The sequence below is a fragment of the Gymnodraco acuticeps genome, unplaced genomic scaffold, assembly GCF_902827175.1.
Source record: "Gymnodraco acuticeps unplaced genomic scaffold, fGymAcu1.1, whole genome shotgun sequence".
Lineage (NCBI taxonomy): Eukaryota > Metazoa > Chordata > Actinopteri > Perciformes > Bathydraconidae > Gymnodraco > Gymnodraco acuticeps.
The window spans coordinates 87,764-213,035 of NW_022990686.1; the positions used below are offsets into that span (position 1 = coordinate 87,764).

A 125,272-nucleotide genomic window follows, 5' to 3' on the forward strand; every position below is an offset into this window, starting at 1 on the left:
CTTTTGTTTCACTGTTAATTTTGTAAGAATTAAATGAATGGTTATATGTTGTTAATGTGTTAGGGTTTCTTGTTTGGAAAACAAGTAACATTAAATTAGTTTCAAAACCAATGTACGTGTTTTTGTTTGTTTTGTAACGGAGCTGTATGTTCTTTCACAGGGTATGTATGTGTTTTGTACCATGTTCTGTGTTTCAGCCTTAAATAAATTGAAATTAGAACACAGAAAACAAACAAGAAACCACAAACTTAAAGTCATGTTACACAACCGAACATAAAAGTGTGATTTAGCAGAAAAGTATCCCAGAGGGGAGCATATTTATCGGGAAAAACAACCGCATTGAGCATTTCTAATCCGTGTATCTACCGTCCAATTGTTTTTCTTTATTAAACACGTAAACGGAAGAGCGTCTGAGAAGCCTTTTTGCTTTTTACTAGTGATGTTACGTATTGCGCCGAGGCTTTGGAGCGTGTGTCGAGTAATCCTTGAAGCTTTTTGTGAAGCATGTATCGAGGCTTGTATCGTTTTGGGCCAGTGACGTCATCGATGACAAACGAAGCCTCGCTTCCTGTCGATACCACGTGACTGCTTCAGAAAGTGCTTTAGATCGGTTGACCCGTTGAACCACAACGCTCATAATACCCATGGATGTATACTAAGAACCATATTACCCCTCCTGTACCCGGGCCCGGTGACACGATGGAATTAAGAGAGCTCAGACCCTCACTCATATAGAGGTCGAACATGTCATAAGTATAAATAGATACAAGCATAAATAAATGTAGGAATAAAAACATCAATAAATGCAGGAATACATATCTTACAGTGTTTTCAAGGAGATTCAGCGTGTGTGCTGTGGCTCAGCCTGAAAGCAGTTGACTCATGACCGCAGGGTCCCTGGTTCAACGACTGAACAATACCTCTTTTTTGTTGTTTATAAAAGCTACAGCTAAATGAGATAATGTAGTTAATAAATGTATTCTTTGATATGGTTTAGCCTTTCTCAGGCTACAACATGGTTAAGTTTACGAATATTATTAAGGAATATAAATCCCTCTTTGCAATGTTTACCAGCCTCCTTAGGCTTTTCAATCACAATCATTAAACTGTAATAAATACAATATTGTTGACATGCAGATATGATTTAGTGTTCGTTGTTTAGAGTTATTATAAGGCTTTACTCATTGGGAACTCGGTATGAGATAGAGCACACTGTTGAGATGTCCAATCTGCCTGTTTTACACACTTTGACCAACAGGGGGTTTGTGTTCAAATGAAGCCCATGATGAAGCCTCATGAGATTAACCCTTTTGCGAACCAATTGGCTGGAAAGCTTCAGAAGGCTTCATCTCGCCATCACTACTTTTTACCTTACTAAATGGTCCTTGGAGCGAGGGGCGGGGTGAAACTGACGGAAGTGATTTCAAAACAAAAGCGGTGATAATATTATAAACAAAGGGAAACAAGGTGAATTTAGCGATCACAACGAAAACGGCCATATTGAAAAAGACACATATTGAGCCCAGAGAATGGATATTATTAAGGGCTGTAAATATAATAAGCCTATGTCTAAAATGGACAACATTGTTAGGAGATTTAAACTATACAGCGATTCTGCACTGCGGTCACTCAGCCATCTCTCGAGTTTGTTTTTTCAAATCAGCTGCTCTTCATTCCTGCTATATTTGACGAGTGATACAAATATGTTTTACCACAAGTTCTTAAGAAAACTGACACTGTTGGACTCGGTTCTAGTTTGACTTCTACCAGAAATAAAATGAAGTACTTTTGCTGTGTACTTTGTGAGTAATCCTCTGTCAGAGTCCCCTCCATAGTACATAGTCTAATGCATTTTTTTCTGCTATCTTTGATGAGTGATACAAATATAATTGTACCATTAGTTCTTAATGAAATTGATACTGTTTGACTTTGTATTAGCCTACTACTTACAATACATTGAAGTACTTCAATGACTGGACTCGAGCAGCGGCGTTCTGAATCAGCTGCAGCTTTCTAATAGATTTTTTAGTGAGACCTGTGAAGACACCATTGCAGTAGTCGAGTCTACTGAAGATAAAAGCATGGACAAGTTTTTCCAAATCCTGCTGTGACATTAGTCTTTTAATCCTAGATATATTCTTTAGGTGATAGTAGGCTGATTTAGTAACTGTTTTAATGTGACTGTTGAAACTCAGGTCAGAGTCCATGACTACACCTAGATTTCTGGCTTTATCTGTTGTTTTGAACATTGCACACTGAAGCTCAGCGCTAACTTTTATACGTTCTGACTTGGCTCCAAAAACCATTACCTCAGTTTTATCTTTGTTTAATTGGAGAAAGTTCTGACACATCCAGTCATTGATTTGTTCAATGCACTTACTCAGTGTTTGAATTGGAGCATAGTCTCCTGGTGAAATGGTTATGTACATTTGTGTGTCATATGCATAGCTATGGTAACTTATTTTGTTGTTCTTCATTATCTGAGCCAGTGGTAGCATGTAGACGTTAAAGAGAAGAGGCCCCAAGATGGAGCCTTGAGGAACCCCACATGTCCTATTTGTCAACTCAGATGTGTATTTACCTATAGAAACAAAGTTGTGTCTGTCCTTTAAGTAGGATTCAAACCAATTTAGAACTGTTTCCGAAAGTCCCACCCAGTTTTCCAGTCGGTCTAGTAATATGTTGTGGTCAACAGTGTCAAACGCAGCACTGAGATCTAATAATACTAACACTGAAGTTCTGCCACTGTCTGTGTTTAAGTGGATGTCATTAAAGACCTTTACAAGAGCAGTCTCAGTGCTGTGGTTTGGACGAAAGCCTGACTGGAACACATCAAAACAGTTATTTAAATGCAAGAAATTACTCAACTGTTGAAAAAACAACTGTTTCAATGATTTTACCTAGAAATGGGAGGTTTGATATGGGCCTGTAATTGTTCATTACTGAAGCATCTAGATTATTATTTTTTAAGAGCGGTTTAATGACTGCAGTTTTCAGGGCCTGTGGAAAAATACCCGAGTGGTAGCCTTAGAGACGGTTATAATCACTTTGTTTGGACAGCAAACACACAGGATAGCTAACATCTGAGAATCTGGATCTACCTGGAAGATTTTTATTGAACATTTAGCCAAACAATTATCAGAAAAGAAAATTGCCAATAAATGTTCTGGCATAGAGTAGTTCATGATTAAAATGTTAATTTCAGCTGTACTTGTGTAAACTGTTGGATAGTTTGACAATAATTGATCTTTGATTCAGAATCAATTCCTTTATTTAAATTACATTACATGTCACTTATTAGACCCTTTTATCCAAAGCGACTTACATTCTCAATACTGTGGACACAGGAGTAATTTGGGGTGAAGTGTCTCAGGGACACAACGACATGCTGACTGCAGACCTGTGACCCCCTAAACCAACGCACTATTCCACTGCGCCACTCCCGTGGTGATTCATAGATTCACTCTGGAAAACATGAAAGCTCAAGTTTCTGTAAACGTCTACCAGAAAGGCAAATAGCAGGTAAGTAAACAGCCAAGCAGGCTCTCAGAAAAGAATTTTTTTCAGAAATGTGTACTCAGTTATTTGTGCTTATCTTGTGATCATACAAATATTTCCTACATGCTTCATATAAAAACTTTAATTAGGCTGCCATTATCACTTTAATAACCCTTTATTTTTCTATTGACATATCAAAACTCTCACAAGTACTTATTTTGTTGATTAAAACAATTATTTGTTTACTTTCCAGTTGCTATTCTTAATCATGGATAATGTTGATCGCAACAAATTATTTGTAAGCAAATTCACACCAACATTTCAAGGTAAAGTATTCCCTTACTTGTATTGGGCAAACATATTATACAAAGTTGATATGATCTTCCAATACTGAAATATCTAAGCATCTACTTGAAGACACATAAACTGCCTCAACATCGTTACTCAGTAACTTTCTGAGATATCCCTGACATACTCAAACAATCATAAAGATTCCACATCTTCACACAGAGAGGAAGCTATTCAAGATTAACTTCAGAGTGACTCATTTTCTGTCGCATCTTTTCAGCAGCACTTAAATCAAGACTGAAAATAACAAATAACACAATGTTACCAATATCAGAATCAGAATGCCTTTCTGATTCTGATATTGGTAATATTGTGTTATTTATATGAATTCAGTTCAGACAACCTTATGAGTCTGTAATGCTCTTTAAAACATATGTTCAACAGCTGAACTCACATTTCACCCCATGCAAAATACACATCTACAGATATTTGTAATTGGTTGACATTTCTTAATCTTTTTTTTTTTTCAGATCACGAAGTTGACAAGGAAAGTCTTTACTGTCTGGAAGATCGAGACATTGCTGACTTGATCCCAAAAGTGGGACCACAGTCAAAATTAAAATATAGACTCAAGTTGTTAAAAGCAAAGCCTGCATTTTTACACAGCTACTGTATTTGGTCTCATTAATCTCAAGAAATGTACATCATCTACATACAAAGGAGTTTAATATATCTGGTTGACTTTACTATAATTTTATATACGTTTTTCTTACTATTCTGGATTTGAGACTATTTTCTTTTCTAACTAGGAGGAACAAAGCACAAGAGATCCGGAAACATCTGATTCTTCTGTTGAAGTTAGTTGAATGCAGTTTAATTCACTTTTGATATTGTCATTGTCTGTTCAACATTTGACATGGCCACCAAGAGTATTTGTTTTATTCACAATGTAAATGGGAGGAAGCTGTTTCTGCTCAGGTGATGATTACTTTAAATTGACCATGACTATCATTGAACTTGACTCAATCCTTCATGCATTGATATTTGAAGCGTCCTGAGACAAAGTCCCCTTTAACTGAAGAACTGTGAACTGTTTCATTTGTTCATAGTGCTGTTCATTCAGTTAAAGGAATGCTGAATGTGATCACTTGACAGCCATTTTTGAAGTATATATTATTTTGCATAGAGTTTTGAATGGGAAATTAAATGCAAATGTAGGTGTGTGCGAATTGTAAAGATGTGTGTTCAAGCCTGTAACGCCCTGTGAGAGGACAAAGAGTTACATGTGCATGTTCATCCCCAGGTGTGTCCCAGCAAAACAAATGATAAAGGTGAGATACAAAGTTTCTTATGGATTATATGCAGGTTTATTGATATTTTATAAACAATAATAAACCTGCTTTATCTAAACAATGTTGAGAAAATGTTTTAATAAAAAATAAATATATATGTTATTTACAAAAAATAAAACCAAGGAAAGAGGAAGTTGGATCTTCCGGGTGAGTCCAGCCAATCACCCGCCAGAAAACGACCACGTAAGGATATACAAGGTTCAAACAAAGGTATTTATATTACTTTCCAAAATATTAGAAACTAGGGTTAATACGTATCATCTGTTAAATGTTTAATCGTTCAGCTAAAGAACTTACATATATGTAGCAACACAGGTCTTATTAAGTTATAATGGCCTTAAACTGTAAGATACCTGCCATAGTATAAACATGATGAAAATGATACTCTCAGGTATTCTTGATTGCTTCATTGGGAAAACATCTTAACGGATGTACTGGTTATTGGTTCCTGCTGAATAGTTCTTTACTTTTACTCTTACAGAAAAACGCATTCTTTCTGATGTGAAAAACATCATGAGATGTGTCCTTGGTAAACTACCTAACAAAGACGACAAGCTCATCAAGTTCCTGAAGTAAGTATGAGTGTTTTCAAGCAAGGGGAAAGAGTTTAAAGAGACCATAGTAAACCTGTCAAAATGATACAGCACTGAGGACACTGTTGAGATTTGTAAAAGTCCACATTTTTTTTAATCCAAAAATGTGTCTGAAGATAGTATTATGCTTAAGTAGGATGTTTCGTACATGCAGATGGATTTCTTCTTGAATTTGACACACTCTTTTAGGGAAAGAGAAAGAAATAACCTCAAAGATTTGGAGACAGAAAAGAGCGAGCTGGTCGGCGTCTTTGGTAAAACGGGGGCTGGAAAGAGCTCTCTGATAAATGCCGTCATTGGAGTGAAGGGTCTGTTGCCCTCTGGAAGCATCAGTGCATGTACCTCAGTGATGATTAAAGTGGAGGCTAACATGAAGAACCCAAAGTACGAGGCAGACATTGAGTTCATTACAAAAGAGGTAAAATGATCTAAATATGTTTGTTAACTTAGAGCTATTTCAACTTTTATGATGAAGCTGCAAATCAATCAATCAATCAATGTTTATTTATATAGCCCAATATCACAAATGTTACATTTGTCTCAGTGGACTTTACAGTTTGTACAAAATATCAGTATGACAATATATATGCCGTCTACACAACATGCCATTTAATAAAACATATTTTTTTAGGAGTGGAAAGAGGAGTTGTGGACCTTGATTAATTTTGCTGGTGATAACGAAGATCAGGAAAACGACGAAGATGATGATCAAGACAGTGTTGAAACGCTGTCACTGCTGTATGGAAAAGAATGGAAAAACAAAACTCCTGAAAACCTCATGGATAAAAAATACTATAGTGAAATTCCTGAATTTCTCAGTTCCGGTAGGAAGACTTTGACAAGTGATACGGTAAGTAAGACTAAAACGTCTATCATTTCATAAAACAGACTCTTGGTTGGCGTAGTTTCACGATAGACACCAAATGCAGACGTAAATTCGGTATGAAATCAGAAAATATTGATCTGTCTGGGCTCTAATAACAATAACTACAAAACCAAATCTTCTTTATGCATCATAGGAAATAAAATGTCTAACAGTAACTAACTTGCTTGCAAGAACCTCCTAGATAATTTAAGGCACTACCAGCTTTACATTTAAAATCATGTTAAAAATGTTAAACATAATTGTTCCCTATTGCCAACATTTTAACGTAAGGTTTGTTACTTTTTAATTTAATTCAGATGTTGTTGTTTCAGTGATAGGGTTTAAAATTGACTCTTTTTTTTAATGTTATGCTGTAATAATTCTTTAACACAATCTTTAAAGCACTTTAAAGTTAAAGTTTGTTCATGTAAAAATAAATGGCCTTGCATTGCCTCTATTATTTATTATCTATTTTAGGCTAAAAAGTTATCTTCAGCATTGGACAAATACACACAAAGTGAGTCAAGCGAGGAAGATGCTAAGCGGTATTGGCCACTGGTGAAGTGTGTGACTGTCAGGGTGCCGAACAATCCTCTTCTCCAGCATGTCACACTTGTGGATCTTCCTGGAAATGGGGACCGTAACAAGAGCAGAGACACGATGTGGAAAAAGGTGATTCATCCACATGCAATGCTGATTATTGTGGAAGGTTACACTGACAATGTAACCATTATTATTTGCTGTATTCCCCTCCAGGTTATTAGAAGTTGTTCTACTGTGTGGATTGTGACTGATATAAATCGAGCAGCTTCAGAAAAAGAACCCTGGGAGATCCTGAAAGAATCCTGCAGCCTCATGGGAAATGGTGGCCAGTGTCGGCAGATTCATTTTATCTGCACCAAGTCTGATATGGGACGTTCACGCAATCAGTAAGTGGTTTAAGATGCCAAAAGTACACAGTTAAATGTACCATCCACTGACACTGACGCTTGAGACGGAGATGGCCAAGAGGAGAAGCCATGGAAACATTGATTACGTTAACAGGCACATTAGTATTTTTGATCGTATTCAGGGATATAATGTTCACTTGAAACATGATAAACCAGGTTATTTATGATCATAACAGTATCCGTGTTTCTCAATTGTCTGCATGTGTGTCTGGATTCCTCAACATCTCCGCCATTTATTTCTGTCCTAATGTTGTTGCTTCACAAACACTTTGTGATGCTGGATTAAGCTACTTCATGTGATCACTGGTTATTTAAAGCAAGATCGAGATGCGTAGTGATATGATATCCTGGATTGAATATGCAGTTTATGTAATTCTCTAATTACAAATCTTTCATATAGTTCAGCAGCTGGTGTTCGTGCTCAGATACTGAATGAAAACGATCGAGCCAAGACAAAAGTGAGGGCAGAATTCAGCAAACAAAAATGCGTTAAGGTGAGTAATATTGAACACAAATCAAAAACAAATATTGTCAAAATTGCAAACCTGCTTTTACATCTAAACTTGTTTGTTTTCTCAGAAACAATTCAGTGAGGAGTGTTTCAAGGTTTTCACAGTGAGCTCCACAGAGTTCTTGAAAAAGAAACGTCTGGATCCAAATGAAACAGGTGATTCAAGTCTCCATAAGTGAGCCAGGATTACAAAATGGTTTTATCTCCTCCAATAAATATACAGAGATACTAATTGAGTATAACATGTAAATTCAAGAATGTAATGTAAGTATGTTACATTTTTTACAGAAATTCCAAAACTGCAGAATGTCCTGCAAGAACTCAATGACAGTCACTCTGAGACATTCAACTATGTGTCTAGAGCTCGCGGGATTCTCTCTCTGATGCAGGGAGCCAGCAGCAGTAAAGGGGTAAGATCAAGTAACAACATCTTTCATTGTCTTTAATATTGAAATAACAACATTCATATAAAATAAGTAAGCTGCATGCACTAAAATGTTGTAAAAGACAGACTGCTTACATGTAATGTAACCTGTACGCCAACAAGGTATTGGATTTGCTGAGTTTGTGTTGCTTCAGAGAGGATGCATTGCTACAGTAATTAAAGGGTTTTGTACTTGTTGTTGTAAGGGCTTGAAAAAAAATCCCTTGTTGAATTATGGTTGAAATGCTTTAAATAATTAATTTGTGTTGTGTATGATTTCAGGATGACATAAAGAAAAATGTGCGCACAGGACTTGAAAAAAAGCTGATTTGTGAACTTCAAGAAGTCAGGGAAGCCATGAAGGCGACCCTTACGGCTTTTAAAAAATGCCTCAGTAGGGGGGTTAACAAATCTAAAAGTTCATGTGAAAAACTCTTGAAGTCGGTCCTTTATGCTGTAAGTATTTAATTAAATCAAAACAACTGATTGCTCTTAGTATGAATATGTCTCTTACAAAATTCTGTTTTGTTTCAGGAAGACAATGGTAGTGCATTTCACAGGACATTGAAGTGTGTAGTTGAGAAGGGTGGCATCCACATAACAAATAAAGGGAAATCAATAAACATCAATATGAAGTTAGCTTCATGTTTGACCGACTGCATTGACGAGGAATTTAAGAAGACCTTCCCGTAAGAAATTACTTAATAAACACATAAAACCCTGTATTGGAACAAATGATGTTGTACAATACATTAAAATACATTATTGAAATACAAACGTGTTGATGAATTTAAGCATTTCGTTGTGTTAATATTTTTTAGAAATGAAGGAAACAGTGGACCATTCAACGGGGTCATCAATGCGTTTTCACTTGGCACAGAGAAGCTGAAGAATAAGAAGTATAAAAATGCCAAACTGCAGCTGACATTTCTCATGGCAGAGGTAAAAGATCCTATTAATTTCAATCAGGAGAGACGGTTTTGATGTGATGATACATATTTAATGCGCAGATACACAAATGAATGTGACAGTAGTTTTGGCGATTCGGCACCGTTGTGCAGGAAGTATCATTCGGGAGGGTAGAACCGATCCGATGAAAACCCCCCAAAACAAAATGTGTTGTGGAATGAAATGTACGGGTTTCTTACCATACGGGCTAGATGCAGGGATCTTATGAATGAGAGATATACAGAGGGAGAGAAGAATAGTTAATTGCATGGCATAAAATTAAGAGTGAAGTTACTCAGAGGGAGCGGACCTTCAGCTCGTTAGAGCTGAACGATGACACATGTATGGCCCTGGTCGGGGATAAAGCATGAGAGACACATGAATGTATGGCTGAGATGCGTGGAAAGCATGTGGGGTTGTAGCAGGGGGAAGGAGACTCAGAATCTTGACTTGACACGAACCCGGACCCTGCCGGTTAATGCATGAATACACGGGGGTTGTAGCATGAGATGAGACGATGATGAGTATACAGATGAAATGCACATGTTAATTAGCATGGGAATTAAGACGTGAATGTCGCGCGTGTTTATGTGCAGATAGTGTCATGATGAATGATATGCCGATATGCTATAAAACACCACCACCAGTTATATGCATATTTACCCGAGTTAAGGCTTGAGAGATTTTTAGATTGCCAGAACGGAGCTGATGTCAGGGCGGATGTAGGAGGAGAAGGCAGCGGAGGACCACCGCCCGAGTTGTTGCAGGGATGAGGATGATATGCCTTGATTAGCCACAGAAGTAGCTGCGCCTATTCTAAAAGAGTTCCCTGAATAAAATTGGGGTGATAGACCACTTTTGATGACTACTTGCTTTAAGTAGTATTTGAACCGGGATTGTGACAAGGGAGTATTCCCTGAAATGAGAAATAATGGTGAGAGGGGGCTAGAGGAAGATCTGAAGCGCAGGTAATTGATCATAGATTTGTGGGGGCAGAACGGGGAATCGATGCAAGCCGCAATGACGGAGCAAGCACCTCCGCACTTGGAGTGCTTAAGGCTTAAGCTGTAGTGACTGGCGTAAAAAGACAAATCGGAAAAGCAAATGTCTCGCTGGGGGTCGAACGTGAGGGAAGCTGTGGAGAATTCGCCGGGCCTAAGAAAAGCGTAAAAAGCTAAAAGAAATAGAGCATCGAGTAGAGCGTCTATATATGGAGTGAATATTCCTTCTCTAAGTTTGGAAAGCATGAGGCGCAGATTGGAGAGAGTAATAGGTCGTCTGCGGTCCAGGACAGGAGGGGAAGCTTTAGTTAGTCCTTTGAGAATGAGCTTAACTGCCTGGTTAGAAAATAAGCTAGGAAAGCTGGGATCATAGCATCGAACGTTGAACTGCACCCCGGCTACCAGGCCCGAATGTATTGGGGTTTGAGGTGACGGTTGGTGAAGCAGTAGCTCATGAAGGCGCACACAGTGTGGATGAGAACGGGTTTGAGGGGGATGCCTAACGAAAAGCAGAACATGGCAAAGGTTCTCCAGGCAAAATCATACGTTTTAAGTGTGGAAGCGGCTAAGCCCTTCCTCATGAAGAACCTGGCGGACTCGAGGTGTCTACCTAAGGGGCTCGTGTTTAGAAGAGGGAGAGGAGATGGAGAGGGGGAATCCCGACTGGTTGCGGCCTGGCTTCTGGGCAGAGATTCCGGAACGTCTGAAAGTGAAAGCGAGAGAGGGAGTCAGCGATTACGTTGAGGTGGCCGGGAACGTGACGGGCTGAGATGATGAAGTTATGAGTGATGGAGGACCACGTGATGCTTCTCATAAATGGCATGATGTCAGGGCATGGAGAGCACGCTTTATTAATGATCCCGACTACTGCTTGGTTATCGCATAGCACTGATATGCGTTTCCGGAGCCAGAGGTGGCCCCACACGTAGCAAGCTACTGCGATTGGGTAGATCTCGTGCAGGGCAGAGGATGTGGCGTGATTAGGGAAGGAGAGGGGCCAGGGACCTGCAAACCACTCTCCCTGAAAGAAACCCCCAAACCCAGCGGATGGGGCGGCATCCGTGAAAAGCCTCATTGAGTCTGAGGAATGCACTATGTCGTCGTAGAAAAAAGTGACTCCGTTCCATTGGTCGAGCAGGAGGGACCAGAAGCGCAGGTCCGAGCGGCATCCTTCGTTTAAGGGGACATGATCGTGGAGGTTTTTAACAGCTGATGCTGCGTCCAGGAGGCGGGAGATGAATGAGCGTCCCTGAGGGATGACGTGCATGGCGAAATTAAGGTGCCCGAGGAGGGAGAGCAGCTGCTGTTTAGTAATGATGTGTTGTGCGCAGTAGGACTTAGTGATGTCGCGTATGCGCTGCAGTTTGTCATTTGGGAGAGACGCTTTCATCTCTATGGAGTTGAGAGTGATGCCCAGGAACTCCAGACTTGTGTCGGGGCCTATGGTTTTCTCCTGGGATAGGGGGACGCCTAGCTCTTGGAAACAGAGTTTCAGTTTCAGCAGTGAAGCGCCTGAGTTGTCCCATGGGGGATCTATGAGAAGAAAATCATCCAGAAGGTGAAGAACAGATGGGATTCTGACGACATTCAGCAGGATCCAACAGAGTGCCTCGGAGAAGGAATTAAAAATACATGGGCTACTTCTGCACCCGAAGGTGAGGCGGACGGCGAAGTAGAGCTTGGACTCCCACCTGATGCCGAACATATTCCACTGGGACGGATGAATGGGAATGATTTTAAAGGCATCGGTGATGTCTGCTTTGGAGAGCCAGGCTCCTTGACCTGCAAATTTAATTAGCTTAATTGCGTTGTCGACCGAGGCGTAGTGGAGGGAGAATGGCTCTGATGGGATGAGGCTATTGACGCTGGAAAAGGGGCCGGAGCAGGGTGCAGACAGGTCATAAATTAGCCTCTTTTTCCCTGAGTATTTACGAGTGGTTACGCCTATTGGGCTGGTGCGAAACACCGAGAATGGGGCTGAGTGAAAAGGGCCGATAATATACCCTTTGCTGAGTTCTTTCTCTATGAGCTGAGAAACGACTGCGGGTTCTTTGATGGCAGACTGCAGGTTTTTTGCCTCGAAGGTCACGGTGGGGGAAGAGAGGACTCCTACCCTGAAGCCTTAGGAAAGCCCTGAGAGGAGATAGTCTACGAACACGGGATCTGGGTGAGTAGAAAGGACGGCTGCTAAGTGTGTTATGTTAATGGGAGTGGAGGGGTGGATGTTCAGAAGGTTTTCCCGCCGGGAGGTTTCTGAAGCAGGGCGGGGATCCTGGGTCGGCCGCTGCGCCTGGGGCACACGGACTTCGGGTGCGAGTCCTTGCAGAAACTGCAGATGTGAAGGAAATAACAGAAAGTACAGCCCTGGTGGGACTGGAGGCGAGTGTCGATTCTCTGCATGGAGTCGGCCAAGGATTGCAGGGTGTTGGCCAAGCTGTTGTCCATGTAGGGCTGGTTGGAGGTGATTACGGGCTGGACGGCGATGTGGTGAGGCTGGGAAGGAGTTGTCTTCTTTGACGGAGGAGCTGCTGAAGGGCTCGACTTCCTTGTTCTTTTACCCCCGCGCCCGCGCCCTGGTCTGTCGGAGGGGCCGGCTGGAGCTGCTGGCAGGGGCTGCTGCCAGGGGCTGGGGAGCGAGAAGTGGGACTTGGTCTGAGAGCTCGCGAAGCTGGGAAAGAGGGAGACCTAGGGCTGGTAAGATGCCCTGCTGCTGTAGTTGGGAGGTGAGGAGCTCTGCCTCTGCTGTCCGTGAGGCTGAGCCGCTGCGGGTGAGCAAGCGAATGCTCGTGCGCCGGTAACTTGAGGAAGTCGAAGCTGTGTCAGCCGGTACGTCGGGGCCGGGATCGGGATCCTCCTGAAAGAGATCGATCTCGGATAAATCCGAACTGGACATGATGAGGTTTCTTTTCTAGAAGCGCTAACACTTAGGAGGTTTTGTTTGCGATTGCCAGTTGCTTGCGACTGACGATTGCGTTGAGTCACCTGAAATGATAGCTGTCAGAGGGGAAAGAGCAGAGTTTAAAGGGTTTGACGCACGCTATGATAGGCTCTTGGGAATAGAGCGAAGTGATTGGCTAAGCTGAAGAGTGACACCCCCGGTCACTTATTGAGAGGAGAGAGAGTAGAAACATGGAGATAGAAATGCATGAATGAGTAAAGACGGTCTTCCTGGTTGAACTTGCGCTGAGCTTCATTAGTCCATTATCAAACATGTTTGTAAAGCCAGGGACACTGTAGTGGAAGGGTGAGCGATATTATTAAATATAATACATTTTGATCAGTCAACATATTCATATACTGGTATCTGGCTTAATTATTGTCTCACTTTTAAACGTCATGTCAATAACCTGCTTAAAAAGCTGGGGTTAGGCTAGGTTTCTTCTACAGGAACAAGTCCTGTTTCTCGCTTGAGGCCAGGAAAAGGCTCTATGACCTTTTTACCTGTGCTGGACTATGGTGATCTGATCTATATGAATGCACCTGCCGAATGCACCTGCCTTCACAAATATCAGTGCACTGTGATAGGCGGCATCTAACTTGATCAGGTAATGACCTGATCAAGTTAGATGCTGCGTATCACAGTGCACTGAGATTTGTGACAAACTGTAAAGCATTAACCCATCACTGTACCCTGTATGCAAGGGCTGGTTTGCTTTCACTAACTGTACGGAGGCTCAGTCACTGGTACATTTTTATATACAAAGCCATGTTAGGGAAACTTCCATCTTATATCTGCTCCCTGATCTCACGGCGAATTGTAAGTGGCTACTGCCTGAGATCGAATGCTGTGGTTTTATTAAATGTGCCAACTGCTAGGACTGTCTTCGGGAAGATAGCTTTTAGATGTGCAGCTCCGCTAACTTGGAACAGTCTGCAAAAGGAATGGAAGCTGAGCAATTTGGTTCCACTAAATGTTTTTAAAGCACGGATAGATGCTATCCAATCGGAAACTGTTGGAACCTGTAAATGTCACTAGCTATGTAAACTGTAGTCGCTGTAAATATGCTGTATGATGTCCTTTTTGTTTTTCTGTTATGTTTATATGTATTCATGTGGAACCTACTTGCAGCAGGTCACCCTTGAAAAAGAGATCAATGATCTCAATGGGATTCACCTGCATAAATAAAGGTTTGAAATGAAATGAAATATACATTGTACTGGAATAGCTCAGTATGAACTGGAGATGGCTTTGACAAATGAACTGCAGCTGTAAATCTGAGGCTGCCCCAAGTCATGACGACACACTCAAGATTACAAAAGAATATTCTGATATTGGGCAAAGTGCACCCCCAGCTGGTGAACACGTCCTATCAGTTTGAATAATGATCTGTTTTTCCACGTAAAATCAGGAAAAAATAATAAAGGAAAAGATGAGCCTTGTTTGTAAATTATTCATTTTTAAAATATGTTGATATCTGCTTCACGTTCTCTCTCTAAGGAAGAAAAGATTAAAACAGAACTCAACGAAATCATCCGTGAGCGAAAGAAAACGATCTACAGGAGCCTGGAAAAAACAATCAAAGAGAAAATGAAACCATGCTATGACGGTAAGACAGAAGATCATTACAGACATATAAATACACTTCTACACATTTTCATGTTGCAAAATGTTTATGTCAACATGTTTCTGTTTTATGTAGGAGCAGAAAAAATTAAAGGAAAAGGCTCGATGAACAACATGAGGCAAACTATTGAAGAGCACGTACGTCGTTCAAAGGACGTCATGTTTACTCATGCTAAAAACGCCATGATGGAACAGCTGGAGGACTTGATGGTTTGTCACATTTTATATTTCGTCAGAAATAATTCTTCACTTAAAATTCAACTAGGAACACTGCAACACAAACATACATGTCCAAAAATGTCAGTGATAACTGATAAATATTTCAATGCTGATTTAGTCGGAGGTCCTGAAGGAACTGAAGAGCACGATGCAGGAATCAATCGTGCTGTCACTCAAGACACATGCTGTCTCCATCCCAGGTAAAGGAAACAAAATCACAAAAATAGAGTACATTTGATCGTAAATAAATAGTCGATACATTTCCATTAGTGTATTAAATGAATCCATTGTTTGAAACAATATGTTGTTGTTTTTTTAGATGTAAGTGTTGAGCTTGAGAAGGTAAACAAACACTGCAATGACCTGACCTAAAGCCCAGATGATGATGCAACTCTTTGGTAAAACTCCATTTAAACATAATGTAAAATATACATATTGTCTGGATTATGATTTATTTTCTGAATATACTAACGGTGCTTTATTACAGTAGTGATTCACCTGGTCAAGCAGCTGCATGATGTGCACTGGTAGGTTTTAGTGAAACTGATGATCCAAACTGTTAATAAGTATTTGTTATTAATATTTAATTTCACAACATCGCTCTTTCTCTCTGGTGGACGTTTCAGGGTTGATCCGTGGAGACTAGCAGCAGACGCCTGTTAACGTACCGAGGATGAAAGACATGAGGCCTCTGGAGTGGGTCTCAATCATTTTTTTAAAGTTCTTATCTCTGTTGACTTTGAGTGTTTTTTATTGTTAGCATAATGTGGTGCCCTAATTCATGTCATTTAAAATTCCTATTAAAAAAAAAAGCTCTTTGATGATAACCTTATGTTGTTCAGTCTATTAAGATATATCTCCAAGTCAATAGCGACCCCCACATCCACCCCCCCCCTGCTTTTGTGCGCATCAGCATTTTAGTTGTCTGCTAGAAGCATTCATACATTTTAATCCAGTTTTCAACACACTTTTACTAAACACTTTAAATCTTGGCTTTTACCCTAGCTCAGGCAACAGGACTTCTTGGCAGATTTATGTCCGATTCTAGGACGGCAATCAGAGGTTAGCACCTTGGTTTGTAACAATGTTTGGCAATGTAAGAAGACTTACAGATCAACTATGAAATGTTAAACCTCCAGAACTGTTTGCAGAGAAGGTAACTTTGCATTAGCTTGTAGCCTCTCTGGCTTTTATCCATCAAGGGAACATTAACTGTAAAAGTAAACTGCTGTATTCAGTGCTGAACCAGCTTTACTCTCTGGGTCACTTTGTTTTGGAGAGGAGAGACCTCTGGGCACATTTGGACCATCATGGCAAACTATGAGTTGCTATGCTGTATTCTGTTGTTATGTTTTGAATGAGATCCCCCAGTGAAAAAGTCCTCACTATGTATCGGAGAATAGATATTGGATCTCAGCCACTGCTGTGATATCACAGAGACGTTTTGCTTTTAATATTTCAACAGTTATTTTGTCTTTTTCATATATGTATTTTCTGTTTAGCATGGTTTGATAAGTTTAGGCTGACATTTCAATGAATTGATTACATCAACATTGATCACAGCACTACTGGAGGGTGATTTGGATGTAGACTAGGCTTCTCAAAGAATGAGTTTGATCTGTTTTCTCTTATTTTAAAGTATAAAACTCACTGCAAATTAATGTTTTTTGATGTTCTTTCATTCATATATGAAATCTAGAGAGATCTAGATGATGGCTTATTATATCTGGTTCCTTGTTATTTACACTTTTTTCCCACACAAAATTCGCATTGCATTCATGTATTTGATGTGGTATACACTCCAATAAAACAATAAAATGCACTTGTATTGTTCATGTTCTTAAAGGATCTCAGCTCTTCCTGCCAAACAGGTTCAGTACTAGGGTGGGTCTTTTTTAATTTATGATGAGTAGTTATAGAGTCGGTATGCTTTTTCATGTCACCAACGTGCTACTTACTGATTGGTCCCAAAGTTTACCAGCATGTTTGTTTATTTCTGTTTTCTGAAGCAGCAAAGCCACCCTATAAACATACTAATATCTCTTTGAAGCACAACAGGTGACATCCTTACTCAACTAACTCCAGTGTTGAATGTTCTTTAAAATAATCAATCAATCAATGTTTATGTATATAGCCCAATATCACAAATGTTACATTTGTCTCAGTGGTCTTCACAGTGTGTACAGAATATCAGTATGACAATACGACACCCTCTGTCCTTAGACCCTCACATCGTACAAGGAAACACTTCTGGAGAAAACCCACAGTTTAAAGGGGAAAATGGGAGAAACCTCAGGGAGAGCAACAGAGGAGGGATCCCTCTCCCAGGACGGACAGACGTGCAATAGATGCCGTATGTAAATCGAAAAGATAATACATTTACAACATAGGTAGTCCAAATGTTTGGAAATGCATGTGTCTGTAATAAGAAGATGAATCCACGAGAATGTCAGCAATCTTATGGGAGCCATCAGTGAAGTCGTATGGTGAGAGTCTGGCAGGACCGCAAAGATAGGTTCAGCCACGACTCGAAGTCCAGGACTCAGATCCAGTGCTCAGGATAGAGGATCCAGGACACACTACCACAACAACAGGATTAGCCTCGACTCAGGATCCCGGCGTATATATGGACACAAAAAAGAGATTTGGGGGAAACTGGGTTGATCGGAACATGAGAGTACACAGGTACAAACAGCCAGAAAGACGGAGTAAGGTTACCCCCCCAACAGTCCAAGCCTATAGCAGCTAAACTAACGTGTCTACATACATGCACTCCCTTAGGATAGGTTGAGGGGAAAGGGTAGCAAGTAAGAAGTAGGAAACAGAGATGGAGATGCACACAGGGAAAAAGGTCCCCATTGGAACCTGCATTTGTCAGAGGTAGGAGTGGGTCAGTGACTACGTTCCACACTCCCCGGCCGGGCTAGGCGTTCTCTGCAACCTGTTACCCTCTAATTTCATTTCAAACCTTTATTTAACGAGATTGGTCCCATTGAGATCATAGATCTCTTTTTCGAAGGAGACCTGCAGCATAAAGGTTCCACTAATAAACCTTGAGAGGTCATAGAGGGGAAAAGTTTGGATACAGTTTTAAATATAAGATCTAAGTCTTTAGGATTTAAGTGAAAGCGTAAGAACTACAATGTATAGGTGAAGAGGCACAACGTATCTACGTCAATGCACTCTTATTAGATTATTTTATTTTATCACTATAAGCTTTATCAAAAAGGAAGGTCTTAAGCATACTCTTAAAAACGGATAAGCTGTCTGCCGCCCGAACACAAACTGGAAGCTGATTCCACAAATGTGGAGCTTGATAAGAAAAGGCTCTGGCTCCCATTGTACTTTTACAGACTCTAGGAACAACCAACAACCCTGCATTCTTGGAACGCAATGCCCTAATAGGACAGTAGGGTATAATGAGTTCTTTAAGGTAAGATGGCGCCTGCCCATTAAGGGCTTTGTAGATGAGAAGAAGAATTTTAAATTATATCCTGTGTTCTATAGGGAGCCAGTGTAAGGCAGCCAGAACAGGAGTAATGTGGTCCCTTTTCCTAACTCTGGTTAGTACACGAGCTGCAGCATTTTGAATCAGCTGAAGCGACTTGACTGACTTCTTGGTACACCCTGATAATAAAGAGTTACAATAATCCAGCCTTGAAGTAACAAATGCATGGACTAGTTTCTCTGCATCGTTTTGAGGCAAGATATGCCTGATTTTTGCAATGTTACGTAGATGGAAGTAGGCGGTCCTTGAGATTGATTTTATGTGGGCGTTAAAGGATAAATCCTGATCAAATATAACACAAAGATTCCTTACAGTCTCACTGGAGGCCAAATTAATGCCTTCCATAGTTAGTATATCTTTAGATAATTTGTTTCGTAGATTCTTCGGGCCAAGTACAATAACTTTTTTGGTCGTGTTTAACATCAAACAATTTAAAGTCATCCACGTTTTTAAGTCCTTGAGGCAGTCTTGAATTTTATTTAGATGATTAATTTCATCAGGCTTGATTGATAAATATAGTTGAGTATCATCCGCATAACAATGAAAATTTACAGAATGATTCCTTATAATATTGCCTAACGGAAGCATATATAATGTGAACAAAATAGGTCCGAGCACTGAGCCCTGTGGCACTCCATGGCTAACTTTGGTTTGCGTGGAAGATTCATTATTGACACGTACAAACTGAGAGCGTTCAGATAGATAGGACCTAAACCAGCCTAAAGCAGTTCCCTGTATGCCAACTAAGTGCTCTAGTCTTTGCAATAGGATGTCATGGTCGATAGTATCAAATGCAGCACTGAGATCGAGCAAAACAAGAATAGAGACAAGTCCCTTGTCAGAGGCTATTAGAATGTCATTTGTGACTTTAACCAGAGCTGTCTCTGTGCTATGATGTGTTCTAAAGCCAGACTGAAAATCTTCAAATAAATCATTGTTTTTTAAGTAATCACACAACTGTTTTGTGACTGCTTTCTCAACAATGTTTAAGAGGAACGGAAGATTAGAAATAGGTCTATAATTGGCTAAAACCTCTCGATCGAGGTTGTGCTTTTTAAGAAGCGGTTTTATCACTGCTACTTTGAATGATTGTGGAACATAGCCTGATAATAAAGACATATTCATAATATTTAATAAAAAAGTGCTAATTAATGGAAAAACTTCCTTCAACAGCTTAGTTGGAATTGGGTCTAACATACACATTGATGGTTTAGAAGAGAGAATCATTGCATTTACTTGTTCAAGGTTTATGGCTGAAAAGCATTCTAGTTTACTATCTAGTGTAATATTAGAACTTACGTTTCCGGGAGCTGTTGATAACACTATACTGGTCAAAGGCAAGAGGTCATTAATTTAGTTTCTAAGAGTAACAATTTTATCGTTAAAAAAGCACATAAAATCATTACTACTGAGTGCTATGGGAATAGAAGGCTCAATCGAGCTATGGCTCTCTGTCAGCCTGGCTACAGTGCTGAAAAGAAATCTTGCATTATTCTTATTCTCATCTATTAATGCCAAATTAAACGAGATTCTTCAAGTTTAGTGGAACGCCATATCCTTTCAAGTTGTCTCGACTTTTGCTTTATTTTGCGGGTTTCTGCATTATGCCATGGAGCTAATCTATGTTGTAGTATTCAACCAGCAGGCAAATAAGGCTGAACCTGCTCGTCTACCTAACTATGGTTGTTAAGAGACATCGTTTGTGTTTGAGTTATGGATCAATATCTTTCAAAATAAAACCGAACATTGGAAAACTAGTCTTATCAAAATAGACTCTGAGAGGACATTAAAGACTGTCTCTACGGCTCTCTCTTGTTATTTCTAACGATAAGTTAAAAACACTTAAAAAGTGCAGTTTGTTCTCTTAATACATCCCCGCGTTGACCAGACGAGGGCTTTTATTTAGAAATTACTTCGGTGTATTCCGCCCTGCCCCCTCGCTCGAAAGATCCTCTGGACATTTATTAAAAGGTAAAAAACAAAAAAAAACATTGCAGTCTCTTTTCCTTTTACTGGTTCAATGAATGAAACGCAGGTACAAGCATCCTGTCTATAATAGCCTACTATATAAATTCTGCTTGAATACAGAATGTGAGTAAATGCACTGAGTTTATTTCCACCTTAACATAATAAAATAGCTCTTCAAACATGAAAACGATGGCTTGCTTACAACCAATGCAGGTTTTTGTTTGGCTCAGTTAAGTCACTTGAAGTTGCATTACAGGAAACATGGAGCACTGGTGGCTCCAAGTGGCAGAATGAAGGAACTGTGATATGATATACTGTAAAATGATGCAGGCAGTAGGGATCTTCTTTTTGTCAGTATTTAAGAAGTCACCAATTGGCTACAGCCTCAATCTAGAAGACAGTTTCATTGGATAAGGTTTATCTTTAAATGTGTTCACTTTAGTTGTCCCTCTTTTTTAAAGGAAGTGGGAAGCAGGTAATTTAACCCTTGTGTTATGTTCACATTTCGCACCCTTTGGTAATGTTCGGGTCAAATTGACCCGGGAAATATTTCAGTTTAAAAAAAATACAGAACTAAATTCAACATGCACAATTCCTTATATATATTGTCTTAGCACGGCGTCCTAGCACGAAGTGCGAGGAAACCTATTGTTATTGGTGGTATTATTATTAGGGCCGGAGCACGGAGCGCTAGGACCCGACGGCGTCCTAGCACGAAATGCGAGGAAACCTATTGTTATTGGTGGAATTATTCTTATTAGTCGCCATCTTTCCTGTTTTTGAGGTCTTTAGGATACTTCAAAAGTTGTATAATTTTGCACGGACGCCAGAACCGGTAACAATTGCAACATTCTGGAGTCAATGGGTTAAAATATTCCAACATGCTCGCTAGCGCCACCTATCAAAATCCCATTTCGGAATACATTTACAAAGTCGCACCGTAACTCCAAATGACCTGACATTTTGCACACATATCCGGGTGGACCTGCTCTACAAATAATCCTCTTGGAACCCTAAGCTCCGCCCACATATTTTTTCTTCTAAATTAGCATAATATTCAAAACATTGAAATATTCACTTAAATTTCAATTTTTGTTTTTTTTACCCTAAACTTAGTGTACAGCATCCGTGGAGGGTCACACTCATTACCCCAGGAGATGAGGATGTTCAAACGATAAATATTTCCGCCATGAATTAAAACCATAGACTGTAGCCTATATATAAATGGACGTATGGTCCGTGACGTCACCCATAGGATTCTGCAGAGTTGCCGAGAAGCCCTTAGTAGGCGGAGTCGGCCAATAACGGCTCGACAGTGACGTCAGAGTTCAACTCCCGCCTACTCCAAATAAGGGCAAAGAGGCGGAGCCGAGGCGGGACCTGCCGCCACCGAGCTGGAAGTTCCAGAGCTAGCTGAAGCTACCAAGCTAAGCTAACATGCTCCCCATCTGCCCACTGCCGTCGCATTTTACGTTTCTAAGGTAAGCGGACATGAAACTATTCAGCAAAACTATAAATAATAATCTAAGTTATTGAGTTTTTAGCATAATACTTCATAATCTTAAAACCCCTTAATGTTTGTATGCAATTGTGCTAAATTCAACACTGGAATCAAGCAAATATTAATATGTTTGCATGACATTAGTTATTTCTATTTTGATATCACTTAACTATACGTTTAATACATTTAAGTCAAGCTAAGGTACATGTGATGGTAGCTAGTTAGTGCTCTTACCTGTGAGGCCTCCTCCAAACAGCATAATAACCAGACTGTATCATTAAAACTAAGTACCAGTTCTAGATCCTTGACTTTAGACAAACAATTCAAAAGACAACATGTATTTAAAGACCAATCTTTATTTGAATGTGCCTCTTAACCTGATATATTAGTTATACAGTAATAGTATTGATAATCTAAAAAAACTGAGCAACTCAACAGTCAACTTTATGTTTCTTATTGTCTAAAGCATTTATTATTTTCATTTTCCCCCTCTCATATTCAGTGTGGACGGATTGAGACAGCCTGGTGTCCAGAGAGCTGCAGAGACTTCAGGGAGAAACCTCCGTGTGATGGACGTCCTGTCTGTTGGTTTGGAGAGGACTGAGGGTCTTTCCTCTTCGAGGAGGACCAGGCCTGATGGAGGAGCCCATGCTGGGCAAAGCTGATACCAACTGCACAGTCCTAGTCTGTCACTTTATTTGACTAAATGTGTTTACTTATACATTTAATAGGTTTACACCTTCTGTCCATATGTGCTTTTTATTTAAAACATTTGATTAACTTTTGGTTCACATTTCAATAAATTGTATTTGTATTTGCTCTCCTTTTGTCCATTATTCTTACTGAAAATGTTAGATTACTCATTCACATCTGACTGGCCCCATTTATTTGTGACATTGCAAAACAAGGTACATGTTGTGAAGCTCATAAAGTGAGGCAAATAGAAATAATCAGTATCTAGTATTGTTTAATGGAATGTATATCAGTGTATTCAAGTCAATACTTCATTTATTTAAACCAATATCTTTCTTGATTCTTTGTACAGTATGAAAAAAAGAGTCTTTGTACCTGAGCTGAAGTTCACTGCTGTGAGGAGTCCAGTTCTGTCTCTCACTCTCTGGTCCAGCCTGTCTGCATCACCTGGACACCTTAAACAAACAGATATATATATGTGAAGTACCATGTGTACAAACAATATAACTGATTCTCTTCTGTTGAACATGTTGGATTGTGTATTGTCCGAGTCAGGGGCCTTTTTATTTTACTGTAACTTTGGAAATTGTGTTACCAATGCTTACTGTTTATTTGATACCCATTTGGTAATGCAATTAATAAAAACAACAAGGTTTGGGTTCGTTCTTCAGATGACTGTGACGTTAACGTGTAAGCTCAATAATGCTCCAGCTCAACCAACCATATTGTAATATCTAACTAATCATCTTGAAATATGACATTAATAATTGTAATATACACATCTTATTGTCAGGTTGATTTCACATACACTACTTCGACGTTAGCTTGTCTACATACTTGAGCATAGCCAATTTAAATTAACCTTAGCGATGCATACAGTTCCTACCTACATAGGCTAATAAAATATCTCTACGTTACAAGGATGACCTTATGTTATCAACCTCAAACAGAAGCCGTTTGTTCAACAGTATTATCCCACTTAACGTCTATTTAGTTTTAACCTTTATATATACAGTCTATTATTTTAACTTGGAGGCTACGATTAGCATCGTTAGCACCGATGTAGCTACCACTCGCTACACGCTAACCCAAGCCTTAACATTAATTACGTAGCTGATTAAAATCATTAACACATAAATAAAGCACTCGAATTTCACTTACCGCAAAACCGCATTCATGCACCGTCTGTTTTAACCGCAGAGCGAGTCACAATAGTCCGATATATAAGCATGAAGAACAAACAACCACGATGATCCTGGATGAGCTGAGCAGGCAGATTCCCTGTAGCTTCACGGAGCAGGTGAAGCTAGCAGCAGCAGTCACTTGACAGAGCCGTCACTCAATGTGACCACGCCCTAATTTATGCAAAAACGTTAAGACCTAATATAAATAAAAGGGTCGTGTTAGAAAACAATTCACTCACAGATTCATAATCATGAAGGTGGAATCTAACTATATCGATAATAATATTTATTGCATCCATGGGTAGAAACATGTTTTTTTCTGCTGTAAAGTTGGGAATTTTAACATGGGGGGCTATGGAAATTGCTCCTTTCTGCAGCCAGTCCCTAGCGGCCCATGTATGAACTGCAGTGTGTGGCACTTCCGTATTGGCGTCCCGGTGTCAGTACCAGATGTGTTCGGGGTACCAGATGTGTTCGGGTGTATTTCCGTCGCATCCGTAATCCGTCATATGACGGATTGTACGGCAACTCAAGAGGGCCCTCATACAAGGTCAAATTCCGAACATTTAAACATAGCCGACACTTCATTCTTTACTTTGTCCTTATTATATGTAGAAGATTATACTTTTTCTCCGTCATGTTGTTTCCATAGCAACAACTTCAAACAGGCATAGCCTACACTTCATTCTTTACTTTGTCCGTTATTATATGTAGAAGATATTAATTTTTTCTCCGTCATGTTGTTTCCATAGCAACAACTTCAAACAATAACAACTAACCGCTAGCCGCAAAGCTAGCATCACAGCCACTGCTCCGTTTTCGGAGACGTTTTTCACAAACATTTTCACAGGCTAGGATTACTTCCATTCGCTTCGTCTTGATCTGTAGATGTGATTTGATGTGTCGTGTGCCCCCCAACTCCTCTCCAAAGTTCAGATATTTAATAAAATACTTCCTGAATGTTCATGCCAAAAGCCAAGCACTAGGCCCTGGGTAAATTAAGAGGCTGATCTCGGGCACTTTTGTCCACTTTCCCTGGTGGTAGAAACTCAAGCCAGACATCCCTGGAATCGTCTCAGAGAGTAGATGATCAGTGGGGCCTTGTTTTTACTGAATGATGTGTTTTTTTTATGGGGAATTCAAATATGAGCTTATTTTTTAGGATTTTCGGAGACTTTGCACACGTTTTCACAAACATTTTCACTCTAGGAGTATGGGAGTACTTCCATTCGCTTCGTCTTGATCTGTAGATGTGATTTGATGTGTCGTGTGTCTCCCAACTCCTCTCCAAAGTTCAGATACTATATACAAATATTAAAAGGTAAATAAAACATTAAACATAATGACAAAATAACAACCTGAAAGATATGTATAAGTTAATTACTTAGTGGATGTATGTACATTACAAGTCCTGCTACACAGGATCAGTGGGGCTATGTGAGATAATAGTATTGCAAGATTGTTGTTGACCCAGCCTCTTTAGAATATGTTGTTACCATTTCTTTACACAATTATTTAATGTTTCTTTTGGACATCTTTTTTATTACTCTTAGTGTGGTTGTCTTATTCTTAAAGTAGGCTATACATACATGCATACATACCAAAAATATGATAATTTCGGTGTGTATTTTTGTCCTTACCCTTAATGTTAAAGGAAAGAAGGGAGGAAAATGTTGACAATATATTATATATCTGGCTACCTTTCTCATGTTTTTAAGGTTTCCCAAAACCGAAGAGAGGAGGAGGCAGTGGGAACTCGCTCTAAGAAGGGACGGTTTTGTTTCCTGTGACAGGACACTGCTCTGCAGTGAGCACTTCAGGAGTGAGGAATTTGACCGGACAGGGCAGACTAATGGCGAATCGCTACCACTAGGAGCATATATCGCCACCTACTATGTATTTATTAAATCTTCATGTTCCATGAGACACAGCACTATGTTCCCCACATATGTTTGTTTGCTCAGTCTAATAAACCCATAACATGGTTGTGAAAGAATACCAAAGCTGAGGCTGGACGATGATTGATTGTTGGTGTGCCATGTGTCACCGTGTGTCTTATTGGTTTTGTGTTATACTGTATTTTATTGTGTGCAGCTGGTCCTTATCTCCAAGACACATTTAAAACAAATAACCTTGAACCTTGAAGCCCCATCTCTCCCCACCTGCTCCTGCTTCCTACATCCCCTCCACACCACACCAAGTTGTTCTTCTTAATAATAATAATAATACATTTATTTTGGGAGGCCGCCTTTCCCAAGGACCCAAGGACACCTTACAGGGGCATAGGGGCAATATAGGGAACCATTTAAACAGTGGATTTTGTGATATATCAGCCGGGGTGAGACAAGACAAACCACAAATGGACTACAGAAGGACACAAAAGGACACATGGTACAGTTTATATTATTCTTGGTCTTTTTTCAATAACATATTTCAAAGGTTCTGGATTTGTTTACAAATCTAGAAACTAAATACAAAACTAGTATAGTAAAATGAAGATCTCATGTCAAAAATAATTGTGATAAATTAGACAGAACTGGCTTGTCTGTGAGCACATTTTATGTTGGTTTGGTTCTTCTGATAAAGGTGTGAATATCTAAATAATTCGACATTAGTTGTGTCCCTGTTCTTAAAGCTAAGGCATTGCTAAATTAACAACTCTTGGCTTACAGAGTGGTAACATGAGACCAATTTTTATATATAAAATATAAATTTATTTTAATTTTATAATTTATTTTAAATATTAACAATATAATAAAATAAATGGAAATATATACACCGGCAAATATTTGATATAAATACCTTGTGTGTGTGTGTGTATAGCTATTGCTTTATCTGATTAATGTTATTTTCATATGAAAGTCCATGATTATAAGTATGCAGTATCATAACTACATCTTTGATGTTTATAAAAAACCAAACCGTTTGAAAATTGGTTGAAAATTGAGCAAGCTATGGTTATTTAAATAGTAAACCATAATGTTATGAATGAGAGAACTCCCTGTAGCAAGATGGCGGCCAAGTGGCAATGTCGGTCTCCATTGGCCAGCAGCGCGGGTGAGTCATCTAGTGTTTATATATATATCTATGCCTACACCGGCTGTTCCCCAGAGTTTGCGCTTGATTAAAACGTACTCGAAAAAAGGCGAGGCTTAGAAATAAATGCTCATAACTCATCAACAATGTATCTAAACATCACAGATGTTGGTAAATAGGTTCAGTCTGTCTTGGGGAATAGGCACACCAAAGCATAATCATTTTGGACTATAGGGGGCGCCAAAAACACCACCAATTTATAACTCAAGAGCGGATGGACTAATCTTTTTTTTTTTTTTTTTTACACACATACTCTCGGGGCGACTACGAACTCAGATTTAAAGTGTCGCAACAAATGCAGAATGTGGGCGTGGTCTATAATTTTTTTTTAAATTGCGATAGCATAAAATGAGCTTCGGACGCAAAACTTGGGACACACGTCAGAGCCCACGACCTTTTCGAGAATGTAAAAAAAAACGTACATTTTCAAAAAAAAATGCTCACTAGGGCCCCCTATTGTGTGGTAGTCACATATAGTTTCTCAGAACTTCACGAATTTTGGCAAAGACATTCCTCATAGAATTGCGGACATATTTGTAAATAGATTCCATTAGCTCCGCCCCCAGGAAGTCGGCCATCTTTAAACATTTGCGTTTTTCCGCCATTTTAAGCACATTCCTGCAAACTCCTCCTAGGGGAATGATCGGAAAAATTCCAATCCAGGACAAGTTTAGCCCCTATCCAATATGATACTTAATTGAGAAGAACATTTTTGATAACTCAATCGTGGAGGTCGTAAGCTAACAGCGAATACACCATTTTTGACGATTTACATGTCGCAAATTACTCCAAACTACTCCGATATAGTTATTCCGATATTCACGAAACGCTGTATATATATTGCTATTATGATTGCACACATATTTCAAATTGCTTTCAATTAGCCCTGCCCCCCAGGAAGTCGGCCATTTTGAAATATTTGCGTTTTTCATGCATTTTCAGCACATTCTTGCAAACTCCTCCTAGGGGAATGATCGTAAAAATTCCAATGCAGGACAAGTTCAGCCCCTATCCAATATGATAATTAATTGCGGAGCACATTTTTGAAAAATCACTCGTGGAGGTCGTAAGCTAACAATACACCATTTTTGACGATTTACATGGCGCAAATTGCTCCAAACTGCTCGCATATAGTTTTTCCGATATTCACGAAACGCTGTATACACATTACTATTATGATTGCACACATCTTTCAAATTGCCTTCTATTAGCCCCACCCCCCAGGAAGTCGGCCATTTTGAAAAAATTGCGTTTTTCATGCATTTTAAGCACATTCTTGCGAACTCCTCCTAGGCCCGCAGTGCTTCTCAAAGTGTTGTCCACGGACCACTGGTGGTCCGTGAGCGCCCCCTAGTGGTCCGTGAGTATATTGGTAACATTTCACATTTGAAATAAATAAATTAATTTAAGTTTTCCGCACTCTCGCGGGAATATCTCCGCAATGGAGCGAGCTTAAGTTTCACTTTCGATTGCATGATATAGCCCAGATAAACACCTTCATCACACATGTGGCCACTTGTTTGTACCATTTTCAGGCGATTTGTAAAAAACGATGTGTTTTTGGATATTTGTGGAATTAGGTGGTCCGTGAGTGTTTTTTTATTGGTTAAGTGGTCCTTGGTATGAAAAAGTTTGAGAAACACTGTCCTAGGGGAATGATCAGACAAATTCAAATCCAGGACAAGTTCAGCCCCTATCCAATATGATGCTAAATTGAGAAGAACATTTTTGATAGCTCAATCGTGGAGGTCGTAAGCTAACAGCGAATACACCATTTTTGACGATTTACATGTCGCAAATTACTCCAAACTACTCGGATATAGTTATTCCGATATTCACGAAAAACTGTATACACATTGCTCTTATGATTGCGGACATATTTCAAATTGGCTTTTATTAGCCCCGCCTCTGACAAAGTCGGCCATTTTGAAAAATGTGCGTTTTTCATGCATTTTAAGGACATTTCTGCAAACTCCTCATAGGAGAATGATCGGAAAAATTCCATTCCAGGACAACTTCAGCGCATATCCAATGTCATGCTACATTGAGAAGGAATAGTCCTTCGCTCAAACGGGGAGCTCGTAGGCTAACGGAGAATGTACCATTTTTGACCAATTATATGTCAGATAAGCTACTGAGGCCTGCCTGTCTGCCTGGCACATACACACACACACACACACACACACACACACACACACACACACACACACACACACACACACACACACACACACACACGCACACACACACACACACACACACACACACACACACACACACACCTACTATTAGTCCAACAACACCCTTTGCTGGCGGCATATTCATTACAACAGACACCTATACACTCCCTAACCCTAACCCTACTGTTTATTTGTAGATATCTCCTAAAGCCTACAAATAAAGTGTGAAATGTAGGCCTGTTACATTTATTATTGAGCAATATATATTATACACACACTGTTCTGCTTTCTGCACTGACCTCAGCAGCTGTTCTCACTGTAAACATCACCTAACATCCAGGGGACATGTGATTAGTGAGTAAACAAACGGTAAAGGGCAGAAAGTCTGATGCACATTTGATCATCTCAAATAACTTATAATCACAACGGGAACAGTTTGCAGAGCTGTGCTTCGTTGACAGAAGTCCAGCCATGCGTCACACCTCTTTTAAACATCACTGTTGGCTGAAATCGTCTCAGGAGAATACTTCAGTGTACCCTCGGTTATAGCTCCTCTAGAGACACTCCTCTCTCCTCTTTCCTCTAAATCAGTGTATCCTCGGTTACGGCTCCTCCAGACAGCCTCCTCGATAATCGATCCTCGACGAGCCTTTAGAGAAATTTGTTTTCCTTCGAGACGGCGCGCCGACATCCGTTTCCGGGTCGCTGCCGGAGGACCTGGGAGTCTGGGACGTGAAAATTATAGAAATGAGAAACGGCTCATTTCCGAGGACTCGCGCGCGTCTGCTTGACGCCGGGACGACCGGCTGCCCTCCCCGACAGGCGCACGGACGCGAGGGCCCGCTCATCACTGCGCGCACAAGTGCGACCGTAGTTTTAATTCATGTTTATTATTTTTAATCTGTCATATTATAATCAAAGCCCTGAAGGAAATAAAGCAATTTATCAGCAATTGTAACACAAGAACCACACATCCAAAAGTATTTGGCTGTGAAATATAGAGGGAATGAAACATCCATATAAATTACATAGAACAGATATAAACACAAAGCAAATAAAAACAATTAACAGTCACTATTCATAAAATGCAATATATCCGAAAAATATATTGATGAATTGACGCTGCAGAACATCATGTGAGTCAATGGGCTAGTCTGTTTAGGAAACACATGATGCACAGATGTACTTGTTGCAGTTGCTGCATGTAGTCTGTGTCTTTGAGTCCTTTGAGGGTCCACAGACCACACAGCTGGCTGGCTGGCTGCGGGGGTCTTCTTGCGGCTGGCTGTGGGGGTCTTCCAGCAGCTGGCTCTGAGTTAAGTTCATCTTCCAATTTGCTGTCAAATTCTGAGTTTACCTCCACATTATCCTCATCTTCAGAAATGTCTTCCTGTTCCACTTCACCGTGTTCCTCTAATGCATTCCACTCACTCTCATCCATTATTAGCTCCAAGGCTCTGAGCAGAATATGTTTTGGCCATTTTGTTGGTAGATGATTGTAGTTCTGCACTACACTGTTACTACACTGAGGTTATGTCTCTGTTTAGTCCCTCCTCCGGCGTGCAGGTGCGAGGGGGGACAGTGCGAGAAAATGTAAAATGTTTATACATTTCTGGAAGATCTAAAATGTTTATAATGTTCTAGGATAGTTTTGTGTACACACTACAAAGGGTAAAGATCAAGGGAAAACAGGATCAAACAGCTTCTCTATGTGTGTGTGTGTGTGTGTGTGTGTGTGTGTGTGTGTGTGTGTGTGTGTGTGTGTGTGTGTGTGTGTGTGCGCGTGTGCGCGTGTGTGTATGTATGTATGTGTGTGTCTTTAGTTTGTGTGTTTGTGTGTGTGTGTGTGTCTTTAGTTTGTGTGTGTGTGTGTCTTTAGTTTGTGTGTTTGTGTGTGTGTGTGTGTGTGTGTGTGTGTGTGTGTGTGTGTGTGTGTGTGTGTGTGTGTGTGTGTGTGTGTGTGTGTGTGTGTGTGTGTGTGTGTGTGTGTGTGTGTGTGTGTGTCTTTAGTTTGTGTGTTTCTGTGTGTTTTTCTCTGTCTGTCTGTCCTAGTATTGTATCCAGGTCAGATTGACCCGAAGGACATAAATGCGGGTGGGCATTTTTTCACAAGTGGAAACAAATAAAAACAATTCCACATGTCCTTCACACTAAATAAGCCCCGGCCATTGAGTTTCAGGTTGAACGAAAATATCCTTATATATTTTTTTATTCATTGAAAATGGAAATCGGGCCAATTTGACCCGAACACCATACAAAGCTCCTTTTGATTGGAATAATCTTCCTCTTTCTTTAATATACATTTTTGTATTTCATTCTGGCTTTTACTATCAAAAATACAAAGTTATTCAATACAAATAAAATGTAACAATAAATAAAACACAGTTAATTTTACCGTACATTACATACGAGTTGAAAAGTTACTAAGAACATTTAGTCTAGTACAGTTCTTGGTATTACAAAAAGGATAAAAAGTATTTTGTGTTATACTGTCCTATACTTATACTCCACTACATTACAAAGGGAAATATTTTTCCTTTTGTTCAACTTAATTTATTTGGCAGATGTATCGTCATTCAGTCAGCACAAAGTCCTGTTGTCACAATGTGCTTGATTCCGCGAATAAGGAGTACTAAACACACCCTGTTATCTTGTTTTATTGTGTTGCACTGTTGGAGGAGCATGTGACCTAAGATTTCCATCGACATAACTACACTGTTGCTATGTACGAATAACAATAAAAGCCTTGAAATCTTGAATCCTTGAACCCTGTATCTTATAAAACCGCTCCTCTTGCTGGAATGAAGTTAAGCGTGTAAGCCCGTCCTACTTCCTGCATATCACACAGATAATCACTTGTTCCCTCCCCTTCACTGAACTTAAGTTTCAATGTAGGTGAAACTGTGAGTCATTGTGAAGTGAGTGAGCTGGCAGACTATATCAACAGCAGACTGTCACTCGCTGTAAGGGAGGTATAATGTTGCAAGAAGGAGCTCAGCTGGACCAGGACGCAATTTGCTGTTCGATATGTCTGGATGTACTTAAGGAGCCTGCGACTACTTCCTGTGGACACAGTTTCTGCATGAATTGTATTCAAACCCACTGGGACAAAGAGGATGATAAGGAAGTCTACAGCTGCCCTCAGTGTAGAAGGAGCTTCACATCGAGGCCTGTCCTGCTGAAAAGCATCATGTTAGCAGATTTAATGGAGAAACAGAAGAAGACTGGACTTGAAGAAGCTCCTGCTGATCTCTGCTATGCTGGAGCTGAAGATGTGGCCTGTGATGTCTGCACTGGGAGAAAACTGAGAGCCTGTAAGTCCTGTCTGCAATGTTTGATCTCTTACTGTGAGAAACACCTCCAGCCTCACTATGAGTCTCCTGCCTTTAGAAAACACAAGCTTGTGGAGCCCTCCAAGAAGCTCCAGGAGAACATCTGCTCTCGTCACGACGAGGTGATGAAGATGTTCTGCCGCACTGATCAGCAGTTTATCTGTTATCTCTGCTCTGTGGACGAACACAAAGGCCACGACACAGTGTCAGCTGCAGCAGAGAGGACTGAGAGGCAGAGAGAGCTGGAGGGGAGTCGACTAAACATCCAGCAGAGAATTCAGGACAGAGAGAAGGAGGTGAAGCTGCTTCAGCAGGATGTGAAGGCCGTCAATGGCTCTGCTGATAAAGCAGTGGAGGACAGTGAGAAGATGTTCACTGAGCTGAACCGTCTCATGGAGAAAAGAAGCTCTGATGTGAAGCAGCAGGTCAGATCCCAGCAGAAGAGAGAAGTGAGTCGAGTCAAAGAGCTCCAGGAGAAGCTGAAGCAGGAGATCTCTGAGCTGAAGAGGAGAGACGCTGCACTGGAGCTGCTGTCTCACACAGAGGATCACAACCAGTTTCTGCACAGCTACCCCTCACTGCCAGCCCTCAGTGAAGCTACACACTCCTCCAGCATCCTTCCTCTGCCATACCTTGAAGATGTGAAAGCAGCTTTGTCAAAATTCAGAGATAAACTACTGGACGTCCTGAGAGATAAATGGACAAAGGTGTATCTGACAGTGGGTGATGTGGACATGTTGCTGTCACAACCACAGCCCCAGACCAGAGCTGGATTCTTAAAATACTCACATCAAATCACTCTGGATCCAAACACAGCAAACACACGTCTGTACTTTTCTGAGAGGAACCGAAAAGTAACTTCAACGCTAGGAGAAAGTTATCCTAGTCACCCAGAAAGATTCACTACATACCCTCAGGTCCTGAGTGAAGAGAGTCTGCCTGGACGTTGTTACTGGGAGGTGGAGAAAGGTATGGGAGGAATTGCAGTGGCTGTAGCATACAAAGACAATGACACTGTAAATGAACAATTTGGAGAGAGTGAAAAGTCGTGGGCATTAGGTTTTTACAAAGGTCGTTATGATTTCAGACATAAGAAACACCAAGCTCCCATCCCAGGTCCTCAGACCTCCAGGGTCGGAGTTTACCTGGATCACAGTGCAGGTATTCTGTCTTTCTACAGCGTCTCAGAGGAAACCATGACCCTCCTGCTCAGAATCAAGACCACCTTCACTCAGCCTCTCTATGCAGGACTTCATCTTTATGCTCCCATTGGAAACACTGCTGAGATGTTGTGAGTTTAAGAAGTTATTGAGAGGAAAAGAGGTAATCCTCAGATACTAGACAACTGTTGTTTTGGTAAATGCAAAGAGTGGTTGGCCCTTGTGATGCAGTTAGTTTAAAGATTTAGCAAATCATCATTCCGGCATTATTTGTTCAGGAAAATGTAGATTTCCTTTTAAAATGACAAGGAAAAATGCTGGAAAAGTACTCAGGCATTCACTATACTACTAAATATATATATATATATATATACTATATTATTTGCAGTAAAGGTACAAATGAAGTAGTAATTTCTCCTAAATGGTTCTGAATTGATGCATTAAGATGCTGTGCTTTTATTGTTGTATTCATGTCTCTATACATATTGTATAAACTGATGGTGAGTTTAAATATTACCTGTTTTAATTACATTCTGCATCTAAAACATGAAGCATACTCCATTTAAATAATCTCATAATGATGCAGTAATTAAGTAAATGGCCTGTTGGGTAAAAGGTTGTGTATTATAGCATGCATAGAGTTGAAGCAGTATTCCATTTGAATACTTATACTCATTGGGTTAATGTTCAACGTGGCTTCAAATGAACTTTAATCTTCCATCCTGCTCACTGTGAGCTAGTTGCAGATTTTAAATTCCCCACCAGAGTTCACACTTTGCATGTTCTCCCCTATAAAACACTAAGGTGTGCTTTGGTGCCTTTAACTTTTCAGGGAGTCTTTTTTTATTTAGATCCCTTATTTAATGTTTTGTTTTTCCGAAATAAGGTCCCATGGGTTTAGCTTTGGGAATAAGTGGATGCTAATACGTATGTTCTTGATAAACATTTTAAAATGGAGGATTTTTACTCGTGATTAACTATTTTGACATTGTATTTACTCAAGTCAAATATATTTTATTTAAAAAGGGAAACTAAAACTACACCTGTAGAAAAACTCAAGACTCACCTTCATGATTTCAGGATCGATGTAATCTGCGATGTTGTGGCCCTCCCAAACCTCAGGGACAATGTCGGTCTTCTCCTCCTCATTCATCAGGTCCCAGTATTCTTTAGAGATAAAATAAAGACATCATAAGCACTGCGGATAAGCTTTTACTTCCTACAAATAAACAGTTAAACAAAAGCATGATTTCTTACTCTGAAGGTCCAGGATGTAGTCATCACCCATCTCGAAATTTTAAAATGACAAGGAAAAATGCTGGAAAAGTACTCGGGAATTAACTATACTACTTTATATGTACTATTGTATTTGCAGTAAAGGTACAAATTAAGTAGTAATTTCTCCTAAATGGTTCTGAATTGATGCATTAAGATGCTGTGCTTTTATTGTTGTATTCATGTCTCTATACATATTGTATAAACTGATGGTGAGTTTAAATATTACCTGTTTTAATTACATCTAAAAACATGAAGCATACTCCATTTAAATAATCATTTGTCATAATCATGCAATAATTAAGTAAATGGGCTGTTGGGTAAAAGGTTGTGTATTATAGCATGCATAGAGTTGAAGCAGTATTCCATTTGAATACTTATACTCATTGGCAGTGGCGTTTTTATATGTACAAAAGTGGTGGGGCACAAAAAACGTAGATGTCTATAGCTTCTGCAGTGAGGTTCATGGCTGGTGAGGCTCTGGCACTGACTCTTCAGGTTTACAAATATTATATTTTGACCTAAATCAAAATATAATATTATTTTCAAAAGCTTTTTTTGTCTGATGCTTCGATTAATTTTAAACAGACAGTTCAACAAAAGGATACCCAAAAAATTTAATTGTATCATTTAAATATTGAATTGTTCTCTCTTAGTAAGATCCCATTTTCAATAAAATTGCAGTCTTACCTTGACATGAAGATGAAGTCCATTTGCCTATCCTTCTGGACAAAAATCTCTATTACTTTTTTGTAAAAGTCCTCCTTATCTTCTTGTAGTTTCAAAAGTCTATCATAAATCTAATCTAATCAATAGATTTATGATTCGAAAATTATAAAAGTAGGGTAGACATGTGGATATTATCCGGCTGAACAAAACGTGCATTTATCTAACAGGTTTGTTTCCCACAGATCTTATTTGGAGCTATTTTCTAAAATCCTATTGAGAAATATCATTGCTTTTAGGTCGAGGGAAGCCATGCGCAGCTTACTTCCGGGTTTTAGGATGCGTCACTGCAGCTCTCTCTCCTCCTCTTCACACACCGCACTTTTCGCGGCACACGTACTTACCTCCAATCAGCTCTGAATTATGTGAGATGACGTATGGTGGGGATGGCAGCTCAATGCCCCTATGGTCATTATTTTTTTGCCACACACATTAAATAGGACAATACTCTGAGCATGCGCATTGTAGTTTTTACAGTCACCATTGACTTAAACAGGGAGAGGGAGGGGCAGGATCGGGTTTTGTCCCACATGGCTCTAAACAGCTCAATAGGCAACCCAGTCTCATGGCATTTCGTGTTCACCAACAAGATTTTTAATCTATTGATTCGTGTTCACCAACACGATTTCCCCCTTTTTTTCGTGTTGCACAGCACAATTTTAAAAGCAATGTATTTCTACTGGTAATGACGCTCATGAAAGCACGGCATTCGTTTGTGTCGGCTGCCCTTAAAGGCAATGTGAGCGTCCATTCTCATTGGATAACGGAGAATTGTACACCCGGAAGTAAGTATTCCCCTTACTGTCGATTGATTTTACAGTGATATCTGCACTACTCATTGACTAAAAAACACCAGATTATCCTTGTTAATTACACAACATTGATTGGTTTAAATCGTGTGCAATGCTTTTGTATTTTTCCCCTTCGATTTGGAGAAACAAATATTTTTTCGGAGTAAAGGGAGGCAGAAGACACTACACTACCCAGAATCCCCAGCTATCGTTTGGACTACACCATGTGCTCTGTTTGACAAACCCCGTTTTTTTTCACCATTCATACCAATGGCTGGCAAAAAATGTCCAAAATGTCACGTGATCTTCAAATTTCTCCCTGCAGAAAAAAAAAACATGGCCGAACTTCGTTTTATTCTCGGTGGAAAATGTCTATTTTAAAGTTAGTTTGGCCATTAAAATGCGTTTTGATGTCATTTGATGCGAGAAATATGAGTTGTTATTTCAGATTATGTGTGCAGTGGATGTACATGATCTTTAGTTTGCTAGTTATTATGAAGATTACTTCAGGAAATTGCGTCCATAGAACGTTTTCATTGTTACCAAGGTGGTTGCTGCTATCGATATTATTTCTGTTATGTTGTGTAACTGTTTAATGGTGTTATCTTTATTGCTACCCCCTTCCCCGTCAATGTATAGTGTTGGTCCACAGCGCAAACATATTAGTTTAACAAAATCCGCATCTAAAGATAGCCAACGTTATTTTCCCCTGTGCAATTCCAGTCTCACATCTCACAGCACATCGTCATTAACAAATACCGGAAACAGACCGAAAACATTTTAAAAAAATAAAATAATACTTTATTCCGAGTGTGCTTGCTTTTCTCTTTGAAAGTCATCACATAACGGCATTGTAATACATGGTTCGGCTGCATTAAATATTACATATCTGCCGTAGTTCTGTATTTATAGAGCCCTGATGAGAAGACTTATAGACAAACATGAGAAACTGAAAACGTGACGTGGATCATAAATATATCAGCCATTAAACAACATCTTACATTTCTTTTCACACAATACGTCTCCTTGCAGTATCAACACTAATTCGGCTGACTTTTATATTTGATCCAATTGGTAGATAGGCTGTATTTACACTATAAAGGTGCACAGCTGATATAAAGGGACACCTAGTGGTTAAAGCATGTTATTGGATTTCATTATTTGTATTATTAGATATTAATAGGATCCCTATAAAGTATATTCATTACTCGTTATTCTCTACTAATAGTTCACTAAAGACTGTATATAATTACTATTTTGCACATCCCTTTCAAGATTTCAAGATTTTCTAAGGTTTATTGACATATCATATAGGCCTAACAACTATGGTGTAGTTATGCATTGAATGAAAAACTTGGGTCCCAGGTTCCTCAATAGTGCATTACAAGACATCTATCAATATTTGTGCATACCTCCAGCAATGTTAACTATGTTGAAGCACTTATTTTAACTGATATTATACATCATGTATTATACTCTTATAAGATGTATGTAGATATTTCATCTCCGGCCTTGTCAGGTATTGAACAATCAATAAATAAAGAACACAGAATTGTTAAATATAAAACACAGAATTTGTGTGATTATACTAAATGATTTACAAATAAACACCACTGCATATTTACAACTGTTACACATGCTGATGTAACGCAAATGTTCCAACTTGGGATCAAGAAAGTATATCTTATCTTAAGCTGATCGATGGCTACTGCCATATTTGCAAAATTTGCCTCTGAACCTTGACAAGTGCATGTTTCAGGCTTATCAATGAACAACAGGCGGGGTCACAGACATACGACCAGCTGTTAAATAAAGCTCTTCTGACCTTAGGTGTCATGTGGGTATATTAATTCACCCATTTATTAATTATATGTTTTAAATTTGATAACACCACTGTGTTTCGTATCCCCTAAACCTCCAGGGTGTACACAATTTAATACTGGCAACTTCAAATTGTGGGAAATACGAAAACGTCTTATAAAGAGACGTGCCATAGAACATGTTGCGAAACACACAATAGCCAGCATGTTTAGTTCTGGGGGGGGGGGGCTGGACCCGTCCAATTCCAGTTTTGGAAAGTCTGCCGTGGTTCCATTTCATAGATGCTGTGACGCTCAGCGTAACCTTGTCGCACTGCCACTCCAACATCCAATCACAGGGCTTGATGACTAATCACGGGGTTTGTAAAGCAAGGCGGATGTTGTAGTCCCAAACGATAGCTGGGGATTCTGGGTAGTGTAGTGTCTTCGGAAACTGTAGTGTCTTAACTCCAAAAAAACTATTTGTTTCTCTGAATCGAAGGTTAAAAATACAAAAGCATTGTACACAATTTAAACCAATCAATATTGTGTGATTAACAAGGATAAACTGATGTTTTTTAGTGGATGAGTAATGCAGATATCACTGTGTAATCATTTGACAGTGAGGGGAATATATCCGGTTTTATTATGAAAACTTCGAGACCGGAAAAACTGTTTTCACCCACGCTAACTTTACATGGAAGCTGCATACACGTTATCCTGGCGAGACCTCAAATCATCTTCGTAATATCTATCAAACTATAGATCCTGCACATCGACTGGATGTGGAGTCTAAGAGTACACTATACACTTCTCGCCAGAAATCTAATCAAAAAGCATTTTAATGGCCAAACTATTCCACAATTTAGGATTTTCCAGGGAGGGTTATTTGTGAATAAACGTCCCTCCAGAGCGTTTGCAATGAACGGGCCGGGAGCATGTTGTTTCTTACACGACCACTAGAGCACCTCTAGTGGTCTTACACGACCACTAGAACACCTCTAGTGGTCGTGTAAGAAACAACATACACTTTAAAACGTGTCTCTGGATCGTAATAAGGGCATGAACAATCGGCCTATATGGTCGTTTTTTGTAGGAGGACAGGCTGGGATGTACTTAAGGATCCTGCGACTATTCCCTGTGGACACAGTTTCTGCATGAAGTGTATTCAAACCCACTGGGATAAAGAGGATGATAAGGAAGTCTACAGCTGCCCGCAGTGTAGAAAGAGCTTCACACCGAGGCCTGTCCTGCTGAAAAACACCATGTTAGCAGATTTAGTGGAGAAACTGAAGAAGACTGGACTCCAAGCTGCTCCTGAGTATTTTTTAATTTAGATCCCTTATTAAATGTTTTGTTTATTGTCAAAGTCTTGAAAGGAAATGCAAATGATGTATCTTTTATTACAAATCATAATAATAATAATTATTATTTTTATTTGTATTGCGCCTTTCAAGAGACCCAAGGACGCTTTACAATGGGAAACAAAACAACAAAATAATAATAATAGTCACAAGGATACACAGGTTAGAAAAAAAAATAACTGGTTGCTGGGTAGGCCTACTGCATTTTAGCTGAGGCCAAAGGCCTGGGTGAACAGATGGTGTTTGAGTTGTTTTTTGAAGGTGTCCAGAGAGTTGGCATTCCTGATAGCAGAGGGGAGAGCATTCCAGAGGGTAGGAGCTACGACACTGAAAGCCCTGTTGCCAAAGGTTTTTAGCTTGGAGCGCTGGATGGAGAGCAGCCCGTTGTCGGAGGACCGCAGTTGACGAGAGGGGGTGTAGGGCTGAAGGAGGTCAGAGATGTATGGAGGGGCTAGGGAGTGGAGAGATTTGTATGTTAGCAGGAGGAGTTTGTACTGGATGCGTGACTTGACCGGGAACCAGTGAAGGTGGATGAGGGTGGGGGTAATGTGTTGTCTAACACTGATGTAATATTAAAAATGAAGTTTATTACATTTTATTCTCTGTCAATTTCCGCCCTGCCCCCTCGCTCGAAAGATCCTCTGGACATTTATTAAAAGGTAAAAAACAAAACAAATATTGCAGTCTCTTTTCCCTTTACTGGTTCAAGAAAGATAAAAACAAATGAAACGCAGGTACACGCCTCCTGTCTATAATACTGTATATAAAGTCTGCTTGAATACAGCATGTGAGTAAATGCCCTTTATTTCCACCTTAACATAATAAAATAGCTCTTTAAACGTAAAAACGATTGCTTTCTTACAACCAATGCAGGTTTTTGTTTTGCTGAGTTAAGTCAGTTGAAGTTGCATTACAGGAAACATGGAGCACTGGTGGCTCCAAGTGGCAGCATGAAGGAAGTGTGATATGATATTTACTGTAAAATGATGCAAGCATTAAGGATCTTCTTTTTGTCAGTATTTAAGAAGTCATAAATTGGCTGCAGCCTCAATCTAGAAGACAGTTTCATTGGATAAGGTTGATCTTTAAAATATGTTCACTTTAGTTGTCCCTCTTTGATAAAAAATAGAAGGGGGGATAGGGGACAACCTTGTCTACAGCCCGGACTGGCCATCGGGAGGACCGGGAGGTTTCCCGATGGCCTGGCCTGCTAAGTTGCCTGCTGGCCTGAGGATTCTTTTTTTTATGTATGTATTGTGAACGCAACGCTGCGCAAATGTGGGTCTGACTCTGCCTCACAGAGGGTGACTGGCTGTTGTTGTAGCAAACACCGTGGTGGTGGCTTAAAGCCCACCTCCACTACACTACGTTAGATGAGCCTGGTCAGATTTAATAAAAGAAGGAGTTCAAAACACCGGAATAAAAGTTATAACAATAATCTGATTTTACTGGTAAAAAACACTTATACAAGTTACAGAGTACTCTGGACTCCCAGTTCTACTGCCGTGCGATACAGATATTGGGACCAGCCAGTCAGAAACAGGGGGCATGAATAAACAACAGTATACATAGACATATTTGGGGCGGAGTTGTGTTGGCTCTTCCGTCCCATTTTACTCCTAAGCGAATCAGAGAGTCCGTGGGGAGGAGCTGTGTCGGCTGCTCACTCCCCTAGATGTTCTTACTGGTTGGATTCACTTCGGGTCGGGCCCAATACAGCGAATCAGAGTTCTGGGAAAAAGTATTTTACTTCTGAACAGAGTGTGAGAGCTTCGGAAGTAAACAAGGACAGAGTCAATCTTTATCTTGCACCTGAATTCACTCCTTTACTTTCCCAAGGAATATTTCACACAAACTATTCTCTCCCAAACAATCAAACATTGTACACAGATATATTGGTGCCCAAAAAGAACCTTGACAAGAATATGTGTGTGTGCTGGTATCTGGGTCAGTGAGTGTAGGTGAGCAAAGAATATGTGTGTGTGCTGGGGGAAGGAGGTGTATGTGTGTGTAGCAGGGTATCTGGGTTATTGAGTGTAAGTGAGAAGGTTATATATATATATAGGATGACTTAAAACAGTCCAAAATAATACATGTTTACTTCAATACAGTTCAAGATAATACCTGTTTACTTTAATACAGTTTAGAACAATACTTTACTGTCTACATCATGGGTCGGCAACAGGCGGCAATATTTGGCCCGTAATTTTTTTTTTTTTACAACATAGTCGCACATCAGGGTTTCCGTTAGCCACCGATCGATCGGCCGCCGGTCATTATCGGCCGATATTCACTCTTAATAGTTTGATCGGTGCACTGCTCTCTATAAAGGCCGATCAGGAGAACTGGATCTGATCGATATGGACATAAACGCGAGTGAAGTGTAACCGGACCCGAGAGAGAGATCAGATCAGCTGGCAGCTCTGCATGATCACCTGAAGCCCCGCCCACTGTTTAGCGAGCTGCATGAGAAACTGACGGGCTGTCAGGAGAGAGAGAGAGGGAGAGGGGAAAAGAGAGCATCCGTTTCTCCCGTGTTATTATTCAAAGTTATTGTAAACTTTTGAATAATGTACTTCATCTACTACAAGTAGTTTGTTTGAATGTAATAATTATGTTGTTTGTTGTTTGTGGAATCATTTATTGAAAAATGAATCTGAACTTTTTGATCTGTAACGATTATAAACTGAAGCAATATAAAAATGAGCCCCATTAACTGAGTTTTAAACATCAGCATATCCGGTCCTAGTCCGGTGATTACCTGCTAACGGAAACTCTGCTACACAATTCTTATTATTATTATTGAAACATGACCGGTAAGTTTCAAATTTGTCCGGTAAAATACATTCTGTCCCGACATATCCGCTTACATTCATAATGTCAGCGGAGGGAGGGGAAGCGGCGCTGTGGAAGAGCAGAGTGGAGGGAGAGCTGTCATCTTCCCTTTACAAGCTTCAAACATGTATTTATAGTGTGATTTTGGAAATAAAAATGTCCTATTCTGAAAGCCAAGACTTTGTTTATTTAAAATCAAACAAAATACCCGAACCCCGAAAAACTATTTTTTTACGCAAATCCACGTTTATTTTGAAATGAGCCGTTGCGACTTTCGACTGATTTCGATAGAGCGGATCAGATATGGCAAATGTGTGGTTGGGGGGAACCAGGTCAATTAAAGTACTTATTTAAATATTAAATACATTGAGTTTGAGTACAATACTTGGTTATTGATTAATGTAGGCTATAATATATGAAATTGCAAAGCAAAATGCTGTAATTGATTTATTTTGTCCTTTGGTATTTTTTAAAGGTTTTCAACCTGAAAGAATCCTAATGTGTCCTTGAAAAGTTGAAATAAAGAAAAGGGAAAAGGATTCCAGTTGTCCCTCAAGCCTCTCAAATGTGGGCAAACACTTAAATAAATGCCAAAAACCCAGAGAACTTGACAATACTTATCAGAATAAAAGCATGTTAAATAACACTGCTAGTTACTTTACTCAGTGGAGGCTCGTCCATTGAGGAAAGGGAGGACCATCCTCCCTACAATTTCAGAGAAAAATAGACTTTGAAGAGAACAATAAATACACCTCAATTTAAAAGATAAGTCTGTTAAAATACAGATAATAGCCCTGGCTTTGGGACTGAAATGGGGCTAGAGAGGACGAGCCTCCCTTTGGGCGGGTCTAGCCAGAGGCTCTGGATTGGGCGCCTATATCATCAGTGAACCAATCAGCGGATCTGACTGTGCATCAGAGTGTTGATGGGGAGGCTTATCAGCGATATCAGAGTTTTTTCTGAACCGGGGAACAGGGGCGCTGCGCCCTCTTACCAAAATCAATTCCTTGAAATAGGCTTTGATTATGTTCTGGCCCGCCATCTTGCGGCTCAGCAAAAAATTGGCCCACGGCCAAACTTACTTGCCTACCCCTGGTCTACATGATGTGGCCTGCCGACATGGCCACTTTCATACAGATCATACACTAAAGCCCTCGATTGGTCTCTGTGTGTCATTCAAGCTCGGGAGGGTGTGTGTTAGTGTATGTGTGGCGCGAGAGAGAAAGCGCGCGCACCGGTTACGTGTATTGTTGTTGTTAGCATCTGGTGCTAGCTAGCTGCGCATAAGGAGCTTTTTCAACAACAAGGTGGAGGGAGAGTCCTCTGCTGTCAGACTGAGAGCCTGATAAGTATAACTACAGCTCAGGTAAGCTAAAGGACTCTCTGAGTGTTATCTCTGTGGGTCTCAAACGGTTTGGTCACCCTTTATGTAAACACATATTTCCATTTGAGGGGGGGAGTGATTAGTAAAATATGCATGAATAATAATAAAAACGTTAACTAGGTGAAAAAAGGTAAGATACACTTTTAAAACTTGTTGAGAGCTAAACGTCTTTGCTGCTGCCTCAAAGAGGAGCAGGGGGGAGATGAGGGAGACATGAGAGGCTGATTCAGGAGCCCAGACACCCTCACAACTATAAATGAACCAAAAACAAATAAATAAACAAGTTTCAATGTTTTTCATATTGGATATGGTATGTTATTGGTTATGGCCATGTACTTATGATTTTATGATTATTTAAATGTATACAGTTCTGTTTCATATGGGTGTAGTCTCTTTATTTCCCCCTCAAAGTGCACCAGATTGATGCATTTAAGTCCAACATTTAAAAAAACAAATCTTACCGGGGGAGCATACCCCCGGACCCCCCTATAGGATTTGAGGTCCGCCCCCACTTAAAATATGTTCACATAGGTTCCTAAATAGATTTGCACATTTTTGAAAATAGTAACCCATCTCCATATGTTTATTTTTGGGTAGTAGATTTAGAGGCCTATCACTACGGGCAGCACCGCTGTAAATATTGACGAATAAATCCAGCAAAATTGCACAAAAAACTGGTAGTGGCCTGGCTGGGTGTATAATTCCCGGACTGACTTATTGTCCCAGTCCGGCCCTGGTCCCTACCGATCCTAATCGGCTTTGATATGATATTCGTTTTTGTTTATTAAATATTGTCAGACTATATTACTTCGGTGTGGACTTTCTCTTTGAAAACGTGTCACAGCCTATAGCCAAGCTTAGCCTCTCGGCGATTCAAACTGGACTGGGAATTGAGCTGTCACAATAATAATAAGAAATGGGGTTCTTCGGTTGGTTCTTTCTTTTTTTGGTTACTGTGATATTCTACAGTACATTGTTGGTTACTGTGAATATCCGTCCCCACAACGGACATCCAGTTGCACATGCTTCCCAGGTCCAAAGCAACGAGCCCCCATCTGTTGCAACCCGGCTCGTGGGCTGTAACATAAAGCAGGGAGGCGAGACAAGAGGTAAGAATAATATAGTTTATTAGTTTAAACACCACAAACTAAAACACCAGCATCAGGTCCCCGAAGCTGGCGCCCAGAGGAGTGAGAGAAACGTAACCGGCTGGGCTCCTCCTATATCCTGTTTCAACAGGTGTAGCTCATCCGGCAGGTGCGCCTCATCAAAAACAGCTGCAGCTGGAACCTGCAATCACACACAAAACACACACACAACCAGACGGCACCCCACGCGGTGTGGAGGGGTCGTCACAGGTTTAACTCGGACATGAAGGTTTAAAGAACCGTGTGATCGCTACGGAGAGACAGGTGAGTGAAGCGATGAGTCAATATTGTTGTTGTTGCTGTTTTATCCATAAGTGAAAGTTTTTTCTGCGGGTTAGCCTGGAAGTTAGCCGTCCAGTGAAGGAAGACTTCCGGTTGTACTTTAAAACAATAAAGATGGATATATAGATACTTTATATATCCCAAATTGGGATATACGCAAGTACAGTGCGTTCGGCAGGGGACTCCTTGGCCTCTGGTTGGGAATTTGACACTTCCGGTTCCTGCTAGAAGGCCGTGAGTTTACGGCGTTCGTGGACCACAAGTCACTCAAATTCTACAGAGCTGGGGTCCGCCCGCCGGCAACGCCATCTCTCGTACATATCCGAGTACACCACGGACATCCAACATTTAGCCTCTCCAGAGCGGTCATCGGAGCTGTGCACGGACCAGGCCTCTGACCACGGGGTGCAGACCCTCAAGGCCTCGGACACAGGATTACGCCTAGAGGAGGTTGCGGTCGTTGACTCAGGCGCAAAGTTGTTGTGCGACTTCTCCACGGGCAAGTCTCGACCGCTAGTCCCTGGGAATTGGCGCCGAACTGTTTTTGAGGCGATTCACAACCTTTCCCACCCCGGCGGTAAACCGTCCGTGAAGTTGGTATTGTAGAAGTTTGTGTGGCAGGGGCTTAAGAAGGACGTGAAGACCTGGGTCGACTCATGCGTGGCCTGTCAACGGGCTAAAGTGCACGGCCATACTAGAGCCCCTTTCGAACTTTCTGCGGTTCCCGAGAGGAGGTTTAACCATGTCAATGTCGACCTCGTAGGTCCACTTCGCCCCTCTCACGGCTTCACCTACCTCTTCACAATGGTGGACAGGATGACCCGCTGGCCCGAGGCTATTCCCCTCACCTCGACGGCATCTTCTGACATGTCCGAGAATTCATCGGTAAATGGGTGGCGCGCCTTGGGACCCCATCTGACCTCTCCACTGACCGGGGACCCCAGTTTACTTCCGAGATCTGGAAGGCAGTTGCCGAGGGTTTGGGGGTCAAGCTGCACCACACCACCACCTATCACCGACAGGCTAACGGCCTATGTGAGCATTTCCACCGATCCTTTCGTCCCCAAAGAAGACTTGCAATCCTCATCGGCGGAGTTTGTGTATGGCCAGATGCTACGGGTCCCTGGGGATTTAATTCCGGATGCCACTGTGCCCTGGTCTGCAGCCAGGCAGCGCTCCTCCCTGCTGGAGACCGCTGGGACATTCACTCCCGTCCCCACATCGCATCACAGCAACCCCGCTATCCGGGTGTCCCCCGGGCTATGGTCGGTGGATTTTGTCTTCATTAGTCATGAGGCCCACAGCGGCCCCCTACAGCCCCCTTACGACGGCCCGTTCAGGGTCATACGACACGGGGACAATGGCCTGGTGGTGGACGCTGGTGACAGACCTGAGACCGTGTCCATCGATAGGATTAAGCCTTCTCATGTGGACGTTTCCAGGCTGTTGGAGTTGGCTCTGCCCCCAAGTCGGGGCCTTCCTCCCTGTCCCACGCCCCCCTGTTGGGGTGCCCTCGCCCTCGTGGACGACCCGCCCTCCTCGGACCCTCTTGTCCTTACTCGCCGGGGTCGGGTGGTCCTTCCTCCCCGACGCGAGGATTTTGAATATGGGGGAATTCTGGGGGGGCTTGTGTGGTGGGTTGACATAATTCACCCACGGAACTACGGGTGGGGGTATTGTTCCGCACGGACATTTTAGTTTAGAGGAACTTCCGTTTTCCGGTCAGTGAGTTTCCCCGGGCTTGAGTTTGTTTACATGCTGTTGCATGTTGAATAAAAGACTAGCTTTGTCTTTTGACACACCGCCTCTGACTCCCGTCTCTCGGCACTACAGAATATAGTATTCAACCAGCAGGCAAATAAGGCTGAACCTCCTCGTCTACCTAACTAGTTGTTAAGAGACATCGTTTGTGTTTGAGTTATGGATCAATATCTTTCAAAATAAAACCGAACATTGAAAAACTAGTCTTATCAAAATAGACTCTGAGAAGACATTAAAGACTGTCTCTACGGCTCTCTCTTGTTACTTCTAACGATAAGTTAAAAACACTTAAAAAGTGCAGTTTGTTCCCTTAATACATCCCCACGTTGACCAGACGAGGACTTTTATTTTGAAATTACTTCGGTGTATTCCGCCCTGCCGCCTCGCTCCAAGATCCTCTGGACATGTATTACTTTTCCCTTTACTGGTTCAAGAAAGATAAAAACAAATGAAACACATCCTGTAATACTGTATATACATTTTTGCTTAAATACAGAATGTGAGTAAATGCACTGAGTTTATTTCCACCTTAACATAATAAAATAGCTCTTTAAACGTAAAAACGATTGCTTGCTTACAACCAATACAGATTTGTGTTTGGCTCAGTTAAGTCACTTGAAGTTGCATTACAGGAAACATGGAGCACTGGTGGCTCCAAGTGGCAGCATGAAGGAAGTGTGATATGATATTTACTGTAAAATGATGCAAGCATTAAGGATCTTCTTTTTGTCTGTATTTAAGAAGTCACCAATTGGCTGCAGCCTCAATCTAGAAGACAATTTCATTGGATAAGGTTGATCTTTAAATGTGTTCACTTTAGTTTTCCCTCTTTTTTCAAGGAAGTGGGAAGCAGGTCATTTAAATACAAAGCTCCTTTTGTTGGAATAATCTTTCTCTAAGATCAATTTTTTTATTTCATTCTGGCTTTTACTATAAAAAAATATTATTTATATATAAATAAAACACGGTTAATCTTACTGTTCATTACATACGAGTTGAAAAGTTACTAAGAATCAAATCAAATCAAGTTTTATTTATATAGCACATTTATAAACGATTTTTGGTCGAGCCAAAGTGCTGTACATATAATAAAAATATTCTACAGTAGAGACACTTTACAGCAAATACAACAACACAGATTGTTCAGAATATCAGTATGAGAAACACGACACCCTCTGTCCTTAGACCCCCTGTCCTTAGACCCTCACATCCTACAAGGAAAAACTTCCGGAGAAAACCCACAGTTTAAGGGGAACATGGGAGAAACCTCAGGGAGAGCAACAGAGGAGGGATCCCTCTGAACATTTACTCTAGTACAGTTCTTGCTATTAAAAAAAAGTATAGTATAAAAAGTATTTTGTATTATACTGTCCTATACTTATACTCCACTACATTACAAAGGGAAATATTTTCCCTTTTGTTCAACTTAATTTATTGGGCAGATGTATCGTCATTCAGTCAGCACAAAGTCCTGTTGTCACAATGTGCTTGATTCCGCGAATAAGGAGTACTAAACACACCCTGTATCTTATTAAACTGTTACTCTTTCTGGAAGGAAGTTAAGCGTGTAAGCCCGTCCTACTTCCTGCAAATCTTGTTCCCTCCCCTTCACTGAAGTTAAGTTTCGATTTAGGTGAATCATAACTGTTGTAGAGAGAGTGAGCTGGCAGGCTATATCAACAGCAGACTGTCACTCGCTGTAAGGGAGGTATAATGTTGCAAGAAGGAGCTCAGCTGGACCAGGACGCAATTTGCTGTTCGATATGTCTGGATGTACTTAAGGAGCCTGCGACTACTTCCTGTGGACACAGTTTCTGCATGAATTGTATTCAAACCCACTGGGACAAAGAGGATGAGAAGGAAGTCTACAGCTGCCCTCAGTGTAGAAAGAGCTTCACATCGAGGCCTGTCCTGCTGAAAAGCATCATGTTAGCAGATTTAGTGGAGAAACAGAAGAAGACTGGACTTGAAGAAGCTCCTGCTGATCTCTGCTATGCTGGAGCTGAAGATGTGGCCTGTGATGTCTGCACTGGGAGGAAACTGAGAGCCTGTAAGTCCTGTCTGCAGTGTTTGATCTCTTACTGTGAGAAACACCTCCAGCCTCACTATGAGTCTCCTGCCTTTAGAAAACACAAGCTGGTGGAGCCCTCCAAGAAGCTCCAGGAGAACATCTGCTCTCGTCACGACGAGGTAATGAAGATGTTCTGCCGCACTGATCAGCAGTTTATCTGTTATCTCTGCTCTGTGGACGAACACAAAGGCCACGACACAGTGTCAGCTGCAGCAGAGAGGACTGAGAGGCAGAGAGAGCTGGAGGGGAGTCGACTAAACATCCAGCAGAGAATCCAGGACGGAGAGAAGGAGGTGAAGCTGCTTCAGCAGGAGGTGGAGGCCGTCAATGGCTCTGCTGATAAAGCAGTGGAGGACAGTGAGAAGATGTTCACTGAGCTGATGCGTCTCATGCAGAAAATAAGCTCTGATGTGAAGCAGCAGGTCAGATCCCAGCAGAAGAGAGAAGTGAGTCGAGTCAAAGAGCTCCAGGAGAAGCTGGAGCAGGAGATCTCTGAGCTGAAGAGGAGAGACGCTGCACTGGAGCTGCTGTCTCACACAGAGGATCACAACCAGTTTATTCAAAGCTACCCCTCATCTACACACTCATCCAGCATCCTTCCTCTGAGCTACCTTGAAGATGTGAAAGCAGCTTTGTCAAAATTCAGAGATAAACTACTGGACGTCCTGAGAGGTAAATGGACAAAGGTGTATCTGACAGTGGGTGATGTGGACACGTTGCTGTCACAACCACAGCCCCAGACCAGAGCTGGATTCTTAAAATACTCACATCAAATCACTCTGGATCCAAACACAGCAAACACACGTCTGTTGTTATCTGAGAGGAACCGAAAAGTAACTTCAACGCTAGGAGAAAGTTATCCTAGTCACCCAGAAAGATTCACCACACATCATCAGGTCCTGAGTGAAGAGAGTCTGTCTGGACGCTGTTACTGGGAGGTGGAGAAAGGTATGGGAGGAATTGCAGTGGCTGTAGCATACAAAGACAATGACACTGTAAATGAACAATTTGGAGAGAGTGAAAAGTCGTGGGCATTAGGTTTTTACAAAGGTCGTTATGATTTCAGACATAAGAAACACCAAGCTCCCATCCCAGGTCCTCAGTCCTCCAGGGTCGGAGTTTACCTGGATCACAGTGCAGGTATTCTGTCTTTCTACAGCGTCTCAGAGGAAACCATGACCCTCCTGCTCAGAATCAAGACCACCTTCACTCAGCCTCTCTATGCAGGACTTCATCTTTATGCTCCCATTGGAAACACTGCTGAGATGTTGTGAGTTTAAGAAGTTATTGAGAGGAAAAGAGGTAATCCTCAGATACTAGACAACTGTTGTTTTGGTAAATGCAAAGAGTGGTTGGCCCTTGTGATGCAGTTAGTTTAAAGATTTTGCAAATCATCATTCCGGCAATATTTGTTCAGGAAAATGCTACAAATGTTTCCACAACTGAAGAAAACCCCAAACATTTAAAGCACTGGACATTGTTTACATTTGTAGATTTTAAAATGACAAGGAAAAATGCTGGAAAAGTACTCAGGCATTCACTATACTACTTTATACATACTATATTATTTGCAGTAAAGGTACAAATGAAGTAGTAATTTCTCCTAAATGGTTCTGAATTGATGCATTAAGATGCTGTGCTTTTATTGTTGTATTCATGTCTCTATACATATTGTATAAACTGATTGTGAGTTTAAATATTACCTGTTTGAATTACATTCTGCATCTAAAACATGAAGCATACTCCATTTAAATAATCTTTTGTCATAATGATGCAGTAATTAAGTAAATGGCCTGTTGGGTAAAAGGTTGTGTATTATAGCATGCATAGAGTTGAAGCAGTATTCCATTTGAATACTTATACTCATTGGGTTAATGTTCAACGTGGCTTCAAATGAACTTTAATCTTCCATCCTGCTCACTGTGAGCTAGTTGCAGATTTTAAATTCCCCACCAGAGGTCACACTTTGCATGTTCTCCCCTATAAAACACTAATGTGTGCTTTGGTGCCTTTAACTTTTCAGGGAGTCTTTTTTTATTTAGATCCCTTATTTAATGTTTTGTTTATTGTAAAAGTCTTGAAAGGAAATGCAATTGATGTATCTTTCATTACAAATCCTCTTATCTAACACTGATGTAACATTACAAATGAAGTTTATTACATTAATTCTCTATTTGAACATCAATATAACTTTTGCTGCATGATTTTATTTTGTACTTACTCACATATATGCTTGCTATTATGTTCCTTGTTATCCTTGGTTTGAGTTAGGATTTAGTTTGCTGTGAATGCTGGGATGTTTCATCACATCCTGACCTAGAAATCAGCCCTGGTGAAATGTACAATATAAATTGTGTGAAGGTGATGATATACTTAATAAAATTACACATTTAGAAGCATTGTTCCACGTTTTTTAGCACCACATATCTAGAACAAAGTGTTCTTTAGGCCTCATTAAGTTGAATTTAGGTATATTTATTTAAATATCTCACTGCTAGAGTTGGGAGTATTCAGATCTTGTGCTTGAGTACAAGTAAAAGTACTCAGATCTTGTACTTGAGTAAAAGTAGAAGTACTCAGATCTTGTACTTGAGTAAAAGTAGAAGTACCAGAGTGTAGGAATACTATAATTCAGTAAAAGTCCTGCATTCAAAATGTTACTCAAGTAAAAGGCAAGGCAAGGCAAGTTTATTTATATAGCACTTTTCAACACAAGGCAATTCAAAGTGCTTTACAAAAAATGAAAGAGATTAAGAAAATGGCATTTAAAATCAGTCATTAAAAAGAAAAGCTAATAAAATAAACATTAAAAGAAAAAATACATGGATCAAAGTTAAAGTGCAGTTTAAGATATGAATAGTTCAATTAAAAGCAACGACAAAAAGAAAAGTCTTCAGCCTGGATTTAAAAGTAGTCAGAGTTGCAGCGGACCTGCAGGTCAAAAGTAGAAAAGTATTCTCATCAAATATAGTGAAAGTAGTGACAGTAAAAGTAGTCGTTGTGCAGATTGGTCCATTTCAGAATAATATATATGATATGTTTTATAATGATTGATCACTAAAGTGTTCTCAAAGCTGGTAAAGGTGCAGCTAGTTTGAATGACTTTGTATACTGCAGGGTAGCTGGTGAATTTACTCCAGGTGGAACTAAAGTCTGATTCAACACTTGATTATATTTCACATCATTCATCCACATCTGTAAAGTAGCTAAAGGTATTAAATACATGTAGTGGAGTAAAAGTACATCATCTACCTCTGAACTGTAGTGGAGTAGAAGAACAGAGTAGCATAACATGTACAACTATCTCAAAATTGTACTTAAGTACAGCACTTGAGTAAATCTACTTATTTACTTTTCACCACTGTGCCTAAATAAAAAAGAGATAACGTTCAGCCTCCTTTAAATCAGACCCGTCGTGCTTTTATTTTTAAGTGTTTCCGGTGTTTCCTGTCTAACTCGATGTTTTGTAGGTGAGTTTTTATTTGACATGAATTTTTTTTTCCGGCTTTTAACCGCATGTCCTTCCAGAGTTTATGGTTTAACTCGGACATGAAGGTTTAAAGAACCGTGTGGTCGCTCCGGAGAGACAGGTGAGTGAAGCGATGAGTCAATATTGTTGTTGTTGCTGTTTTATCCATAAGTGAACGTTATCTCTGCGGGTTAGCCGTTAGCTTGGACGTTAGCCGTGCAGTGAAGGAAGACTTCCGGTTATACTTTTCAAAATAAACATAGATATATAGATACTTCCCAAATTGGGAAATAAGCATTTTGACTGTCACTTACCAAACACTAATAACAAAATGACTCAAACAATTGAATACAAATACAGAATAAATAAAGATAAACCAATTAAAAATGTAAATAAACAATATATAAATATTCTCAGTAAAAATACCTATATTCAGAGACGACGCTGAAGTTGGCTTCCGATTCGGCAGTTAAGGGGAAAGTTAAGTGACATTTAATGTACAGCGCTGAGCGAACAATCCTCCGTGTTTGAACCTCTTAAATCGCTGCATAGCCGATTTATTTGGACTGGATTATCCCAGAGAGTCTAAAGATTGTTTATAACCCAGTTTGAGATTTGTGAAACCTTTATTGTATTTGTGAAAATACAAACACAGGTGGAAGGCTGAGGTTGCTGCAGCAGGCCAGGATCAGGATCAGAGAGTGAACCAGCTGGGCAAGCCTTTAGGCCTTCTTGTTTTCACAAATAGAATAAAGGTTTCACAAATCTCAAACTGGGTTATAAAGAATCTTTAGCCTCCGTCGGATAATCCAGTCCATATGTGATGAGTGTAGCTCTAGTGGTTTCAGATCAGGACCTGGTCTAATGTGGTCTACATGTGAACAAAGCACTGAAATCTCCCTTGTTTGTATTTTCACAAATAGAATAAAGGTTTCACAAATCTCAAACTGGGTTATAAAGAATCTTTAGCCTCTCTGGGATAATCCAGTCCAAATAAATCGGCTATGCAGCGATTTAAGAGGTTCAACCACGGAGGATTGTTCGCTCGGCGCTGTAAATTAAATGTCCCTTAACTTTACCCTTAACTGCCGAATCGGATGCTCTGAATCGGAAGCCAACTTCAGCGTCGTTATTCAGAGGAGTATCTAAACACTATAAAATATACAGAATACAATATAATCCTCCCTTAAATAACAATGTGCTCAACATATTAACCTAGTGTACTATTTAAAAGTAAGACTTGTTAAAATACAATATATATGCTGACATTGTAGTATATTAACTATGTAATGGTGAAATAAACATTACAAACATTGTGCACATTTCATATTTTCTAACCCTAAAAGAAACATGCTTTTTACCACAAAACGTATAATATCAGTGTTTTAGATTGGTTTTTTTTACATACGTCACAGCACAGCTGGAGTACTCAAATCAGGCTTTTATTTTGAAATGTCCTCTTCCACTCTCCCTTGCTAATCTCTGCAGCTTGACTTTTTTTGTTGTTTTCAAAACAGCGACTGAGAGCAGCTGAGCACTGCGGTGTTTCTGGGCAGCCTTTAGTATCCGAGCTCCCTTTCAGTCGCCTTTTCCTCGACGGCTCTACCATTTTTACCAATTTTTCAATTCTTTCCACACACATCTCCAGGGATTTACGCAGAAATATTGCCACTAAATGACAACTGGAGGACAGCTGGTACCATCGGTAGGGGTAGGGAGGGGGGAGTGATGCCCTTGACTTGGGGAGGAGTTATGAGGAAAAGGGGGTGCACCATCATCTAATGTTCCCAAAAGCTTTATTATAACAGTGTGATCTTTATTGGCAGGGGGGTCAGGGATGCTGTGCAAGTTCATTTCATCCCTGCCGGAGCAGAAGCGTCCTGCTGAGGGAAGCCATCGAGTGGAAATGTTTTGCATCTGCAAAGAAACCCGGAGCTCAGCTGGGCGAACAGATCAGGCCTGAGTGTTTTCCACCTTCCGGATTAAATGGTGGCAGAAGTGTGCATGACGAGATAACCAGCTGCTGTCCAGCCTGCACTGCAGATAAGCTGTGAGTCTACTTTTCCTTTTTTTTTTTGGAGGCCTCTTTGTGTGCCAGACTGTACATGTGGGAGTAGCTATACATAATGAATGTAATGGACAGCATCCCCTGAACTGTGAGACGCAGGAAAGGCTTGGTTATTCTTCTAACCCCTCAAAAAAAGACTGGAAATAATGGCTGACCACGAAGAAGCGGAGTTGTCCGAATCCCTGCAGAAGGATGACGACTTCTCCAGCGAGATGGAAGAGCCGGATATGGGCTATCGATGTGTAAAAAGTTTGCCTATTTTAAATGAAGAAGGGCCTCAAGAGGAAACCTTACTGGCTAATTCTGTGTCCATAACGGCGGAAGAGAGCGCTGAATTCATCCAACTCCCGGCCAAAACCGAGTCTTTTCCGCCCGAGTCCCCGACCAGAACAAAGAAGTCGGGGAAGTCGGCGCTGAACCGACCGAGTTCCTACATGGAGAACACGGAGATCCGAAGGAGTAAAAAACATGGCTAGAAGGAAGCCGCCGGCGGGGTTTTTGTCTTCAACCCTGGCTCGGTTTCGTCTACCCAGCAAGAAGTACATGAACGTAATCCTCCAGGACTCTCGCTGCTTCCTGTTCTGCATGTGTTACCTGACGTTCATCCAGTCGCTCATGGTGTCCGGATACCTCAGCAGCGTCATCACCACCATCGAGAAGAGATACAGCCTCAGGAGCTCAGAATCGGGGCTCCTCGTGAGCTGTTTCGACATCGGGAGCCTCGTGGTGGTCGTGTTCATCAGTTATTTCGGCGGTCGGGGTCAAAGGCCTCGCTGGTTGGCGGTCGGCGGGATTTTCATCGCTGTCGGAGCTGCGTTATTCTCGTTACCTCACTTCATTTCCCCGCCGTACCAGATCAAGGAGGTCAATTCGTCCGCGGGAAACGAGGGCCTGTGTATGAACGCTAACGGTAGCGGAAGGGTAGGCGTCGACATCACTTCCTGTCCCAGAGACCAGGAGGGAAACGAGCACAACCTGTACGTGGCGCTGTTCGTCATCGCTCAGATCCTGGTGGGCATGGGGTCAACGCCCATCTACACTCTGGGGCCAACCTACCTGGACGACAACGTGAAGAAGGAGAACGCCTCGCTCTATCTAGGTAAGAGTGTGTTTTGGGAGTGTGTGAGGAAGTGTGTGAAGAAGTGTGTGAGGAAGTCTGTGAAGAAGTGTGTGAGGAAGTGCTTAACATCTGCAGCAGATGACGTCACTGCGTAATCATTTCCATCTAGATTAAATATGAATCAACGACATCATGAAGAAGGAGAACGCCTTACTGTATCTAGGTAAGAGTGTGTGTTGAGGAGGTGTGTGAGGGAGTGTGTGACCAGCAGATGACGTCACTGCGTAATCATCACCATCTAGTTTAAATATGAATCAGTGACTTCAGTTCTGCAGAGATTGGTTTGAATGTTGTTTGATAGTAACTTCTATTGAGATTCACATCCAGTATGATGCAGCACCTGAAGAAGTGTTGTTCTAAGTAGTTGTGTCACATCTCAGAATAAGTAAGGACTCAAATAACCCCCCTAAAAGCAAGTATGGTAAATTAAAACATGAAAGGCAGGTTTTGGACCAATAGTTGACATCACTGTTGTTCCAAAGTTCTCTTCTTCTGAAACCATTAATATTGCAAATTCAGCATTTATTAAAATGTTGTATTAACATACAAAAGATTGCTAAGTGCCATTTTTTAGACACGAATAACCCTTGTATTGAGTCTAACACTGATGTTTTGGTGATGAGCATTTGGTGTTCCAGTTCATCCCAAAGGTGTATGATGGGTAAAGGTCAGAGCTCTGTGCAGACCAGTCCAGTTCCTCCACACCAAACTGGGAAACCATTTCATAATGGAGCTGGCTTTACCTTTTAATGAACATTCAAACAGGAAAAAGGCTCAACACAAACTGTTCCCACCAAGTTGGAAGCCCACTATTGTCTAAAGACACATTGTATGAAGCCGAAACACACACTGTCAGCAGCTGCAGATACAATGCAGGCTGGACGTATATTCACCATTTGACAGCAGTTGGCATTTTAGCAGCTTTACATTCTGCTTTTTGGGTTTCCCTTGTCTGTAGTGTGTTATAGGTTTGTGTGCATGTAAATGGTCTGCAGAGGCTAAAATCCCAAACGCCTCCATTGGACTCCTTTGTCTACTTCAGGAACATGGCAACATCACTATGTAACACTCGCGCTCCTATTGGTTATCGCTCCAACACATTGTACGTGATAGGCTAAGGGGCGGGACATCTCTAAGCGGTTGTCCAATCACAACAGAGCCGGACAGCTAACCAATCAGAGCAGACTGGGCTCTGGTTTCAGACAGAGGGTGAAAAGAGGTGCTGCAGCACAGGCAGTATGAGACGAATAAAGAGCTTTTTGAACATCAAAGCACGGAGACATGAAGAGACACTACATACTGATATGAACCTGAAAATACCATTTTGAAATCTCTTAAAATATCATTCTGAATGAAGTATTGTAGAGCAGCAAAGATATCCCCGCCTCCAAATAGTTTACTACAGACTCATTTGTTCGTCAAAGATCTTTAAAAACAACCCAAAGTCATGTAAATATACATTTCAATGATATTGTGAAAATGATGAATCCCTCCAATATCAAAGTCAACTTTATAGTCAATCGTTCAGTTTGTGTGTACAGACGGAGAGATCGAAATACCGTTTCCTACAATCCAGAGGAGTACAAAATACAAATATGTATACAAATATGTACATATACACAATCAACAGACACATTTGTACACACATTTAGACATTAATACAAGCACAATAATCAATATATACAAAATAACAGTCACTTCAAAAACTGTAAAACAAAAGTGCATTAGTGCAAGACTGTCCATAGCAGCGTGAATCATTGCAATAACGCATTTAGTCCCTTCCTTCAAATTCTACTGCCCATTAAAGGCACATCAGTAGAAAGGTTGGCACAGGAAATAGAGTTCCTGTAGCCACCATATTTTCCGTCGCCATGGCCTCCTCCGTGTCGTTGTGTCCAGATACTTCTGCAGCCAAATCAAATACCTAACCTTCTAACTTCTTCCTTCCCCCCCCTCCTCTTCCTTTCCCTTTCACATTCTTCCCCAGAGGTTCTCGCCCCAGTGCACTCAAACAAGGTACAGCCTAATTAGACCAACAAATGAGAGCGGGGTTATGAAAGAGAAAGGAGGAGTGGGAGGGAGGGTCTTATGTGCATTCCTGTCATTGGTGGTGTTGTTGAATGTCCCGTTGTGGTTTGGCTCTGATCCGAGTTACCAGAGAGAGGCTTTGATCAGTGGAGCAGCCGGTACAATGTCACCTGCAAAGTCAGGGTGAAATGTGATTGGACACTTTCCAGTATGTCTTTTAAAACATTTGAAAAAGGTGAACGTTTAGAAACCTATATTTGGCTTTAATCTGCAAACTGCACGAGATTATTAGCAAAGAAATACATTGTATATTCAATAAAATACAACAAATCCCATAAGTCAACATTATTCACACTTAAACACTAGGTTCAAGGTTCGTTTATTTGTATAGCACACAGAGGCAATTCAAAGTGCTAAGTTCACATAGACATTCCACACATAATAAAAAACAAAACAAAGAAAGACGATTCTTAAAAGCGATAAAATAATGGTTGCAGCTAAAAGTGCACGGTTACAAAAGACTACCATATGTGATGTTGTATATGTGAAACTACAAAAGCCCCAATGTGGAATAGTATTACAAAATAGTAAACATGATGATGATCCCAGTTGGAGACCCATAGTTGGCTGCTGGATTGCAAATAGACTCTTTATCTATCGTCTGTGCTATTTCATTTTCTGACAACACAACACTTAAATAGATTTTTTAGGCGACCAATTAAATTCTTGGATATCAAAAATCTTGGAAATAAACAAGGTCCTCTCTTGACGCTGTTCTTAGAAAGTTGAAATTCTAAAACGTTCCAAATACTTCAAAAAATAGTTTACGTCAACTTGATGCATCTTCTCCTCCTGCCGTGGGTTAATAGCATCTGAGGGAGGATTGGCACCACCAGGTGTTTATCTTGAACTCTTTAATACTTGCATAACAGTACTGGATGGAAACGTGTAATAATTCACATTTTCTTTTGCTGATTTCCTGGATTCTTGCTTACAATGAAATCTAGGCATTTGTGCTCGTTGGCAGTTGACTACCTGACTCAAGATAAAAGCATGGAAGATATTTAGTTTGCAGTTTGATTAAAATGCTTTTAGTTGTTTTAAACGATTAACGAGTCATTTTGTGCGTTTGTTTGCAGATTTGACTCTCCCTCTCTCTTCTGCCAGTGTGTCTGATATTGACCATGAAGTGTCACAAAGGGCTGACTGTACACAAATAGGCCTCTTATGCTCCTTAACCCACTTGGGTTATTATTTTGGTGGCAGAACATGAGACAAGCGGAGACAGAAGATGACTTGAATACATCTGCAGCTGTACTGTGGATTCAGCGGGAATGCCACAGAGATAGATCACTATTTGGCTCTTTCAGCTTCATCTCTGCAGACACTTTTAAAACACGGATTGATCAAGAGCTTACAAAAGGAGAGGAGGAATTTCCTGGCAGAGGATTTAAATGAAATCAGTTCGATTAAACCATTTGTCTCGTAATCCTTTGTCAGATCAAAGGCGTCTTCTCGGCTGCTAATGGAGATAAAATGCTAACCTGGAGAGAGGTTTAATATCGAGTTAATAGTGAATCTTAAGTCAGGTGGCCACTGGGAACAGAGCCATCGCAGCAGCAGCCAGACAATGCAACACAGTCAGTGTGCGCCCTGCCTCGAATAATAAGAACAAGCGACGTCATTCTGGGACAAAGCTGGGGTTTATTTCTGGTGATTTATTATGAAACGGGGAAATCCAACTGAAAACTGGACCGTAATCACACATGAGCTTTAAAGCTATTGGATTTCTCTCAGAAAAACAGCCTCCATATGTTAGTTTTCAGTCTATCTATTCTATCTAACCCTAACCCTATCCCTTAAAACCAAACAACCAATAATACCATTGCTGAAGGTCAAGGAGAGAAACCCTTTGTCTAATAATGATGTAAGATGGTTTAAAAGAAAGACAAACCTACAGACGGTGATTTAAAAAGTCCTTTAAATCTTTTAGTGATGTTGTTTCAGTGTGAATGCTAAGAGGTAAAGAAAGGCCTACTTTCTGCTTATTTTTGGGCATTACCACAGTGTGTTCGGTGCCAGTGCTGGTGGTACTTTACAACACACATTCTGATCCAGTTTGGCCCTGCTTTGCGTACATATGAGATCATGGCCCAAAGGCGTAACAGACCGCCATTAGAGAATAATTCATTGGCACAATATTGCTTTGTAACCCCAATAAGGGACGCTCTGTTTGGCTCTCATGCGGCCACTAGAAATGTTTATGTGCCAGCTCAGAGACGCAATATGTTCCTCACCAGTGCCAGTTTTAGTTTGGCATGCTTTATGTTGCTGCGTATGTGACCTAAGACCTGAGGTTTTGTCAGGTTATTTGGATCACTGTAAGTTGTAATCGAGTCGATTAAATCATACTTTACAGATATAAAAACAGCCCTATTTCTGGATAGGATATAGAGGCATGTGTCCAACCAGATTTCATGACTATATTGCATTTTTGAGTCCTATGAGAAGCTTCATTACATTTCATTTAGCTGACGCTTTTATCCAAAGCGACTTACAATAAGTGCATTCGACCAGGAAGACACGACCTTGAAGAAAACAGAATCATAAAGTACATCAGGTTTCAGAGACAATCTGAATTGTCCCTTATCAGCCTGATGTTTTCTGTTTGTGTGGGGGGAGTTCTTTTTTTAAATAATACTCATCCCACAAACATCAACACACAAGCTCCAGTAGTTGAGTTCATCTTTGTCAATGTTTGCATGTTCATACATCTCAGAGTTAATTTACAACAGCCCGTGTAACTGTGTCAATTGCATCATTGCTGCCATTTTCTGTCACTATATTTCAGGGATTTATTTGTTTTTTTAAGCTTAATCCTTCCTGCAAAGCTCTGATTGGTTGGTTTTTCCAAAGACAACAACACCAGACGTACAGTAGTTAAAACATTAAAGGAATCTGAGATATGGATGGTGATTCAGAGTTTGAAATGAGGTCATCATTGTTTTCTTGTTTTAAGTCTAAAGCTGTGGTTGCCCTGTGCCCCATTATAAATAATGACAAACAACATTAAAAAAGGGTCTGGTGTGAGAAACCTTGATCCACTCTGTGCTGCAACTAATGCTTATATTGAATATCAACTGTTTTCCAAAGCATTAACCCATCTTGGAGGATAGATGATGTCAACAAATGCAGTAAAATCGAACGGAAGAAGCAGCGAATTATTGCGTTTTAACAGGAATTGTAGCATTTTCTCTCAATCTATAGTTTAAACCTTTATTGACTTCATTAAAACATATATACTAAACTCTTATCAGGTCATTTTTTAATCGAGTTTAAGCATCTAATGTAAATACTGTCAGATGTCTTTATATTATTCTAAACATCACTCTACTATTGTTTTGCACTTCAGGTTAGATGCTAACTGCATTTCGTTGTCCTAGATCTTTTTATGACAATAAATGGTTGAATCTAATCATCTAATCTAGAACCAATCCCTAGGAGTTTATCCATTAAGTTTATTTTACCCCAACATGTAATACACAACTTGTAAACTGAGGACTAGAAACAATATCAATAAGGACTCTAAAGGCCCCTACACATCAAACTGACACCAAAGAACACGGCCCGACAGAACACGACTGTTGTGTCGCCTCGCGTCTCCTGCGTCTTGGCCAACAGTCACACCCGAACTCACCGCAAAGACTTCAGCCGACGGCCAAGTAGCACGTACGAACTGCGCATGCGTGAGTGGCAATAACTCTCCTTACCAGCAGGCGGCTGTAGTGTGTATTCGTCGTTCAAAAGAGGCAACCGGAATACAGACTGCGTGATATATATATACAAACAACACATTTGTAGCTAAATGCTCGAGCCAAGCAGCACAGGGATGAACTATGCCAATATTTTAACAGTATCCTCATGGACAGGACGCTCATCGACGGCCAGACATCTATCGACGGCCGAAATTGGCTTGGTGTATCCGGGCCTTAAGGCTTAGACATTTCCCTGGTTTAGCACAAATATTGATTGAACCTGGTCAGCAACATGTAGAGTGGAAAGGTTTTCACTCAGTTTAATTGGACGGGGCTTTTATCGGCTGGTGTGAGCAGACGGTGAGAGATGAACAATTAAAGCAAGGCACTTAAACAGGCAGAGTTAGTGGTTCCATCACCCGCTTAGGTCGCTAATAGCATAATGTATTCACTCGTGGTGTTGCCAGGCACTCTGGATGAAAGCATTTTCCAAATGGTCTATTGTTTGTTGACATGAAAAACCTAGAGGGTCTTAAATCCATTTGGGCCACTTCAGTCAGTCTGAAATGTTGTTTTGTGATCATAAGCTACTGAAACAATTGGTCAATCAATGGCACAATTACATTTCGACAACTATTGTTGTTTACAGCATTGATCAAGTAGAAATTGCACACATTCAATAAGCACCGATCTAGATCAAGCTGGTGGACAGAATAGAGTTGAAACCATTGGTAGGTAATTGGTAAAGGAACAGTTGTTTTCAAGACACTTTAATAGGACAACATTGGGGACTGTAGGCGTGGAGGGCTGTTAGTGTATTGGTGGTTTAAGCTATGTTTTAAATTATGTTGTAGATGTCCTACTTGGTCTATAGAGAGGAGAAATTAAGTGAGAGGATTATCTTTATTTAACAAGGACCGTGCATAAAAACACATTCATCTCAGAAAGAGAAGAGACGCTAGGGGTGTAACGGTACACGTACCCGTACCCTAAAAACCGAGGTACGTACCGAACCGAAATGTTTGTGAACCGTTACACCCCTAAGGGACGCTATATGACATATTAAAGCTAAAAGCTTATTTCCATCTGCAGTCCCCTGGCCGGTACACACATCACAATCAACAACATTAAAACATTTCCTAAAGCCAATCACACTAACAAAATACAGATATATATAAAATATAAATACAAGTACATTTGTCTCTTTACACTTAATTTAAACTAACACCTGAAATGACAGAAATGAAGACAGAAAACCAGACATTTGATTGCTTTAGCACATGTTGCTAAACCATGACTCTGTGTTGGTTCCTTGGAGGTTTACAAATTGTCTCGGTTACTTCTGTTTTTGTTAAACGTTATTTTGATGTGTTGTTGGAAATGTAAAGATGATTGGGGACAAAGGGACTTTTGGTATCTAGTTGACTTCATTCTCAGAGTTCTTGGAGTGGTCAGATTACATGATACAAAATATGTCAGGAAAATGCTTATCCATTCACAAAACATTTGGACTCTTTCCATTTAATTAGGCCTAAACTACTAACATTTAAAGAGGAACAGCACCTATTCTACACATAATGAATAGTCCCACTTCTGGTCTGTTATGTAAGCTTTAGTTTGAGAAAATAACCCCCCCCTTAGAGGCTTCATTTATTTACTGCAAATTCTGTGTTACAAATGTAGGGTTGTAGCGTTCAAAGGACAGAATACCTGACCACAGATTTCAGGAGAGTTGGATGTTGGCGCTGGATTCCCGTTGGGAAGTAGTAACGAGACAGTGTGCTGTGTCAGCAGATCGCCGTGACAACGCCCTCTGATATCCCATAAAATGTCATTGTGTCTCTCTTTGCTCCGGCCTGGTTTGGCCTCAGCTGTCTGTCTGATCGTCACGTGGCTCCTCTCTTTTAGCCCTGCTGTCGAGGGGAGAGGAGATTTGTAGGCAAGGCGAGTTCATTTAAATAGCAGATTTCAGCAACAAGGCAATTCCAAATGCTGTGCGAAAACATTATTAAATTACATTTTTATTTAATTAGCTGTTCGCATATTGCAGCCTACTTGTACCTCACAGGATATATTTTACTTTAAATGTCAAGCTACCGTACACCAATTATTTATTCTTTCACACCTGGGATAGAAGAGGGTCAAGAAGAAGGGGGGGAAAGATGCAGGAGGCTCCATGATCGCACAGATACAGACAGAGAGACAGATAGGGGCGAGCTGGAAAGACATGGCCCTCTGTGGGCCAAGAGTAGCTCGTATGTCTTATTGTTGTTTTTATTTGAAGTGGAGCCATGAAAAATTAGAGTTGCCTCAGGAATGCAAGCTTTGTTTCTATGAGCAAGGTCAAATGGAGACCACATTCATAACACTAGTCAAGATGACCTTACAGCCCGTGCCGACTGGAGTCAGTGAGGTGCTTTCCCACTACATTGACTACAAAGTCTTTGAAGATCTGGAAAGATTCACCAAAAACCAAATTAGTTTTTTAGTGACCAAAGAAACGGCAATGTTCAGATCAATTACTTATTTATGTTTTAAATAAAACTGAATATATTATTGTATTAATATCACTCTATAACCAGAATCCGTTACATAGTCTATCTGTTCATTTTGACTGTCTAAACTGTATATACTGTCAAACTAAAATGGTCCCGACGTCCTCTACAGTGGACATACTGTAACATTTAAAAATAAAATTAAAAAAAGTCTAAATTGCAAGATGTTTTTTTAACCCTAAATAGGAAATCACAAAGAAAAGGAAATTGGAAGACACTTTTTTTCCTCGGGTCCCAGGAGGATATAGTACACTATGTTTATATGTTCAGTAGATTGGTAAAATAAAAGGGTATTCTAATTTATTCTGTATATTTTATTATTTTTGGATACACGTTTTTTACTAAGAATATTTTGATTTTCAGATTTTAAATTGTTTCTCTTTCTCTTTATTTGGTTCGTATTTTATCCTATTTTTAAGAAATGTTGTAATTCATGTAGATTGACTCTCAAAATGATGGCGCGACAAAACAATTTATCCGTCCGTCTGTCCGTCCAAAATATAAAGACAATACAAATTAAAATACAATTAGCCAGGTATAGAAAACAATAAATAAAGACATATTTGCTCATTTACAGCAAGAATTGGAATATGCTTTGAGCTGCGATTAAAACATGCCCAGAGTTTTACTCTTTTTCCCATTTTGCTAAAGTAATTAATATTGAGCTACCAGTTTTGTAACTTGACCATATTTTGATATTTAAGTTCAAATTAGTTTTTATTTATTATTATTATTATTATTTATATATTTGTAAGCCTGGTTCTTGCTTAATAACAAAAACAGTGCAGTGTACGGATTGTTATTCAAGTAATTAAAAGGTAGCAGAGGTAGAAAGGTCTTTAACCTGGATTTAAAAGAAGTGAGATCTGCATTTTCCGGGAGTTTGTTGCAGATAAATAATAACTGAACGCTGCTTTTCCATGTTAAATGTTGACGCTGGGGACAGAAATCAGACCTGCATGATTCATAATATCAGAAGTTTAGAAATGTATTTGACCCTAAACCAGGGGGGTCAAACTCAAATACACAGTGGGCCAAAAATAAAAAAATCGGTACTATTCGAGGGCCGGACTGGTTCAATGTTTATTGCAGAATGTATTGAAATGAACTTATTGCACATATTAAACCTGGAACTAACACAGCTTAAATTATTGCCTATAAAAACATTAAATAATCAGTTGCTTTCATTTCTTATGGCTCTATCTGCAGCTTTTCCAGAGTCATTTCTTATGATTACATTTTCCCACAGGCCAACAACAGCTTCAACAAAACTATTCCCTCAAAGAGAAAACCAAACATGCCCTGTTGTCGTGAGAGAGAAAGTGCAGAAGGAAGCATCCATTGAACTCAGTGTGCTGCTCTGTGATGCTAGCTCAGATACTTGGCATCTCATCTCGGGTGCAGGTTCATCAATGTTTGGGCTCAGGCTCTGAGCGGAGGAGACCCTCAGGATGGAGTGAAGGTGTGCGTGCAATATACCGGCGGGCCAGATCTAATAGGAATTAGAAATTATCCTGCGGGCCGAAATTAAATCCACCACGGGCCTGATTTGGCCCCCGGGCCTTGAGTTTGACACATGTGCCCTAAACCATTCAGAGCTCTAAAAACTAACAGCAGTATTTGTAGCATTTACAAAAGTGACATATAAACCCATCTATTATCGTGTAGAGATTTAATGAAGCCTCAAACTAAACTTGACGAGAGCAACCCTGATTTATCTTTGTGATTTATGCTAAATGGATTGAAAGCTTACAAGTGTTCTGCTCGATGATTGAAGCTTTCAGCGGCTCTTTAAGTCATTTCAAAATTGCGTTTCACATTCATTACTTATTTTATTAGCTTTTCCTCTGATTTACCGCTGCCTTCGATATCTTTTTACGGCCGTGTCGTGCTGTGTGTTGCTGCCCTGGCAGGATTTACACTCATGTACTCAAGCAGATGACTACAGATGCAGTAACACCTGAGAGGCTTTCATTACCTTAAGGATATTTTATGATGTTTGGTCTGTCAGCAGGATTATGGCAAAACTACTTCTCCGATTTTCATTAAACTTCGTGGAAGGGTTTATGGGCCAAAGAAGGACCTGGGCGGGTACACATTTAACAGCAAATGGTTTTAAATTCTGCTATCGAGGTTTTTATGCAATGAAAATGCACATTATAAACTCTAACCCTAAGGTGCATGGAAACATACCAAGAAAAGATTGAAAGTAAAAAGAGAAAGACAATACAAAGTACTTAAGTACATAGAATCAGAAGCAACAAGATGTAAAGTGAGACTTAAAAGATAAATGAAGCCAGAACGAGAAAGTAAGGATTACATATGTACAGTACGGGCCAAAGAAGAACCCCTTAAATCTTGATTAACTGGTCGGACACACATTTATTTTTATATATATTTGTAAATAGCAAATGTATTCAATTCCTGCTATCGATTCAGGGTTTTAGGCACTGAAAATGCACATTACAAACCCTAACCCTAACAGCTGCATGGAAACATTCCTCGTTAAGACAGACTGTGAAAAGAACAAGAGAAAGACGGTAGATAGAGTACAAAGAATAAAAAGCAAAGAGATATAGTCCCAAGTGAGACAAAAAAGATAAATGAAGGCAGAACGAGAACGTAAAAAACAAGTAAATAGAATGGAAAGCAAAGAGATATAAGTATTATAGTGAACGAAGGGGAAGAAGTAAGAAGCTAAAAGATGGAGGACAGGTATCCGTCATTTCAGCGTGTTTACTGAAAGCAAGCATGACTTTGATTCCTGCTCATCTCTGTCCAGTAAACCCAACACTACACAGCCCCAGGCCTGTACAGTCCCACCGTCCAATGTTAGGCTCCGTTTCCTGGAAAACTGAACGGCATGTGAGCCAGAAATGGAAATATGTGAAGCAAAACCCTGAGAAAACCTGCCACTGAAAGCTGGATTTAAACATCTCTGTAGAGAAAAAAGGGTTTTATGGGTAAGGTCACAGAGAGGAAACCAATTGTAAATCCTTACAATGTGTTGATCCAACCATCTGTTAGTAGGTTGTTTTGAACAGAAAACATAAAAAAGACCATAACCACAATGTGTGTCCGAACCATACTCATGCATGCTTCTAATCCTCGTGAAACAATGGATAGAAAAAGTCAAATTTAACCTAAAATCTTTAAAGGTCCAAGGAGATGTTTTAATGTCTGCTTTGAGTGGGAAGCAGCTCTGAAATGCTGGGATGTAACTGTGATCTGTGGCTTTTTAATTATGTAAACTTGTCTATTATCTTGAATACATTAAGAAGGATGAAAACCAACTGACTCCCATTTCATTCGGCCATGATTTGCTCAGAGGCGAACCGTCAGGGCCTTCAAGGTATTCAGAGAATACCCTGGAACACTCAGATAAAACAAACAAAAAATCGATTTAATTATATAAATAAAATGTATATAAAATGAATAAATGAGAATCGTATCTGTGTTGTTGATCTGTAATATCACAGTGTTACGTTGATTTGTTTGTCCTTCTCAGACCATGCACTACGCATTTCAGTGGTTTGTGTTGGAAAAGAAAGCAACCAATCAGATCTGTTTCTGGGTCTCTGGGTAGAATATCCTTCACCAAGGTATTCTACATCCTTGATCGAATGCCCTGGCCGTTGCACTGAATGAGAGCGTACGTTTGGACTGACAGTTTGAACAACCAATCATATATTGATTTGTAGCCAATGGGCGTGTTCTTTCAGAGTTCCCCTCGGTTCCAGGGTATTCTAGAAGGCCCGCTAGTTAACTGGCTCGAGACAGAGGATCTAGATGAATGCGACGAAGCAATTCATGCCGTTTTATTGCTTTTAACGTTGAAATGACAAGTGCAACAGGTGAAGATGAAGTTGTTGCGGAATTGTTGTGAGTACCCTTTTCAAGACGACAATTCAGTGAAAAGACGGACATTGTAATGCCGCGGAGTGGGGGGGGGGGGGGCGGTGGGGGTGTTTGTCTACAGAAGGTCCAGTTGTGATAGACACGGTTCGCCACTGGATTTGCTTAAAACTGGGGCTGGGTATCGTGTTTTAAAAGGTCCTGTAACTCAAGAGGCAAAGACTTTACTGTCATGTGCTCAACAGAAATACAAGTTTTGACATTACACATCTGAAAACCTCAGTCTCCTGTCACGATGCAACAAAGCAATATACTTAACAAACAAAGACACAATAATCGTGCTAGAAGAAATAGAAATAAAACGGTTTAAGATAAAGGTGAAACAATGGTGCAAGTAAAACGCAGAAATAAGAACAGAATATAAATGTAAAATAGGATAAGATACAATTTCAAATGAATGTTTATTTAAATACTGTTCAGTGGAACAAAATGCAGCACATGATGATATATAAATACATTTGAAGTACAGTTATCTTCTTGATATGTACATCATATTTTCACCAACACTGTTGACTGTTTGTCTTACCACATTATATCCATCTTCAGATCAGATTAGATTAAACTTTATTGACACAAAACGATATGCAGTTTGCATCCAACCAGAAAGTGCGTAGACGAGGTAAAATGCATATTGTGACAGTATTTATCTCTCACGCTTTGCCGTCCCTTTTTTTTATTGAAGCTGTTTTCCAGCCTCTCGTCTTTTATCCCCGTGCTGATGGTTGGCATCCCGTTGCGTAATACGGCGTTCCCTCCTCTGTTAGATAAGGGATTACCCAGGATGCCGCTGGGTCTCCGTGGAAAGCCCAAGCCCTCAATCCCATCCGATGCTTTATCACCCCGGCTTTTCCTCGTCGGATGATGTAACCGTCTAATGGGGAGGGGAGAATATCTCTGCATCAGTTTAACATATTGATTAGTGTGCATGCATTAGGAAGAGAAGAAGAACTCCAAGATTTTACTGAAGATAAAGTAGAAATATGACTTTTTTTTTTTAATATTCAGTTTCAAGAAAAAATCCTGCATTCAAAATCTTACTTAAGTAAAAGTATCGGCATCAAAAATATACTTAAGTACCAAAATAAATATCAGTTTCTGGGGGGGGGGGGAATTCAGTGACTGCTTGAGTTAGTGATTCCCAACAACTTGTGATTCGAAACAGATGAATAAGCAGTTACAATGTCTGCCACTATAATACATTAATTAGCTCTATGTGTATCAATATAGGAACATGTACTTATTAAAGTGTCATCAGAATAATACAAATATATCTTGCTGTTATCCAGCCATGTTTAAAGGCTAAATATGTTTTTGTTCCACACTATCTTCTACAAAGTTTCAATGATAGAATATTTTGAAATCAAACAAAATGTACAGAAGAGGATTAGGACCACATGGGATACAAAGAAATTGTATTGTTCTGAGAAAAAGTCAGAATTATGAGAAAAAAATCATTAAACATTTTTGTGAGAGAATGCAAAACTAAGCCTAAGATTTACATCGACATAACTGCACTGTAGCTATGTACATATGACAAACAAAAGCCTTGAACCTTGAAACAATAACACGTTCATAGAGAGCAAAAACAAACCATCAAAACTTGGTCAAATCATTGGTAAAAACTTCAAGCATCAACCAAAGTAAGACATCTATTGTTTGGGAGCTTCAATAGCTTTGTGGCTTTTTTACCGTATATATTTTACAATGTACATTTAGAAAATGACTTATAAAGAACAATGTATGTTATGCCATTGATTTTGACCTTTGCTCCATTGACTTGTGACACAGTTGTATCAGTTCTTCCACAAAATGAAGTTTGGTCGGTTAATTTAAAAGTAAAAGATTAGATTTTAAATGTAGTCCCCACTGTAACTTCCAAGCTCTCATTTCATTTTGAAAATCTCGATATTGGTGTACTATAAATCCTCCACGAGGCGTTTGTGAAAATACTACTGATATGAGACCCAGTGCTCCCAGTGTTTCCCCAGGACTCCAGTGCCTGGCCCAGCTTTGAGTTTTTGGGTCACGCTACCGGATTGTTAGAGTTTTTGCTTTCAACTCCGGCCATAAGAGACCTTAAGATGTTAATTCCCTTTAATTGGAGAAACCTTATCCTCAGCTCGGAGCCCCTTATTACACGGTCATATGATCCACACACACATGACACACACACACACACACACACACACACACACACACACACACACACACACACATACACACATATACCATGTATACATCACTTCAGGGGACATTACATTTACTTACATGCATTTCCTGGAGACTTATCCTAACCATAACCAACACATGCCTAACCCTTACCCTAACCCTAACCAAGTCTTCACCCTAAAATGAATGATTCCCCTTATGGGGACCTCCAATTGGTCCCCATAAGGGAGGCGAGTCCCCACACGTGACTGTGTAAACAGATTTAGGTCCCCACAAGTATAGTAATGCTAGGCCACACACACACACACACAGCCTTTTGTACCCCACTCCCAAAGCTAGATTAGGTTGATTTGAACAGTTACATAAGGGTTAAAGTTAGACGCTGAGTTTGGGTAATTGAACAACTTTGACACAGATTATTTTTTACTATTCAGGTGAAAATAAAGAATATACAAGAAACTGTAGAAAAGTCTTAGTGGCACGTATTTTTGAGATTTTTCCGACCTGTCTGTTTCCAAGTATAAGACACAGGTTTTTGATCTTTGTCTTGTTGCTTTCATCTAATTCAAACCACATTTTTTACATATTTTTGATACTGTATTAACGTTTAAATAAGACTCTGTATCGTGAAAGGTACCTTTTTATATTCCAGTTCACAGAAATGCTTCTTTGTGGTAGTTTTGGTTTCGGTAGAGGGCAGACTGGTAAAACATGTAAAAAGCATTTAGCGGCTAAAGAACCAAATATTTGATGGATGCGTCGATGTGGAAGAAGGTCATTGTTGGTGTTATTTTTAGTTAAAGACAACATCAACGTTGCAGCTTAATGGAGGGTTTTTTAGCTTGTAGTGTTGGTCTCACTGTATGCCACATTTACCTCTGTATAGCTCTACCTGCTCAGTGGCATAACACACACCATTAAACAGTTAAAGAGCCAGATGTGTGATGGATGAGTGGAGACTAAACCACTTTATAGAAACATAACTCCAGTTAAATCAAACAGTTGCTCGGTGTCTGCAGGATGTGGAAGAAGGCAATTGATGGTTTTAACGCTTTAAGCTAAGTTAAACTGCATTAATTCATATTTGTCATACTTTATTAACTCTCTGTAATGTGAAAGGCTCCTTAAAGGTAGGGTAGGTAAGAATGGAGAAACCGGCTCGAGTGCGCGAGAATTTGAAAATACACAGCCGAAAAAAAATCTGCCACTTCCTCACAGAGCCCCTCCTCCAACACACACGAACGCGCACATGACCAATGAGGGCACGAGATAATTTGTGCACAGATGGAAGGCTGACAGGCGGGTAGGCCATCCAGTTACTTTAGCCGGCTCAGATGATTGGTCGTGCTTTTTACAGCGCCACAGCTTCCACAGAGGACATTTATTTATGTATTTTATTGTCAAAGCATTTAATATATTCATTGCTATCGGGACGTTAAGAGCATTCCATGGAATATAACAAAAAGTGTATCCGAAGTGAATTACCTACCCCACCTTTTAATTGTTAACTAAAAGTAAAACGTCACCAATTATACATATTAATATTAATGGAGGTTTTTTAGCTTGTAGTCTTGGTTTTATGGGACATTTACCTTTTTGTTTCCACCAGCAAATAGTAGACAGACACATTTGGACACTAACTGGTGAAGAAAATAAACATTTGGCAGCTACAGAGCCTAATATATTCTCAAGAGCCAGAGGAAAAAGTAGATTAAATACATTCACCACATGGATATCAACATAAACTTGCTTAGTGTCTGCTGGATGTGGAAGAAGGCGCTTGTTTATCTAATGCAATGTTTTTTTTTGCAGCTTTTGACTGAGTTTCTGCCAAAGTTTGACTATTATCTCTCTCCTCTACTCGGCCATCTTTGTAGTTTTGTAGTTGTAGTTTTGGTTTTATGGCACATTTACCTAAATAAACATTTGGGAGCTACAGAGCCAAATATATTCTCAACTACATTCACCATGTGGATATAGACATAAAGGTTATGGGTGTCTGCTGGATGTGGAAGAAGGCGCTTGTTTATCTGATGCAACTTTGACTATTAGCAGCTTTTCACTGCGTTTCTGCCAAAGTTTGACTCTTCTTATCTCTCTCCTCTCCTCAGCCATCATGTATGTGATGGGAGCGCTGGGTCCAGCAGCTGGGTACCTACTGGGAGGAGTCCTCATCGGATACTACGTTGACCCAAAAACTGCCGTCACCATCGATCAGAGCGACCCCCGCTTCATCGGGAACTGGTGAGCGCTGCTTTGGGCTGGTTGAAGTGTAATATCTATTCATTCAAGATTCAAGGCTTTTATTGTCATTTGAAAATAGCTACAGTGCAGATATATCAATGACAATCTTAGGTCACAGACTCCTCCAACAGTGCAACACAATGAAACAGAGTGCAAGTAAATACAATAAATTAGAATGTAATAGAAATAGTGCAGAATAGTTTATATACAAGTCATTGGAATATTGATATATAAGTTGGAAACAGATGAATGTTTTCCCTCTCGTGTTACATATTTGAAATACACACATGCACAACATGCTGCCATCATATATATTTATTTGTTTGGGTCGTGCAGAGACCTGAACTTGTTCCCATCCAATGCATCACTTTAAATACCTAATATGCTCCTTATTTCATGGTGTTTTTGCACATTTTTTCTATATCTTTCTTTAAATCTGTTGCTGTTGCAGTTAGTCGTCCATTTACAGCTCGAAGTCATGTGTAATACTAATTAGGGATGTCCCGATGCTCCAGATCCGATTCCGATCATTTGATTTTGACAATCTGCCGATACCGATTTTTCCCGATCCGATCTTTATGCAATGCATTAAGAGAAAAAAAGGTAACATAACGGCTGGTCATCCAACGCGATGAATTCAGCTATCTTGTGTCGGTTGCTTCAGTGCCGTTCCCTGAGTGGCCGCTGTGTACTCGTCCTGTTGTTGTTGGTGTTTGTTTCTCAGGTGGCGTGTTAGATTGGTCGTCCACCACGCGGAACCTCCTTCTTGCAAACATTGCATCTGGCTGTTACACTGCCTTCGCTTTCAATTTTATAATACTTCCAAACTCCTGACATTTTCTCTGTCCCGACTCCCGAGTCACCAGCTGAACGTAGCCTCTCGTTAGCTTGCTGCTACTATTAGACACTGCGCCCACTCTGTTGCTTTGAGAGGAATAATCAACCAGGTCTAAACAAGCCCAAAAGAAGCAACACATACATGATGTTGTGTGATTTTAAACCTAAGGCCTCAGGATGACTTTAAGACGTGAACAAGGTCATTTTTGTTTTGTAACATTAAATACAATTATTAAAAAAAAAAAAATTCCCGATCCCCCATTTTTTTTCTCCCAATTCTGATCTTTTGAAAATCACGTGATCGGATCGGGACATCTCTAATAATAATAATACAGTTTTCCTTCTGGTGTTAACTTTTTGAAATACATGCATTAAGCAACAGGTGTCAAAGTGAAGTTGCTGCCATCATATATATATATATATATATATTTGTTTTTGTTGGTCGTGCAGAGATTAGAACTCGTTCCCAAACCAATGCATAACTTGAAATACCTAATATCCTCTTTAGTTCATGTTGTTTTTGTACTGTTGCTGTTGCAGCTAGTCATCCATTTACAGCTCGAAGTGATGCCATGTTCTTACTGACAGAACAACCAGTGACTCAGCAGCCAACAGCCTTTGGGCTTCTCACATGAATTATACGTACTGAAGTAATGAGGCAGGGATATGTCTGCAGTTGCACAATAATTTAGCCTTTATTAAATATTGTGATTCCTGTGATTTGATTATTCTACTAGTTTGGGATTCTGATCACATTTTGACTAGTTGAGACTTAGATAAGGTTAAAAGTGTCTCCTCCATCGCCTGAATTCACCTCTTTCTGTTATGTGTTTGTTTTCCTATATCGTGAGTATTTGATATTCTTAACTTGTCTGTCAAGGTCTGTGTTTTGAGTCTTTTGAATTATTCATTCCTCCCTTAGGTGGAGTGGGTTCCTGCTGTGTGCCATTGCCATGACGCTGGTCATCTTCCCAATGTTCACCTTCCCCAAGAAGCTGCCCCCCCCGACACAAGAAGAAGAAAAGGAGGAAAAAGATGAGCATGGACAGCCTGTCCAGCGACGACGACGTCCTCAAAGAGAAAAGCAACAACAAGAGCCAGGCGGTCACCTCGTCCATGGGCTTCGGAAGGGACATCAAAGGTACAGAAATATACTGCTTGAAGATGGGTGAAGGAATGAGTCATAAAACCTGGAAATGGGTCAGCATTTTACCACTTTAGGTCTGCTTGTCTCAGTCATTGGTTTTTCGAATGTGTCTTTGGTTGTTAGCCTGAAATAAGGTTTGTGGTTAACACAAGCTGAAGAGATGTTAACTGCTGTAGTTCCTTTATAGCCCAACATTAGCCTTCTTTAGCTTAGCTGTGGTGACGTGAAGTCATGTGACCGTGCTGTAGTTCCTTTAAAGCCCAACATTAGCCGCCTTTAGCTTAGCTGTGGTGACGTGAAGTCATGTGACCGTGCTGTAGTTCCTTTAAAGCCCAACATTAGCCGCCTTTAGCTTAGCTGTGGTGACGTGAAGTCATGTGACCGTGCTGTAGTTCCTTTAAAGCCCAACATTAGCCGCCTTTAGCTTAGCGCTGGTGACGTGAAGTCATGTGACCGTGCTGTAGTTCCTTTATAGCCCAACATTAGCCTCCTTTAGCTTAGTGGTGGTGACGTGAAGTCATGTGACCGTGCTGTAGTTCCTTTATAGCCCAACATTAGCCGCCTTTAGCTTAGCGCTGGTGACGTGAAGTCATGTGACCGTGCTGTAGTTCCTTTATAGCCCAACATTAGCCGCCTTTAGCTTAGCGCTGGTGACGTGAAGTCATGTGACCGTGCTGTAGTTCCTTTAAAGCCCAACATTAGCCGCCTTTAGCTTAGCAGTGGTGACGTGAAGTCATGTGACCGTGCTTTAGTTCCTTTATAGCCCAACATTATCTGGCATTTTTTAAATCACTTACCCTACAACCTGTTTATCCTTAATTAAAATGTTTAACTTGCAATAATTGTAAAATGAATTCATTGTTTTGGGTCTTATTTGATGCACACATTTCTTAAAATTGAATATTTCAATGGTTCTCCTAGTCTTTTACACTTAACTGAATATGTTTTGAATATGTTTTGGGCTTGGACAATACAATGTAACTGTAATAGGAAATGTTGAAACAGTTTTCTGACATTGTAAATACATATCTAGTGATTAATCAAGTAAACATCACCCTTTCTCTTCTCCTCCTCCTGCAGATCTCCCTAAAGCAGCATTGAGGATCCTGAGCAACGTGACCTTCCTCTTCGTCAGCCTCTCGTACACGGCAGAGAGCGCCATCGTCACCGCCTTCATCACCTTCATCCCCAAGTTCATCGAGTCTCAGTTCGGCATCCCGGCCTCCAGCGCCAGCATCTACACCGGTGAGCTGAACACACACACACACACACACACACACACACACACACACACACACACACACACACACACACACACACACACACACACACACACACACACACACACACACAATACCTCATCAAATCTCTCAAAACTCACTTATGTTGACTACTGTTTGTGTTTTTTGTTTTCTTTGTGCGGTTTCTGATTTTGTGTAAAGCGTCTTTGAGCACTGGGAAAAGCGCAAAACAAATTAAATGTATTATTATTATTTGATTCAATTTCTGATCTACTCTGAAATCTTTGTCTGTCATTCATACGCTTAAATAAGATGTTGCAAAAATACAATTTATTTTGCATAAAACCCAAATGTAGGAGCTGAACACACACACACACACACACACACACACACACACCTGATCACATGATCCAATTTCTAATCTACTCTGAAATCTTTGTTTGAAACACTAATGTCCGTCGTTCCCACGCTTGAATCAGACGTTGCAAAAATACGATTTATTTTGCACAAAACCCACATTTAGGAGTAATCTGAGCATCTTTAAGACACACCCTCCTTCTTTATGAACTCCCCTTTAATGTCTCCCCAGCAGTTCAGACATGATGCAGACGGACCAGAATATTTAGACAACACACACCACTTTACTTTCTGCCCACTCAGCTGCTCTGATGGTTTTTATCTCCGAGCAGAGCAGGAGCGGCCGGCATTATAATAAAGAAACTGCTGGTCGTCAAGTGAAGGGGGCACCTGGGACACACACACACACACACACACACACACACACACACACACACACACACACACACACATGGATGAAAGCATGCAACATTAATGAGCTAGCAAGGTTCTATGCTCATGTTTTCAAATGCTATTGTAAACTTCACGACATGCTTACATTGGATCGGATTATATTTTCTTTATTTAAAAATCTAAAGTTTTCCTATTTTTTTGCACATTTTCCTGATTTATATTTCAAATTTTGCACAACTTCATTTTTACATCCTATTGTTTCTAAATAAAACGTTTAAAAAGGGCTTACGGCCCGTCCACACAGCGGCGTGCGTTGAAGCTTCACCATTCACTTTGAATGGGGTGACGTCACTTTTCGCCGAACTGCATTGTGGGAAGCGACGCGGAGCTTTGCTGGCGTGGCTCGATGCAAAAGTTGAGCAATGTTCAACTTTTGACGCCTCGGCAGAAGCGTCAGCCAATCGAATCATATGCCAGTACAAGCTCTAGCCAATCAAACCGCTGCTTGTGTGTCAGGGGCGGGAGATTCATGTGATTGGTTGTTGGTCGAGTTTCAGACACGCCCGCTGGCAAGCTTCAACGCACGCCGCTGTGTGGACGGGCCGTTACTGTGAGACTTAAAACTTGCTAATATTGAAATGTTAATTAGTAGTTGATACATTGTTTACACACGCACTGCACTATAATTTTAAAAGCAGACATACTATAGAAAATGTAACTTTTTAAAAAGTATATTTTTGAAATCCATCCTTCTTGACTTTGGCACTATTTGATATTTATTTCCTTATTTTCTACTTCTTTTGTTTCGCAACACCAAGACAAATTCCTTGTATGTGAAATCCTGCTTGGCCGTAAACCTGTTTCTGGCACTGTTTTTGCTGTATTGTGACACTAGATGTTCCTATAAGACAGATGTTAAAAGATAAGTTGTAGTCCCTAGAGCTACATGTCGGGTAACGCTTGAAAACAAATGCTCCATGAAATGTTGTCTGACCTTGTTGGAAATCAGGTTTGCAGAACTAGAAAGCACTTTGAAAAGTCTCTGTTTCTCATAGAGACCCAATGTCGGTTATACATGTTGATATTTGGTGTTGCACTTGGTTGTAAATGCCACAAATAGTTAAATCAAGAGAGACTAAGAAAACAATTTGGTGGGATTACATTACATTGCATTTAGCTGACGCTTTAATCCAAAGCGACTTACAATAAGTGCGTTCGACCAACAAAATACAAACTTGAAGAAAACAGAATCATATAAGTACATCAGGTTTCATAGAGCTAAAACATTTCAAGTGCTACTCAACTGGCTTTAGGTAAGCCAGTCCTTTATTAGTATATAAGTTCTTTGTTAATAGTTCTATCGCTCGAAGTGGAGTCGAAAGAGATGAGTTTTCAGTCTGCGCCGGAGGTGTGTAAGCTATCTGCTGTCCTGATGTCAATGGGGAGCTCATTCCACCATCCTGGAGCCAGGACAGCAAACCCACGTGTTTCAGCTGATGGGAACTTGGGTCCCCTTCGCAGCGAGGGTGCAGCGAGCCGTGGTTGATGCAGAGCGGAGTGCACGTGCTGGGGTGTACAGTTTAACCATGTCCTGGATGTAGGAAGGGCCAGATCCATTCGCAGCATGGTACGCAAGTACCATTGTCTTGAAGTGGATTCTAGCAGTTACCGGAAGCCAGTGAAGGGAGCGGAGGAGCGGAGTGGTGTGGGAGAATTTAGGAAGGTTGAAAACCAGACGAGCCGCTGCATTCTGGATGAGCTGCAGAGGTCGGATGGCACATGCAGGTAGACCAGCCAGGAGGGAGTTACAGTAGTCTAGGCGTGAGATGACGAGAGCCTGGACCAGAACCTGCGTCGCTTTCTGGGTCAGCTGGGGACGCATCCTCCTGATGTTGTAAAGCGTGTATCTGCAGCAACGGGTTGTAGCAGCTATGTTTGCAGTGAAGGACAGGTTGTTATCTAGGGTCACACCCAGATTCCTTGCAGTCTGAGTCGGGGAAACAACAGAGGTGCCAATGTTGATTGTTAGGTCAAGAGTGGGACAATATTTTCCCGGAAGGAAGAGCAGTTCAGTCTTGTCAAGGGATAAACATATTTATTGCCGTATATGTGCAAAGGGCAAGACATATTCAACTTTGGCGACTAGACCCCATCATGCTGTGATGGATTTAGGGGGGCAGGAGAAGCCGACTAGGAAAGGTGAAACCCTCCCTCTTCTAACAGAAGTCCTCCAACTGCAACAATCACATTTAGTCTTTACTTTCTTAATTTTTAAAACCCTGAACATTTAATAATTGTAAACAAAGCATCATCTTAGGCATGATCTTAATGTTAAAGGGGACCTATCATGCAAAATGCACTTTGTGATGTCTTTTATACATAAATATGTGTGTCCGGTGTGTCGGAACTCACGCAGCGTCAGAAAATAAAACCCTCTCTCTTTACCTCCGTACCCACATCTCTAAAAACGGGGCTACAACGGAGCTGATCCAGATTTGCGTCCGATATGACGTAATATCGGAAAGGTGGACCCACGGCACTATCAGAAACGTTGCTGTCAGAAACAATGCCCGACGTAATATGGTCGGTGTTTACATTAGCATCGCTAACACTCAGAGCTAACCTGTACTGGAGAGCATGTGTGTGAAGAAGCAGGAAATAAAAAGGAACTCACCTTGTGGTATAACTGGCAAGAGAGAAAGCCTTTCAGCTCCAGACTGTTTCAGAAATAAACGGAACCACAATGCAGTTCGGCAAAGCGTGACGTCACCCCATTCAAATGAATGGGAAGCGTCTCCGTTGAAGCACGCAACGCTGCCGTGTGGACGTACCGTTAAGGTCTTGACTTGGTCTCAACATCTTAAAGTCTTGGTGTTGGTCTCAACCTCTTAAAGTCTTGGTGTTGGTCTTGACGTCTTAAAGTATTGGTGTTGGTCTTGACATCTTAAAGTCTTGGTGTTGGTCTTGACGTCTTAAAGTCTTGGTGTTGGTCTTGACTTGGTCTCAACCTCTTAAAGTCTTGGTGTTGGTCTTGACATCTTAAAGTCTTGGTGTTGGTCTTAACATCTTAAAGTCTTGGTGTTGGTCTTGACATCTTAAAGTTTTGGTGTTGGTCTTGACCTCTTAAAGTCTTGGTGTTGGTCTTGACATCTTAAAGTCTTGGTGTTGGTCTTGACTTGGTCTCAACCTCTTAAAGTCTTGGTCTTGGTACACTCCAGTCTTGGTCATGACTTGGTCTCGGTTAAGGTGTTCTTGACTACAACACTGTTACGTTTGGGTTTTACAGCTTTTGCAGAGCAAGGCCTCGGCAATATTAATATATAGATATTGATTTAATACTGATATTGTGTTTGTCTTAGATTGTGGATATGGTATTATTGAATATGGCCTACGTGTCAGGGTTGGGGATAAGGTTGTGTTTCTCTGGTTTTAAAGGCTCCATCATTATGAATTGTTGTCATTTTATTTACCTACCAGACTGTGCTTCCTCTTCTTTTAGTCGCTATTACCCACTTAGTCATTATATCCACATTACTGATGATCATTTATGAAAAATCTTGGTATGTAGCCATACACAGAGACTGCAGTTTGACCACAGATCTAAAGAATCTTTATTTACGCTCATCCGGTGCTATTCTCCAGCTCATCTCTGTGTTATAGAAGTTAAATGAAGTGTAGAGGCGCCGTGTTAAAGACATCTTGAGTCTGCAGGAGTGTATTTTAAAGACAGACGCTCTGCTGATAAGTGGAGAAGCTGCTCTGCAGAGATGACGGCTATTTTGGTTTTCTATGGTTGTGATAGCAACGGTACTTGGAAGCTTTTCTCTGTAGGTGTGATGGACATGTCTGCAGATAAACAGACGCTAAAACTAAAAGGCTATCGGGTTTTATTTAAATGTCATGACACTCAAATGGCAAACCTTCCTTAGCATCACATTTCCATAACAACATGTGGAATTTAAAAGAGGCTGGACTTCAGCTCATCTCTAGAAAACAGCAAGCTAAAATAGTATTAGCATATTTATTTCTTCTCAATGCAGTTTCTGAGAGTTTAACGACATGAATAAGACACTAACGCTTTGAAAAAGACGATTTTGGAAGCAAGTTATTAGTCACTCGCTCGACTGTGAGTCATCTTCACCTTCCACACACACACAGCTCTGTTATTGACGGCTGACATTTTTAAACACTGAACACATTTTATACAACAACATCTTTATATTCTTTCATAAACCTTTGAGTCATACAAAGATTTTGTCCAAAGAGATTCTAGAGAATATGTTTTAGTGTTGAGTTGCTGAACAGATGTAGGTGGACTGAATTTAGTAGCACCCAGATGTTTGTATGCATCAGGTAACGGGGCGCTGCCCTTCAAACCAAAATGCAGATTTTCCCCGTAAAATGTTAAAGTGATGCCAGAAAACAATATTTCTGTTCCTCAAAAACTGTATAATTATAATATGAAATTGGTGTCGAATAGCGTCAGACGCCAGACACGTGATTTCTGAGTTTCTTTTACTGTCCTTTTCTCTGTAGAGGAAGTAAAGAAACCGTGACTCCGGATTTATTTGTTGTTTGAGGTGCAATATATGACTCGGCAGCTTTAAGACATGAAGACACGATTATTTTCCGCTTCTCTCTAATGCAGTATTTTTCACAGGAAAGTGGGCGGGGCTGTAATTTTGACCAAAGGTTACGTTAGCGCCGTTATGCTATATGTTTCTAGAAAGACCCGTGAGCACCTGTCTTCTAGGTTTTGTGGCTACTACTGTAATTGTGGTTTTACAATGTGCATGTTTTTACTTTAACTTCTAAAGTTTATATCATAAATATTTTAACGCAATTAATTAAAAAAATTAATTACCGCCGTTAACGCGATAATTTTGACAGCACTAGTATATACATTTCGTATACGTTGATAATATGTCATCCTTAATTAATTGACCCTCACATACTAGAAAACCAGATACAAAGGTTTGGCAGGACTAGCTGTAAGACGCTCCAAATAAAATCTACATGAGTTTCTAACGTCCCCCCTTTCTCTCCCCCCCCCCCTCAGGTGTGATTATTGTTCCCAGTGCCGGTGTGGGTATCGTTTTGGGAGGATACATCATCAAGAAGCTGAAGCTGGGAGCCAGAGAGTCGGCCAAGCTGGCGATGATCTGCAGCGGCGTGTCGTTGCTCTGCTTCTCCACGCTGTTCATCGTGGGCTGCGACACCATCAACCTGGGAGGCATCAACATCCCCTACACCACTGGGTGAGCAGGGGGGAGACTAGGGGGGAGACTAGGGGGGAGACTGGGAGGGATTTAATCCCTTTAGTTACTTCACAGATGTGGATGAATGATGTGAAATATAATCAAGTGTTGAATCAGACTTTAGTAAATCCACCAGCTACCCTGCAGAATACAAAGTCATTCAAACTAGCTGCACCTTCACCAGCTTTGAGAACACTTTCTTGATCAATCATTATAAAACATATCATATATATTATTCTGAAATGGACCAATCTGCACAATGACTACTTTTACTGTCACTACTTTCACTATATTTTGATGAGAATACTTTTCTACTTTCACTTGAGGAACATTTTGAATGCAGGACTTTTACTGAAACAGAGTATTCCTACACTCTGGTACTTCTACTTTCCTGAAGTACAAGATCTGAGTACTTCTACTTTTACTCAAGTACAAGATCTGAGTACTTCTACTTTTACTCAAGTACAAGATCTGAGTACTTCTACTTTTACTCAAGTACAAGACCTGAGTACTTCTACTTTTACTCAAGTACAAGATCTGAGTACTTCTACTTTTACTCAAGTACAAGACCTGAGTACTTCTACTTTTACTCAAGTACAAGATCTGAGTACTTCTACTTTTACTCAAGTACAAGACCTGAGTACTTCTACTTTTACTCAAGTACAAGATGTGAGTACTTCTACTTTTACTCAAATACAAGATGTGAGTACTTCCACTTTTACTCAAGCACAAGATCTGAGTACTTCTACTTTTACTCAAGTACAAGACCTGAGTACTTCTACTTTTACTCAAGTACAAGATCTGAGTACTTCTACTTTTACTCAAGTACAAGACCTGAGTACTTCTACTTTTACTCAAGTACAAGATGTGAGTACTTCTACTTTTACTCAAGTACAAGATGTGAGTACTTCCACTTTTACTCAAGCACAAGATCTGAGTACTTCTACTTTTGTATTTCAATCTCTCTGTCTGTACACACAAACTGAAAGATTGACAATAAAGTTGACGTTGACTCTGGGAGGGAGGGGGTGTAACGCATCAATGCTGACAAAGGAGAAACCACATAATGCAGCGTAAAACAGACAAACTGGTAAACACATCGTACAAGGAAACACTTCCGGAGAAAACCCACAGTTTAAGGGGAAAAAATAAATAAAATGTAAATCTGAAAAAACTAAGTGATGGTTCAGACAATAAACAAAAAGTATTTACAATACATATGACCAACACATCCACAATTGGAGAGAGTTCATCTTACAAAGCCGCATTTTCAAGCTAAAAACACTTAAACTGGAACTTAACTATTACATGGTCCCAACACATACATTTTGTCCAGGCTAATCATAGGTTTAAAATAAGTAACAATATAATAAACATCCATCCATCCATCCATCTTCTCCCGCTTATCCGTGGTCGGGTCGCGGGGGTAGCAGTTCCAGCAGAGAGCCCCAAACTTTCTTTTCCCTGGCGACATCAACCAGCTCTGACTGGGGGATCCCAAGGCGCTCCCAGGCCAGCGAAGAGATATAATCCCTCCACCTGGTCCTAGGTCTACCCCTTGGTCTCTTCCCAGCTGGACGTGCCTGGAACACCTCCCTAGGGAGGCGCCCAGGTGGCATCCTAACTAGGTGCCCGAACCACCTCAACTAGCTCCTTTCGACGCGAAGGAGGAGCGGCTCAACTCCGAGTCCCTCCCTGATGACCGAACTTCTCACCTTATCCCTAAGGGAGACACCAGCCACCCTGCGGAGAAAACCCATCTCGGCCGCTTGTATCCGCGATCTCGTTCTTTCGGTCATGACCCATCCTTCATGACCATAGGTGAGGGTAGGAACGAAAATGGCCCGGTAGACAGAGAGCTTTGCCTTCTGGCTCAGCTCCCTTTTCGTCACAACGGTGCGGTAAAGCGATATATAATAAACATATATACAATTAATATAAAGGCACAACAATGATAACAATCCCTGTATTTAGTTAAGCTTTGACTTATTTGATGAACATCTGCTGCCCTTAGGCCCTTTATAAAGTGTTGTTATTCAGATGTTATACATTTGACCCTCTGCAGACCACAGTAAAGCTTATTCTCCGTTTTGTATGTATGCAAATGAGTCGAGCTAAGGTCAGAGCATGTTACTAATGTGAATGTAAAATGTACACCCTCTGCTTGTGGAGTGTGGGACGATTGTTGAATAAAGGAGAGGAGGAAAGTGGAGAGAGGAGGAGGAGGAGGAGGAGGAGGAGGAGGAGGAGGAGGAGGAGGAGGAGGAGGAGGAGGAGGAGGAGGAGGAGGAGGAGGAGGAGGAGGAGGAGGAGGAGGAGGAGGAGGAGGAGGAGGAGGAGGGAGGGAGGGAGGAGGAGGAGGAGGAGGAACAATGATTGACTGTGGAGGAAGAGTGTTTTTAAAAAAGTGTAAAAACACAGCATTTTGAAAGAGGCCGAAAGAGACTCTGACCGTTGTTACGTCGTCTCAACACTCTCCTTGTGCTGTGATGGTAATGTGGATAAAGACACACTCCTCTGGTGTAGCTGATGAATGGATGTTCTGCCTGTAAACAAACATCTCACCAAACTCATTAAAGAGGCCTTACTATGCTTTGTGGGGTTCTCCCCTCTCCTGTAGTGTTGTATAGGTTTTAGTGCATGTAAATGGTCGGCAAAGGCTAAAATCCCAAAGTTCCCTCCACACAACGCCTCCATTGGACTCCTTTGTCTACTTCCGCGACATCATGACGTCACTATTTAACACACTTAGGCTCCTATTGGCTAGCACTCCAACACATTGTATATGATAGGCTAAGGGGCGGGACATCTCTTAGCGGTTAACCAATCACAACAGAGCCGGCCAGTTTGCTCCGATTGGAAATATTTACAACGAAAAAATACTTATTTACTATTTAATTACACATCTCTGCTTAAATTACATAATGTCATGAATTGTTTTTCAAAATGTCATTTATTTTTTTCCAACATTACCTTAAATAGGATATGTATAGAGTATCTCTGCCAAGATACATATCCTATTTAAGGTATTTAACATTTCCCCCTTTTTTAATAGTTAATTTGGTTACTTTTAAAACATTTTATAAACAATTCATTCGCTACTTTCTCTTTTATTTTGCATATAAAGTAAAAAGAACAAAATAAATATGGAGATATGTTTTGAACACCAACCCTTTGAATACAAAATAAAGATTTATTAACATTTATAAACCATCTCACCTTGAACTGTGGGCAATTAGTAACTGATTCATCAAGAAAATGTGCAGAAGATGAATTAATAACCAACGTTTATGTTCGATCCAACCCTTTACATCAAAAAGGAACTATTAGTATAGAAAATAGTCGTTGTTCATGTGACAGACATCAGACTGCACTGTGCTGTCATGAAACTATCAAACTTTAATTCTTATAAATCCACCAATGTGTGACGTTTGATCATTTTGATCCACAGGTAGTTTATCTAAAAGTAGACCACCTCCCTCGGGGTCACATCTCTCGTTAACCCTCAGAGTCTTTCAAATGCTTTCTCTCGTATCAGAGACAGACGTTTGTAGACTTCAGTTTGCCTTTTCTCCCGCTGAACGACTTCCCGTTGTGTCCGAACACACGGCTCGTTTTTATCGCCCGTCTGTGGCCGAAGTCGCGGAGGAAGCTAGCTCTCAGATCTCTGCAGGACAGCAGACGACCAGAGATGACATGGCATTGATGGAAAATATCAGCTTGGAAGAGAAGACATTTGGCTGACTTGTGGTTTTCATATCCCTCTGACAGTCTGTCTCTCTTTCCCTCCTCCTTAATGTCCTCTGTTCTTTTGTTCCTTTCATTATCCTGCTTGTCTCTTTGATTCTCTGTTCTTTCTACGTCTTCCAGTCCGTCATACACTTCCTTAGATTTCTCCCCAACGCCTTTCCTTCCTTGTTTCCTATCTCCTATCTCCTCATCTAAATAAAGAGCCCTGATGATCTTCTGTGTGTTGCCCCTCTGCAGGCCGACGCTCACCATGACCCAGAGGAACCTGACCGGAGGTTGTAACGTGAACTGCGGCTGTAAGATCCATGAGTACGCTCCGGTGTGCGGCTCCGACGGCATCACGTACTTTAACCCCTGCCTGGCCGGCTGCAGCAGCGTGGCCAACGACAGCACCGGGGTGAGAGAGAGAGAAAAGACTCTTACATACTTATTGTTTGTTTTTTGTCTGTATATTTAGTTTTAATATTTAAATTGTATAATGTTTTATTCTAATTTTTATGTAATTATCTCAATTTTTTTATTGTACATTCTTACTTTCTCTAAAGCGTAATGAGCTGCCTTACACCATGTAAAGGGGTCCGTTGAAAGGCGCTATAAAAATGTAATCTATTATTATTAATATTATTATAATTAAATAGACTGACACTGGACCTATTTCACCATCAGCAGCTTTTATAACAACATTTTTACTTCAACTTCTATGTTAATATGAATATTACTATTCTATTTAATAGTTTTTTATCTCTCACATTTTAAATTGAGTAATTTAGTTTTCGTGTTTTTCATTTGTTGTACTTAGTTGGTATCGGGTTGTTATTTTATTTTATATTAACTTCTTATTTACATTTTCTAAAAAGGAACAACTGTCAAGCAACCCAATTTCCCCCCATGATAAAGTGTTCTGTTAATATTCTTTAAGATCTTTTAAGAATCGGAGATAGTTTAAAAAGTCCGTATTTAATCTTAAAGTGTCTAAGCCTCCTCCACATTCCCTTCCCTCTCCTCCAGATCCGTAACTACTCTTTTTATTGCACGTTTTCACTCAAATATTATATTTTTAATAACCTTTCTATTCCAGATTTGAACTTAACCCTCTTTTAGTTGGTAGTAAATTTGTATACCACTTTATTTTATCTTTTCACATTTTGAGTTGAACTTGTTTTGGTTTAAAACGTTTTTTTTTCATTACACGTTTTTTCTCAACTTCTTGTATTAATATTAGGGTCGGGACTTTAACGCGTTAATTAAGATTAATTAATTACACACAAATTAACGCGTTAAAAAAATTAACGCATTTTAATCGCACTTATTTTTGCACCGCGGAACGTTTCTCACTGGATGAGTTTCAGGCGTACCGATTATACTGGAGCACCAACTAACGTTCATGACTTCAGACAACAACAAACCACAGTGAACAACAGTGGGAAATGTTGTTTTAAAAAACGGACGGATGGAAGCGTCGATAAGAGCACGGTTGTGTGCAAATTATGCAAAAAGGAATTCGCATATCACCGCAGCACATCAAGCCTCAAGTATCACCTCAATGCAAAACATATAGCAGCTAGCGTGGAAGCTAGCGTGGACGTTAGCCTCTTTTATCGCGTTCACACCAAAAAGAGCTGGTACTAAAATTAGTTAATGAGAACCTTTTTACCCCCACGAAAGTCCCTGCTAGAGAGCAGAGAGCTGCTAGAGAGCAGGGACTTTCGTACGGCTCTCTTGTGAGAAAAGAGCTATATTTCTGATTGGCTGGGCGGATTGCAAACCACGCCCCGTAAAACTCCCAAAACGTTTTGTGAAGCCGCCATTTTATTATCCTCGCATTAGCATTATTAGCATTAGCCCAGCGCAGAAACGCAGAGAGACTAACTTATGGCAACACAAAATAAAACATGGGAGCGGTGGAGATGAGGAGGTGTCGGCGTTCTGGCGATTTACTCGGAAGGCTTCAGTGGAAGCTGCTGGGACTCCCAGCAGCTTCTACTGAAGCCAGTCCCCAACTCCGGGGACTTCCGACCGGGGACTTTGGGCGGCAGTATACGCCGTGAAGTGGTTTGCGGCCTGCCAGTAAACCCAAAGCAGAAGAAGAAGAAGTGACGTCAGCGGCTTCATTTGCCTAATCCACCCCCAGGTTCAAAGAGTTCTCATGAACCTTTGTGGGAAAAGTACTGCGGTGTGAATGCGCCTAATGGTATACTAAAATCCATGTGAAAAAAATTGCTTCTCACTGTTCTTAGGTCAAATATTTATATGTGATTAAAAATGCGATTAATTTCGATTAATTAATTACAAAGCCTCTAATTAATTAGATTAATTTTTTTAATCGAGTCCCGGCCCTAATTAATATATATATTTTTCTTATATTTTTTACAATATTTGTATTCCAGATTTGTACTAAACCTTTGTAAACATTTTTCTATTTTATTGAATCTTTTTATTGCATATTATTTCCTCAACTTCTTACGTTTATAAAAATATTTTTGTTTGACTTTATTCTAAAATGGAGCTACTTTCAAGCAACCCGATTCCCCCCCCCATGACCTTTTGAGGATTAGAGATAGTTTGAAAAGTCTCTGGCTAGTAGTTAGTCGCCGTGTTTCATCTTGAAGTCTCTAACTCTCCTCCATGTTTCCCTCTCAGATCAGAAACTACTCGGACTGCGCGTGCGTTCAGAGTCGGCAGGTGATCACGCCCTCGTCCAGCGCGTCGGGCTCCAACCAGCTGCAGCTCGTCATCGTGAAGACGTACCTGAACGAGAACGGGTACGCCGTGTCGGGGAAGTGCGACCGCACCTGCAGCACGCTCATCCCCTTCCTCATCTTCCTCTTCATCGTTACGCTCATCACCGCCTGCGCCCAGCCCTCCGCCATCATCGTCACGCTCAGGTACGAGACTCTAAAGTTCAGGTGATACAGAAACGATGAAACCAAATCATCCTGTATTCATATCTTATTAATACTAATACGCCACTGGGGCTGTTTAAATATGCATTCATTATAACATCGTCACCCTCAGGTACGAGATCTGAAGTTCAGGGTATACACAAACAAGGTTCAAATCATGAGCTCCAAGAAGTCTCAGTTTATCAAACCCTTCATTTTCAATTTATCCCATTTGGATGCATTTAACCCAAAACTACAAACTGTACCATCTTGATTTAATATGTTAGAATACTTTTTGTTTTAGCGGATGCTATATACTAGGGATGTAACGATATATCGAATATTGCGATACCGCGGTAAATAGATGTTTCAATACCGTCGTGAGACTGACAAAATGTACCGCGATTTTTTTAATTTCTTTTAAATAATCTTTTTTTTTTTTTTTTTAAATACTTTTTTTTTTTTAAACCTTTATTTAACCAGATGGTCCCATTGAGATCATCGATCTCTTTTTCAAGGGAGACCTGTCCAACATGGTTACAACATGAACATAAAACAACAGATAACACAAAAGGACATCGTATTTACAGGGCTAATGTACACACCTAGAGACATTGACAAGTACCAACAGTATATCTATATCCCTGTCAATAAGCCTCACCTTCTTGGCAAACACTGTGTTGTTTTTGAAGTGGTGGAGAGACAATGCACAGTTTGACCCACTGCTGTTACCCATGGCCAAAGCATATCTCTCTGTCCCAGCAACATCAGTACCAAGCAAGAGAGTTGTTTCCACAGCAGGGGATTTTGTAAACGCCCAAACATCCCAGCTTCTACCTGGAAATGTGGACATGCTCATATTCCTAAAAGATAACCTTGACGATGCTGAGTGAGTGAGTGAGTGAGTGAGTGAGTGAGTGAGTGAGTGAGTGAGTTAGAGTTGAGTTACTTGAAAAACTAAAGTGAAACTTGAGTTATTCTATTGCAGGGTCTGATTATTATATTGTTGACACTTTAAAATACTACTATCTACTAAAATGCTGTACAAATCAGATTTATTATTTAATAAAGAATTTTTTTTTTTTTAATTCAAATTGTTTCCTTTATTTTTCAATATCGCGATAAATATCGTACCGTGGACTTTTTAATCGCAATATTATCGTACCGTGAGTTTTTGGTATCGTTACATCCCTGCTATATACTTTTCATTTCTAATGTTTGTATGATTCTTTGAACCTTGTGTGAATCTGTTCTGTCCTGTTTGTCCACGCTCACTGTGTTGCTTATCTTATTTCATTGTGTATTCCCTTTACTGTCCCAATGTACATTCCCAGCTGAATAAAGGACGTATTATTCTGTTCTTATGAACTTCACAGATCTGTAGCGGAGCAGGAGAGGCCGTTCGCTCTGGGGATGCAGTTCGTTCTCCTCAGGACCCTCGGTGAGTAGAAAAACATATTCTCCATCTTTCTATGGTGGCATTAAATAGCTTTTGACATGAATACGTCCAAACAGAAACCCAGAGCATCAGCAGAGGACTTACATCCGTATCAGAGGAGGGGGATGTAACGTCAGCTGATTGAATTGATTGTAAACACGCTGCACATTTGTTTAACTGCTGACGAGGAGCTGATGAAGCCTCGGGAAGGAGATGTCGTCTCTTCAAAGCCGCGCTGTTCTCCTGAATCAGGGAACGGGGGGGATGGATCTGAAACATGTCAGGATCGATCAGTCAGGACAGAAACACGATCTATAAGAGAGGAGTTTGACAGACATGTGCATTAATGGGAGTAAACGATGCATTATGGGAAATATAGGGTGTGTTTTTGGAGCCATAATCCATCAGTTTTATATCCGTTTTAAGCAAGTCTTACTGACGCTTTGCTCTAACGTCCACCACTAGCTGCAGAAGTGCTAATGGAAGTCTGACGGCAGATAATCCTTTTAGTTTTAGCTTTCCAAAGGCAAGAAGAGAGATATCAAACATGGATTAAAAAGTGAGAAGGACCTCACATTGATAACTAATCCTTCATTTTCTCCGAGGTGCTAAGTTTCTGTAGCGTTAGACAGTTTTAATATCTATATAACTATTACGGATTTATTGCATCTTATGGATCAAAGCTCCAATGTGAGAGCATGTCCTAAACCAATGGGAAAAGGGTATATTTTAGATGATGAAAGCGATGGGGGGGCAGATCAGCTTATCTTAAACAAACATATATTGACTGTTAGAGGATTTAGATTTACATTTGTCTTAGTTTTCTCCAATGTTGTTTTAATTTCTGTACTTTTAGTTATGATTCTCTTTCTCTCTTGTCTTTGTTCTTCTCCCCACCTTCGCCTTTTGTCGATTTTTCCTCTCATTTCATCCCTCCTCTCCCTCTTTATCCGTCCTCTCCCCCCCTCTCTTCTCATCCCTCCTCTCCCCCTCTCTTCTCCCCCCCTCTCTTCTCCACCCATTTTCTGCTTTTCTGTCCGTCTTGTCTGGTTTTTTGTTTTGTTTTTAAAACATTTCGTCTCACTTCACCCCTCCTCTTCCTCTCTCTCCCCCTATGTTCTCCACCCACTTGTTTCTCACAATTTGTCCACTTTTCGGTCTGTTTTTTGTCTGTTTATTTAACCATCTCTCCCCCTCTCTCTCCTCCACCCAGCCTACATCCCGACGCCCATATATTTCGGCGCCGTCATCGACACCACGTGCATGTTGTGGCAGCAGGACTGCGGCGTGCACGGCTCCTGCTGGGAATACGACGTCACCTCGCTGCGCTTCGTCTACTTCGGCCTCGCCGCCAGTCTCAAGTTAATCGGCTTCTTCTTCATCTTCCTCACCTGGTACTCCATCAAATACAAAGAGGAACGAGTGGAGCGGTGGATGAAACGCCACCTGTCGCCCGTGGACACCGTGGGAAGTCTCGTTTGTCACCCTGGAGGTCACAAAGGTCACGCTCGCACCCGATCCTGCCCCGTAAACATCCCGCGAACCGACCCCAGCTCGGTTCTCGCGGCCAACGCGCCGCCGCGAGCAGGGCCGTTAAACCGCGGCGTTAGCACCCAGAGTTGCCCTGGAAACGAGCTAAAAGAAGTAGCTCCTCCCCCAAAAGCGACACCTTCAGCGACGTCGGCTTCGGCACAGTCGCTCGACCACGTCTCGGTGCGAGTTTGAAGGTCGTAAAACAGGGGGCAGGCGATAAAATCGGAGAAAATAAATCTAAAAATCCAATCAGATGGTTTTTAGCGGCTCTTAATCATCACACAGAGGTCCTGCTTTCATTTCAAGACCCTCTCAACGCGGCTTCTGGGTCAAAAAACACCGTCAACTGGAAACAGAGCATGTGATTCTGTGGAGGAAATGCAGCTTTTTGATTGGTTGGTGAAATAATCGGAAGAAGTGTTTTTTCTTTGTCATCCATCAGCGGACAAAACGCTTTGGAGAGTTCATCGCTTCAAGAAATAAAACCCTCCCTGCCCTCGGCAAAATGTGCCTTCTGTCACCCCTCACAAAGAAAAAAGCGTGAACGTATACCTCAGCTCCGCCTCCTTCTTCATCTCCTCACCGCCATTTTGTTTTGTTTTCCTGGCTCTCACAAATAAAACAAATAAAAAATAAAAAAAACCTTTGGAAATGTGACATTCTGCAACCAAGTGTTCAGAACCGGAAACCGATGACATGGTGCTATGTGTTGAAAAAAATGTTTTAGCGTCCATTTTTTTTGTTCTTTTAGGGTAATTTTTTGAGTGAAAAGACCCCCAGAGGTCAGTGGGTTAAGCTGCTTGGAAACACAGAATGAATTCCTGTTTGATGCCAGGCCTCCTGACTCGATAACGCCAAGTATTACCGCTGGAAGTCGGATTGTTCAGCTCCAAACAATGCATCCATACACCCCTCCTGACTTGATAAGTGGTTTACCCCAAATCTGCATTTTCCTCCTGACCACATTCCTGAGGAGAAAATAAACTTTGCTTGGAGACGCGATCGGATCAGAGTACTCTTTAGCGGACGTTTCTTCAGAACTTAGAAGTAGTCGTCTGTTCTCTCAGAAAAGCTGCTGCTGAATTCTGGGATGGATCCTTGATTGGAGGAGTTAGTTTCTTGCTTAGCATTTTAAAAGTAGTCCCAATGATTTCTGGGTAATGACTGCATAGGCTTTGCACTGATCTGAACGTCAAAGGAAAAGTTTTAGACATTTAGTCAAAAGAAAATCACTGGACAACGTGCAGAGAAATCTACTGAAGAGCTGCAGCTGACGATTGTTTTCTTAATCTATAAACTACTAACTATTTCTCGATTAACTATTGTATCGATTAATTGCTTGATCTGAAGAGAAACAGTTAGAAAGATGTGGAAAAAAAGCCCATCACATTTCGTCCAAAAAAAGCCAAAGATAGTCAACGCAGCAAATGAGATTTGAGAAGCGTCTTGATGTCTAATTGATTATCAGAACATTTGTCTGTCGGCTAATCGCTAATAGATTTAGCTCCAGATCAGACCCAGTAGTTAATGTGCCAAACCCATTTCATCAAGCACTTCTTCTTATTACGCTATTATTTAATATGTTGTGGCTCTAAAAGTCTCGAGACAAATGAACGCAACCCGTTTTAAACGCAAATCAGTGTTAAATAACTTTAAAATGAATTTGGCTGGACGTTTTTTACTCGCAGTATTAGTTCCTGACTTGTTTCCTAAAGAGCAGCTTCCTGTTACAGCGTCCCTCCGACGCCCCCTGCTGGCCGGATGTATTACTCTGCTGCTTTTCCACTAGAGAAACATGGCTTTTTATTTCACAAACCAAAGCAGTGTTGAAACCGGATTCAAAAAGGTCCTGATGTGCTGGTTTACATGCAGCTTGTGTCTCGAGCAATCAGTATCTTGTATTGGAGATTGTTCACTTTGTTTACCATTCATTCACCTGCTGATTATTTGTTGTTGTTTTTTTTTGTACTGTATGTCAGAAAATGGAGAAACAAGTTACAAAGTGTTTTCATTTGCAATCATAGTAGTCTTGAAAAGGCAGAAAAATCACACGCGAGAAACTGGAATGAGTGGATTTCTGACGTGACTATTACTACAATTATTAAAATACAATTAGTTTGTTTTGTTTGCCAAATCGAGGAGGAAGCGGATATTAATCCTACAAGAAAACGCAGAACTCCACGCAGTTTAGACTAAAGTAGAAATACACTACATTCCTGTAAAAGTGATAAACAAACATCTTTAAAACGAGGATCTGTTAGCGGGGCGCTGAGACCCTCGTCCTGTTTCTCTGTGCCTTCATTTCACTTTAACAGCTCCTTTGTTTTCTACGTGACGCTCCAGCTGGTTCTTTAAATCAGATGAAATGTTGAGCCCACCTTCCTGACAATAATGCTTTAAACATTTAGCGTCCTAGCTCCTCCAAAGTATCTCAAATTAGCTTCATCATACTCACTGCTTTTGCTAAGTATGTTGGTCCGTCCCATAATAATGTCTGACTTCCTGTCTGCAGCCCTCCCAACAAAATGGCTACCATACAACAGGTTTGAATCTTAAACACCTCAAAAATAATTAAAATAAAGACTCGGTAATACCATATAACAGCTGGTCAGTGTACTTTATTCTACAGCTTAAGAAAATCTACTCTACTCTTTCACATGTATTCGTCAATAAACACTTAATATGTCCGCACCCCTTCTCACATTACATTCAAACGTTTTAATCACCCGTCAATGTTTCTGGAAAAAACCTTTTAACATGAACTCAGATTTTTAATTGAACAGATGAATGCAGCAATTCATCTCAGTGTTGATTAGTTTGAAAGGATCTTCAATTAGTTTGGTCTTAAAATGTCAGAATTGTGTCTCTCCTAGCCAATTGGTTCCTACGAAAGAAAAAATAAAAGATTAAGTAATGTACCGGCATTTTTAGCATAGAAACAAAATAGAAAAACTATAAAATAGGATGATACTAACTCCTCGGCTGATAGTTAAAGTATTTTGTCAGAAATTAATACAAGAGAAAAACATCTTAAACCTGTTATATTACCAACAAGAAACAAAACTCTTGCGACATAACCCTTATTAGTTCCTTATTACATTGTATTGTTGTTTACTTTCCTGCAACACGTGATGATTTGGTGTCTCAAAATAAAGGCTCTTTGGAAAATGAAGTGCAGTATTTCACAGATTTGAAGACCCAAAGTATCCTTAAACCGAAAACCCCCTCCACTCATATGTTAGGTTCCAAATAAAGCAAATTATACTTAAACTCCTCGGCTGATAGTTAAAGTATTTCTTCAAGAACCCCGTCGACTCATATTTAAGGTTTTTAGCCATGAATTAATACAAAAACAAGTCATATTTTAGTTTTTTTAACCCAAAAAACTGCAGAAACCAGACCCCTCCCCTCAGGTGGTCTCAGTAATTCATCCTCACGTCGTGGATCTCCAGCTGCAGGATTTCACTGCGTCACGTTTCTTTAAATCCTCCTCTCACCTGAAACAGATCCGTTTCCCTCCATGTGTCGTGCCGTAGTTTCACGTAGTAATAAATGTGGAATCATCTCCAGACTCTGAGACGTAGGTTAGAAAATCTTCTTCTTTTCTTTTAAAAAATAAAAATCAGTATTGTATTTATTTCCAGAGGACAGTGTTTCTGGAGAGGCGACGGCGATCCGTGGAAACACGGTCACTGAGCCTCGGACTCTCCTGTCAATCAAGATGTGAACAATAATAAAACGGTATTACAAAAACATGTCTGTGGGTTTATTTCTGTGTACAAATGTCTGTGTATTGTTATATTATGTATACATCATAGTATAGTATGTGGAAAACAAAGATAAAGTCTAGTATGATGAACTAAAGGTCACAGTAAAGTACTTAGTCGAAAATAGGACATAAAACACAAATTTGAAAGAAGTAATATGAGTTTGTCGGGTAAGAAAATGTTTAACTTCATACTATAGATGTATATATATATTAAAAAAAGACATGATAAAGTGGGTGTTTCTCAATGTCGAGGAAGGCTCCTCCAGAAAATGTATCTTCGATGTAAGAGTAACCTGTAGTATACACAGCGTGCTGTTCACAAAGTTCTCCACCAGAGTGAACTGGAGCTCTGTTTCTCTCCACCCAGCTGTTACACATGCTTTCTTCCTTCAGAGGAATTTTGAAATAATACTATGTTATGTTCGCGTTTATGATTAATATTACCTTAGATTTGCTTAAGTTACAGGTAATTTTCTGACAGTAAATACGATAAAAATGTATTTCAGGGGATACTATTCTAATTGGACTAAAACGTGACACGTGACCAGACCGTTCTGGAGCGCACCAACGACATTACAGAACATAACAGATTCTGCCGCTGTTCTTGCCCTTTTCTCACCTGCTGTGTTCAGTGTACCCATGTAGGCTACTTTGTTCCTACAACATCGGGTCATACACTGAAGCACACTTTGAAACCGTGAGTGAAGGTGACTGTGCGGAGAATCAGACTCCCGCCTCCAACTGTTCCTAAGTATCGCTTCTCGGCCTTTTGGCTAAGATCAAGTGTAGTATCTGTTCTTATCAGTTTAATATCTGATACGTCCTCTACCCGGGGACCATATATTAAATTGATTTTTGGAATAGGGAGATGGAATAGGGGCTTGCTCCGTCCACTCCACGCATCGACCTGGTATTGCAGTACCTCCAGGCACGGTGCACCCCCTCTCATTGTGAAAGACAAAAAATGTTTACTTCAACACATTTGAACGCAACAACATATAGGGCTGTTATGCATCATCACGCTTGAAACCAACTTTACATATAATTGATGAGGAAGAGTTGCACGTGAAAACCAACAGAGCCAGCGTGCAGCATCGAACCACCTGGGCTGCGGTCGAATAGTCCATTTTGCTTAGGTACCTTCCTAACGGAATGAAGTACCCCAGTGGCAGCCATGATAAGAGCCGTTCGAATTCTCTAGAGCAGTGGTTCTCAACTGGTGGGTCGCAGATGTGTGAGTGAAAGGAAAAAATTCAAAAAAAAGTCAAACTTTTATTTTGAAGGCCTGATGTTCTAACGCTGTGCATGCAGAGGCGTTGGACTGGAAGTACCGGAGACCATCAACGGTTTTGAAAACTTCTGTCATGTAGTGAACATCGTCTCAATAAAACATCTTTGCTGATGTTTTTATTTTTTTTTATTTTTTTTCATTTCATTATAGTGTACACTTGCAGTGCTTCTCAAAGTGTGGTCCGCGGACCACTGGTGGTCCGTGAGCGCCCCCTAGTGGTCCGTGAGTATATTGGTAAAATGTCACATTTGAAATAACTTAATTAATTAAAGTTTTCCGCACTCTCGCGGGAATATCTCCGCAATGGAGCGAGCTTAAGTTTCACTTTCGATTGCATGATACAGCCCATATAAACACCTTCATCACACATGTGGCAGCTTGTTTGTACCATTTTCAGGCGATTTGCAAAATACGATGTGTTTTTGGATATTTGTGGAGTTAGGTGGTCCGCGAGTGTTTTTTTATTGGTTAAGTGGTCCTTGGTATGAAAAAGTTTGAGAAACACTGGGTAATCGATGCCATTTCATTTATATTGTAATATCACAGTACCACAGTACACTCACTACACTCCCCCCTCCCTCCCTCCACCCGCAAAAAAATGCTTATCAATATAACTTAAACAACAGAGAAAATAAACATAAAACGAAAACAATAAATTTAAATAAATAAATAAACCCACATCAAAGTAAAACAAACAAATAATTATACAATTAATTATACAATACAGCAACAATATAGACAATGACAACACAACTAGTATTTCCGGCCGTCAGGAAAAATAGCCACAGAGTGCACCATTCCATCACTGGTCATATCTCAGATATATTTCCCAAATAAGAAAACAATGGCAACCACAGAGCTTGAAAGATATGTCCACGATTATATTTTTCCAATGTCATTTTCTCCAGAGGTAAAAAATGTGTTATCTGATCAATGAAAAGTTTAAATGTTGGAGGACGTTCATTCTTCCAGAGTCAAAGTATACATTTATTGGCAAAATATGTTATTGTGATTAGTATTCTGTAATGTTTGGGGTTCAGTTTAAAGCTTGGCATTTAACAGGAAAAAACATGGATGTTGGCTCATTTCGATGCCTAAAACGGCTTTTGTGAGCGCATGAATCGAATCCCAGAAATGTTTCAAGAGATCAGTCCCAAAACAGATGCATAAATGTTCCTTCTTTTACTTTACATCTCGGACATTTTGAAGAGTTTTCTTTGGAAATGTTATGCATCTTTATGGATGAGGTAACATTGTTGAGAAATTTAAAGTTTGCTTCTTTGATTTTATTGCTTGTGAATGGAAAATGTGTTTTTTCACAGATATTCAACCAAGTAGTTTCATCTATCTGTATCCCTAAGTCCTTTTCCCAGATCTTTTTTTAAGTTGGAAAGAATGACTGAGCTCTTTTAGAAAAAACTGCATTAAACTCTCTAATTTGACCTCTGATCGTGCTCGATGACATCAATATCTCCTCCTCTTCCAACAATCCCGATCTCAATTTATTGCTTTTAATAATTGATTGGATCACGTTCTTAATTTGCAGGTATCTGAAAAAATCCTTATTTGAAATGTCATATTCTGCTCTTAAATCATTAAATGATTTCAATGTTATATCTTTGTGGAACAAATGTTTCATTTGCTTTCGTCCATTTGTTTATATTGATTGACAACAAATATTTGCTAAGATCAGGATTGTTCAAAATAGGAGAAAAGATTGAAATACTTGAGTTAACATGAACTTTTGTTGTACAGTCCCTCCAGGCTAAAAGTGTATTGACCACTGTAAAACATTTGGCCATATTTTTCACCTTATTGAAGTCTTTAACAAATATAAGAGTTTCCACTGGCAACGGGTCAAAGGTATTGGCTTCTATCTGAACCCATGAATCCTTTCTTCCCAGAGACCAAGACAGTGCATTTCTTAATTGAGCCGACCAGAAGTAGTGTTGAAAGTTGGGAAGACCAAGACCCCCCATAGTTTCTGGTTTCATGAGAGTAAGTAACTTGATTCTTGGTTTTTTATTACACCAGATACATTTTTAGATGTGTCTATTGAGAGATTTAAAATAGTCAGCGGATAAATAGCATGGTAACATTTGAAAAAGAAAAATACATCCCGGTAGAATATGAATTGTTATCACATTGATCCTTCCTAGCAGTGATATTGGTAATGTGGACCATTTAGATCAATCCTGTTTGATTTGCTGATGTTTTCGAGTCTTCTGGCCAATCAGAATCAAGATTGTTGCCGGAAGTCCCGACGGAGAATAACTTTGATGTAGAACTACTCTTTATACATCCATGGGTACAACTTCAGATACAAATGAACACATAATGAAATATGACCCCCGGTTTGATGATTGACAGGTCACAGAACAATGAGATCTATACCCTTACCCACAATTTAAAGTAAGTCACACAGACTCTCTCCGCTTGGCTCTTCTCTCTGTGAGGAGCAGCAAGATGTCAGAACAAAGTGAAAAACAAACAATGGCATAAAATATTACTAATATGTCGGCCTGTTCATACTTGGAGAAGAAGCCACAAACCTCAAGAAAATTCCCACGCGACTCTGACTCGCTCCCTCCCGATGCCCACAAAAAGGCAATCCGAGTTTGGACAACAGCCTCACAATATCAACAATTGTGCACAAATAAGATCTGTTCTTCTCAACAGAATCTTCGTGGCTTCGGGAAAGTTTAGCTGCAATAGATCCAGAAGACGCAGTCACTTTATAGTTATCCCATTTAACCATGCAGTTCAGATGGGCCTGGGAGTGTGCATGTTTCTCCAGTTTGCTGCTTAGTTTTTTCCAGTCACTCAGGCCCTTTCTAAAGGAATCCTCCACACCGCTGTCAGTCTGGAAGTGGCGGCAGGAAAAACAGAAGACGGCATCCATTCGTACTGAATATTCCAGCCAGGGATAGTTCTTGTAATAGTACATGGACAATTATCGTTTTGTTTTCCCAATCATGTTTATGGGGAATTCGGATAAAGTAGGCTGCTTGGGACAGCTGTGTATTTCCCGAAGATCATCATGACCCACTGACGGCCCTGGCACCCGTCGTCTCCCTGCTGTGGGGTTAATGTTAGCTGGTCCTGCTAATCCAGAGCTGCTCGTTTGCGTGTCTGCCACTTCACATTCTGACGGCTGCTGGTTGGTAAGGTTAGGCTCAGTCGGTGGCTCTTCTGTTGTTGAAGCTTTACAAGACAAAATTGGACGTTTTAAAAATCGCCAAATATCCATTACTGCTAAATCTTGTAATACAATAGCCGAATCACTTGTATGCAAAAAAAGCGAGGGAATTTATGTCCTTAACCTCACACGTCTCACACACACACACACACACACACACACACACACACACACACACACACACACACACACACACACACACACACACACACACACACACACGCACACACACACACACACACACACACACACACACGTCACAACATGTGACTGCTCAACAATGACATTATTTCAAACAAAACATGATATTATTCAAAGGTTTCCAGCATGTGTGCCTTTTTATGTTATACAGTTCAGCTTTGATTCCATCATCTCATTAAACCTTTTTTAAAGCATTCTTTAGTTCTGTGAAGGGATATAAGGGATATATGCACTGTACTTCACTTTAATTAATAATGTATGCTGAAAAGCGTATATATTACAGCAGGATTTTTTGTTGATTAGATTTGCGTGGTTCAAAATGTCGGGTCACGATTTATTGACAAAGGAAAAAGTGAGTCCCGAGGCCTGACCAGTTGAGAACCACTGCTCTAGAGTCTAGATCAGGGGTGCCCAATTCGTCGATGGCGATCGACCGGTCGATTGCAAAGGTGTGGTTCGATCACATGGCATTGAAAAGGTATTTGAGGTTTTTAGCCATGAATTAATACAAAAACAAGTCGTATTTTAGGTTTTTTTAACCCAAAAAACTGCAGAAACCAGACCCCTCCCCTCAGGTGGTCTCAGTAATTCATCCTCACGTCGTGGATCTCCAGCTGCAGGATTTCACTGCGTCACGTTTCTTTAAATCCTCCTCTCACCTGAAACAGATCCGTTTCCCTCCATGTGTCGTGCCGTAGTTTCACGTAGTAATAAATGTGGAATCATCTCCAGACTCTGAGACGTAGGTTAGAAAATATTCTTCTTTTCTTTAAAAAAAATAAAAATCAGTATTGTATTTATTTCCAGAGGACAGTGTTTCTGGAGAGGCGACGGCGATCCGTGGAAACACGGTCACTGAGCCTCGGACTCTCCTGTCAATCAAGATGTGAACAATAATAAAACAGTATTACAAAAACATGTCTGTGGGTTTATTTCTGTGTACAAATGTCTGTGTATTGTTATATTATGTATACATCATAGTATGTGGAAAACAAAGATAAATTATGATGAAATAAAGGTCACAGTAAAGTACTTAGTCGAAAATAGGACATAAAACACACATTTGAAGGAAGTAATTTGAGTTTGTCGGGTAAGAAAAATGTAAACTTCATACTATATATATATATTAAAAAAAGACATGATAAAGTGGGTGTTTCTCAATGTCGAGGAAGGCTCCTCCAGAAAATGTATCTTCGATTTAAGAGTAACCTGTTCTCCACCAGAGTGACCTGGAGCTCTGTTTCTCTCCACCCAGCTATTACACATGCTTTCTTCCTTCAGAGAGGAATTTTGAAATAATACTATGATATGTTCGCATTTATGATTAATATTACCTTAGATTTGCTTAAATTACAGGTAATTTTCTGACAGTAAATACGATACAAATGTATTTCAGGGGATACTATTCTAATTGGACTTAAACGTGACACGTGACCAGACCGTTCTGGAGCGGCACCAACGACATTACTGAACATAACAGATTCTGCCGCTGTTCTTGCCCTTTTCTCACCTGCTGTGTTCAGTGCACTTTGTTCCTACAACATCGGGTCATACACTCATACTGTTACTGAAGCACACTTTGAAACCGTGAGTGAAGGTGACTGTGCGGAGAATCAGACTCCCGCCTCCAACTGTTCCTAAGTATCGCTTTTCGGCCTTTTGGCTAAGATCAAGTGTAGTATCTGTTCTTATCAGTCTAAACAGAAATGTCAGTTTTAGCGGAATTTAAAAGCAAAGGTGTAATTTTAAGAAGTAAAGAGAGGGAAATAGAAGAAGGAGAAAAATGCACCAGATTCTTCTTTAAAAAAATTATAAATAAAGGGGGGGGCATTTTTAGGCTGAAAACTGAAAATGGGTCCACAGCTGAAACGACACAGGAAATAATAGAAACTGTTGAGACTTTTTATAGTGACCTCTATAGGAAAAAAACTGTAAATGAGGAAATAATGACAGAAGTCTTACTTTTTATCGAAAAAACAGTGGAGGAACATTTTATCTTAACCCAAGATTTTAAAATTGAAGAATTGAATGAATGCTTGAAAACTTTCAAGGCAGGGAGATCGCCAGGGGAAGATGGGATTCCCTTGGAATTCTATTTGACCTTTTGGGAGATCCTAGCCCCTGATCTTCTTGATGTTTTTATGGAGTTTGAAAGACTAGGCCGACTTCCTGACAGTTTCACATCAGGGATAGTGACACTCTTACACAAAAACAAGGATAAGACGGACCTAAAAAATTGGAGACCTATAACACTCTTAAACCTTGATTGCAAACTGTATAGTAAACTCCTGGCAGCACGTATGTCTCTGTTTTTAGAAGAGCTGATTCACCCGGATCAAGCCTGTGCCGTGCCGGGGAGGAAGATTACAGACAGCCTCCTACTGATCCGAGACACTATCTGCCTTGCGAGAGATAGAAACTTTCGGCTTGTCGTCCTAAATGTAGACTTTGAGAAAGCCTTTGATCGGGTCTCACACCAGTACCTTTTCCAGGTGCTAAAAACAATGGGGTTCCCGAAGAGGTTTATAGACTGGGTGGCACTGCTGTATCGGGACATTACCAGCAAGTTTATTGTAAATGGGCAGCTAACAAAAGCAGTCAATATAAACTGTGGTGTTCGCCAGGGTTGTCCTTTATCAGCCCTCCTGTACATTATCTGTATAGAACCACTTGCACAGATCTTGAGAAGGGACAAACAAATCACTGGGATACATATTCCAGGAAGCGGGGGCCTTCAAACTAAATGTATCTTATACATGGACGACATCAACCTTCTATGTACTGACCTTTTATCTGTCAACAGGACGCTGGACTTGACTGACTGGTTTGGACAGGCCTCTGGGTCAAAATTGAACGTAAGCAAGACGCAGGCCCAATTTTATGGACCATGGACTGGGACGATAGGACTTCCCCTGACTGTGACCCAGACCGAACAAAAGATACTGGGGATCAAATTTGACAATGAAGGGGGAGGGAAAACTAATTGGACAAGTCTGGTAGGGAAAGTCAGACAGAGACTAGGATACTGGGGACTTAGAAGACTGACCATGGAAGGAAAGGTCTTAATCATCAAAGCAGTGATTTTACCTTTGCTTCTATTAATCAGTTCTGTTTTTATGCCACCCAAGAGAGTACTCCAAGATTTAGAACGGGCAATATTCTACTTCCTATGGAGTTCCAAGTGGGAAAGGATGACAAGAAAAGAAATGAAAAAGCCAAAACAGAAAGGGGGGAAAGGAGTTCCAGACCTCCACTTGTTTCTAGGAAGCAGATATACATCACTCCACATCTACGCTTCCACAGCCCCCTCCAAAAACCCAAAGACGGCGGCAATGACAAGATTCTGGATGGGAAGTTATCTACGAAGGATAAAGATCTTACCAATAGATCTCAAAGTACCAGTGTCTTTTAACCTGCCACCACCTTATGCTTTCATTCGAACATTTTTAAAGAAACTCCAGCTTGAGCAGGAGGGTTTGCATGTTTTAACTAACCATCGCTCTCTTATCTCTGTTGTGCAGGAGCGAGAACCAGTGAGTCCAGTGCACGGGCTCGCCTTTGGTGAGCCATCAACAGTTTGGTGCAACGTGAACCATCCCACTCTGACAAACAGACTCCGGGATATGTCATGGATGGTGGCTCATGAGATCCTCCCAGTCAGGTCCGTAATGCACTCCCGGGGCATGGCGGCGAACTCAACTTGCCCCCGACCAGGCTGTGGCGCACCTGAAACGGTGAGGCATCTGCTCTGGGAGTGTAGCGCTGCCGTAGACCAGTGGGCAAAAGCCGGCTCCTTAAAATTCCCGTGCTTGCCGGCAAGGGAGGTCCTCACAGCACAGCTCATACTATATGGGGTGAGCCAGAAACAGGACTGTTCTAGGGACTTTTCCAAGCAGTGGCTCACCCTAGCTGCCATTAAAGATGCCATATGGACCTCCAGAAACTTGCTGGTAAGAAGGCACATGCAGATCCCCCCCGTGGCTGTGATCCAGATGGCTGCGGCAACAATAAAATCAGCGACGCGGCACGCCCAAGACACAGCCACAAAGAAAAATCGCCTCTGTGCTCATTCGGATGAAGGAGCCGGAGCCACACGGGAAAGGTCAAAGCAGCGCAGGCCTGACTCTCCGGGGGGTCTCCTCTGAGCCCCGGGACAAAGATCCGAGAGAAACAACCTGTTTTGAATGGGAGTGGGATGAGTTTAATCTTGATAGGGACTCACTGCGCTCTTGGACAAACATTTACCCAATGTACCCCTTTTTTTAAAAAAAAAAAAAAAAAGAAGAAGATTTTAAATGAAAACTGTTTGCATATAAAATGTTTTAATGAAATACGATGTTTTTTTTTTGTTTTTTTTTAAATGAAAATGGGTCTGATCTTAAAGTGTACATGTATTTATTATATGAAAACTCAAAATTCACTTGTGACAAAAAAAATGATTTAAATATGAAAAGTACATGAATTAAGTGACAATAAAACTTTTCCCAAAAAAAAAAAAAAATCTGTTCTTATCAGTTTAATATCTGATACGTCCCCTACCCGGGGACCATATATTAAATTGATTTTTGGAATAGGGAGATGGAATAGGGGCTTGCTCCGTCCACTCCACGCATCGACCTGGTATTGCAGTACCTCCAGGAACGGTGCACCCCCTCTCATTGTGAAAGACAAAAAAAAGCTTTATTGATCAAATCAAGAACATTGGCTCATTTGAACCATAGACTGTATATATAAATGGACGTAGTGTCTGTGACGTCACCCATAGGATTCTGCAGAGTTGCCGTGAAGCCCTTAGTAGGCGGAGTCGGCCACTAACGGCTCGACGGAGTCGTCAGACTCTAACTCCCGCCTTCTCCAAATAAGGGCAAAGAGGCGGAGCTGAGAGCCGAGGCGGGACAGGGCGGGACCTGCTGCCAACGAGCGTGACGTTCGAGTCCTAGCTCAGGCTAAGAAGCTAAGCTAACATGCTCTCAGTAACAATCGAATGTAAAACATGATTGATGAAAGTAGTAAATCGGTCAGATTTGACCCGAAGACAACAGGAGGGTTAATGCCATATTCACTTAGTAACGCATGAACAACTTTTACAAATATTTCTATATAGTCTGTGTTGGTAAATGTCATCTAGGTTGCACATTTCCTGCTGAAATACATGCATACCAAGTCACTGCGTGGCACTTTGGTTTTGATAAAACAGTGTAGTTCCACTATATAAACGTTACATTCATAATCAAACGAGACAATCTGCAAGATAATTAGCTATTTGGTATTATTCTTAATGCTTGTCATTCACACGTTAATAAAATAAAATAAGTACCGATACATAGCATAATAATTGTGGCGGTGTTCAGCTTAATAAGCCTTGCTCAACATCATTTATTTAGCTAATACTACGGCGGGCTGCAGGCGAACCAAGTCCGCGTTACGATGCATTCCTTGATCTTCAGTTATAACGCCGGACTCCGCCGCTGGCCGAAGCTAACGGAGCCCCAGGGTGCTAGCTACGGCCGCCGGGACGCGCTAGCGAGCTAGCACCCTGCAGCCCCGTTAGCTTCGGCGGCGTGGACTCCGGCGGCCCACCCCTTTTAACATTTGCTCCCGTTTAGCATTATGGGCGTCATAGCCATATAGTATAAAAGTCTTACCCAAGGCTGAATCATAAACTAAACTGTATATATGTATAAAGGGTTACGTCCTTAGCTGGCTAATAAGCTACATAACAGGCTAAGCTAACAAGCACACAAACACCTGCTAACGGGGTTAACATGTATAATATTATCATTTTACTCACCGAAAAAAGCTGAAAGTAGACTTCTTGGAAGATCTGTTAGTACATTCAAGCGCACAGCACGACATTTTAATTATCTGGTATTTGTAACAATATTCCCTAACAGGCACGATCACCACGAACACAGCTAAAGGATCAAGTACAGTAACTACAACTAACTAACGTTGTAGCCTCTATGGTTGTAGCCTAGCAGATTGGACAAGTTGCTGTTAGCTGACAGTGAGGCACGTATCTGTCAATCAAAGTGACCACGCCCTAATGTATGCACAAACTTTAAGACCTAATATAAATATAAAGGGTCGCGTTAGAAAACAATTCACTCACAGATCCATAATCATGAAGGTGGAATCTAACTATATCGATAATAAAATGTATGGAGCCAGGGGTAGAAACATGTTTTTTTCTGCTGTAAAATCGGGCATTTTAAAATGGGGGTCTATGGAAATTGCTCCTTTCTGCAGCCATCGCCTATCGGCCAATATATGAACTGCAGTGTGTGGCACTTCCGTATTGGCTTCCCGGCTCTACCCCACAGTTTGCCGCTTGATTTGAACGCAACAACATAGAGTTGTTATGCTTCATGACGCTTCAAACTAACTTTACATATAATTGATGAGGAACGGCCCGTCCACACAGCGGCGTGCGTTGAAGCTTACAACGCTTCTGCCCATTCACTTTGAATGGGGTGACGTCACTTTTAGCCGAACTGCATTTTGGGAAGCGACGTGGAGCGTCGCTGGCGTTGCTCGCTTCAAAAGTTGAGCAATGTTCAACTTTTGGGGCCTCGGCAGAAGCGTCAGCCAATGAAATCCCGTTTATGCAAATCTGCCAGGACAAGCGCTAGCCAATCAAACCGCGTGTATGCTGGGAGAGACTACGCAGGTCATTTCCTCATATTCCAAAAAATGGAGGGAAAATTCATTATAGCGGTAGTGAATCACCCGGTGACCCACTGTCTCTGCCACCTCCCTCCAAGCCTCGCTCCTTCGGTTTGGAGGAGCGAGGCTTGGAGGGAGGTGGGTGAAAGTGGGTGAAACTGGTAGGTTTTCGCTGGTAGGTTTTCGCCTGTTTGGGGATTTTATATCCAGTTTACTTCGTTTTAACATTGCTATTCCTTTGTATGTCGGGGGCGGGAGATTCATGTGATTGGTTGTTGGTCGCGTAGCTCGCAAAAAATCCCCAAGCTTCAGACACACCCACCGCCAAGCGTCAACACACGCTGCTGTGTGGACGCTCCGGAAGAGTTGCACGTGAAAACCAGCAGAGTCAGCGTGCAGCATCGAACCACCTGGGCTGCGGTCGAAAAGTCCGGTTTGCTTAGGAACCTTCCTAACGGAGTGGAATAACTGGGAAATACCTCAGGCAGCCATGATAAGAGCCGTTTGAATTCTCTAGACTAGATCAGGGGTGCCCAATACTTCGATGGCGATCGACCGGTCGATCTTAAAGGAAGTGTGGGTAAAGCCATGGCCCCTGGCCAACTTGGGGCCCCAAGCGACATTGTGAGATGAGGCCCCTCCCCCCAACCGAAAGGAGTGACATTTTTTTTTTGGAAACAAAGTAGGCTACTTTGCAAATATAATTCCTGTTTATTACTATTATCAACACAGTTACTTTGTATACAGTGAGGTAAATGATAAATGTGCATGTATGTCGTTCAGTATGTCAACTTTTCCCGGGTCGCCGAGGGTGCTGGCGTCGTTTGTTCGCCACTCCTCCGCCCCAAATCTTGTTCTTTAGTCCAGATCAGAACCTCTCCTGTCTGGCTCTCTACTTTTTAAACGTCAGTCATCAGCAAAAATAGCAGCATCTCTCTATCGAATCGACACAGAACTTTGTGTTGTCATTTCCTACCTGCTGGCTCTTTCCTGCTCACCGGTCCCTAGCCCGCTAGCTAGCATTATCGGACCTAGCAGACTGCTACCTAGATGCTCCTCGGCTCCCTGAAGTCTGCTGAGCTAACATTTCTGTCTCCACCTTAACTCCACCCTAACTCCGCGGCTCGTGTGGGTCTTCTCATCCTGCTGCGATCAGCCGGCTTCCCCGCTGACATCGTCTCTCCCTGCCGCCTACAGCCGGTGGCTATCAAGCTAGTAGGCTGGTCACCCGGCTCCCACTCTGCACCAGGCTGTCAGCCCCTCCTACGATTCTCCTGATATGCTGTGGATTATCCTTCTGATTCTACCTGGACTCACACCGCTCCTTCTTCCACGGTCATCCGGCTCCTGGTCTCTGCTGCCCGGGTCCCCAGTATTAGCCATCTGTTCTCCTCTTAGGTGATTTTAACATTCATGTTGACGACCCGACCTGCAAATATGCCTCTGAATTTAAGGAAACCCTTCACTGCTGCAACTTCTCTCAACACATCAACTTCCCAACACACAGCTGTGGTCACATCCTGGACTTGGTCTGCTCCACTGGTCTCACATCCATCATCTGTCCAGCCTCAATCTCCACATCTCTGATCACCTGGCCATTATCATGGACATCAACATCCCCATCCCCGCCCAAAAGCAAAAACGCACAATAACCTACAAAAATCTCAAATCCATCTCACCTTCAGCAATCACTACCTCCATTACCTGCAAGATGTCTGTCTCCCCCCCACCACTTTCTGAAAACCCATCTGAACTTGTGGACTATTATAACAGCACCCTCTCCTTCTGTCTCAATGAACTGGCCCCCACAAAAACAAAAAATGTCTCTTTCATACACTCCGCCCCCTGGTATACCCCCGAACTCCGCCAAATGAAATCAAGGAAACGTCAACTTGAACGCCAACACAAGAAAACCACACTAACAGTCCATCTTCAAATCTACAAAGACTATCTCCAGCAGTACAGTAACGCACTCAAAGCAGCCCGGTCTAATTACTACTCACAACTCATTCAGTCTGGCTCCAGCAACCCCAAGCGTCTCTTCTCCACTATCAGCAAACTTCTCAAACCCTGTGACAACGCAACCTCATCCTTCACCACCGAACAGTGCAACTCCTTCCTCTCGTTTTTTCCAAACCAAAATCAGCAACATTTACAGCAATCTGACACCGTCATCAGCACCCTCCACCTCCCCTCCTGGCTCCCCCCCCTTCACCTCACAGCCCCTGTCCCACTTCTCCCCTGTGACCCCCATGCAACTGTCCGACTTCATGACTGGAATTAACTCCACCTGCACACTAGACCCAATGCCCTCCAAATGTGTTAAAGAGAGCCTCCCTGCCATCTCCCAACTCATCGCCACCATCATTAACTCCTCCCTCAGATCTGGATCAGTTCCCCCCTCTCTCAAACTGGCTGCTGTCACACCCATTCTCAAAAGACCTGGACTCACACCTGACATTATGTCCAACTTCCGGCCCATCTCAAATCTCACCTTTCTGTCAAAAATACTTGAACGTGTCGTTGCCTCACAACTTAAAGCCCACCTCAGCTCCAATGACCTCTTTGAGCCATTTCAATCCGGTTTCCGATCAAATCACAGCACCGAAACACCTCTTCTGAAAATCACAAACGACCTCCTCCTCTCCTCTGACTCCGGCAACCTGAACATCCTCATCCTCCTCGACCTCACCGCAGCATTCGACACCATCAACCACGCCATCCTGCTGTTCCTCCTCGAATCATCACTCAACATCACTGACACTGCACTCTCCTGGCTGAGATCCTACCTCACCGACAGACATCAGTTTATCAACATCAACAACTGCACCTCCTCCACTGCTCCTCTGTCCCAAGGTGTCCCCCAGGGTTCAGTGCTTGGCCCCCTCCTCTTCATCCTCTACATCAGGGGTACCTCCGGCCTCCGGGCCGTATACGGCCCGCGAGACCATTTGGTACGGCCCTCAAGGTAATTTATAAAAACAAGCAAAAAAGAAAAAAATGTAAGAAATCTAGACCGCAAACAAATTAAATAAGCGAGTGCCTGTTTTTCCTGGCCAAGGTCGGGATCCTTGAACACAACACGAGCCCAGCGTGTCATCACGTGGTATATGTCTCGACTGACAGGGGTGCAATTCTGACGGAGAGCACCAGAACGCCGCTCCGGCACTTCAGAAACTGCAGTACCCATAAGGAGCCGTACACATGCCGCAGTTTCTGCGTGTCTGTGTCTTTCGTTGTAAGCCCAGTGGCGATCTGCTCATCTGTGATCATACAGTCAATAACTTTGTTGTTATTAGCATCTAGTTAGCTAGCTATGCTAACGAATATAAGACGCTTTTTCTACAACCAGTGAGGTAAAGGCACATCTTTATATGATCATTATAGTTATAAAAAAATAAGAGAATAAAGTAAACAGGTACAAAATACTATATGACAGTAAAAAAAGTTGTTATTAATAAACAAGAATACAGATTGAAAGGAGAGTGATTTGTAAAATATCCATAAAGAAAAAGGAAATCTGCTTACAGTTCTGTTTCATCTGGGTGTTGAGAGATGTATCCATAGATCTCCTAATGTTGCTCTCAAAGTGCACCAGATTGATGCTTTTAACTTCAACATTTAAAAAAAAATCTTCCCGGGGGAGCATGCCCCCCGGACCCCCCTAGATGAGGTTAGTTCCCCCCCCACTTAAATCATGTTCACATGGATAGAAAACTAAATACATTTGCACACATCTTGTGTCCATATCTTTCTGTTTTGGTGGTCACGCCACACCGTGCACGTGCATGCGTGCACGAGTCATGGCGAGATATCTGGATTAAGAGGTTGCTTTTTCTTTGCACAGCATGAAATGAATGGGCTGTGATTTTAGTTTTTTTAAGCAGAGGTCAATAATTTGTACGGCCCTCTGAGGATATTGTAAACATTGAAATGGCCCTTGAGAGGAAAAAGGTTCCCCACCCCTGCTCTACATGCTCCCCCTTGGCAAAAATAATTTGTCGCCACAACCTTCAATTTCACTGCTACGCCGATGACATCCAACTTTATATCTCAACAAAAACCATCACCCCCACAACACACTCCACTCTCACCAACTGTCTCTCAGAAATAAAAGCATGGATGCAAACAAACTATCTCCAACTGAACAGTGCCAAATCAGACATCATCATCATCGGCCCCCCCATCCCGTATCAAAGACATCCAAAATGTCAACTTCACCATTGACAGCCACACTCTATCCCCCCCCCCCTCACATCCGCAACCTCGGAGTAAATTCAATCACCACATCGATCACATCACCAGGACCGCCTTTTTCCACCTCAAAAACATTGCCCGTCTCTGTCCATCACTCTCCTCCTCTGCTGCTGAAACCCTGATTCATGCATTCATCACTTCACGACCCGACTACTGCAATAGCATCCTCTATGGCATACCATCCAACCTCCTCAATAAACTCCAACATATCCAGAACTCTGCTGCCTGTCTCCTCACCCACACCCACCCCCGAGACCACATCACTCCCGTCCTCCAGAACCTCCACTGGCTCCCCGTCCGCTAAAGTAACTAATGGCCTACCTGCCTGTCAGCCTTCCATCTGTGCACAAACTTATCTCGTGCCCTCATTGGTCATGTGTGCATTTGTGTGTGTTGGAGGAGGGGCTCTGTGAGGAAGTGGCAGATTTGTTCCGGCTGTGTATTTTCTAGCGCACTCGAGCTGGTTTCTCCAAAATTACCTACTCCATCTTTAAAGTGGACCTATCATGCTATATTTGAACAATATATTGTAGGGCCATACCTATATAAAGTATATAAATATAGGTTTTTTTTCAAAATACCAAAAAGATCCTGCATTTTAGCCCAGTGGTTCCCAAACGGTGTGCCGCGGCACACCAGTGTGCCGTAGGGTTGCCAACCGTCCCATATTAGCCGGGACGCCCCATATTTGAGTCAAAAGGGGCGTGTCCCGTGCGGGACTTTGTTTGTCCCGGACTCCCGTGTAAAGGGAAAAATAAAAAAATATGTTTCTGTTTGCGCGCAATGCAGTGTGTCTGGCTGTGTGCCTGTGTGTTTGTGTGCTGTATGAGAAGGGCGATAGGACCGCTCAGTTGACAGGGCAGGCACAATGCTCGCACGTGTGTGTGTGTGTGTGTGTGTGTGTGTGTGTGTGTGTGTGTGTGTGTGTGTGTGTGTGTGTGTGTGTGTGTGTGTGTGTGTGTGTGTGGTGTGTGTGTGTGTGTGTGTGTGTGTGTGTGTGTGTGTGTGTGTGTGTGTGTGTGTGTGTGTGTGTGTGTGTGTGTGTGTGTGTGTGTGTGTGTGAGTGAGAGAGTCAGTCAGCTGATTGATGGGAAAATGGTTGAAGGATAAGCATGGGTGAAAGTGGTTTGAATTTCTTGCAGGTACTATAATGCTACCCCGACCTTCATTGGTTCATATTGTTGTCCTCCCGCCCCCAGCTTCATGCATCCCTGAACACAAACTTCACATTTTTAATGCCTTTATGGGGTAGAAATGAGAAACACTTGACAATATGTGACCCGCTCTATCGACATCAGTCGGAAGTCGCAACGGCTCATTTCAAAATAAACGTGGATTTACGTAAAAAACTATTTTTTCGGGGTTCGGGTGTTTTGTTTGATTTTAAACAAACAAAGTCTTGGCTTTCAGAATATGAAACTTTTATTTCCAAAATCACACGATAAATACATTTTTGAAGCTTGTAAAGGGACGAAGACAGGCACCTCTCCCTCCGGCTGAAATTATGAAAGAGTATAGTAATCATAGATAACACGGCAGGGTCCGTTACAGTTTGTTTTCATCTGATTTCAATCAAACAAAGTCTTGGCTTTCAGAATATTAAACTTGTTTCGGCAAATTCAGATGATAAATACAGCTTTGAAGCTTGTAACGGCATAATTACAAGCGGAGAACGGAGTAATTTAACGTCACAGCAGGCATAACAACAGCCGGTGTTTCTCGTGAGTGTTTTCCCCGGGAAACAAACACAATACGCACAAACGCAAACATACACAAACACACACACACGTATACACACACACACACACACACACACACACTCGCGAGCTTCGCCCAGACCAGTAATCCAAACCAAAATATCTTCCCTTCGTAGTATAAATTCCACGGGTGGAGCTGTCAATTCTTCCTGGTCCTCCGGACCGCCTGGAAATCTCTTACCGGTACTAAGGACCGGGTAGGACCGGCACACTTTCAACACTGACATTAAGTCTAATAATGATGTACCGTGCATGTTCACATCATGTATACTTTGCATTACTTAATACCATTTTTCAAATATTTTATTTTTGAACATTTAGGACAAAATAGCCAATTGTACATCGAGGTGCCCAGATGTCCCTAGTGCCCACCTATCCGATTTGAACATGCTGATGTACAATGTGATCAGGGTTGGGAGGGTTACTTTGTAAATGTAATCAGTTACTGATTACTGAATACATGGCTCTGAAAGTAATCCGAATACAGTTACGTGTCTTAAAAAAGTAACGTAATCAGATTACTTTTAGATTACTTTTGGATTACTTTCTTTTTCCATCACAGATGGGTATGTTTTGGTGAACAGGAGACACAAAAAGCAAAAGGACACTGAATGTGTTTTTACTGTTTTAATGGCTTATCAAGAGCACAACTGAAACATAACATCTGAAACGATGTAACAACATCATTAACTTTTTGGGGATGCAGCTTGGGATGTGAGGAGTGAGGGACACGGCTTAGAACGGGCGTGTCGCCTTCTGTCCTGCCAGTGTTGGCAGGACATGAATTAAAATATCGAACTCGGACTTCATTTTAAGGACATGTTTGCCAGGGGTTTAGAGCTATATTTGTTTATGCACCGGATTGGCAAAACAGGAGAGTGTGTGCACCAGTCTGCCTTGATCTATGAATTCATGTCTGTGACAGTCACGGTATCTGCTGCCCACAGCTGTTTTATAGAAGGAAAACCTCCTTCACTTCATGAAATCTCTGCAGCGCCAGGAGGCAGCGGGAGGGTTAACTCAGCCTCTGAGAAGAGGAGCACGCAGTGCCTTTCACGCACCGTCTTCACTGTGTTTACCTACAGAAATAATCATTAGTAAGGCTAAAGAAAGAGCGACGGCAGGCTGATGTGTTTTAACCACACACACACACACACACACACACACACACACACACACCACACACACACACACACACACACACACACACACACACACACACACACACACACACACACACACACACACACGATTTAAACGCAGACTTGTGTTCCTCCATGTTTCGTTGTTATTGTTTCACTGAGCGGACCCGCGATTTTTTTTCAAACGCTTTTTTGGTCCATCTGCGGCGGTAAAAGGTTTTGTGAGCTTTGATGATCGGCTGTACCTTTAGTAATGAATATGAAATGTTGTGAGGAAATCTTTCCACCAATAATTCCAATAAGTAATCCTAAATGTATTCACTTCAGGTTTACGAAAGTAACTGTAATCAGATTACTCGTTTTTCAAATGTAACGCGAGCTGAATACAGTTACTTGATTTTTGTATTCTGATTACGTAACGCCGTTACATGTATTCCGTTACAACTAGGGATGCTCCGATCGCCAATTTCGGGGCCGATCGCCGACCGTCGATCGCCGGAATCAGTATCGGCCGATACCGATCGCCGATCCGATCGAGTGGGCGGGGCCTAAATGGAAGATTTAAACATCACTTTAAATCTTCCATTTAAAGTGATGTTTAAAATTCAGTTAATGGGGGCTCATTCACTGGAGCTTCCACAAACAACAATCAACTTAATTATTACATTCAAATGATGTACATTATTCAAGTTTACATTCACTTTGGATAATAACACGGGAGAAATCAGCGGAAGCGCTCTCTTTCCCTCTCTTTCCCTCTCTCTCCCTCTCCTGACAGCCTGTCAGTATCTCATGCAGCTCACTGATCCAGTAATGAGTGACCCGACAATGAAGAATACATATATTTATAATAACTAGTTTAGCTTGTTCCAGAGGTATAAAATAGCTAAGTGTGTTAGGTCTAACTCTTACGGTACGTCCACACAGCAGCTTTTCAAAAATCTTGAAAATCTTGGAGCTAGGCGTGTCTGAAAGCTTGGGGATTTTTTGCGAGAAACGCGACCAACAACCAATCACATGAATCTCCCGCCCCCGACATACAGAGCAAAAAAAAAAACGGGGATTTTATGCGAGCAATATATATATATATATAAACTCCCCAAACAGGTGAAAACCTACCAGTTTCACCCACTGTCTCTGCCACCTCCCTCCATGCCTGGTTCCTCCGGTTTGTATCCCGTTAATAGTTCTGGTCGTAAAGAACCGGGTGATTTGCTACCGTAATTTCTCGTTTGGAATATGAGGAAATGAACTGCGGTCTGGTTCTCCCTGTGTGTGTGTTTCGCTGCGCCTACCGGTCCGGCGGGCGGAGCTGCAGGATTTCTGCTTCACACACGTTGCATACCGCTATTTTACTGTCTTTTTCGGACACCTTAAAATAATGCCAGACCGGTGAAGCCATTTTGGCGAGCTTGTTTTGCACAGAGAAAAGTGTCATGTATTTTACGTCATGCGATCGGCTCTCGCGATCGGCATGTTTAGAGAGCACCGATCGATCGGTAGAGAGTGAGTATCGGCCGATATCGATCGATAACCGATCGATCGGAGCATCCCTAGTTACAACCCAACCCTGTGTGTGATGTAGTAGCCTAATGCAGGTGTAAGACCATTGTGTTTGTATTGTGTTATAGGTATGCATAGTTGTCTATGCATTTTGACGGTTTTGGGGGGTTTGACCCCCAAAAACATTTTGAACCCTAGGGGCTGGCTCCCCCAAAATAATTAAATAACATAACCCTAACCTAACCCTAACCATAAAACCGAAATAAAGTAACAAAAAAAGTAACTAAATCCGCCAGAAACCCGAAAATCTTCGCGCGCACGCGGGGGACACGTGTCCCGTTTCTTCATTTCTGGAAGTTGGCAACCCTAGTGTGGGGTGGAGGTATGCCCATTATTTTGAGTTCGTCCGAAGAATAGACAGGAATGTGACGGTGAGGTGCAAACTGTGTCCAGGCCAGAAGCTGTTATCCACTGCTGGAAACACCACGTGGTCAAACCTCAACAAACACCTGCAAAGAACACATGCTAAAGTGAAGCTACCGCACACGCTATTTGTTGTTTGTTTATATCACATAGTCTGTTCTTCTTGTCTTCCGGTTGTTGCCTGTTTTGAATGACAAATACACACTACCGCCGCCTGCTGCTAAGGAAAGTTATTGCCACTCATGCATGCGCAGTTCGTACGTGCTTGGCGAGTAAAGTAACTAGTAACGTAAAGAGTTACTTTATGTAGATAGTAACGAAGTAGTGTAATATATTACTTTTTTAAAAAAAGTAATATGTAATATATTACATTTTTTTAGTAACGACCCCATCTCTGGAGTTGGCGTTCTCTACTCTGATTTACATGAAGAACAACAGGAGGTCACGGGTCTCTGTTGAACAGGACTTGCGAGTGGCCCTCTCCTCAGTGCCACCAAGGATTACAAAATTCTGCGCGCCTCGACAGGCACATGTATCTCACTAATTTGTAAGTTGGCAACATATTTACAATAGCACATGTTTCAATGCTGATTGCTGTAATGTTACATTTATAATTTGTAGTTCAGGACCATGGACAATGCAGCTTCCTTGCATTGACAGTTCTCTGTGCTGAATTTCTGCTGAGTTTCCTTTGCCTCATTTTTAATGTTGTGACCTGTCTGGTTTAAATGAGTGTGTTGCTGCTTTGATGAAGCCTAATTTGATAAAGTTTCAAATTAATTTATGAAATATTTCGTTAATAAATATTTCATGAGTAATATAGTTGTCTTTGTCACATTTTATTTGGCATTAGTAAATAATTATGCACATTTACAGATATTTTACATGATATGAGTGATAACATGTGTTATAAGGGCTATTTTGCACAATAGGTGTGCCTTGAGATTTTTACTTGTCCTTTGGTGTGCCTTGGGCACAAAAAGTTTGGGAACCACTGTTTTAGCCATGCCTCATTTTGCTCTATTTGCTCTTTCCAGCGCTGTTTTTGCAGGGGGCTGATTCTGTGAGCTGCAGCTGACCACGCCCCCCTGCAGGAGAGGGGAGCCTCTGAGATCAGCTGCTGGGCTGCAGCGGGGAGAAGAGGGGGAGAAAAAGAGATCTCCGTCCACCGTGTTTTATTCTTATAGAAGTAAGAAGAGAAGTAATGGGGCAGAAACCCTCTTTTTTACGCAGCGGTCCAGACATAGACATCAAACGGCGACACATATTCAGTTGCCAGTTACTTTGGCATTAGGGCAGGGATATCTAGATACTTTCCAAGGTTTGACATAATGAATTGTGCTACTTTTAAAGCAAGCAACAATGTTTTCAAATCTGTAATCAAAAAGCTCCTCAAAAACGCTATCGAAGCAGTTCCTGCCGTTGCTACGTTAGTTCAAACGGTAACAACGGACTATTTTTCTTAGCGGATGCATGTCAATTTAAATCAATACAACTATTTTTTAAATCAATACAATTATTTTCTAAATCCATAAAAGCATTTCAATTAATATTGTGAGTCATATCGTTACTTTGTTTAGGATGTGGCCATGTAATAAGCGGGATAATGTGCACATTGCATAATGTGCCTTCATGCCGATCTAGATCCCTCCGCTTCGCGTCGGGCTCCTGATCAGCCTGTCGGTGTTCTTTTCCCCATAATGACCGCGTCGCTGCACATTATCCCTTACATATGATTATATAGAGTCATTATTCATTTGTTTTAAAGCAGGAGGCGCAAACGCTTGCCTCGGGGAGGGAGAAAAAGAGCCACCGCGGAGAATAAACAGAAAGCAGGGTTGCCAACTTTGGGTACCTGGCTGGAGTGAGATTTTGATATCATGGGTTTAATTACACATATGCGCACTAAATGACTGCTATCGTGTCAGCAGCGGGACCTTAGCCTATATATATATGATATATATCAACACACTCTCACTCCCTAAGCGTCCAGGAGCGACGTTTGGTCAGTGTCCGTGGCGTCCAGTTGTGACGCTCCTAGGCTCCTTCAGCGTCATAAAGGGACGCAAATAGCTTTCAACTGATTGCAATGTATTCCCATCTGCGGCGGGATTTGACGCTCATGGAAGCACGGCATTCGTTTGTGTCGGCTGCCCTTAAAGGCAATGTGAGCGTCCATTCCCATTGGATAACGGAGAATTGTACACCCGGGAAGTAAGTATTCCTCTTACTGTCGATTGATTTTACAGTGATATCTGCACTACTCATCGACTAAAAAACACCAGATTATCCTTGTTAATTACACAACATTGATTGATTTTGTTAAACTAATATGTTTGCGCTGTGGAACAACACTATACATTGACGGGGAAGGGGGTAGCAATAAAGATAACACCATTAAACAGTTACACAACATAACAGAAATAATATCGATAGCAGCGTCCCTAGCAACCACCTTGGTAACAATGAAAACGTCGCGATTTCCTGAAGTAATCTTCGTAATAACTAGCAAACTAAAGATCATGTACATCCACTGCACACATAATCTGAAATAACAACTCATATTTCTCGCATCAAATGACATCAAAACGCATTTTAATGGCCAAACTAACTTTAAAATTAGCATTTTCCACCGAGAATAAAACGAAGTTTGGCCATGTTTTCTTTTTCTGCAGGGAGAAATTTGAAGATCACGTGACATAGACGCCAGCCATTGGAATGAATAGTGAAAAAAAACGGGGTTTGTCAAACAGAGCACATGGTGTAGTCCAAACGATAGCTGGGGATTCTGGGTAGTGTAGTGTCTTCTGCCATCCTTTACTCCGAAAAAATATTTGTTTCTCCGAATCGAAGGGGAAAAATACAAAAGCATTGCACACAATTTAAACCAATCAATGTTGTGTAATTAACAAGGATAATCTGGTGTTTTTTAGTCGATGAGTAGTGCAGATATCACTGTAAAATCAATCGACAGTAAGAGGAATACTTACTTCCGGGTGTACAATTCTCCGTTATCCAATGGGAATGGACGCTCACATTGCCTTTAAGGGCAGCCGACACAAACGAATGCCGTGCTTCCATGAGCGTCAAATCCCGCCGCAGATGGGAATACATTGCAATCAGTTGAAAGCTATTTGCGTCCCTTTATGACGCTGAAGGAGCCTAGGAGCGTCACAACTGGACGCCACGGACACTGACCAAACGTCGCTCCTGGACGCTTAGGGAGTGAGAGTGTGTTGCAAATATATATACAATATATACAGTGTTTCCCCTACCATTGTCTTGGAGGGGCGCTGCGCCCCGCCAACGGAGCCCCACGCCCCCCCTGAAATTCAAGGTGTTAAAAAAAAAAGAATTATAAAAAAAGATTATAATTTTTATAATATATATATAGCACCAAATTGAAACTAATCTATATCTACTGTCACTTTTCACATGTGCTCTATTATTAAATAAACTAAACGCTTTCATTTTAAGTTGTGAGTTTAGTGTTTTTGAAACACTGATGCATTAATCAATGACAATAATCCACAGCTCCTCTCTCTATTAATTTTGGCCTAGTAGAACAATAAGCAGCAGACTTTTACTTTTTATAATTTCTACTGGATCTTAGATCTGCATATGCGTAATACGGGTCGGGGATTGACCAACCGGCTCCCACTGCTCTGCTGTCTGCTAACGTTGTTAAGAGTGGTGGGGGCGGGGAGGGAGCGGATCGACAGCTTGAGCAGCTGTCAACTCAACATTGTAAATAACCAACCAAAAACGATCGCCGGTTCATCTTGTTTTTGGCGTGAGAATAGTTTGGGCAGCGTGAGAGCGTGAGATTGAGAGTGAAAGCGTGTGTCACACGCCAGATGCGTGAGAGTTGGCAACCCTGCAGAAAGGCATTTTGCATGATAGGTCACCTTTAAGTTACAGATAATTTTCTGACAGTAAATACGATAAAAATGTATTTCAGCGGATACTATTCTAATTGGACTGAAACATGACACGTGACCAGACCGTTCTGGAGCGGCACCAACGACATTGCAGAACATAACAGATTCTGCCGCTGTTCTTGCCCTTTTCTCACCTGCTGTGTTCAGTGCACTTTGTTCCTACAACATCGAGTCATACACTCATACTGTTACTGAAGCACACTTTGAAACCGTGAGTGAAGGTGACTGTGCGGAGAATCAGTCTGCCGCCTCCAACTGTTCCTAAGTATCGCTTCTCGGCCTTTTGGCTAAGATCAAGTGTAGTATCTGTTCTTATCAGTTTAATATCTGATACGTCCCCTACCCGGGGACCATATATTAAATTGATTTTTGGAATAGGGAGATGGAATAGGGGCTTGCTCCGTCCACTCCACGCATCGACCTGGTATTGCAGTACCTCCAGGAACGGTGCACCCCCTCTCATTGTGAAAGACAAAATAATAGTGATGGCAAGATGAAGCCTTATGAAGCTTTCCAGCCAAATCGTTTGCAAAAGGGTTTGAACACAAACCCCCTGTTGGTCAAAGTGTGTAAAACAGGCAGATTGGACATCTCAACAGTGTGCTCTATCATCTCATACCGAGTTCCCAATGAGTAAAGCCTTAGAATAACTCTAAACAACGAACATTAAATCATATGTTCATGTTAACAATATTGTTTTTATTCCAGTTGATTGTGATTGAAAAGCCTAAGGAGGCTGGTAAACATTGCAAAGAGGGATTTGTATTCCTTAGTAATATTCATAAACTTAACCATGTTGTAGCCTGAGAAAGGCTAAACCATATCACAGAATACATTATTAACTACATTATCTCATTTAGCTGTAGCTTTTATAAACAACAAAAAAGACGTATGAGTCGTTGAACCAGGGACCCTGCGGTCATGAGTCAACTGCTTTCCAGCTGAGCCACAGCACACACACTGAATCTCCCTGAAAACACTGTAAGATATTTATTCCTGTATTTATTCATTTATTTATTCATGTTTTCATTCCTACATTTATTTATGTTTGTATCTATTTATACTTATGACATGTTCCGACCTCTATATAAGTGAGGGTCTGAGCTCTCTTGATTCCATCGTGTCACCGGGCCCGCCGGTTACAGGAGGGGTAATATGGTTCTTATTATGTCACCATGGGTATTATGAGCGTTGTGGTTCAACGGTTCAACCGATCTAAAGCACTTTCTGAAGCAGTCACGTGGTATCGACAGGAAGCGAGGCTTCGTTTGTCATCGATGACGTCACTGGCCCAAAACGATACAAGCCTCGATACATGCTTCACAAAAAGCTTCAAGGATTACTCGACACACGCTCCGAAGCCTCGGCGCAATACGTAACATCACTACAAAATAATGCTTACTTCAACAATCCAAGAACATGGGCATATTTGAACGCAATAACATTTAGGGTTGTTATGCTTCATGACTCTTGAAACTAACTTTACAAATAATTGATTCGGAAGAGTTGCACGTGAAAACCAGCAGAGCCAGCGTGCAGCGTCGAACCACCTGGGTAGCAGTGATGGGAATTATGGCTCTTTGAAGGGAGCCGGATCTTATGGCTCCGTTCCTTTCAAAGAGACCTTTTTTTTTAAAGGGGGCGGGGTTACTAGGTTTATCGACGAAATAATCACCAGGATAATGATTGACTGTATTGCCAGACCTAATGTCAATAATCTGCATTGTAAACATGACACAAGGTGGCGCCATATCCATGTCATTCATGTCAGTAATACTCGGTGTGAAAGAGGCTATTAATGTATTACTTTGAATTTACCCTCTGTATGTGTAAAGTCAATAAAGTTGCCTTGCCTTGAATGAAATTCACGCAATATTAGATACTGTGTTTTTAAGTGGCGATGGAGATTATTTGTTGACCCAGCTTTAAAGGATATTTTGCCTTTACAAATGGTGCGCTTTATCACTGCCTGGGTTTTGGTTGAAGTGCATCCAAATGCTGCTGCGTTTTCGCGTTTGGCTCATTTTCCAATCCGAAAAACACGTCGTCTACCTGTCCTGTACCACTTGTTATGACTTCTCTCTTTCGCGTATTCCGTTAAGACCCACCCCATCTCACTCCTCGTGCTGAAACCTATGGCTGAAACCTACCAGAGGAGGGGCGGCTCTTCACAGCATACGTTTGGGGAACAAAATCAAGCTTTTTAAAAGGCGAGTGGATTTTGGCAGGCAGTGAGTGCGGACCAACATTTGAACGATAAAAAGAACGGCTCTCACCAAGTACGACTCGGTTCCCCTCGTTCGTATCAAAGAGCCGTTCAAAAGAATCGGCTCGTTCGCGACCGACACATCACTACTGGGTTGCGTTCGAATAGTCCGTTTTGCTTTGGAACCTTCCCAGTGGCGTTTTTATATGTACAAAAGTGGTGGGGCACAAAAAACATAGATGTCTATATATAAGCTTCTGCAGTGATGTGCAGTGAGGTTCATGGCTGGTGAGCAGAGATGGGGTCGTTACTAAAAAAATGTAATATATTACATATTACTTTTTAAAAAAGCAATATATTACACTACTTCGTTACTCTCTACATAAAGTAACTAGTTACTTTACTCGTTACTTTACTCGCCGAGCACGTACGAACTGCGCATGCGTGAGTGGCAATAACTCTCCTTACCAGCAGGCGGCGGTAGTGTGTATTCGTCATTCAAAACAGGCAACAACCGGAAGACAAGGCATGTGTTCTTTGCAGGTGTTTGTTGAGGTTTGACGTGGTGTTTCCAGCAGTGGATAACAGCTTCTGGCCTGGACACAGTTTGCACCTCACCGTCACATTCCTGTCTATTCTTCGGACGAACTCAAAATAATGGGCATACCTCCACCCCTCGAAAGTTATCGCTGACTCAGCCATGTGTATGCAGCACTGCACGTGGAGATGTGGACGCGCAGATTACGTACAAACCTGCAGCGGAAACCCCTCTTGTCTGTCAGTGTGATTATGGCTGATTTTAGTAAGTAACGAAGTAACGAGGTAACTCTGCCGTTACCCAACTCTGCTGGTGAGGCACTGACTCTTCAGGTTTATATTTTGACCTAAATCAAAATATAATATTATTTTCAAAAGCTTTTTTAGTCTGATGCTTCGATTAATTTTAAACAGACAGTTCAACAAAAGGATACCCACATTTTTTTTAATTTTATCATTTAAATATTGAATTGTTCTCTCTTAGTAAGATCCCATTTTCAATAAAATTGCAGTCTTACCTTGACTTGAAGATGAAGTCCATTTGCCTCAAAAATGATAAAAGTAGGGTAGACATGTGGATATTATCCGGCTGAACAAAACGTGCATGTATCTAACAGGTATGTACGTTTCCCACAGATTTTATTTGGAGCTATTTTCTAAAATCCTATGGAGAAATCTCATTGCTTTTTTGTCGAGGGAAACAATACTTCCGGGTTTTAGGATGCGTCACTGCAGCTCTCTCGTCTCCTCTTCACACACCACACTTTTCGCGGCACACGTACTTACAGCCAATCAGCTCTGAATTATGTGAGATGACGTTTGGTGGGGATGGCAGCTCAGTGCCCCTATGGTCATTATTTTGTTGCCACACACATTAAATAGGAAAATACTCTGAGCATGCGCAGTGTAGTTTTTACAGTCACCAGTCTTAGACAGTGAGAGGGAGGGGCAGGATCGGGTTTTGTCCCACATGGCTCTAAACAGCTCAATAGGCACACACTGTAGACCAGGGGTAGCCAACACGGTGCCCGCGGGCACTTAGTCGCCCGCAGGGGCAACGTGAGTCGCCCGCGGGGCATGTTCTAAAAATAACTCGCCAAGCAAATCCAAAATGTAAAAAATACACAAAACAAAAAAGGAAATGTAATTAAAAGAATCTACCCCATGCATAAACGAAACCTAAATCATAGCGAACTCTATCTACTTACTACAACTCTATATCTATCTAACACCCCTCCTCCCACCCCACAATGAATATCGACCAATCACGTTCTTGCTTGATTTGCGGAACCAGCGTTGCAGTCAGGAAGAAAAGCAATGTGGCACCTCCCTGCTGATTTCCCTTCTGGCAGAATCAACACATCAGCCCCATTGAACAGCCTAGTCGTGCAGCCTATACAACACATGAGGGGCAGAGCTTTACTCTGTGTGTGTTGCAACTTGCATATATGTTTATTGCACTTGACGCACACACACGCATGGCGTAATTTCCACTGGGGACAGGGGGGACATGTCCCCCGCACTTTTCGATACCCCGTTTGTGTCCTCCCACTTTACAAATACGTTTATTTATTTTTTTAACGCAAGCCGTCATCGCCACGGAGGAGCACACAGCCTCTGTGAGCGAGCGAGACAGAGGGAGAGAGAGAGAGAGCGCGAGAGCTAGGGAGGGAGGGAGAGAACGAGAGAGAGAGAGCGAGCGCGAGAGCTAGGGAGAGCACACCTTTATCTATTTAATATAGATAAAGTAAGAAATCATTCCAATGTGTACTATAGTACAGTAAAAAAAACAGTTTGAAAGGGGAGTGATTAGTAAAATATGCATAAATAAAAAGAAAGAATGCTAACCAGGTAACATAAGATAAGAATAAACAAGTTGAAATGATTTGTTATTGGTTGTGATCATATTCTAAAGATGTTTGGATTATTGAAAAGTATACAGCTCCCTTTCATCTGAGTGTTGAGAGCTGTATCCATACATTCATGTTGTGCTCAAAGTGCACCAGATTGATGCATTTCACTTCAACATTTTAAAAATACATCTTCCATGAGCATGCCCCCGGACCCCCCTAGAGGAGGTGAGGACCCCACTAGAGGAGGTGAGGACCCCACTAGAGGAGGTGAGGACCCCCCTAGAGGAGGTGAGGACCCCCCTAGAGGAGGTGAGGACCCCCCTAGAGGAAGTGAGGACCCCCCTAGAGGAGGTGAGGACCCCCCTAGAGGAGGTGAGGACCCCCCCTAGAGGAGGTGAGGTCCCCCCTAGAGGAGGTGAGGACCCCACTAGAGGAGGTGAGGACCCCACTAGAGGAGGTGAGGACCCACCCTAGAGGAAGTGAGGACCCCATAGAGGAGGTGAGGACCCCCCTAGAGGAGGTGAGGACCCCACTAGAGGAGGTGAGGTCCCCACTAGAGGAGGTGAGGACTCCCCTAGAGGAGGTGAGGTCCCCCCTAGAGGAGGTGAGGACCCCCCTAGAGGAGATGAGGACCCCACTAGAGGAGGGTGAGGACCCCACTAGAGGAGGTGAGGACCCCACTAGAGGAGGTGAGGACCCCACTAGAGGAGGTGAGGACCCCACTAGAGGAGGTGAGGTCCCACCCCAAATAAAGCAGGTTAAAATAATTAAATTGCAACATGTTCTTTTAGTAAACACTGCAAACAGGTCCCACAGACCCAAACAGCACACAAAGGTTAAAGGTCAGCATATAATAATGTTAAAATGTGCTAAATATATACACTGCAAAAAACAACAAAAGAGGAGTAAAAGTAGCCCCCGACTTGTTTTATTTTTTGAAAGTAGCCCTAACCCTAAAAAAGGTTGGTGACCCCTGCTGTAGACACTAATTAGAAGAACACAGACTAAAACAGCAATGTACAGACAAATCAGATGATTAAACATGATCTTCAAATATATTTTATATATTTTGTTTGCATTTTTTTGTAATCATTATT

General features: G+C 41.2%; 4 protein-coding genes, 2 non-coding genes and 2 pseudogenes across 7 annotated transcripts in view; all 8 read left to right on the forward strand.

The window, feature by feature from the left end:
- LOC117555410 (nuclear GTPase SLIP-GC-like) overlaps positions 1 to 17,035 on the forward strand; it is a 17,198-nt gene extending 163 nt beyond the window's left edge. The window contains exons 2-24 of one of the 2 annotated variants that reach the window (XM_034230316.1): positions 3,348 to 3,522; positions 3,752 to 3,824; positions 4,317 to 4,384; positions 4,596 to 4,643; positions 5,090 to 5,117; positions 5,262 to 5,348; positions 5,620 to 5,710; positions 5,921 to 6,149; positions 6,363 to 6,581; positions 7,074 to 7,268; positions 7,353 to 7,525; positions 7,947 to 8,040; positions 8,126 to 8,213; positions 8,346 to 8,467; positions 8,764 to 8,937; positions 9,016 to 9,170; positions 9,303 to 9,423; positions 14,869 to 14,977; positions 15,071 to 15,204; positions 15,332 to 15,413; positions 15,533 to 15,611; positions 15,701 to 15,740; positions 15,840 to 17,035. In XM_034230316.1, coding sequence (XP_034086207.1) covers positions 3,767 to 3,824; positions 4,317 to 4,384; positions 4,596 to 4,643; positions 5,090 to 5,117; positions 5,262 to 5,348; positions 5,620 to 5,710; positions 5,921 to 6,149; positions 6,363 to 6,581; positions 7,074 to 7,268; positions 7,353 to 7,525; positions 7,947 to 8,040; positions 8,126 to 8,213; positions 8,346 to 8,467; positions 8,764 to 8,937; positions 9,016 to 9,170; positions 9,303 to 9,423; positions 14,869 to 14,977; positions 15,071 to 15,204; positions 15,332 to 15,413; positions 15,533 to 15,585 — 2,328 coding nt within the window. In that variant the 5' untranslated portion in view covers positions 3,348 to 3,522; positions 3,752 to 3,766 and the 3' untranslated portion in view covers positions 15,586 to 15,611; positions 15,701 to 15,740; positions 15,840 to 17,035. The remainder of the gene's footprint in view (positions 1 to 3,347; positions 3,523 to 3,751; positions 3,825 to 4,316; positions 4,385 to 4,595; positions 4,644 to 5,089; positions 5,118 to 5,261; positions 5,349 to 5,619; positions 5,711 to 5,920; positions 6,150 to 6,362; positions 6,582 to 7,073; positions 7,269 to 7,352; positions 7,526 to 7,946; positions 8,041 to 8,125; positions 8,214 to 8,345; positions 8,468 to 8,763; positions 8,938 to 9,015; positions 9,171 to 9,302; positions 9,424 to 14,868; positions 14,978 to 15,070; positions 15,205 to 15,331; positions 15,414 to 15,532; positions 15,612 to 15,700; positions 15,741 to 15,839) is intronic. The other variant, XM_034230317.1, reaches the window with a different exon arrangement.
- Positions 17,036 to 32,290: 15,255 nt separating this feature from the next.
- Positions 32,291 to 34,070, forward strand: LOC117555409 (tripartite motif-containing protein 16-like). The gene has a single exon (XM_034230315.1). The coding sequence runs from the start codon at positions 32,321 to 32,323 to the stop codon at positions 33,968 to 33,970; it is 1,650 nt and encodes a 549-aa protein (XP_034086206.1). The 5' UTR covers positions 32,291 to 32,320; the 3' UTR covers positions 33,971 to 34,070.
- Positions 34,071 to 48,857: 14,787 nt separating this feature from the next.
- Positions 48,858 to 51,667, forward strand: LOC117555407 (tripartite motif-containing protein 16-like). Its single transcript, XM_034230313.1, has one exon. It carries the CDS (start codon positions 48,914 to 48,916, stop codon positions 50,543 to 50,545), a length of 1,632 nt encoding a protein of 543 aa, XP_034086204.1. The 5' UTR covers positions 48,858 to 48,913; the 3' UTR covers positions 50,546 to 51,667.
- A 2,562-nt stretch (positions 51,668 to 54,229) lies between these two features.
- On the forward strand, positions 54,230 to 95,185 carry LOC117555405 (solute carrier organic anion transporter family member 5A1-like). The gene is given in 11 exon segments (XM_034230311.1): positions 54,230 to 55,269; positions 55,271 to 55,907; positions 72,462 to 72,594; positions 74,354 to 74,429; positions 74,431 to 74,572; positions 75,659 to 75,823; positions 81,629 to 81,827; positions 85,815 to 85,974; positions 88,218 to 88,462; positions 89,836 to 89,900; positions 91,111 to 95,185. Coding segments are annotated over 11 exon segments (2,649 nt in total). The 5' UTR covers positions 54,230 to 54,954; the 3' UTR covers positions 91,623 to 95,185.
- A 767-nt stretch (positions 95,186 to 95,952) lies between these two features.
- On the forward strand, positions 95,953 to 96,143 carry LOC117555412. The gene has a single exon (XR_004570399.1). It is a non-coding gene; the product is annotated as a U2 spliceosomal RNA (small nuclear RNA).
- Positions 96,144 to 101,533: 5,390 nt separating this feature from the next.
- On the forward strand, positions 101,534 to 101,638 carry LOC117555414 (annotated as a pseudogene).
- Positions 101,639 to 104,364: 2,726 nt separating this feature from the next.
- On the forward strand, positions 104,365 to 104,544 carry LOC117555413 (annotated as a pseudogene).
- A 15,302-nt stretch (positions 104,545 to 119,846) lies between these two features.
- On the forward strand, positions 119,847 to 120,037 carry LOC117555411. The gene has a single exon (XR_004570398.1). It is a non-coding gene; the product is annotated as a U2 spliceosomal RNA (small nuclear RNA).
- Positions 120,038 to 125,272: the final 5,235 nt, after the last annotated feature.

Coding starts and splice junctions, on each gene's coding strand:
- LOC117555409 (XM_034230315.1), top strand. CDS start 32,321: ATGTTGCAAGAAGGAGCTCAGCTGGACCAGGACGCAATTTGCTGTTCG.
- LOC117555407 (XM_034230313.1), top strand. CDS start 48,914: ATGTTGCAAGAAGGAGCTCAGCTGGACCAGGACGCAATTTGCTGTTCG.